Genomic DNA, 110029 nt, shown 5'->3' on the forward strand with positions numbered 1-110029 from the left:
TTGATCTCATTAACAGAGTTCATTTTGACTATGAAGAGTGTCGTGCTCAGAATGCAACCCTGTGGAAAGTCATTTTCTTGTGTAAATGTGCGTGAAAGTATTGTGCCAAGACGTACTTGAAATGTTCTATTTGACATGAAATCACAGACAATTTAGCATTCTGCCACGAATTCCCAGGTCAGCCAGGTCTCTCAAAATTCCATATCGCCACATGGTATCATATGCTTTTTCTAAATTGAAGAAAACTGAGATAGAACAGTCTGTAAAATGAGTGCAAAAGGGCAGTTGACAACTTTTCCTTTATAGTGCAAGGGAACAGTAAGTGTATTTTAGTTCTAAGATTGAAGCTCAATCATCCAGAAAGAAGGGTGAGAAATCATAAAAAAAAAAGGGAACTATGCCAACAATTTCAGGCAAGGCAAGATGTCCAATGTATTTAGTGCATGAAATTATTTCAGTGACCAAGTGGGTTTTATTCACAGCTCTTGAGCCCATCATGCAACGGCAACATACTTTCACAACCTTGAACACATGAGCACACCTCTCCCAATGGTGGTGCACATCACAGTGCACACACACACACACGCACGCGTGCACACACACACACACACACACACACACACACACACACACACACACACACACACACACACACACTAGTGCCAAATTCAATCGCACAGGCTATTTGCACAATGTCATTTGACACTCCTTGACTTAATTCTTACTTTCCTACAAAGAGGATAGAAGTGTTATTGTTGAGACTGCATATGCCATACTGCTCAGTCATCATAAGGAGGTCTGGCAAGAATTATGTAATCAACTCTACAATCCATCACCAGAAGCTTTATGTTCATTCCCCACAATACCATGCAGAAAGATCATTGCAGCTAACAAAGGCTTTCCATAATTACTTTGTTTAGCACAAAACAACGGACACTAGAAAGACATCTTTGTTGTCTTTCTTGTGTCTGTTGTTTTGCGCTAAACAAAGTAATTATGGATTCACACCAACTAGCCCACCAACACATTGTGCTGAACAAAGGCTTTGCTGATAACAGTAGACTATTGGACCTACAAGCATTGAAGCAGCATGGAAATTATTGTTTCAGTCATTTGGGACAGCTGGTTGACTGACTGACTGACCGATTGACTGTCGGACTGATTGATCGACCTTGCATCCAAAAGCGACACCCTGGCTATGGCAAATGCCATGGTGAATGGCTACAGATTGCTTATGACTACCTAGAGTCCCTTAATGTGCACCTAAGTACTATCAGTACACAAGAATTTTTGTATTCTCCCCTCAAATCGTAGACACCCTAGCGAGTATAAATATCTATTCTCTTATTCTCAACGGCAGAACAAGAAAGCTGAAACATGGCAACACTTCAAATTACACAATGCAAGAGCACTACCCTTTATCCTTCTTGGTGAATCATTACCGTGATGTGTCATTTGTCATATGTTATCAATGCAAAAGCCCCTACGAGCACGGCAGAAAAACAAGCTGGTCACTAAGTTCCTGTGCAGAACAATGAATAGAAGTGGAACCACCAAATGAAAACACAAATTTGTGAAAAAAATGCCACCAATGGGAATCAGATGGCATCAAAAATTAAATAGAGAAAAACAATAGCAAACCACATAATCTCAACTTTATCAATCCACGGCTTCATGAATATTTCCGACATCATCTTTTATTTTCACATTTGTGAATGTCAATGGCAATTCAACCACTGAACCTTGAGCGAAAGTAAGACTGCATGTGCCTCCTATATATGGTAAAGAGCCTTTTAGAGTAAAGTCCAACAATTTCATTTTACTTCAGATATTTCATCTTGTGACTTCAAAACCAAATAATGCAGTGCATGCACCTACTTAATTTCAACTTCTGAATATTGGCGATCAATGTAAGCACATCCAACTCTCAACCTATCTTGAACCAGCACACATAATAATGTATATGCACATACGACAGTAGTCTTTTAATGTCGTCTGCTCTTGCGTTCCAATTTCTTCTGTTTTTTGTCATCTACCTCCGGAGGTGCTGGCTGGAAGAACCATGGTCCCAAAACGTTGACCCAGAGTAAGCAGAATGCATATGCAGGAGCCTGGGGGAAATAAAAATCAGTATTAAATGCTGCTAGAGGGTTAAATCAGAGGAAGAATAAAAGATGATAGTGTCAAATAATGTCCAAGATTTAGGTATCATTCATAACAACAAAGCAAACATTGGGGCACGAAAACTAGGAACGTGTATAGTAAACCATTACTTGACAGTAACATATAAGCTACAAATCAGCATAGTACCAGTGCCACATCTATTAAAAAAAATGGGGGTTTTACGTGCGAAAACAACGATATAATTGTAGGGGTAGGGGACTCTGGATTAATTTTAACCATCTGGGGTTCATCAAAGTGCACCTAATGCATGGTACCCAGACACCTTTGAATTTAGCACCCATCGAAATGTGGCTGCCATGGCCGGGATCTGATCCTGCAACCTCCAACTTAGCAATGCAATGCCATGGCCTCTAAGCTACCGTGGCAGGAGTGTGCCCAAGAAGGTTACATAAAGCTTCTGGAGTGGCAGCCCCTGTAGCCGCCTACGGGAGCGAGTGAAGCCGCCACCAGCCACATTGCTAGAGAAAAAAGTGTGTAGCTCCACCATAGGCAGCCACAAAACATGCTCGGCGCTCCACTGCGTTTGCAGCTCTAGGAGGAAACATCAAGAAGACACCTCTTAAAGAAGTATGACAGTACACGGTGTTTCTGTTGTCAATAAAAGTATTCCTGCATCCATTTGTTGCCGTACGATTTGAGCAAAGTTGCCAGTGGTACGCTTCGCTCACTGTACTTCCTCACTTGGCCAAACTAAGAACGATCTCTACACACAAACTAGATTTGTGTGATGCAACTACGTAATGAATATTCATCACTGTTTACCCACTAACTCATGTGGGAGATTTTCAGGCACCCTAGATAAAGACCTAATAGACTTTCGGCCTGCCGACATTTGACCATACGGCGCCACCATCATTCTATATTTCGTGAGTGCTATCGTACCTGAAAAAATTGTACTGAATATGTTGTGTCCCCTGAAGATAGTTCTAAGAAGGTCTTCATGTCACTGCAGGCCTTATTTAAATCGCAGAATTATATGAACTGCTCTTTATTCTAGTACACAACTTGTTCATACAAGAAAAGGCACTGAAAACCATGTCTTTAATTACGTCCTGAAAGACTTCTTATTCATATACTCATGCTAGAGGTTGCATCGTAAGGAACTTCGCTGTGAATGCTCTCTTCTATTTATGTGCACCCAAAAGAAATTTTTATTGAAAGCATGCGACAACTGAAACATATCAGTGAGAAATGCTAAACAGACATAGAAACAGCAGAAATGCTAAGTGATACCTAGCTGGTCACAAGAAGCATATTCCTCCACAATAGAAGCTCAGTTTGGAACCTAGGTTCTGCATTTATTAATTTTTGAGTACTACAAGTGTTGAAATCAGTGTTTACGCTTTTTTTCTTTTTTACGGCAATGTTGTGTGCTGAAAACCTTAGCATTCTGCAATTTTCTTGTAATAGATGATGCTCTCGTGTTCAAGCCCAGCTTTTACAGCAGAACTTCTTGCTTGATGAGTTGGTACAAATGAACGGACAGAAAACCTACGAACCCTATCGACACGTACGAGAATTGAACTTGCAACTCTTCCCTTGTTTTAAGGGCAGTGCTCGTTCTGCCCCCACCTTCTCTAGCTATACGCATCTGTCACACTGGTTTCTCCATTAAAACACTGGCACAGCGCGGTAAGTACATGGTGCTAACCACGTGGTACAAACCAAACAGAGCATGTCGTCGTACAAGCATACTTCACAAGTATTCGAGCACAACCCAAGACCACTGTGAGCCAGCGGTGAAATACGGTCCTCTCATTCTAACATAAATAGCCACATGCATGTGCTGAATAAAATTATACACAGTGACATGCCTAAGTGTATTTAAGACGTAAATTTAATACTGACATATGCTTCGATACGAGCACTTTCCTAAGCACGCACCATTGAAGCAAACGTATGCACAACATGCAGACGGACAAGAGCAAATGACAAAAGTTTATGTTGTAAGTGAAACGTTAAGCCCGGTGTCACCTTCACACGACTGGGGCAGCTGTGACCTATTGAGGTGTTCAATATTCAATCAACTAACTGCCATAGGAAGCTGAGATGTTCTGAAGCCAAGCAAAGCATGAAGAAAATGAGCTGCTTCTGTGTTAAGGTGTATAGTAATTCTAGAGAACCATGATATTTCTGCTTGTAACCCTTAATAAGAATTTGGAAGAATATTTGCAGCTGGTGATTATATAGGCTACAATTAGCAGTGCTCTTGTGTGGTTCAATGACACTTCATTGCATTCTACAGTCAAACGCCTTCACAACAAAATGACCTCAACATCTAGACATTTAGCACATCACCGCTGAATTACTATCTTTCATATGTACTGTGAATGCCTCTGCAGTGAAGACCCCTACAACAAATTAGTCTGTACAACGAAGAAATTTAGGCGTCCCCCAATTGATTTGCTGCTCCACAAAAAAGCACACATTGGCACTGCCACTGCCTTCTGTAGGCACCACTGAGCTGTGGTGCTCACAGGGAGCACTGATCAACACTTGCATTCAACACTCTGCAGCTGTACCTTGCATCATTCCCAGGTTTCAGCGCACAGCATTCTAGGAACGTGGATGCCATGACGCAGGCTGCAGTTGCACATTCCATTCAACAGAGTGTGCAGAATAAAATTAGAAACTTCTTTCAGTAAGTATTCCTTAATTTCACGCTAAACCTTTTTTTTTTTCTTAATGTGCTTGGTGTGCTGTAGTGGAAGTGGTACAGTGCACAACCTATATAATGAAGTGACCAGAAACCTTTGGTTGTAAAGACATTTGACTTTAGTACATATAAAATAGGGATCAACGAGGTTTAGTAAGCATGAGCTGCCAAGCATAGCCAGCTATCATGCGCGGAATCAAGTCACTTCAGACTGTTTTGCTGCCCCATAAACTAAGCACCCATAGTCCGGTGTACTGCCCACAAGAGGTCAGTATACAGGTTGATTTCATGTTCAGTATTAGCACGTTTGCTTGATACAGTCAACCCATTTTCCGGATGCATGATTTTTCGGACTTGCCTCCGCGGCATCGCCCATACACCCTTAGAGTCAATGTATAAGAATGTCTGAAATTTCAAATGGAAAAACCCATTCCCGTCCGATTTTCCTGACTTTTAGCCATCACCGCAGGTCTGAAATGGCATCACCGAAGCCACCACCGCTACCCAGTGACGTAGCTAGGTCGTCTGGCACCCGGGGCCCATAGGTCTTCTGTCCCCCCCCCTCCCCCCCCCCCCCCCCCCCCCCCCTGGGTGTAGTCGAGGAAGGTGAGGATATCGACAATTTCCAGGTTTCAGCACCAGTACAGCCGCCTTGGATACCGCGCACGTCTGCCGGGTCCCCCTCTCCTTCACTTTCTTTCCCAGAGATCGCGAATGCAGCAGGTATTGGCGGTGAGGAGTTACGGAGTCGCCATCTATCGGAAGCGCCTCGCTGGCGCAGTATGAAGGATAACGCAGCGCACTCCTCATAGGTTTTGCTGTCAGCGCTCACTGAAAACACCACGCGGGAGCTCTCCCGGACATTTCTGTAAGTACTTTCAAAATGAGAGAAGTTTTTTACTGTCTAAATAATAATCTTGGGCAAACTGAAAGCACAGAATCGTTTACAGACGCTATCTCTTTACCGAATACGTACAGTGAATTACGCCACAGTGCGTGGTCGCCGCGATGGAGTCTCCCGAACCAGCTTCTTGCGTGAAAGGTAGGCAAACTCTGAGAGCAAACTATGTGAAATATGTTCTTATAGTGTTTGTATAACTAAATGGAGCGTCATAGAATGAAGCCTCAATGCAGCGATCGCACAGCTTCGCAGCGACCGACTGCGCATCTGCATGCTTGTCCGCACATTCTTTCGCTTTCGCCGCGTGCGCGTTTTCGCACCATGCATATGAGCATTTGACAGTATACAAGCAACCATTGTTGCATGGGCACTATCAGAGCTGTTCAAAAATAATTTCATTGTAGAGACTTCGACGCCTACGGGGACTGTGATGTGCCATCGCGACGATTCAATCTTCTTTTTTTTTTTTCTAAATTCTTGGACGTTTCAATATTATGTCTCGAGTTGCCTCGCACTATATATTTATTGGTGTTCTCAGCCTGCGATTTCCCGCTGCTTCTTTTTTTTGTAATACAGTGCATTAATTCATAACACAAACATGACCATATGCCATGCTTTTTTTTTTATGTGCTTCTTACCGCTCCCTTTCCACTCCAGTGAACTTGCCAGTATCTATAGCATCGACAAGTTCATAGACCAAACCGTCAGGATATTAGTCGGGCAGCGGACTCAGGCGAGCGTCTCAGTGCGCGTTTTTCGAACATTGCAGACCCGGCGCCGTAGCAGAAATCTTCCTTGTGTCTGTGCTTGCTGCATACCCGAGTTGTAGCCGATGACTGTTTGCCGGTTTTATGTTTCACGAGCCAAACTTCACGCAGCTTCTTGTCCTGCGGCTACGTATGAATAAGGCTGACACCGGGCTCCATTGCGTACGTCCGGCACTGTGGCACGGAGCAGTAGCCTACCATGTTGCTCGCCTTCAAAGGCAGCCACTACCTATTGTAGTGTTTTCAATCATTGTAAAGGAGACACTCGAAGCGGGAAAATCTCGCCACTAAATGTGGACTGCAGCGTACGAGGTAATTTAAACTCTCGTTTTCAGCTTGCTTCGGCGCTCCCGAAGCAGCCGACGCGGTCGCTATGTCTGCGTGATCCCTAATAGCACGTCACGCCTACGGTGGCGCCAGCTTTTCCAGTGGTGCAGCTCGAGGCCAGTACATGCTGCTTTTTTCTGCGCCAAATAACACAGGGTGCTGCACTGATAACTTGTGATAAGCGCATGTGCACATCTTCTGTCAGACTGTAAGGCTTGGCAACCAATACAAATGCGGCATCGTGACAAATATGGCCCACGTCACAAGTTAAAAAAAAATTTAGAAAGTTTTAATTACCAAATTAATTTTAGTGGCAACATTGCATTTGCAAAATTGAAGGCCGACATTCATATCTTGCCCAACAACAACTTCACAAAAATCGTCGTAGGTACTATGGACCGCAGTATTTTGGCTGTGGGCCGCCCTGAACGAAAACGAAAATTAAATTGTGTCTCAGTGACGCTGATCTCCCCACCATATTAGAAAAATGGAAAACGCCACCTGCCTCCCTGCTGCGCGGGCGTCAATGTTATGACAATTACGAGTTCTCTTCATTGTGATCAATAAAGCCTTGTTTTTATTTGCTGCTGTACGGACAAATGTGATTATCCGAGCTGCGGTACCACCAAAAGATTGGGAACAGAATAGAGCATGCTTCGCGTCGATTCTTGGCATCACCATAAAAAAAAAAAAAAAAAAAGAAGACCGCGATGAAGCCCGTGCCAGCGAAACCTGTTGGTCTGCACTCGCAATGGAGAGGGTTGAAGAATCAACCTCACTGGTCCACTATTTCATATTTATTTCGCTACTGCCATACTGGGCGCCGCCCGCAGTGCGAAAGTACTGTAGGTTGTAGCACCCAAAACGATTTCGTTTAAGAAGTTTTTGTTGATTTAATAATATGACTTTGAGTCCTCAATTCTGGAATTGAAGTGCTTCCTCTATAAGTACTAATTAAGGGATTATTAAGGACATGGTTATTACTTATCTGCCATATTTTTCACGCTACTGAGTTCCTAATAATCACAAAAACACATACCTTCATAGAATATCGGGAAATATCCATACAAAATTCAAGTTTTCTTTTTTTGAAAATTCTGTGCAGGTGACACAGACGCTGTACTTGTGACATGAAGTCACACAACAAGAACAGTTTTCTGAAACTTTCGAGGGTAAGAAGAAAAGTGTGAAACATAACGGCAGGTTTCGCAGCGGCTTCTCGGAGCGAGCGGGAGAGGGGAAGTAAAAGCGAGCTGAACATCGCAGCGCCCACGACTGTATACAGCCTGTCGAGTCATACGCCACCAAACTCTTCGGCCGCACCGAGTCTGACGACGATCCAGAGAATCCCATTCGTGACTTTTGACAGCCACACTTATGCAGCGTCGCTCTCAACGAACGCTTCGCCGTAAACGAGAGCGTCAGGTGCGTTCGTTGAACACCCTCTTGCTGCTGTCTTTCTTCGTCTTCGCTGCGCGTTCTGAACGGAAGAGGGACTCAAGAACCTCAACGCCTTACAACGCCAGCTGACTGTATGTTTAGCGACTCCTGCTTCAAGCTTGAACGCACGGCACGAGCGCACCCCACAAGAAACATTCCGCTAAGGCGAATAGTTTAGCGACCATTTCACGAATTAAATTTTTTAGCCCGCACACTCGTGCAATTATTTCGTGGGGTGTTGATAGAGCTGCAGCCGTCCATTCTGCGGCGCAACACATTGGGTACATGAGCTCGGGCTACTGCAGATACCGGAGCATTCTTTGCCATTTGCGCCCAGTCAAGCCGGCGGAAAGAGGGGTGTCTTCAGGTGTATGACACCCCCCCACTGGCCCCTTCGTCCGGGGCCCACAGCCCCCCAGTCCCCCTGTTGCTACGCCACTGCCGCTACCATTTTAATGCAAGAGCCCGCGTTGTAGAAAATCCAGCGCGGCGTCCCGCGGCGGCATCCTGCGTTGGCGTCCAGTGTCAGACGTTGTTTCGGCAATAATAATTTTTAACCACACAAACCCAGGCCCTCCATGTGGTGCAACGAAGTTACTGAATTGACTTTCTCAAGCTAAAATACAAAGAAAAATCATAAAGTACGACTTACACACTACCTACAGATTCATATGATAGCGTGGGTGTGTAATTTGAATATATGAGAAAACATAACACTGTTATGCGAAAGCTCAAACAAACCCCTAGTCCCGCGTTTCTACCAATCATAGACCAGCCACGGCATCCGCCATTTGCACACGCCGGCGCCTGAATATCTTGGAGGCCATGGAGTGGCGCGCCTGGTTTCTTGAACCACCTCCAGATGGCGCTCGCCTCCGCCGCATTGTAGGGTGCCTCAATGCGCGCGCTCCCCTCCGCCGCCGCCGTGCAGGGTGAAGACAACTGCGTGTTCTGCTACGGCGTCCGCCATTATGATGCCCGCTCCGTAGGCAGTCAACGGGCGTCGCGCAGCTGCATGTACAGTTCGCTTTGATAGCGTGGGTTGCTTTAATGATATGTCGAGAACACGAAATGTTCGCATCAGCAGCGTGAAGATATCAATTTAATATTCTGTCATTTTTATTTTTAAAGCGGAATTTCCAACTGGACTTGCTGCCAGCAGAAAACTGCCGTCCACGCCAGCCACGCGGACCTTAAAAGAACGTCTTTTTGGGCTAGCTGGTGACTGTTCACCTTGGTTAAAGGCACTAAACATACGCAGGCACGAGTCCCACTGTCTTTCGCTGTGTCTGTGTGCGAGTTTCGTGCCTTTAACCAAAGCGTAAAGACCGTTTGGCTGCCAGCTGAAACCCGAATTTGTTTAACAAACCGCGTGCCACCACGGGACAAAAGAATAATTGTCATCGCACACCCTACTTTCAAATCTTGTTTTTGAATCAGTCATCAGTTAGCCCATTTACGGGCTGAATGCTGCAACGCTGAGTAGAAAGCAATGACGTTTAATGGTTGTTTCAGGTTGACGGAAACTGCAGTGAATGTAGCAGCTTTTCATTTGTGTCTGTGTTACCTGTCTGTCTTACCTGTTTGTGTCTAGGGAAAACATGGGGAATGCGGGAGATGGAAATTCAAGACGATGAGCAATACGAGAACAAGGTGAAAGCAGGAGCCAACGTTTCGACAAGTGGACTTGTCTTCTTGAAGAAGACGCCTTGAAGAAGACAAGTCCACTTGTCGAAACGTTGTCTCCTGCTTTCACCTTGTTCTCGTTTTGCTCATCTGTTTGTATCTGTGTTACCTGTGCTGACATTTGCGAATTTTTTAACATCGCATATTTTAACCAATATGACACCCACAGCCTTTCTTTGTCATTTCGTAGCATCGGGTATGATGGATCCGTGGTAGAGGGCATTGGAAATTTTTCCAGCTGTCCACCTGGTTCTGCTCAAAGGCGCTTTCTTCAAAATTTGCCTGCAGCACGGAAGCACGCAATGGTGACACCAGCTTATCACTGTTTAAATTGAAAAGGCTTCACGCTAGCCTATAAACAGCCCAATATAACTAACACACACAGGGACTTTCACAAACAGTGATAAGTGAAATTTAGGGGCTCGCTAAAATAGAATCAGGAAGAAGCCAAAGACTGTCGGCTTTCTCTGAACAAACAGGGACAATGTGAGGAAATTCTACAATATGAACTGAAGGCATGTGCGCTTTCCAAATTAAAATATTAAAGCTTCTTGCCTATACTGACAGGTGGAACAAGGGTAGTGAGCTAAGAAATCATTTTAAATATAAAAAGTGGCACCCTGTTATATTATATGTATGCTCAAAAAAGCAATGTTGTAGGTCAACACTGGTGTCATGCTGTCCACAAAGTTCGCGGAGCCCGAACACAACACCTCTTTTTCGTCTAATTCTGTCACCGCCCAAAATAAATTTCTGTCGTTAAACGGACACGTAGCCTTGAAATCCTCTTCCGTCATCTCTTATCCGATATTCAAATAATTCGCCGATCATCAGGTGGGGAAAAAATAGCGAACGCACAGACAATGCATGATCAAATTACTCATGCCCAATGCACAACTACGTGGCTTCTATACATAGCAATAACCACCAATTAATTGTCACTAAATCAGTCATGATGAGTCGTGACATGACATGCTTGTCATGACCATACATGCATCATGCGTAGTCATAGGTTTCATCACCCCCACACACAAACACACGCATGAACACACACACGCACGGACACCAAGTACCGCCTGAGTTGGACAGCGGCACAAGAATAATGCCGGGAAACACGTCAACACGATCCATATGTCATTGCCTGAAAGGCAAGCTTAAAGCTCACCTTACCTTCTACTGCACCATGTGTATGCTCTTCCAGCCAAGTCCAAATCAAATTGTACGAGGCGCCGGTCACAAAGAACGCACAACGTACGCGTACTGTACATCTTGATGCTCTTGCAGCCGGTGTGCAACAAGCGATTAAAAATAAATCATTTTGTGTTATCCAGAAATAAACGAGTTACACACGCATGCATATGTGCCTGATATCAAGAATACATGACGAACACGCTATGGGAAAAAGCACACAAATGAACGAATAACTACGAATGCAGAAATGGCATAACTTATGCTGCACACACACGACCGGTCCGTGGGTTGCCACTTGTCACGCTTGACCTTAACCAGCCAGAGGAGTCGTCGTCTTTTCGATTCCTTAGGAAATCGGAACATCTTCCCAGTCATTCCGTGAGTGGTTCATGCACTGGGGCACGCAACACCCGGGCATTTCGGACCAGAAAACGCCGTGCACGAGTCTCTCTCAACCGACCGTAACGAAATGTGGGGAGCGCAATGGCGGCCGGCGGTCGGAAGACGGCACTGACCCCTTCACAGAATGACTCCACCCTCCGAGAGGGCGCGCGCATCGAGGCACCCTACCGCATTGTGGCCCACGCAAGAGGCCGCGTTTCAATCAGAAAGCCCACCTTCGTGCATAGCGTTCATCGCCACCACTTACCAGTAAAAATTATGGTTACATGCGCTGCAGTTGCTGGGAAGCGTGAGAAGCAGTCAGGGATCTTTGAATGCTATCACGTTCCACTCTTCAAAGCACAGCTTAAGCGTCCTCCAAATTTTTTTGCTATCTCGCCGCCTCAAACAGGCGCTCTCGCATGTAGATCAGCTGGCAACCGTAGCCACCACCACGGCAACGCCACGCCCACTTGTTTCGATGTTGTTCGATACCCAGCTTCCTGCAGTTCGGTGCCGTTTTTCACGGCAAGAATTCGCCGCTGTCAGCAATGGCGCTGACTCCGCCTTTGTAATCCTCGCCAATGGCTTCGAAGCTCGGAAAGCACGACGTATTGCATAATGCCGGCTGCCGAGAGTCAGCTTCGCCTCAGTACAGAAATGTTATGCGGTGAAGCATACGCGTATTGCGGTGAAGCATACCAAGAGTGGGAAGAGGCAATTGTCACGAGACACAGTATCTATTCCTTAATTATACACGCAAGCACCCACCGTCTCCTGTCACAACACGAGCACTGATACGCCTAATAAGTGTACTGGTAGGCCTTAGAGCTATTTCAGAGGTGCCTGTGGCGTTTGAGCCCTCGGGGGCAGTAAAAAGCATGCGTTGCAACTTACCTAAAGAGAAGGAAAACTCCAACTAAAATTCATTTCAGAACCCGACGTTTTGGATCCCTACCACATTCGAACCGTCGGTCAGACTCCGAAACATCGGGTTTTTAAATAAATTTTGGTTGGAGTTGTCCATTCATTTTTTTTTTCGGACGTTCTCGCGGCCTCTAGGGAATCGAAAAATCGGACATTGACTGTATTGCAAAACTCTAACATTTAGTGTTTTGTTCGCTTACCTTTTTAAGGCAGAAGCCTTAAGTAGCTCATATCTCCGATGGCTTTGGAAAAAACGCGTCGTCCGGTCCATATTTACAAAAAACGATATTCATCAGCAATGGCTCCCCCCCCCCCCCTATGCAAGCAAAATATACAATGGCTCATCCCTCTCGTAATGCAGCGGGTACAAGGATTCATCAAAGTGAAGCATACAGTGCATACATCCATTGGAATCAGGCATACAATGTATAGAAATGCAGTGTCAAGTGGTAAAAAAAAACTATGTGACCTTCGCAATGGCTCATACCCCTGTAAGGCTGAGGCTACAAACGCCCAGCAAAGTGAACAATGCATACATTCATTGAAATCACCCATACAACACAGAGAACAGCATACATTTCAATCCCCTACTGAAAGGATTCAACATAAAGTCGAAAAGAAACATTGTTAGCACGAGTCTGACCCCGATACACATGCGCACAAAGCTTCAGCTAAGCGTCGAAAATGAGCCGAAGAAGCCAAACAGTGAAAGCAGCAATGCGACGATGTGAGACAGTGCATTACCAAGTGTGCAGCAGGCTTTCCCCTTCACATGGTAGAGGAGTGTAACAAGCTGCCGAATTTTTGTAACATTTACGTATATAGTACTAGTAATTCGTTTCTTGCCAACTATTACACAAAAGTTCACTTTGTGTAATGGACAGTATGATATCATTTAGTTTCAAAGCAGGATCCACATGAAAGGCCAGTCTATGAAAACAAGAAAGCAAATCTTTCAAGTGAAGTCGCTGAAGCCGTTTCTGTCTGCTCACTCAATTTACTGAATCAGAACTGCTACTATACTGATGGATTGGAAATCGGCACACGCCATTCTGTTACTAAGAAAGGGGGACCTACTTACCGTTTCAAAATGCTGCTCGATTTCAATCTTATCGTCATCTTGCAAATTAATTGAGCATATTGTGGCAACTTCCATATCTGAATTTCTAGAACAGCACAACACATTAAACCCCGTTCAGCCCGGATTCAGAAAAGGGCTCTCAACCGTCACACAACTATCCACAGCCATCCATTTCCTTGCCTTCTACTTTTGAAAAAGGTAGCCAAGAAGACCTAATATTTTTGGACTTTAGGAAAGCATTCAATGCAGCCTCCAATAAGTTAATTTATAAGTTAGAACAGATTGGACTCTCAAATTTTCTTCTATGCTGATCTCTTCATATCTTAACAGATTGAAATCAGTATGTAGAAATTAATAGACAACAATTAAATACTTTTCTGGTATTCTATGAGGTTTTGTAGGTGAGTGTCCCTGGGCCCCTGCTTTTTCATAGTGATATTGTGGACATTATAGATGATCTAGTAAAAATGTGCCGATTTGGAGATGACTGCATACTTTTTAATCAGATAAAAACTAATGATGACCAGCTAGTTCTAAACTCAGCCATACAGGGAAATGGAACTGAATTCTGAAGTCACCTGTCCATGGTGTAACAAAAAAGAAAGCTCCTCTTAACTTCTACTCTATCGGTTGTGAACCACTAACTGAAGTCACAGAATATAAATACCTTGGGGTTATGATAACAAATATCTTGAGTTGTAATACCGATACTATTAAGAACACACACTCATCCACTTTTTGAAAACTGTGCTTAATCCATCACAAGCTTAAAGAAGCCCCGTTGTAGCTGTAGTTGTAGATCGACGAGTATGTATGCACCTGTAGCACCCCCGGTAGTGGATGCCTGTGCGATCCTGGTTCGTGCGTTGACGAAGTACTTTTGAAAACTGTGCTTAATCCATCACAAGCTTAAAGAAGCCCCCTTGTAGCTGTAGTTGTAGATCGACGAGTATGTATGCACTTGTAGCACCACCGGTAGTGGATGCCTGTGCGATCCTGGTTCGTGCGTTGACGAAGTACTTTTCCCCCACTCATGCAAAGCAGTTAGCTTGTATGTCATTGATAAGACAAAAACTGGAATACAGTCATGCCCACTGATAATGGCCGCAGTTATGAATTCTCAGCTATTACGAACGAGAGTGGTGCTACCATCAAAATATGTATTACGGCAATGACACCGAGTCTCGGATACAATGAACAACCGCGACCTCACAACTCGGTTAGAGCAAACGCAGAGGCACCATAAACTTCACCATACTGTCTAAATAAAAAAAATTAATTAAATTATGGGGTTTTACGTGCCAAAACCACTTTCTGATTATGAGGCACGCCGTAGTGGGGGACTCCGGAAATTTCGACCACCTGGGGTTCTTTAACGTGCACCTAAATCTAAGTACACTGGTGTTTTCGCATTTCGCCCCCACCGAAATGCGGCCGCCGTGGCCGGGATTCGATCCCGCGACCTCGTGCTTAGCAGCCCAGCACCATAGCCACTAAGCAACCACGGCGGGTCACCATACTGTCTAAATATTCACACTTCCCGCAGGCGTGGCATTCAAAGAAAGTTTCCCAGCTTCATAATACACGACCTCTTCCTGTTCCTCTACTCCCCCCTCATTTCCAGGAAAAAATCCAGAAAGCAATAAAAAATGGAGCACTGGAACTGCAGAAGGCAGGCCTACCGCACGCTCCATCGGCACTGTCTAGTGGTACCCAGTCAGTCACATGGCATACATTGATTCCCCAATCAGCGTTCCGCATTGTGTGCTGCTACTGTAAGGAGGCAGCGCATAGTTCATGCGTTGCTTCTTTATACGGTTGTTACTTTCTCGGTGCACATAGCTTGCACTAATCGCGTTGCTGCATCTGTACAATTTTAAGGAGAATCGGGGGCTCCAATACGACTTCATCACAAAATTCCGAAGCTGAAAATACACCTAGTGTGATGGGGACTGTGCACCATGTTCAACTTCATGTGCGAAAAGAAAGGCTATCAACATCGCAACGAAGAAAGCTATTTTTAATGAACTTGCTCAAGGAGCAAAGAACTGCGACTTGGTGAAGAAATACGGCCTCTTCAAGTCGACCATTTTGGCAATAGCCAAAGACAAGGACAAGATTTTAAAAGCAAGTATCAACGCTGACCCAATGACAAGAAAGCGCCTTTGGAAAGCGACCTACGCAGAAGTTGAAGATTCGTTGCTTAAGTGGTTCGTTGATGCCCTGTGCTGAAACATTCCCATTAGTGGACCACTCATGCTTTCAAAGGCAAGAAGCTTTGCTTCCCTCTAGGACTTCATATGTATATGCATATGTATATGCGTCGACATATACAATGCCGACAAAACTGCACTCTTCTACCAGATGCTGTGGTCGAAGACCCATGCCTTTAAAGGAGACACTTGTGCTGGTGGAAAACACAATAAGCTTCGTGTTACTGCCGTGGACAACGGTAACACGAAGGTCACTGCCGTAGGTCACTGCCGTCCATGGACAGCAGTGACCAACAGCTACCATTTGTCATCGGGAAGTCTCGCACACCGCGGTGCTTTTGGAGTTAGATCCAGAGTGCTACAGACACGACGCAAAGGCCTGGATGACACGCAAATTGTTTGCCAAGTGGCTGGCTGAATTCGACCAGGACATGATGAATCAAAACAGGAAGGTCGATAACTGTTCGGCACACATGTGGAGCTTTGCCTGACTGTGGTGACCATGCTTTTTGTGCCACCAAATGTGACATCCAAGATTCAGCCGCTGTACATGGGCTTCATTCACGCCCGCAAGGTGTTCTATCAGTGGCACGTAATCTAGCAGATGCTGATAGCACTTAATCAAACAGTTGCCAATGTCCCACTTCACATCTCTTTGTTCACCACTGTAGAAATGCTTGAGGCTGCATGGATTCAACTAACTGCGGAGAGAATTGCGAACTGCTTCCGTAAGGTGAGGTTTGTGGGCCCAGTAACAATAGACAAGGTTGTAGAATGGCCTCGCAATCCCACACAAGTGGAGCTGTGGCAATGCATCATTGACGCACAACTGGCCAGGCCTGATGTTGCTTGGAATGAATTTGTAGGTGCGGACGATAACACCGAGATAGCAGAGCCATGCACTGACGAAGCCATCGTGTGTGAAGTGTGAGCGCTACCCGAAGGCGAAGACTCTGAGGAAGATGTCGAGGATGCTGAACTGCGACCAGTTGCTGTGAGTGCTTCAACAGCAGTTAGTTACATCGCATCCCTGAAACAGTCGGTTGGCAGCAAGGGCCTTGAAAAGAAGCATATGGATGCCCTGGAGAGGCTAGAAAATGCCATCATAGGGTGCGTTTTGAAAAAAGCAGACACACATAACAGATTTCTCAAGAAATAAATGCTGTTCTTAACTGACTTTTTTTTATTTTTGTCAGCAATATGAAAAGTCCTCTTAGTACTACAAACTTTGGATACAACGAACACAGTGTGACTGTCAGGTTTGTTGTAAGTGAACTCAACTGTATGCGAGTGTCATTCAGGACCGATGTACTAAAACTAACATTGATGCATTGGAAAAAATTCAGGGAAGGGCTGTTTGTTTCATTTTTTCAAAGTACAGCTGCAATGACTCTGTCTCAGAATTAATCCTGTCGAACAGTTGAAGATCCTATAGTCCAGAAGGAAATTTTTACACCTTACGTTTTTATACTTACTATTCAATCACAAACTCATCCTGGACCCTGCCTCCAATGTATCTTCATTAACAACCCAACAAACGCATCTTAGCTTTTTCTTGTCTGCATGCAGCTTTGACAAAATCTTATCCAGAAAAAATAAATGGAAGTTTCAAAAAGCAGGTTATTAGGCTACAAAGTGCTGGGTACAATGAGTGTGCTTAGCACATATCAGGGCAAAAATTGGTTTGTTGTGTACACAACAGCTTTGAGACACATCACTTTGAAAAAGAAAATGAAAGAAAAAAATGATTGTCAATACCGTGTGCACAAGGTAATGCATAACTTGAAGAATGTGGGCAGCCGGTATGGCTTGAGAGTTATGTTTTTTTGCGGCAAACAAGCTGGGGAAATCATGTGCCAGGCTTGATAGTAGATTGTCTATGAAGGTGAAACAATTTGAATGCAGGATTAAGCACGTCTATTTTTGTGAAATGCAAAATGTCTGTTTACTGTTTGCCTCTGTCATGTGGTAAGATGTACATCGGACAACTGGTCACTCTGTGAACACACAATAGTTGGAACGTAAAAGGTCCCTACAGCACAACATTCACTCTCACATCAAAGGGCATTGTTTGAAATGTGACTGCTTGCCGCTTTTCAGTGATGCTACTATACTTTCTAATTATAGGTATCTGCTAACCAGATAAACAATCAAGGCATTCCATTAGAAGAATGAAAAGATACATTTATGAGCCATCTGTCTGTCATGCTTGAACGAGCCTGAAGTGTCATTTTTCAAAGACCAGCAAAAATGGTGATAGGATCACTTTCGAACAGCAATGCTGCATTTTGTTCCTTTGTCTTTTGTTAAATAGTGATTTGTTGCACGATGATGCTCTGTTGTGGGTGTATATTAGCTCTTTTTTTTTTAAAATAAAATGTAGTTGTGAGTGCAGTGGTTGTCCAGTCCATTTATTCTGCTTCTTTGTGTCGTTTTCACACGCACTGCTTCATATGTCAGTACGCCAATTTACCTGCGATTAACACCCAAAGCTTTAGCCCTTAAGAGGAAGCCTTAGCTCGAGCCCAACTCCAATGTGGCCTATTCAAATACACGTAAAACGCAAAAATGCGTTTCTGGACTGATTTTGATGAAATTTGTTGCATTTGAAAAAGAAAGTTAAATTCTAGTGACTGTTGGAAGCGGAATTTCGATTGAGGTCCTGAATTTTGTGAAAACTATTTTCAAAAATTCGAAAGTTCGAAAAATATAGAGGCACGAAGTTTATAAATTAATAGCTTGGCATCAAGAATAGATATCGTGGTTCTGTAAACGGTATCCATTAGATGATTCAAAGTAGACAAATTCGATATGTCAACTTATATCTTATATGAATTTGTTACGTTGTGTACAAGGGTTCTGCAGAAGCTGTATTTCCATATTACTGAATTTTTTTAGATTCATGTGCAACATAAATTTTGTCCGCTTTAGATGTACTATCATATTCAATTCACAGAATTGTGGTATTGTTTTTTCTTGCTGAGTTATGTAGTTGTCAACCTGATAGTTTCGTTTTCTTAAAATTTTCTATTTTTGCCAATCTTTATTAAAGAGTAGAGGATCTAAATCAAAAATTTGAAACCAACAGTCACTAGATGTTAAGTTTTTCTTTTAAATGCAACAAATCTCGTCAAATTTGGTGCAGTGGTTGCCGAGAAAAACGAATTCTCCTTTTACATGTATTTAGATGGGAGCAACTGAGCTAAAGCTTCCTCTTAAAGGGACTCCGAAGCAATTTGGACGATTTTGTACAAACATACTGAGTCGTTAGGTTAGGTCCTTCTGATCATTAAGTGGGACATTTAGGCACCCTGTATAAAGCATGTTATTTATCATAAGGTTTTAAAAATGTCCATCACCACCAATCGCAGCACCACCGCTCCCCGTGTTTTCAGCCACCCCCTCCCTATTGACATCAGTTAGGTGAGCTAACAGAGTGGCTACCCAGGGCACGTCATCGTTACTTTTTCTAACTTTATGGTGAACAAATGTTCATAATAGTTGAAATGTTAGTTAATTTGTTTGTATAAGAGAATACACAACGACAATTTATCACTGCACTCAAGCGCTTCCGGCCCACAGCAAGTGTCGTCTGCTTGTGGTACAAGGTTCTCCACGTTGACGCTGCGCAGTCAGTGCTGGTCTCAAGCTCTTTTTCTTTCGCGAGCTCTGTCGATCACTCTTGTTACGCTGTGGGCTGCAAATCTAGCAATTGGCAACATGTCAAGCTGCAACAACATGTCCCTCTGCAAGGCAACATGCGTGCAGTATGGCTGCAGCGCATCGGGCAGTCGGTATCCCATCAGCGCCTGCATCTATACGTTTGCGGACGTCACTTCAAGTCGGATAATTACTACCACAATAGAGCCTTTTAGCATGTCTGGTATTTCGGTAAACACAAGTTCAAGTGGACTGGGCCTGGGCATTTTACCAGATGAGCGGAGGTGCAAATATGAACTCCCTGCATGGTGCAGCCACCAGGTGGCACAGCGCTTAACCAAACACAGAGCTAATATAGCAGTAACCAAGTGTATTCAACTTGTAATCGCTGCTGGTGTAAATTTTCGACAGGAGTGTAATCACAAACACACTTTCTTTTTAAATGTTTAACATGTTTTACACTTGGTTGCAGCAATAGTAGCTCTGCCTTTGGCGAGTTAAGCTCTGCGCCACTAGGTGGGTGCACCGTGCAGGGTGCTAGGGTGCTCAGGCCACTCACATTTAAGCCAAGTCCCTTCATTACAGCGGTAGTAGTATGGAGGGGCTTCATTTTACGCCTCCGTCCACCCATCAAAATGCCCAGCTCGCCTGCAGTTGGCAGAATACTGGACACACTCGGTGCTGCAACAGAACACACGCTGCTTGGATAGCTCTCACGGGGGATCGACAGCCAGGCAGCTAGCGGAGAGGATGAAGAGGTTTCACGAGCTGGTTCCAAGACAACTGGAAGTAGATGACACGATGTCACGTCATGACACAGAGCCAGTGAAGGTAGAGCTTAGCCCTGATCCCTCAGCGAACGAGTTGAGAAGAAGCATGGCTAAGGAGGAGGGCAACTTGTAATCGTCTGTATCTCTTTTAATATGAGACACTTCAGTTAAATTGTGGCGTTATTGTTACTGTAGCTGTACCCTACGTGTCTAGAAAATTTGTCCAAACCATTTCAGGGACCCTTTAAAGGCCCCCACCAGGCCCCACTGGAAATTATGGTTGTGCACTAAGAGTTGTAATGCACCATCCCGGGAACATTTGATTCTAGAATTTTTAAAAATGGTTTAGTGTTAATAGTGTAAGTAGAAGCAAATGAAATCGTGAGAGCTGATGGCGTGAAAAAGCAAGTAGAGGCTCCCTCCCATTACGACAACCACTATCTGCAAGCCCCCTGCTTTCTCCCATATTGGAGTCGAGGGTCCACGTGTTGTTTAAGTCACAAGGCCCACTTTTTTTTTCCACCTCTCTTCCTATCTTGACGTGCAGCACATTTTCCGTGTCAATGTTGCAGAAGTGTTTTGTTGTAGAGGCCTCGACCGGAGCAATGCAATGAGTATGCTCATCAGCTGCAAATCATCTTCCACTTCCATTAATGTTTGTTAAGGATTCTGATACAGTAGACTTCCATTAGTTCGACTCCTGTTAATTCTATTTTTCAGCTAATTTGATCCCTGCTGAAGGTCCCAGCTAGTGCGCATACATATATATGGGCAAAGACTCTCATTATTTAAATTCTGAAATTGGCCCTCGCCAAGTAATTCAAACTTGACTAGTCAGTACACATGTACCTGTTCCCAGTGGAGTTGGCCTTGTAAACACTAAGGGACAGTGAGTGTGTCAAGGACATGCTGCATATCCCACTAAAGACACTGATTTGCAGGCTTCCCTTGGGAGAGTTTCAAGTGAAAATGCAGCTCTTAATCAATAATTACTATATTTATCGAATGCTAATGCATGCCTTTTTTCGAAGAAAATGAGTCGGAAAATTGCATGTGCGTTACAATTGGATATGAAACTGAAACCATGTTTGTGGCATTGGCCAACCGTCATGACCAGTATTACTGCCACTGTAATCAAAAGATGTAAACGGAACAAGCTTTTGCATAGGTTGGTGACAAAGCACTGCTTATATTATGAGAGCTTGTTCAAAATGAAGTTATTTTGCCAAGCCAGTGGCAATGGGGAAGCATCATGCATTTTCAGTGTGTTGGAGTCGTGTGTGTAGCATGACAAACTGTCAAAGCAGTAAGTTTAGGCTTGGGCCATCTTGTTCAAATGCTGGGGGAGTCGTTCGAGAAATAAGGAATATAAAATGCAGTGTGCCACACGGAGAATATGTTGCTGCCCACAGACATAGAGCTGTCCGAGACTGACAACGACAGAAATTGGTTGTAAATTATGGGTGTGCAAATACTGAACAGTAGATATTTAATCAAATATCAAATCAAGAAAAGTCTAATATCAAATAAAACAGCACAAACTTTAACGCTTACAAATTATCTTTAAAGAAAGCATGATGCTGCACGTGCGAGAGTCTATTCATAAAAGAATGTTGCAAGCTATCAGTAACCGAGTTACAGTTAAACCTCGATATAACGAGGTCGGTAAAATCAGCAATTTGCTTCGTTATATTGAAATTTCATTCTATTGAAATTTGACCTTTTATGCAAATAAGTACAGTCGCTGATCTATTTTCCTTACACAGGAAAAATCCGCAGAATTTTCCGAATTATTGGGCAATCGAAAAAAGCAAATTTGAAGGAGAAAACAATTCATTTTGATGAATTTGGGAGTCGGCGACAAATGATACGGTTTCATGCCACGTGGACGATATCTTCAATTCGGCGGTACAAATTTCCAGCCACGCTTTCGCGTGCACTCCGCCCCGCCAACACCACAAGCGAGCTCCCTCCCCCTATTTCCCTTTGCTTGCGCAGGAAGACTGCACTCGTGAAGCCACCATCTTTCTTGTCTCACATGCTTTCAATCGCACCTAAAGCACACAGTGCGTGGGGCACAATAGAATCTTATCGCACTTGGACTTTTTATGGAACATTATGTGGCTCCACTTCGGCAGTCACTCTAGTCGCGCGACGTGCAATTTGAGAGGTGCGTTCTCAAAGAGCCGCTTAAAATTCAATCATTTGACCATCTGCATCTGTTTAAGTTTCCATTTATTGTGGCGGCATTCCTCTGTGGCGGGGCAGTGAAATTTCGTTATATTGACATCGCATACAAACACACTTCGTTATATTGAGGTTCTAGATACATGGTGTTCTATGGACAAGAGGTTATGAAAAGTTAAGTACTTTGTCATATCGAGAATTTCATTATATTAAAGTTGGTTATGTAGAGGTTTAACTGTACCTATGAATCGAGACTTACAGTATGGTCTACTCATATTAATGGGAACACCGATATAGTATGCCAGCACAGATTACAGTTCAGTTCTATATGAAGTTCTTGAAAACATTTTTGGATTCGAAAGCGTTAAATGGCCCATTTAGCGAAAAAGCTGATGGTGCCTGTAGCAGCAGCGAAACAGCTCCTAACTTCCAACTGGCTAGGACATCACGCACTCGTCCCGCAAGATGCTGGCTTGCACTTGCTGGCTCAGGTCTCGACAGAGAAGAGCGGGCAAAAAGGAACACCTGCTGCCGCGGTATCGCATCAGGGGAAGAGGACATAGCCACGTCACCACGTGATCCTCACTCTCACTATCACTCTCAGAAGCCTGTGTTATGTACCAAGCTCTCGCCCGCGTTCTAACAGTGCTTTGGCAAGGCCAAATCAAAATGCGCCAAGCATCTCAACACCCTCGCTTGCCTGCGGGGAGTTCATAACTCAAAGGACTACTCAGCAGCGTTCAATTGGACATTAATGCCTTTGCATTCATAACTCATAATAAGTGCTTTTTTCCCTCTGAAGCTGAAAAAGTGGTGAAGTTATGTTGTACTAAATAGCTTACAAGATTTCCAGTTTAATAGTGCACCTGATGTTTTATGGCAATTTTTTACTACATAAAAAGTTTTCCTTCCCAGTTTTTCTCCAACATACAAAAGGGTTTTCCTAGCTTTAGAGGCAGGTGAGTTTTGCGGGTCATCGTCAGCTCACTAAGGTGCGTGATGGACAAGTGTGGACCGAATGAATGAATGTATGGTGTTATTGGCGCAAGGGTCAGCTATGGCCAAAGAGCGCGAGGTCTGTGGTGATGAGTTCGCAGTGTAGTTATGAGTTCTATGAAGTTGATGTGACGTGGCTGTAAAGGGGCCAAGTGTGGACTGTGCATCACGTAACTCGATCACCACTTTTCACATGGCAGAAAGTGGTGATCGTTGGCGCAGCCCAGGTCAATCGTGGTCGCACCGATGATAAAGAGCAAAGGCCTCTTCATTGTTGGGTTCAGTATCATTTGCCATTTGTCAAAGGTTCTGAAATCGGGAGGGCCATGACGAATTGGCCATGAGGCATCTCCCACACCCCTTCTGTGTCCATCTGCCATCCATGCAGATGTCAGCAGCCATGTAATCAGAACACTAAATCTAAAGCTAGTCTTCTGACAGGTTGCTCCAAGCTAAAAAAGATTGATGTGCATCTATGAACACCGTTAGCAATGAGAGGCTGCTGTGTAATGCAAATATGGCGGCTGTGAACAACGTTGCTGACATCACTTACACTTTCTTACGTTGGCAAGGCAGTTTGCCAGCTTTCCAAGCATCGTGCAGCTGCTGCAAAAAGATCTGCATCAGTTCCACTCCAAACCGTAACTTTAGTCATTGACACCTGGTGGAGCAGTGCAGATTAGGCCTAATGTACTATAAGGGTTATAGTGATGAGCCACCATACCATGAACATGCGTACCATGTTCGTCCATGCACTTAAACTCCTTTGTAGACAGAAAACTCAAGCTGTGTCTATATGTATGCATGAATACGCTTTACGATAAGATCTGCAAGCCTTCTGGCAGCTTGTAGTCCAATGTTCGCACATGCTTTCGCACTTTCCAAAATATGTGCTGCTTGTGTCGCTGTTCCCTCCCTCTTTACACATCCCATCATTGTTCCAATCAGTGCTGCCGAGTGATGCACCCTGTACCGAGACCATGGACCGTGAAAAGGCTGCACGCATTGAGGCACAGACCACACCGAGTCCTTCACTGAATATATTGAATATTCGTAAAGTCTAATAGTAGATGTTTAATTCAAGAATCTAATTACTCAAACATTCACTATTCAATTTTTATTCATATATTTGGGTATTTGCAAACCCACAGTGTGAATGAATTTCCATTCAGTCAAAGCAACCTAATATTAATTTCTGGGGTCCTAGGTGCCAAAACCACAATCTGATTATGAGGCACACCATAGTGGGGGACTCCGGATTAATGTTGACCACCTGGGCCACCTGGGGTTCTTTAACGTGTACCCAATGCACAGTACAAGGGTGTTTTTGCATTTCACCCACATCGAAATGTGGCTGCCACAGCCAGGATTTGATCCTGCAACCTCACGGTTAGCAGTGTAACGCCAAAGCCACTAAGCAACCACAGCGGGTCAAGGTAAACTGCAGTTTTGTGATATTTTCGAAGGTGTGAGTCCGACTCCAGCCATCCCAATGTATAAAAAATTTATTCAAAACATACAACCATATATATGGATGGATGGATGGATGAATGGATGGATGAATGGATGGATGTTATGAGCGTCCCCTTTGGAACGGGGCGGTGGGCTGCGCCACCAAGTTCTTGCTATTATACTGCCTAATGTCCTACCTAGGTTAAACAATAAAAAAAGAAAAAAAAACATGATGAGCTCCCGCAACCAAATTTTCTGTTCCCCTATTGCGAACTGTGCTTTTGTACGTCTCCGTTTTTTGTCGTTTCCCTACTTTTCTTCCACCAATACTCCAATCGCCTCTTACTAATCCCCTATTGTGGACATGTTTACTTTTCCACTGCTCCCACTGAACCCAAGGGCTTCAAAAAAAATAATTAAATTATGGGGTTTTACATGCCAAAACCACTTTCTGATTATGAGGCACGCCATAGTGGAAGACTCCGGAAATTTCAACCACCTGGGGTTCTTTAACGTGCACCTAAATCTAAGTACACGGGTGTTTTCGCATTTCGCCCCCATCGAAATGCCCCAAGGGCTTCGAGGCATCAAGATTTAGTGGTGCCTAAATCGACCGCTGGGTAGACGTCTTCACATTCTAATAAAATATGCTCCATAGTGTCCCTAGCTTTACCACAGCAAGCACATGCTTCTTCTTCCTTCTTATATCTCGCTTTATAGGTGCGTGTTCTAAGGCATCCCGATCTCGCTTCCAAAAGTAATGAGCTTCCCTTTGAGTTATCGTAAATTGTTTCTTTCCTGATTTCCTTTTTTCCTCTTAAAGGGCACCTTAAACGGTTCATACAAATTTTGTGGATGTGTAGGGTACAGCTTAAGTAGAACATTCGCACCACAATTTAAGGGAAGCGTTAAGTATTAATGGAGCTACAAGCAATTACAAGTTACCCTCCTCCCTAGCCATGCTTTTCCTTCTCAACTCGTTCGCCGAGCGATCGGGGCTAAGCTCCGCCTTCACTGGTTCTGCGTCACGATGCAACGTCACATCGTCCACTTCCGGTTGTTTTGGAGCCCGCCCCCGCCCGCGCTACAGTGTCTAGTACCCGCGCGAAACGTCTCCGCTAGCGGCTTGGCCGTCAACCCCAAGCGAGAGCTATCGAAGCAGCGTGCGTTGCGAGCATTCTGTCGTAGCGCCGAACGTGTCTGGTATTCCGGTAATCACACACACTAGCAGAACATTTCGACGGAACGGTGAAGGCATTAACTCAAGCTGATGAAGGAACTTTAGTGTAGACGTACGTGAGCTGCCTGATCGGTCTCCACAGTCCAGCCACCCGTTGGCGCAGAGCTTAACCAGCCACAAAAGAGCTAATACAGTCGAACCTCGATATATCGAACAGCCCGGTGATCGCAAAATAGTTCGATATAGCCAGAATTCGATATATACAATCACCTAGAAAACGCGTCAAAAACTAGCGCAAATCAATCAATGAACCAATCGTGGCGCAATAGATACTCACATGAAGCTTCAAACAAAGTATTTATTTAGTTCGCTGAAAGTACTGAAGCAGCGTAGCCGGCTTCATATTGGCAACCGCGTGCTTGACCACGGCGTCCTCAACATAGTCCAAACGGTCCACAATAGACAGTCCAGTGCCTTCTATTGCGCCGCAGTAGCGGCGTACAACGGCCAAAGCAGCTACAGCCTCAGTTGCAGTCGGGAGCGGGGCAACATCAGCGCTTGCTGGATCAGCCTCGGCAGCGTCTTCGTTTGGCCGCTCAGCAGTCACTTCTGCCGCGATCTCCACGTCTGTTAACTCCGCCACTGTTCCGGTGCAGTCGTCACCGCCAACGAAGTCCGCAACGCACATGATGTGTGGCTCAGCACCGACAAAGCGCTCCAACTGGTTCCACGGCCGCCTCGATCACGCGCGCACGGCGGGGGCAAGCCTCGCCGTGCGCGCGTGATCGAGGCGGCTTGCCCCGCCGTGCGCGCATAGGTGCGCGCGTGATCGCGGCGGCCGTGCTGGCTCCAAGCCGCCGCGTGTGTACGCCGCTACGTTCAAATGGCGCCCTCGGCGCAACCGATGTGGGCAGCTGTCGTACGCAGCAGTCTGGAACGCCGATCGCGCCGCCGCTATCTTCGAGGTGTTGCGGGAAAGCTCGCCTCATGTCAACAGAGCGCACTTGGTCTGGGGCGGCGGAGTTCGATATACCCATTTTACATCCGGCCCCGTTCGAAATAAAGAATTAAAAATGCATGCGATTTTTCATGTGATATAGAAATTGTTCGATATACGCAATAATTCGATATATCCGTGTTCGATATATCGAGGTTTGACTGTATTGTTCTAACCAAGTGTAAGACATTTTAAACATTTACAAAACAACGTGTTAACGATTACACTCCTGGAAAAATTTACACCAGCAACAAAGAAGAATACATTTTGTTACTGCTACTGTGTGTGGTTGAGCTCTATGCCACCAGGTGGCTGCACCGTGCAGACCATTCACATTTGCGCTTCTGTTCATCCCCTGAAACGACACGCAAGGGGACACGGCTGGGCCCTGTCCCCTTGCGCTTGCGTTTACCCTAATACCGGACTCGCAAAACGCTATTGTGTTAGTAATCTTCCGGTGTAAAGTGACGGCCGCAATCGTGCAAATCCTGGCGCCCATCGGATAGCGGCTGTCTAATGCGCTGCAGCCAGTCCACTCGTCTACTGGCTTGCAGAAGGACTTGATGTCGCAGCTTGACATATTGCTAGTCGCTACGTTTGCAGTCCACAACGCAACAAAGTCAAATCATAGCGCTCGCTAAAAGACAGACCGACACTGACTGCGGAGCTCTCGTCAAAGACGGAGCATGTTGTAACACAAGCAGATGACACTTGCTGTGTGCCGGAAGTGCTTAAGCGTACTGAAAAATTTTTCTTGTGCATTCTCTTTATGTTACTTTCTTTTTATAAAAACAAATTAACTAACATTCCAACTATTACAAACATCATTTGTTTACCATAAAGTTGGAAAAATTATCGATCACGCGCCCTGGTCAGCCAATCGGATAGCTCACCTCCACTGACGTCATATGGGCGATTTCCGTCATATGGGTAGGGGCGGCTTAATATTCCGCCAAGCAGTGTGTTGCGATCGGCAGCGATGTGCATTTTTAAAACCTTATAATATATTACACGCTTTACACGGAGCACTTAGATGTGTCACTTAATGATCAGAAGAACCTACTCTAACAAATCAGTACGTTTGCAGAAAATCGTCAATATCGTTTCAGGATCCCTTTAAGTAGTTACTCACGGTAGATTTCTTTTCCATTGCCGCCACCCATGAGATTATTTCAGCCTCTCTGACTTTCCGCTTGACGTTCTTTGTTGCTGTGTTGCCCACCCTGTCGAGTTCTGTCGTTCGGCGATCGCTTCTCGTACTCCTTGTTCCACCAGCTTTTCGGTTTCTTTTTTCCTTTCCAACGAATATGTTGCTTCTCTTTCCTTATTTCTGTCGTTATTACACTTAGAAGCTCACTATATTCCCACTCTTTATTTGGCCATTTGCAAAGTTCTTCCTTGAATCTAGGGACTATATTTGTTATTTGTTCAGCGTTCAAATTTAGACTGGCCATTTTGCACTCCTTACTCTCTTTCCCAACTACATATCCCATTTTTAAAATAATGTGTTTATGGTCACTCCCTATGCTGCTATACCCTTCCTCATCAATGACCAATCATGAGTTCCTTCTGTCATCAGACAGTAATCAATGATTGATTGCCAGTTTCCCACTTCCCACATGATGTGCCCTTCACACTTAGGCCCTGTATTCACGATAACAACGTTATGTTGCTCACAAAGGTCTAGCATTGACTTCCCGTTGTTGTCGGTATAGCCATCTAAATCCTGTATGTGGGCATTCATGTCACCTAATAGGATAATTTCAGCAGCATTCCCAAAACCCTTAAATCAGCGCTTATGCATTCCACTAACTCTTTATTCTTCTCTGTGCGATTATTTCCAGTCCACAAATGTATAACGCCCAGCCAAGTTTTTTTCCCCACTCATTGTACCTGATAACCAAAGATGCTCTTGACATTTTGAATTTACTCTTTTCCATTTGGCTCCCTGATGGTTGAGCATTCCGACTCCCCCTCTCTTATATATATATATATATATATATATATATATATATATATATATATATATATATATATATATATATATATATAACGAAGAACAGAAGCGCCCCCTGGGGAATAAAGAATTAAAATGAATAACGAAACTGAATACAATACACTCCCCCCCTTTAGTGATTAGTTGTTAGTAAGTATTAGTAAGGAAACCCCAAGGCATGCACACTGTACTTATTTACACATATTTACAGACTATGTACACAACGTCAGACCGCCAACTAGTTGGTCTGATAGTCTTGGAGCTAGGCCGGTGGCCGGCGCTCTCGGGTCGGCCGCTTTGGACGTCGCACTGTCGATGATGGCGACGGGCTCGTAGACTGCTGGGGCGACCTCGGTGGTGGCCTGCGGAGTAGACCGGCAAATGGCACGGTATTCTATGACAGCTTGCCGAAGTGGTCGACTTTCGAGTGCGACTTGAATGAAGTTTTTCAATGTGTGATTGAACAGTTCTATTTGCCCATTCGCTCGGGGGTAGTATACCGAGGAATGTGAAAGACGGATGCCTCTGTTTTGCAGGAAGGTGATGAATTCACGCGAAGTGAACTGAGGTCCATTGTCGCAAACGATCTCTTCTGGGTAGCCTTCACGGGCAAAAACACTTGTTAAAAAGTCTTTCACGGTGCTCGTGGACGCTTCGTCGCAAAAATATACCTCTGGCCATTTAGAATGGTAGTCAACAAGCGTTACAGCAAACCTGCTGTTTTGAGCTGCACGCTCCAATGGACCAACAATGTCTAGGCTAAGCTTCTGCCAAGGTCGTTCAGGCCATTCAACAGGTTGCAACGGTGCTGGTGATGTGTTGGCAGACTTATCTGCCTCTAGGCAGATGTGGTAGTGTTTTACTGCCGTTTCCACTTGCTTATCCATTCGTAGCCACCAGAACCGCTCACGCAGTCACGCCTTCAAGCGCGTGATACCCGGATGTGTCTCGTGCGCAGTGCCGATGATCTGAGCCGTGAGGGAGGACTGAACAACGAGCGCTCTCCATGCAGTAGCAGGTTATCGACAACAGAAAGTTCTTCCCGAATGGGGTAGAATGGTTTCGCCTCTTCTGGTATGGACTCCTTTGGCAGCCAGGAACTCAGCACGAATGACTGGATGGTTTCCAGGCAACCGTCGTCGAAGGCAGCCTGCCTGAACTTTTCCTTTGTCATGCAGGCTGGCTCAATGAACGAGACAATTTCTTCCTCCTCAGCAATCTCTGCCTCCGAGGGAGGTGCTGGCAGCCGAGAAAGTGCATCTGCTACAGTGTTTGTGGACCCTTTGCGGTATTCAACAGCGAAATTGTAGCAAAGCAGTCGTGCCCTCCAGCGTGTGATTCGGATGGGCGTCTTCCATGTCCTTGTGACAACAGCAAGGACACCAGTGCCTGGTGACCTGTTCGAATTGTGATATGGCGACCCCAAAGGTACGTGTGCCATCGGTCACATGCCCAAATAGATGCAAGAGCTTCTCGTTCACCGACTGAATATTTTCTCTCCGCAGGCGACAGTGTACGAAATGCGAAAGCAACTGTACGGAGCTCGTGGCCACTTTGTTGTTGCAGGACTGCTCCCAGCCCACAGTCGGACACGTCGGTGGACATAATGACTGGCAGTGACGGATCGAACATCTGGAGGACTGCACTCGATGAAAGCATTTCCTTGACGCTCCTGAAACTGCTGTCTGCTTCGGCAGACCAGATGAATGGCTCATTTTTGCGAAGTAAGATTTTCATAGGCTCGACCCCCTGTGTCAAGTGTGGAACAGAGTTGGAGTAGCATTCTACGAGACCCAGGAACGAATGAAGAGTGGCAACATCAGTTGGCATTGGTGTGTTGACTATGGAGTCTACCTTCTCTGGAAGTGGCGAGATACCACGTGCGGTGACCTTGTGCCCTAGATACGCAAGTTCTGGAACGTCGAAGAGGCATTTGTTGTTCAGTTTCAGACCTGCATTCTTGACTTTTGCAGCATGGTCTTTAAGTTTGAAAGGTGTTCTTCTGCGGTCTTGCCAAAAATGATGACATCATCAATGTAGAATAACACACCAGAGCAGTGGCGGAAGATCTTTGTCACGGGGCTGCATGCTTGACGGTGTGGAAATGGAACAGGATAGCGGGTCAATGACAGTCGGCAGCAGAGCAACGGGCGTGTATAAGCACTTGAGAGCAGAGCCCTCAATGCGAAGATTCAAGGCTTTAATGCCGTCAAGACCAATGAGACAAGTTCATTGGTGAACAACATAGAAATGTAGTGACCCTGTGCAGCCTTTAAACTGAATGTCTGCCTGGAAACAACCTAGCGCGAAAATCGGCCATTCAGAGTAGTCAAACAGAGTAACATGCGGAGCAGGCAGGAGTGGAACGCTCTCAAAATATCGACTGAATTCTTGCTCCGACATGATTGAAACAAAAGACCCTGAATTGACACGGAATGTCAAGGTGACATTCGCGACTTGCACTCGAATATGAATTCTGCTACACGCGGAATGCTGCATAGTCAAGACTTGCTCAGCACTGCTAGATGACGAAACATCTTCATGAAATTCAACTTCACAGACTCAGCCTTGCATTTGAGTTCGTTTGCGGTTGCATACCTTTTGAAAGTGGCCCTTGCGACCGTAAAACGAACAAGTCTTGCCACGGGCTGGGCACTGCGGCGCTGATGCGATGCGGTCCTGTGAGCCGCATTGAAAACAATGTGGTGAACCGGAGGGGCTACTCTGTTCTCGGTTCCGCTCAGGGGGGCGGTTCCGCTGCGGCGCACGTGAGCTGCCCGCGTTCCTTGTTAAATTCTGCTGAAAGGGGACTACCGGCTGTGAATTTCTTTTTTGCAAGGAATGCGAGGATGGTTTAAGACGCTGGCGCAATGAAATTGCTTCGACCGAAGCAGAAAGCTCCTTTAGTTCTTCAGCCGCCTGCTAAAATTGAAGTGCAATTCGAACTGAATTTTCGAATGAATGCGTGGAACCCTCGAGCAGTAACCGCTCACGTACACGATTGGAAGCTACGCCAGCAACGAATTGATCCTGCAGAGCATCATCTTGCGAGGCAAACGAACAATGTGACGCTAGCTCCCGTAGAGCGGCAACAAAGTCATGAACGGACTCTCCTGTGTTTCGGCTGCGGCGATGAAAGCGACGACGCTTGATGATAACATTGCACGACGTCGAAAACTGGTGCCATAATGCGGTGAGTGCAGAGTTGTATTCATCAGGAGGGGCCACGACAGACTTGTCATCGGTGAGTGCTGCGGCACTTGGCACTGCCATGCTGGTCCCTGCATGTAATGTCTGATAAATACGCTGGCCCTCCGCCCCCATACAATGCAAAAGAATAGCCTTGCGTTGCTCTGGCTTGAATGCGGCGGCTCCGGATGCCAACAAGTACACGTTGAACATCTGCTCCCACTGCTCCCGTGGGAATGACGGACGGCCGGGCGTCGGAAGGAAAAACGGTGGCGGAGCAAGCCCGGTGAAGCTCATGGTGGGCGGATCCGGATGGCGCAGCATGATTGGGGGTACGTTCACAACATCCTCGTCGCCAATGTGATATTTTCGAAGGTGGGAGTCAGACTCCAGCCATCCCGATGTATAAAAAGCCGTTTATTCAACACATACAACCATATATATAACGAAGAACAGAAGCGCCCCCTGCGGAATAAAGAATTCAAATGAATAACAAAACTGAATACAAGTTTCACCATTTTCTGATTGCCAGAATGTGGGATGCTACATTTATTTATTTTTATTTACATATTTATTTCAAAGTACTGCAGGCAGCAGTGCTGCCAAAGCAGGAGAGGTTTTCTTTTCTTTTACATCATGTGCAAAGACAAAGAATTCACAAAGGCATGTACATTTATACAATCAACAACAGACGCTGGCAGACAATTCCACTCGTCAATTCTGAGCGGAAAGAAAGTCTTCTGAAACATCTTTGTCTTCACAAACTACAAGCTGATAACATTCGAGTGATTAATTTTATATGACCTGCATTGTGCATGGGAAAGGTAAGTTTTGTGCAGCAGACCAATTCTGTTTTGATAGATCAAATAAAGCATTTTTAGTCTCGCAAGCTTTCGCCGGACACGGAGGGGCTCCAGATTCCGTCGCTGGAGCATATCGGTAACAGAGGAAGATTGATAGTCTGATACAATAAATATAGCAGTGAGGTGCTAAATTCGTTCTACTTGTGGAATATCATTAACCTAGTGTGGGTCCCACACTGTGGAAGCGTACTCAAGGACTGGTCGAACTACAGTGTGGTATGCCTCGAGTTTAACACTTGACGGTGAGTCTTAATTTTCTGTGCAGAAAGCAAAATTTATTAAATGCTGTTGTGCAAACATTCTTCAAATGCTTATCCCATTTTAAGTTGCTTGTCATAGTTAGTCCCAGATATTTGACAAACGTTACTGACTGAATACTTTTACTAGCAATGTAATAAGTATGAGACAGTGGCTTTTTCTTTGTTGTTATTGTCATAGCAACTGTTTTATCAAAATTCATTTGCATGCCGTTTTGTTGGCACCAGTCCGCAAGTTTACAGAGGCTATTGTTCGGTAGTGTTTGGCAAGAGGAGGTATTAACAACACTGTACATTATGCAGTCGTCAGTGAATAATTTTACTCTAACAGAGTGGTTGACGTTAGAAGCAATACAGTTTATATAAATTAAAAATAACAAAAGGACCAAGTACAGAACCTTGTGGTACCACTGACAAGACCGGCAGGTCGGCAGACCTGACACCTGCACTCTCGATAAACTGTGTGCGATTTTGCAGATAAGCCTGCAACCACAGTATTAATTTCTCAGAAAGCCCAGCATCCCTTAATCTGTAAATGAGTAAAGTGTATGGCACACAATCAAAAGCTTTTGACACGTCAAGAAAAACTGCATCTATTTGTTCACTATTATCTAGAGCTGAAGCAAAATCATGTGTAACCGAAATTAATTGTGCAGTTGTTGAGACAGTCTTCCGGAAACCGTGCTGATATTCAATGCAGAATTTTTTCGATTCGAGTTGCTTAGATATATGCTGAGCTATTACATGTTCAAGCAATTTACACCATGTGCTTATTAGAGAAATTGGTCTGTAGTTACAAGCTATTAGTCTGTTTCCTGATTTAGATACGAGAACTACTCTTGCCGTGAGTCAATCTGTGGGTAAGGAGCTTTGCTCGAGTGAAGCGTTAAACAGAACATAAAGGTAATGTGGTACAACCTCCATGTATCGTACAAGGAACATATTCGGTATGCCGTCAGTGCCGCTTGACTTTTTCGTTTTAACATTTAAAAGAAAAGAAACTATTCGTTCATGAGGAATTTCAGGCGTTGGGTTTGCAACGGGCAGTAGATCAGTTTTGCATTTGCAAATATTCAACATTTGGCCTTGTAAACGCTTGGTGAAAAGTAGTGTTGAATTCATTTACAACAGAAGTAAAGTTTGTACACATGTTACCATTATTCTTTATATGATTCACACACAGTTTCGAACCTGACAAGTAGCACCAGAATTTCTCAGGAGATTCTTTTAAGAAAGCTGTCAGAGTTTGTCCATAAAGTTTACTATACGCAAGACTCAATTTAGTAACCAGCTTTTCTTTAAGAGCAGTTAATGCTGACGTAGTTTTACCCTTCCTTTTTCATTTAATACGCTGCTTGAGATGGTTATGTCACGACTAACCAGGGTGTCTACCAAGTTGACATTTCCAAATTCCCTGAGTTTTCCAGGTTTTTCCTGAGCACCTTTGCGAAATTCCCTGAATGAGCCAGAACTTTGTTTTATGTCAAGACAGGCTGACACCACGTTGCCCGATGCTGTCACTCTCTAGTAAGCATGCTGAAACAAAAAAATGACTTAATCCAGTTTGAATAGTAAGGAGTAATATCTATTTTATTTAAAAAGAAAACAGAAGGAAGGTGTTAGTAAAATGCACAGCGAAAGAAATGGTAAAGCCCATTCCAAATTGAGTCGAACATTTTCAAATACGAATGAAAAAGAAATGCATGCATAAGTAAATATTTTTTTAATATCAGCTATTTCTATCAACTGATAGCAAGCTCATCTGTATGAGGTCCTGAACTTTGTCACAACTAAGGTTCTCTCTCAGCAGCTGGGAAGTCAACCTCAACTGTCCTGACATACTCTCAGCCCGTACACAACATCTCAGTGTTGGGTTTCACTGCTTAAACAATTTATTTTGGTTTGGATGAGGGACACCTGTGTCTCAGCGTCAGCCAACACTTAGTTTTTTTAGCTCAAGCTCCTTCAAAAAGCCGGCGGCACCCTTCCTTTCCCGTTAATTCCTCAGTGCGTCGGTCCTTTCTGTTCTCATCCTCCTTCTAACATGCTTTCACCACATGGATCATCTGAAGCATCCTCTTGGTCAGTTGTACAGTCAACATTTGATTTTTCGGACTTCCGAGGGGCCGCAAAAAAAAATTGAAAAAAAAAACGGGCAGTCTGAAAAACATTAATGCATGTCTTTAACTGCCTTTAAGGGATAAAATTACCACAGGCACGTCTGAAAAAGCTCTGAAGGCCTGCCAGTACGCTTATTAGGCATATCAGGGCTTGTACTGTGACAGGATACGGGGTGCACGCATGTGTAATTAAGGAATACATACTGTGTCCCGTGACAATTGCCCCCTTCCCACGCTTGTTATGCTTCACCGCCTAACACAAGTGTACTGAGGCGAAGCTAACTTTCGGAGACTGGCTTTACGCAACGCACTGTGCTCTGCGAGCTTCAAAGCCAATCGCGAGGATTACAAAGGCGGAGTCGGTGCCATTGGTGATAGCGGCGAATTCTTTCAATGAAAAACACGGCACCGCACGGCAAGAAGCTTAATAGCGAACATAGAAGCAGCTAGGCCTAACGTTGCCGCGGTGGTGGTTACGGCTGCCAGCGGATCTGCCTGCGAGAGTGCCGGTTCGAGGCGGCGAGATAATCAAAATAGCGGCGGTGGCGGCTTTGATTAATGCCATTTCAGACCTGCAGTCAGGGCAATATACATTGACTATATGGAGTACGTGGTGGTGCCGCAAAACCATGCAAATTATCGGGCATGTCCGAAAAATCGGGCGTCTAGAAAATCGGTCGTTAACTACTCTGGCAATACATCGTGCCGATGACACGGAGTCAATGACGATTCGTTGCGATTCCTCTGTTACTGGAGCCAGCATTAACACGACTTTCGTTCCCTTTCAATAAAGTTACAGCTAATTTTCCCTGATAGAAGCACAAATTCCCTGAGTTTTCCCTGAGTTTTTCCAGACTGTTCAAATTCCCTGAGAATTCCCGGTTTTCCCGGTTTTCCCGGTTGGTAGACACCCTGCTAACCCATGGGTTCCGATGCTTTGTAGTCTTTCTACGCAAATGAACAAACCTGTCAATGCATGATAGCACTAATTTCTTGAACTTGTTCCAAAGATAAGAAACATTGCCACCATGCTCAGAATCAGAAAGTGAGAGATGCATTGCGTCTAGGACAGATTCATCATTTGCAGCAAAAAAGTCACAAAGTTGTAACCGAGGAAGGCATTCTTGCGCTATTGATCTTTAGAGTAACTTGAACAATCGTGTGGTTTAAGATACCACCAGCAGTAGTAACTGAGCGAGCTTCAGAAAAATTTTTCAGTAATACAAGGTCAAGAATCGATAGTGTAGTTATAGTGGTGCGAGTCTGAATAGTGGCTACTTGTTTCAAGTCATGAAAAAATGACACATTTGTTATAAAATTGGGTGGACGTTACATACGGGTACACATTGTTTTCTATTTTGAACCCATGAAAACAGGGCAAATATTAGATTTGGGGCATATGAGGATAAATACTGTCATGTAAAGCAGCAATGTGTTTGGAAGGTTTTTTTTCTGTGTCTAATTATTTGACACATCGGATAATTATATAAATTATGTCAGACTCATCAAGGTCAAGTTAACAGAAGTCGACTGTACAAAGATGTGGCTCAAGCAACCTTACCCCAAATATCTCTGTAAAACAAATATATGTTGCGCATAAATGAGGCTTATAATTTCTGTTTACTTGAAGACAAAGAACTTGATACATAGTGGATGTACAGTGTACACCGCTTATAACGCAAGTCGCGGGAGTCGTAAAAATCCGCGCTATAAGCGGCACCGCATTATAACCAAAGCATGTGTTTTTCGACTTTTGCCTATGCCAAACGGACCACCTACCTTTCAAGCACAATTTATTACATATTTCACTCCCACACACGTGTAGCACAATCGCAACACAGCACAGAAACCAAGTTCTCCTGACAAGTCCGGCATCAGCGGAAGAACACTGTTATTTTTGTCTGGAGATTTTTTTTAACAGCACTTCAAAGAATTTTGTCCTCTACAAGGCTTAAGCAGTGAAGCGCTTTCTCACTCAAACTGTTCTTCTAGCAGTACATGTTCACTTTGCTGAGGTATTCCAAAGTGTCTTTGCATGGGACATGTGGGTCTGGCATTGGGTCGACATCATCGCATGACTTGTCTTCGGTTGCAAGCTCCGCACTACCGGGCACCGCTGCAATGATCGCATCATCCGTGCTGGCTTCCTCGCAGACAGGAAGCTCCGACTCACCGGCATCGACATATTCTTGGAAGGTGTCTGTGGTGGAAACAAACCTGCTTTCAACAATGCCGGACCACATGTCGTCAGTGTTGACCGTCTCATCGGCAACATTGTCGCTCAGCTTATTGGTGTCAAGAGCCTCTGCATTGTGCACGAAGCCTGCTTTGTTGAAGCACTTGCTAATTGTAGTGGCTTTTACCTGCCACCATGAAGTGGCAACCATATCAATCACGCCCTTCAAATTCACTTTAAGAGGCTGCTGCTGCTGCATGCTCAGCAAAGCTCTTTCGCAGATGCGTGTTTTGTAAAGTGCCTTTACGGTTGCAATGATACCCTGGTCGAGCGACTGACATTTTGCAGTCATGTTGGCAGGCAGAAACTTTAACATGACTGCAGTCAACATGGGCTTGATGTTGTGGACTGTGCAATTGTTGAGAATGAGTACAACCTGTCGCTTCTCTGCCACCATGTCTTCATCGAACTTGCAAAGCCAGCGTGTGAACATGTCCTGCGTCATCCACGCCTTTTAAAGCAATATGGCCTCGCTGATTTTCCAATGACAAACAGGCAGTGCTCGTCGCTTCCATCTATGTTAGCGCAGAACAACACAGTTATGCGCTCTTTTGAGGCCTTGCGGCCAGAGCAGGCTTCGCCTCTCAGTGCAAGAGTGCGGTTGGGGCTTTTTTTTTTTTTTTTGTTACACTACGAATGGTGTTAAAAAATGTTCTTGCCTTCTGTGTAACATGCATATTTTTATAGTTATTGTTCCTATTTTTATTGTGGTGTTTTCCCTTTTTCTTTTAAGTTCACGTGTTGTGTTGTCTTTCTGATTTATTATACATTAATGGTCCGAGTGCTTTCTATGACCCAGATTACCCTCCATTTTTGTGTGCTTGTGATTCGTATTCTCTTTTTGTACACTTCTGATTATTATTAGTAGTACTACGATAATCTTATTGGCCTTGTATTATTATTTTTTGTTATTATTGTTTGTCAGTTCCCTTCTTTTTTCGACTTATTACTGACTTATTACATCTGTATGCATTACTGCACCCCCCCCCCCCCCCCTATGTAATACCCTCCTGCGAGAGGGCCTTTAGGGGTATTCTAAATAAATAAATAAAAAAGGTAACAAAATATGCCAGCTTCGTCGGCATTGTAAACATCTCTGTCCGTATATGTGGACAGCATGGTTTACAAATTTAAATGAAGCCAGACTTCGATGGACTCGTCGTTGACATCACCGCTTTCACTGCGCACCACTTTGCAGCTGATGCCATGGCAATCCTTGAATCGCTGGATCCATCCATTAAGTGGGTTGAAGTCGTCATGGCCTAAAAGAACACCAAGGGACTTGGCTTTTTGTTGGAGCATGGGGCCACTCACTGGTATGCCCTGAACCCTAACTTCACGGAACCATCTGAAGAGCGCTGCGTCCACGTCTTCGTACTTCGACGTACGTATTCTCTTCCGTGACAGGGAAGACGAATCTTGCTGCAGTTGCTGCCGCAATTTGTCCTTGTTCTTGTATATGGTGGACACGGTTGTGTTGGAAACGTCATATTTGGCTGCCACCAACACCTTCTTCAGCCCACTTTCTATGTCCCTTATAACGCATTCCTTTGTCTCCAGCGATGAGACATGCCTTTTTCTCACCGCTTGAAGATGCCGCCGACGTCATTGTAACAAAAGCCCGACAACACACGTGCACAGAGGACAAATACGTCACGATGAGACCATGATGTGCACACACCAAATGCAACAAAAAGACTGAAAAAAAAAAAGGAGTGCGCTGTCGCCGCTATCGCTTCTACCCCACACTCCACGCAGCGCGCACCCTGATTGGATGCTGCTAGAGTGATGAAAACACTTGCCCTCTTTCCTCTAAAGTCTCCCACCCTTCTCCTTTTTTGCCTCTGAGAAAAGGCCGTGCTCCGTGCACCGATTTCATGGTCGCGCGGTTAAAGAAACCGCACTATAACCGGTAGTCTGCTTCGCGCACCTACGCAATAAACGGTCCGCCTATACGAGTTCTATGGGAGATATCTCGGTGGTCAAAAATCCCACCGGTCCCGCACTAAAAGCGGTTACATTATAAGTGGTCTGCACTGTACATAAACACTGATGAACATCAGAAATTTACACAGAGTTAACTGTGCCTGCCTTCACAAGAGTGCAGCAGCTATGCAAGGTCGGAGAAACTGAAACTAGTTCCAGGTAGCCCAAACTACTTTTCACGGGAATGTATTTGCAGAAGTTCTGCCCCCATAATTTTTGTCTCATAGACAAGGATAAGTTGTCCATGAGTATAGTCAACATGTTACTCACCACAAGCCATAAAATCCAGGCATACGTTGAGGCCAGTGAAAGTGTTTGTATACAGGCAGTGAAGATGATCAAGTCTTTCAGATGCCTTATGCAAGAGAAAAGAAAAAGAAGTAAAGCAAGTATGTTAAAGCACGAGATGATGAATATCAGAATAACAAATAAGTTATGTTGGGGAACTGCAGATGGAGAATGAGACATCAAGGATAAGTGAAGCACCAAATGAAAGGCAACACCAAATTTGTGTTTAAAGGAGTACCTGACACAAAATTTCAAAGTCGAAATAACGTGGGAGATTAACTTCTATGGACAAACACACAACATCAACAAAAATATCAATAGCGAGTGTAGCTTGAAACATATTTAAATTCAACTTTCAAGTATGTCCGGACAGTCACTTGCAATGTGCAGCACGCCGTGACATCGACATCAACACGGGCTCTGTTGTAAACATTTGAGGCATAAACAACAAAACACTGCTCTGTCGTAAACATTTCAGGCATAAACAACAACAAAGTTATCTCATGTAAGGAACTTTAGTGTCATGCCTGCAGGTGTGCTACGCGAAGAGAGTGGACATGAGACGCTATATGCAAATACACAATCAAAACTTTTATTGGGGATCATTAATCAAAGTACAGTTAAGAAATATGACAAAAAGCAAAACAAATAGTTCACAGAAAAAAGATGTGACTTAACAGGACACGGTGCATGAAGAAACAACGAGATTTCAGCAGAGGGTTCACAGGTTACACGTCCATCATCTGATGCGATAAGGTGATGTCAGCAGTTGATCAGTGGCTCCGATGTAAGTAGATGGCTTGGTTGCTCCTAATTATCGGCGGCCGCCGCGGCAGTGATCGGCGGAGTTGACAATGATGGTGGCGCTTGGCCTGGCGCAAAGGTGCGGGCTGTCTTCGTTCCTGCGGGCCTCTTTGCGCCCGCCCAATCTAAAGTTAAACATGTCTCTCCTCCAACTGCGTTCCCAGACCCGCGGTCATCCGACACCCAGCTGGGGTGCTGCGTTTCCCTCTTTTGCCTATTTCTCCTCGAGATGCCCTGTGCCGAAGCACCTTTGTTTTAGTCTGTTATTTTGAAGTTTGGCTGTCTGGGGACGGTCTTCGAAATTCCATCGGGTCGGCCGGTACAATTGCCTGACTGCTGCTTAGCGGGCCAGTATTTGGTGTCTTGTGGAGTACAACAGTCACCATATCTCACAAGTTTTTGTTGTAATTTTGCCTACCATTGAATTGGATTGCCTTTATTTCTATAAACATACAATTTATGGGGGATTTAAGGAAAAAGTTGCACACAGCAAACTGACAAGTCTTAAAACCTAGTCTGAGGACAGCAGTGGCAGGCACAGGCACCGATTTAAGACTAACAATACAAACAATACTACACAATGTTGCCTTCAACTTGTGCCAGCAAAAAAAAAAAGAAAGAAAAAAAAGAAAACACTAACAAATAAAAAAAGCCAAGCAATTCGCTGTTTACACATGAGCAACAAAAACAGTGAAAAAAAAATTAAGCAACAAATTCAGCATTGTTCAAATATCACTGAAGAACTCATACAAACACGAAACGGACAAAGAAGTGACATCGATGTTATTGTGCATGAGTGTGTTTAACAGGCATGGTAAGCAATGACATAACATTTGAAAAGCATAGTTAGTGTGAGGACGTGGCACATGCCAGTACATACTCATGACAGTACTCAGGAGGCAGGCGTCACCGCCAACATAGACACTCTCTTCACTTTGCCTGTTTAGCCTTCACAAGCTAAGTTCCTTCCCTGCATTATCCCATACTGGAGCCGGAGGATTGCATAATGAATACGTCACGGACCGTGCCTCTTTTTCTCTCTCTCGCGTTTTTGCTGAGCGGTGCACTTCCGGTGACGGTCTTTTGCATGAGCCATTGCGTTTGTCTCGTTTCGCGCAGCATAAGATTTTGTGCGCTTTGCAAGTGGACATCTGATCAGCAGTATAAGTCAATAGAGAGTTTTAGTGTTGGGGACGCAAGGCGTTGGGGCCCCAAGCGCTTGGGTGCGTTTGCGTTTGCGTACGCAAGCAGAAACACGTTATAGGTTAGCGGCCCCAAACGCAAGCCGCAGTGAGGTCACATGCGCTCGCAGCGCCATCAACGTCTGATGTTTGCTGCGTTATCGTTTTTTAAAACATGAAATCAAGCATATGAAGTAAAGCACATAAAACTATTCTTATTAAAAGCAGTTAATAGAGAGGTTTACAGTGTCCGGTAATCTGGTAAATGCAGGCTGAGACATTGGGGCGGAGCCATGAACTAGAGCGGCCTGCATGGTGCTGCCACCTGGTGGCGCAATGCTCAAACAGACAAAAACAGCTAATATTGCAGTAACCAAGTGAATTTTACTTTGCTGTGGGTATAAATTTTTGGCAGCAACACAATTATGCCAGTGCCGATAATTTACACCAGCAGCGAAGTAGAATAGACTTGGTTACAGCAATATTAGCTGCTTTTGTCAATTTGAGCTTTGCGCCGCCAGATGGATGCACCATGCAGGACGCTCCCGTTTATGGCTCCGCCCAACACCCCAACTGCGTTTATCTGAATACCAGACATGCTAAACCTCTCTAATACATATAAAAACGACGTCTGTCGACACTTGGCGAAAGATTTATTACATTATCTACCCGCTAGCTACTCGTAAGTTCTCCTACACCGCAAGAGTCACGTGGGTAACGTGACCACTTAGGGGCAGCGATGTTTTCGGCCGGCCAAACAACCCAAGGACGCAAGTAGACGTAGCGGTCTGCGCATGCGCAGTGCCGTCGCCCCTAGTTCTTGCGTACGCAAGCCGCTTGCGTCGCCAACACTAAAACTCCCTAATGCCACAGTCACAAGCACTGAGGCAGACACAAGAGGATGAAAGAGCAGGATCGCAGTGCTGGAACACGGTAGAAAATGACATAGTTTCATTCTCTGCACACAAGCATGGGAACAAGCAGACGAAACGGATGTACATCTCTCTTGCTATGGTACAAAGTAGAACAAAAACAGCAGACATTCGGTTTCTACATTTTATTATTTCTCTGAACTTTAATTGGTCTATTGGAGCAACACATTAAACAAATAACTGATGTCGCCCTGAATAATTCTTGTCACAGCACTGCCATGTATGTAGACGCACTTGTGCGATTGACGTCGACTCTCCGGCTGAGAGCAAGGTGCCCGCAAGAAGGGCAAACAGCGTTTGGTTTGAAATTTAAGTTCTTACTGCGCCGCGTCGGGATGTAATGCTTAGCAGACACGATCGTTAGTGCACATTGTATGCACTGCGCTTGTTAGCTCAACATGGCTAGACCTGGCGAGGGGCCCTTTAGGTATGAAAAAGAGCATAGTCCTCATCAGCGTGGAGCGGCATGGCTTGGCCACGGCACATGGATGCATTGATTGCCTGAGCATTAGGCATCATATATCAGAATAGACGCAAGGTAGACATGAAATACAGTGCAAGCAAGCAAGCAAGCAAGTAAGCAAGGATGTGCTGTTTGAACGGAGCATTGTTTGTTCATTGCTTCTGTTGAGCATTCACATGACTACGACAAAGACCAGCCAATTTTCGACTGCTGGAAAAGTTGAAGTACAGTAAAATCTCGTACATACGATCCTGTTTCGTACGATTTCCTGGTGCCAAAGTTCGTGGTCAAGAACACAAAAAATGACCCAACACAGTTACGCTTCTTTTTTACCGGTTCATATATTCCCAAAGAACACAATTTTCTGGCACCAACGTTCACTATCCTATGATATGTTTTCCGGCCACTAGATCCCGTGTGGGCTAGAAAAAATGTGAGGCACGCGCAATCAGGAGCAGTAGGCGGCCGTGACAGTAACTTCCCCAAAGCACTTGTCCACTCGTGTAACATGCCTGCAAGTACTCACTTTTCTCTTCTGGTATCAGCAAATGCCTTGCCCGTTGTCGCATTATCTTATATTGCTGCCAACGCTCTTGTGATGAACATCTTCACCTTAGTAATGTGCATTCCTGGGCGAGTTCACCTATCTGTTTCACAGTGCCTGTGGTGTAGTGCCATTGGAAGCGTACTGGATGCTTTGAATAGGCGATAACCCAAATGTGCCACCATACCGTGCTACAGGCAGATGTAAGCATCTCGTTTCACTTTGGCAGCACCATATTCCCGAAATTGCACAGCAGTCGACTTCCTGTTTCCCTTTGCCATCTTAAAACATCATGCAATAGGAAAACAACAAAGCGCATCTCAGACAGCTTGGGTCCTGACAGCTCAACACGTGTCAGCATCTAGGGCCGCAACAATTCTTGTAGGGTGGGTATCAAAACTTCCCGCCAAAATGCTCTATCCGAAGGAGCTGCTTGACCCAGGCTTAATTTGAGGAGCGCAAACACAAGCTTGCTGAAGCTACAAGAAGGACAATGTTCCTATTGGGTCCCTCAAGCACCTCCAGCTCAGCGCACTTCGGCGTCTCATGCTGCAATGATTCGTGCAGCGATTTGCATTATGTAATGTCAACTACAGTTGAGTCTGCCAAATTTTTTAGTGACCTTGGGGCATACATTTTTACAGTTAGTACCCATTTTCTCACGTTCTTTACCAAAACGTACAAACAAGGTTCTACTGTAGTCACTGGTTCAGTGGCTGAGAATAGAAACGCCACTTTAGCTGTGTGTTTGTATCAAGCTGAACATCTCAGTCTGCATGCAGCCACGGCCCGTGGACGCATTGATTGTATCAGCATTAGAAAGCATACCTCAGGATAACTGCAAGGTAGATGTGAAATACAGTGCAAGCAAGCAAGCAAGGATTGTGCTGTTTGAAGGAAACTATGTTCATTGCTTCTGTTGAGCACTCACATGGCTATGACAAAGACCAGCCAATTTTTTACTGCTGGAAAAGTTGAAATAGTCACTGCTCACGTGGTTGAGAATAGAAACGCCACTTTAGCTGTGTGTTTGTATGAAGTTAAACATTCCAGTCCGCATGTGCCTTCTGTTCATAGAATTAAAAATGTCTTAATCCTGTTTTGAGAACAGGATCTGGTATCCACAAGGACAACGATAATCTTTAACAATCAGTGAGGAGTTCCAAACTAATGTCTTCACGTACATTCGAAGTGTCAGTCAAGTGTTGGAGAACTGTCACTTCATGAGGACACACTGCTGCCACTAGGAACAGATATGGCTTCCTTCAAAACAGCACCATCTTTTAAAGGGGCCCTGAACCACCCCCCGGGCTTAGTGAAATAACATAGTCCACGGGTAGAATACGCAGCTGTGAACATCTCAGCCAAGTTTTGCTGTCGTACGCGGAGCGTAGAGCTCGCAAACGGATTGTGAAATCCTCTTTCTCTCAAACGCTCTCTCTCTTTTCAACAAAAGGCCCTGTCCTCACTCTCTTCTAGACAGACTATTCCGTTATCGGACGCACTATTTCTTCATTCCCATAGACGGCTGCTATTGGCCAATAGCTGACATCAAGCTGCGGTCGGCTACATGGTGTTGATATCATGGCCGCCGCGGGGTGCCGCCACGATCCACTGGCTAAGCACACTGCGGCTCGATGAGGACAACCACGTTTGGCTTATGTTTAGCACACTGTAAGCACCAGAGGCGGAAGTCATGGTGTCTACATTAACATCCAAAATTAAATTTGAACTGCGCGCCACGGTGACATTTAGAAGGCAGAGCGTTGTGGGACCGCCACACTGCGTCGTAGCCTTCACAGTGCCAGGCATTGAAGAAGGAATGGGAGCACAGCAGAGGCCGTGTTTGATTGCCAATAACTCCACTTCTGCTGAACGCATTGAAGTACTTTTTGCAGCAAAGTATTTTTGAAGTAGCCTATTTTCACTTCAAATGCCTTTCTCCGTTTCAACAAAAAGTGGTTCAGGGCCCCTTTAAGGCATGTGAATAGTCAGCTTGGTTTTAATGCATTAGCATTAGGAATGTCAAAGTGGGAAAAAAAGAGTATGTGTGTGAAGTGTAGGAAGCCAAACACTTGGTAGAGGTAGATATATATATATACATGTACAGTCAAACCCCGCGATAACAGAAGCCCTCAACAATGAAATCCTTGCAACAACAAAATATTTCAGGGTTCCTGGCGGAGGTACATAGGAGTACATGTATTTCATATCCCTCAACAACGACACATCTTCAACCGGCAGCCCCGCGACAACAAAAATTTCTACCGTAGCGGGTCGCGTGTGTTCTGCACATGGTCTCAACATAACATCAAAAAGTGAAATCCTAATAAAAAAAGGTGCTAAAACATGTTCTTTAATCACTTTAGAAACTTGCTTGCTGCCACCTGTTGTTGCTAGCTTAGAGGGTAGTTGTAGCCCATAACTTGTTTTTACAGGCAACCATACGATGCCGCTTGACCTCCGGCTGCGACTCTAGCAGAAGCGGCCAGACGACTTGTTTCGTACCCCTCGTTGTCCTCGTCGTGCTTAGCCGTTGTGTGCAGCAGTAAGCCTTGCGAAATGCCTCCTCCAGTTAAGAAACGCAAGTTTCTCATGCTCTTAGAGAAATCTCAAATCATCGCGGAAGCTGCAACCGGAAAAAAGAAGATGAATACCGATGTGAAGTTTGGGATACCGTGTAGCTTCCTGTCGACCATATTAAAATTCAAAGACATCTTGGTGGCACTGGAGAATGGAGCACATAGGGAGCACAAGACTGTGGCCGCTCCAGCTTTTGAAGGCGTGGACCAGGCTGTGTACAAGTGGTTCCAGGACAACCGTGCAAATGGCATACCGGTGTCTGGCAGATTGTTGCAGCAGAAAGCCGTCGACATTGCATGCCTTCTGGGGCACAATGACTTTAAAGCTAGCGCCGGCTAGCTGAGCCGTTATAAAGCATGACACAACATCGCCGCCAAAGTGATTTCTGGAGAATGCACGAGCGTTAAAAAGGAAGACGCAGTAAACTGGATGCGAGAGACTCAGGAAGCCACCACGGATGAGTAGGAACCCCACGACATATACAACGCCGACGAAACGGGATTGATTCTGAGATGAGACGCCAAAGTGATTTCTGGAGAATGCACAAGCGTTAACAAGGAAGACGCAGTAAACTTGATGCGAGAGACTCAGGAAGCCATCACGGATGAGTACGAACCCCACAACGTACACAACGCCGACGAAACGGGATTGTTTTATGAGATGCTTCCGTCGCGGACGCTAGAATTGAAGGGCCAAAAATGTCACGGCGGCAAACGGAGAAAGAAACGCATCACAATTCTTCTCTGCACGAACATGAACAACAACAAAAAACAAGTACAGTGTAAATCCACGGCCTACATACAAACATTTTAGAAATTTGCTTCAAATATACCATTGCTTACACAGTATATTAGTTTCGAGTGATATGAAATCTTACTCAACTTAGAATTATGACAATCACCAAGAAACCAACGGTTTAAAAATGTTCGAAATGCTTGCCTTCCGCCGCAACACACTACATGAACTGCTCTCGCGTCGAGTCGACAACTCTGCGCAGCATTTCCGGGTCGATGCTTCTACAGGCGGTAACTATTCTCATCTTCATGTCATTGACATTGGTGGGCTCAACTGTGTGAACGCGATCTTTCATGTAGCCCCACAAAAAGAAGTCCAGTGGAGAGAGATCAGGGGATCTCGGCGGCCAAAACATCTCTCCTTCGCTTCCAATCCACTGCCGTGGAAAGATAACAGTTTAACCAGTTCTTTGCAGTGGAGGAGAAATGTGGTGGGGCCCCGTCATGCTGCAACCGAACTTGCCGCAGTTCGTTGAGAGAGAGACTCGAGGCAAATTTATCGACGACACCAGCAAGAATTTCGTGCGCATAATTCTTTCCATCGAGGTTGCCTTCAAAGAAGAGAGCCAATGATTCTGTCCCCAAGTATGCCACACCATACATTCAGACCCCAGCGAATTTGGTGGTTTGGTTACCGCAGCCAGTGAGATTTCCTTGTAACCAGTAGCGAGCATTGTGAATGTTCACTGTGCCGTTTCTGCAAAATCAAGCCTCATTAGTCCAAATCGCTCTTTGTACGAAATCCTTATCTTGATCAATCTTTATTAAGCCCAATTACAAAAGTCTGCCTGTTTCTCAAAGTCTGCTTACTTAGGCCCTGATGAAGACTTGCATGGTATAGATAAAATTCATGCTTTTTTAGAACATTGTGCACTGTTCCCACGCTTTTCCCGCACTGTTTAGAAATTTCTCTGATGCTTAGATTTGGCATTGCATGCACGCAGAAAAGGACAACATTTTCAAAGTCCTCATCAATGATGCTCTTCTTGGGCTGTCTTTTTTGGCTAACTGAGCCTGCTGTACGAAAACATCTGAAGATGATAACAAATGTTGTTGGAACTCGTCGATCCGGTTGGAGAGACGCGTACACTCATTGCTATGAGGCATCGCCGTTCATCTCCGCCATTGATAGCATTACATCAATTTTTTCTGCCATAGAATAGTACCTCGACCCAGACGAAGCAGCCATTTTTCAACACAGAAGGTCCCAACGCAGGGTTTGCTTCTTCCAACGGCCCAGTAGAGGCAATCAGTGGAAAGGCAAAGGCACGTAATGTAAGCTCAGGGGTTCACTCGAAGCACTTGCAAGGCGATGCCTGATCTGTTCGGCCCTTTCACAAAACCGCGAAGCATAAAAAAAATTGTCAGGCATACACCAATGAAGTGCATTACTAACACCAGTTCACAGTCGTCCTTCTATTTCCCAGCAGTTTTTCAGGTGTAGGCAATGCAGGCCCTCAAATCACACACTTTGGACAGGTACAGCATCCCTGGAACACCACTGGCAACTAAGGTACTGCCTTGCAGCTGTCACCTTTGTTTCATGCTTAACGCTTGCATTACTTTGAGCCTCCGAAATGAAAATAATAATAATAATAATAATAATAATAATAATAATAATGAAACCAAAGCCAGTATCGTAATCCTGCACTTGATTGCTCGACAGTACCTGTATGGTGGCACCGCGCTTTGTCGCCAACTCTGCAAGTCATTCAAAAAAGCGCTCGGCCCAAGCCGCCACGCAAAAGTCATCCTTCGGTTTCGCTGGCCACGAACGAAAATGGTAGCACCGTCACCTGTCACCCCGCATTCTTGTCGGACGGAGCATCATACGCAACACCTGCATCACACTAGGGAGGGGCCTCATAGAAGGTGCCGCCGTCCCGTATGCGTAATTAGACGGCTTGGGCTGAAATTTCAGACATGCATATCTCGGGACATAGGCACGTTACTAAAATTGTACAAAATGGAATAGTCCCCAAATGGCACCGCCTCTGAGTTTTCAATATAAACATGCATGCTAACTGTAGTAAATAAAAAGTTAGTTATTGAATTTAATTAAATAGTGACATTACAACGACAATTATCCTCAGTTTGTGACCGCCTGGCTGCATAACCTAGGTAGACAAATGGCTTCTGTGTACTCCTCTTCGAATTTTTTTTAAAAACCTGGAAAGTCTTAACTTTGAACACCCTGTACATATATCATATTATAAGTCAACACGCTAAGACACCAAGGACAACACAGAGGAAATAGTACTTACTAATTGAATTAAAGAAATCATAAATTAATGGAAATGAAGTGGATGAAAAAACAACTCGCCATAGGTGGGATTGAACCCACGTCTTCGCATTACGCGTGCGAGGCTTTTGCCAATGGAGCTACCGCAGCACTATTTTCCCATCCACTTTCTGGGGTACTTATGTTTTGCTACTAGAACTAACCCTGAGAGTGTCAGCCAACACCACCACTCACAAACCTAGGCAGTGGACGTAAAACATACTTTCTGCCACAGGTGTCACGAGCACATGATCCATTTGGGTGACGCAACTGGTCCATAAGCCCACACATGCTACCTAAAGGCATCAATGTTGCCGGATTCAAGACTGTCGTAATGTAATGCATGAGAACAAGGGGACTTGTACTTACTTACTGAATTAAAGAAACGATATATATATATATATATAGTGCAACTGACGACGGTCTGCTCTGAACCATTGTCAGTTGCATGCACTTCGCTCCTTAAACATGTGTCAGTGAGCTCCTGAACAACACTTCACAATGTTGTGAACCCTGTTTAAATCATGGATCCTGGACTTCAAAGAGGTGCGACGTAGTGCATCCCCCCCCCCTAACACATTTCTCTTGCATTTAATGCTACATAGCCACAGAGTTTATTTTTATTTTCTGTTATTGCACACTGCTTGCATGCTTGCACTGTATCTGATATTTACCTCAAGAATGGTCTGAGATGTGCTACCTAGTGCTCAGCTATCCACATGCCATGGCCGAGCAATGCCGCCCCACTGTGTCATTGACTAACCACTTGAACTGTGTGATGAAAATACCGGCCACAGAGTGCTGGCTTCCCGCCGCTGAGTGATGTCTCTCCATGATGTCTGCTCATGGGCGTGTCTAGACATGCTTCTCAGTCCGAGTTTTAAGGTTTGCATGTAGTGAGAGCCCCAATTCAGAGCACTACAATTATAAGGAGAATCACAATTTTTAAGTTCTAAATGCTGATATGGCATGCACAAACAGCTCGCTTCAATTTCCCCATTGTGATGAGCCATCCAAGTCTAATAGATAAATATTCAATTAAGCAATTTTGGGTTTTTGCACATTAAATACCAACTGCAACGAAATTTCACTTTGGCTACGTTGGTAATAGTAAATGACTAGTACACAGCACCGAAGCAATCGTGCATCTGATGGTTGGTGGATATGATGTAAGCTCTCGCATACCGCCTCCAAGATTTTTCAGCGCGCAGTAGGTAGCCGGGGGTGGCGCCTAATCTTAAAGGTCATGTTGAGGAGTCACACGTTCCAAGTCAAGCATCGCTTCCGGCAAGCGGTAATAGTGGAGTATTTTCAGCTTGGGTATTACAAACGTCCATTTTCGTGAGCCTTTCATGACGCATCCACTCGTATTTCAGACGTAAAATTTTGCAGGCTGCTCTATATCTACGCTATCTGACACTAGGCTTTTTGAGCGGTCCAACATTTCATTGCAGTTACATCATCTCAGCCGCCTTCAGATGTCTACCACCACTTACACCTCGGCTCCGAAGAAACCATACTTCTATCTAAATAATCCTATATTTAAATATTACTTAGTCTTTTTTGAAACACCTAGTATAGGCCATAAAAGCGAGTCAGTTTCTGACCTACACTACTCCTTAATAAAGGGAAAATCAGACATCTACCAAGTCGTAACAATTGCTACAAAGGAAACCCATACGGGTTCCTCGAAAGAAAAGCCTCGCAGTTGGAGAAAATTCGTCCTGGTCCGGGACTCAAACCTGGGACAACCGCCTTTCCGGGGCAGTGACTCTACCATCTGAGCTAACCAGGTGGCTAGCAGATGGCGGGGTGAAGTTGTACCTATCAACAACTCAAAGCAAAGGCAAGAGTTTGACGTAATAGTTGTGCAGAAACTCGCAAGGTGGAGAGAAGTAATTAATAAAGGAAAAATGAGACACCCACCCAACCCTAACAATTGCTACAAAGGAAACCCATACAGGTTCCTCGAAAGAAAAGCCTCACAGTTGAAGAAAATACATCCTGGTCTGGGACTCGAACCAGGGACCACGGCCTCTCCGGGGCAGCTGCACTTTTCTTTTGAGAAACCCATGTGGGTTTCCTTTGTAGCAATTTTTATGATTGGGTGGATGCCTCATTTTCCCTTTGTTAATTAGTTCTTTCCACCTTGCGTGTTTCCACGGAACTATTACATCAAACTCATACACTACTACTGTTTAAACACCAATTAAGTTGTCCCTTTCATACGGCACACAGTGCATAAGTTTAACGAGTGACCGGCAATACACATGTAGAGAAAAAGGCACGAAGATACATGTGAAGAAGACAACGATGCTGGGCGGCGAAATGAAGTTGGGAGCATCATTTAGGCACGTGATGCATAAAGCGCGAGAGAAAAAGAGGAGAGATGAGCTGGGCTTTGCTGATGTGGGCATGGACTGGTGCAGACGCATCACCAGCTGTGCTCTGGTGACGTGATTATGACTCATAGGGAACCCGGACGTGAGAGGGGAATCTGAGAGTTCATCAGCGACAGCCCAGCTCCTAAGCTTCGGCTACAGTGCCATGGCAGTGCTCCACGTGAAGCCGTCCCATCACCTGCCAACGTCCAGTGCCCTGGAGACAATCAATCGCCTGGCCACGTCAGCAACCCGGCGCACTACCGACTACAACCACATCATGTGCCTTGCGAGTCCCAGGTGCACTGCTGCCAATGTGGAAACCAGCCCCGTCAAGCTACAGTGACGGAGGCTGCCATCTGCGTCATGTCAGAGTTACAACGGCCATGTCTTGTGACACGTCGGACCGGCTACCGCCATGTCGTTACGATTAGACAGTTTTGGTTCTTTAGTCTATTGTGAACTAAAACACTATAGCTTGGGTGTTGGTTTGTTCATGAGTTGCAAGGATAGGGGTTTAACAGGTGATTATAGAGTTATTTGTACTATTTCTTTGTATTTTCTTGGCTTACTCATTTTTGTGTTATAAATGTTTTTCTATTATGTACAGGTTGTCTCCTGTCTCTTTCTAGAGTGCCTGAATTCATGACAATAAGAAAAACATTGACAGCACCACACTACTCTCATAAGCAACAGTTGGCTCTGAATATAAATTTGAAATATGCCGTTGATACCGAAACAAACAAAAAGCTGTGAAGAATCTGCAATGGACAAGAAACAACATATCTGCTTACTCGCCCATGCCAGCTTGTGCCATGTTGAGGTCCAGGCCACCATCCAAGAGTTGGCCAGTTTCTGAATAGGATGCTCGAGCCATGTACCGCATTGTTTGGATGCACCCACCGTAGACGAGCAATGAGAACAGGAACAGCAGCTGCACAAAGTATGCAAGTCAGTCAGCTTCATTACACGCCTTGCCCAGTGCTTCATGCAGAAGCCTAATTCAATTTTGCTACCACAGTATTCAACTCCTTGATACAAAGTAGAAACTTAAATTCAGCAGGAAAACCATATTATTTCTGTGCTACTGACATGTCTGTGTGTTCACATACAACTTGTTTCTCCTTCCACAGAGGGCAGGCAACTATGAAAACAATATTCAAACCTTCGTTCTAAAAAGAAAATCTACATAACTTTGCTTTGCTTCATAGTTCAAACTAAAATGAGTAAATTCTGGGTTTTCTTGCGCTAAAACCATGATTCGATTATGAGGCATGCCATAGTAGAAAACTCCGCATTCATTTTGACCACCTGGGTTTCTTTAATGAGCACCTAAATCTAAGCATAGAGGCATTTTTCCATTTAACCCCTGTTGAAATGCAGACGCCGCAGATAGTTAAGTGAAGCAGCCTTGCCTGCAGAATTCAAGAACTGAGTTTAATAAGGAGCACATAAGATTGTTTGTATCTTTCTGACAAGAATTCATGACAGATGTTTTGTACCAGACCAGAATCTATGGAACAAAAAAAAATTTGTGGAAGAGTATTGATTGCTTGGTGCAACCAGATGATGCAATTAGCACTCAGGTTTACCTAGAAGGTATCATCTGCTGGCATTATTTTGTAGCTAGAGATAGCTTTTATGTTGTCATGGCTGCTATATCAGCTGAGCTTTCTGCTGTTAGGTTGTGTCTCATGTTACTGTGCCTCTTCATTCTTATTGTTAACCAATCACTCTCAGGTTTACTTTCACTCTTCCTTGTCAAAATGTTCAACATGACACTTCAGTGGAGCAATAGGCCTCCTTCTAATGCACTCTAGAACTATGAAATGTGAAAATAATATGGACGGGATATATGTCATTTAATTTGTCACATACATTCCTTTTGGCTGAGCCAACAAACGTACACTGAAAAGAATATCCAAGACTATAAGCTGAGGTCACCATTGCTGGTTTACTGATTGCACTGGCACGAACAGAGATCCTACACTAGAGTTTCAAATTTATGTCAGTGCTAGCCAGTACTCAACAGCAAAGCTGGGCAAGTAGTACAAACTTTTGCCTGACGTCTTTCAAGCCATAACCAGGAAGCTGAGCCTCTCTCTTCTTGCCTTGCTTGCTCATTTAAGCATCATTTGTGCCCCTATTTTACGTGCTGAATGTAGGGCTGGGCATTGATAAAAAGTTGATATAATTGATTAATTTATTGATTAATCAGATTTGTGGAATCATGTAAGCAAGCTAAAACAATAAAAAAATAAGGATTTCAGTACATAAACTTCTAAGCAAAAACAAACCATGCAATTTGAATGGACAGCTGCCTTTAAAGAGGCCTTGAAAATCTTTTTGAACATAGTAAGAAAATGTTGCCAAACTGTCATAGAGGCTGCTGTGAACATGTGGGCCTAATATTACTGCACTGCATGCAGCAGGGAATTTATAATCTCATGTCAAAAATATAATAAATATAAAATTACGTTATCTTTAATATTCCTGCATTTATGCAAAAGTATTGCATTAATCTTTGCATTTGCATCTGACCTGAACCAACAAGTTGAAAAATCGCATGCGCACCCTAAAATGAATTCAATAAAGCAATGTGACCAAGTCCATCAACACTTCAGGAATTCACTCTCACTGTACACTGTGTGCGATATCGCAGCATGAGTAATCCAAACAAGTTATCACTTTTGTCTCAACTCTACAACCAAGTCAGCTGCATCACACATGCTCCTAAGCCTAGTAGTACAAATATAGTATTGAAGTTGAGAGAAAAACAAGAAAACTTGAAAGTTAAGGAATGCACAACAAGCGATGGAACGAAACGTATGGATGTAGCAGAATGGATTAGAAAGCAGAACTGAGAGCTGACATTCTAAGTGAGAACAAGAAAAATGAAGTGGAGTTGCGCAGGTCATGTAATGCATAAAACAGATGATTTGTGGTCCATTAGAGTAAAGGAATGGGCACCAAGGGAAGGGAAATGCAGTCGAGGGCAGTAGAAGATTAGCTAGACTGCTGAGATCAGGAAATCCTAAGGTCTAGAATGGGCTTCACTAACACAGGACAGGGGTCAGTGGAGATAAATTAAAGAGCTCTTCATTCGGCAATAGACTTAAATTATAAGGAGCACAGCAACACTTTTTTAGTGCCACCCTTACTACTTTAGACTTACTGTCACATCAAAGAGGTCAAACAGATAGGAGCAAAAATAACTACTGTACAATAATTAATGCATGCAAACCTAAGTTATTCAATGTACAAGCCTCAATATACAATAAATGCAGAGCTACTCTCAATGCGAATATTTGCAGTTATCAATACCACATTTCACTCTCCTGGTGACAATACACTACATAATGCATTTTCTTTAAATTCACTACTAAGGATTGCTTGCTACAATATGAAGCAGGACCAAACATTACAAAACACTTTGCTAAAAGCTTTGCTTTACAGCCACAGTGGCACTGTGGGCACTAAAGCCAAAGGCAGTGTCAAACTGGTCCAGATTACCTGGTGCACTGAAATGTGCAGAAGCTTGGCTGCTGAAGCACTCTCAGCGCAGCCACAGAAATCTAAATCATGAGTCAAACACTATATATGCATGGCACATTTAGTATTACAAAAATTATAGGCTTTTTCTTTATTAACCCTTCAACCCTTTCAGAGCCACTGACGTACCGGCACATTTCCATGTTGTTGTCCCGCCATATCAATGATCTGTACGCTCTCCATTATCTCTAGTTGGACGTGCGCACCAACACAATGTAGTTCCGACATCTGTTGTATATCACTAGAAGCATATTTTCTCGTCTCTCTGGGTTTGCTCAGTCTAGGTTTTTGTTAGCGCACTGCGAAACGCACATCCACAGATGGGAGGGGGTGGCTCCTGGAGCTTGTGCACCGCTGCTGTGGCAACCCTCCATTCAAACATTCGTGCTGTAGCACAAGGCCACCACTCTTGAGCATTACTGCCACCTGTTGCATGTCTATAGAAGGGCTTGTTTTTTTTTAACCCTGACACGGTGACGCTATCGTGGACGTGTGCATGTCAAAACAAAACTAGGTAGGAGATACAAACCAAAGATGGGAATGTGAGGATCGTACTAAGACTGCATTTGCCATTATCCGTGTCATTTTTTTACTTCTACATAACAAAATATAAAGAAACGTGTTCATTTTAATCCAAGATAAAAAAAAAAAAATGCTGGCGGTACATCACCTCTGAAAAAAACAGATACTGAAGGGGTTAAAGAAGAGACATATATATATATATACCCCAAAAATATGCTTGTTTTCTATTTAAATGTGCAAAACACATAGAGAATAAGCATAATCAATGAAAAGATAAAAATATTTTGCAGAAACCTTTCCGTCAATGAGAAGGAAACAAGAGGCAGAAAACTGGAAGTGGGCTTCACCCCAAGTGCCCTACGGCTTCGTTTGGAATTTGCAGACAGCTCTCATCATATGTAACCCATTGGTGCACATTCCATTTGGTTCAAACCACATGTGTGATGCCACTGCAGCTGGAGATCTTGCATCTCCTCTAACCGTGCTTTCAAAAGAAAGTGAGTCGGGCGCCAAACTTCTTTCTCATCCCGTGTTCCTGCTTTAAACTAAAGAAAAGTGATGCTTGCTGCCTGTCATTTAGTGTTTGCCGAAGACATTTAGCCACAGGCTTCATACTCGATACCAAAACTCGGCAAGAAAAATTTTTTTTTATTCTGGTATGTTGCCTGTAGGCAACAGTCGTCCGTAAAGGGTTAATAATTTAACATACAATACTTACCATGTAAGACAATGTAATAGAATCCCTCCACAGCACCATGTGTGCGATGAGGTGAACAGCCTGTTTAGGAATTATCACATAACAAGCAGTGAGAAAATACTATTCATTGAAAGAATGTGCAATGATGCAATTTCACATACAAGAAACGGGATAAGCTTAAATGTATTATATTGCCCTCACACAGCATTCCCTCCAAATAATGAGCCATAAATGAGCTCTTCGTAAGTTCATCAAACTATTTACAATGACAATGTGCATCAGCACCATCATCAAGTTATACCTCTGTCACATGGCACATGTAATATCATTCACAGTAAATGACATTCGTACCGAATGTCATTGCGGTCTTGCATTCCCTGTCTACACGGGTATACAAAATGGCATTCACACTTGATGGCGATGTTTATCGGCGCCTTATGTACGCAGGCACTCAGCAATCGGCATATATACGTTCAGGCTGCGCTTCGCCCCGCGCAAATCGCCGAGGTGGTCTTCGCACTTTTAGCAGTGCGTGCATCTCATCGTCAGTCCAGTGCGCTTTTCACTTTTCATTATCCACTGGCGAAGCTGCAGGGTTGGCTTCCGTGGTTGGTGGATAGGCTTTAGCACAGCACCACATTGAAAACAATACACAGAAAAAAAAAGAAACAGACAGCCGCTGGTAAAAATGGTTGACAAGAGAGCTAGAATCCAGTCGAGACTAGGAACAAGAATATAGATGCACAAACTACGTCAACTATCATGCTGTACGTCATAAAATTATTGAAAGGTTGATAACAGCAATTATGACAACCTTTACTCTGATTACATTTCACTTTAACTTACCGATTTTGTAATTTTTTTGCCAAGCCCCTGTCGTCGAGATTACACAAGTCGCATTTGCATGAGTTCGGGAAACTCATTCAATGGGCGAATGCCATAAGCTGTGAATATCATTCATTATGCCCGTGTAGGAGCAACAAGAATGGCATTAAGACGTAATCTCATTAGCTGCAAATGACATTACATGTGCCATGTGACAGCGGTATTAGATATAGCAAATGTTTAACTCTTTTCTTACCATGCTTCAATAAATTGATCAGCTCGATTGATATCTACAATGGCAGTGTATTAGCGGTGTGTCAGCTTGACACTTTGCCAAACACTGGCTATAGAATTCTTCTACAAGCAAAGCCATGCATTACAAGGACCGAGTACTGCATTTTTATTGTCAAATGTGTCAATAATAGGCCATGTCAGAAAATCTTTAAAAATAGAACTATCGACCAAAGGCAATGTTAAACTTGGCCTCTCATGTCTGTCACACTTCATGAATCAAATAACATCAAATATGCACTTTCACCAGCTTAGCTGCACAATTTTTAAATGACAACAGTAGTGATAACTCTGCAAATTCTGACAAGCTTTGGCATATGCTTGGCATATGCACCCCAAACTTTGGCATATGCTTTGAAGCATGGACTGTTTTGATTTTTGTGTCCCAGTAATATAGAAAGCAACTTCCACAGTTGGTCACTAGTATTAATGTTTCAACTTCACACATACAAGATATTATGAGCCCCCATTGTGTGTAGTTTTCACTCCAACAAGAGCGTGCAGACAATTTTAGTCTGACCTTCTGCAGAAGTTTGGTTAGCAGTTCAATCTCTTCCTGCTTTAATACAGCCTGCGCAAATGGCCTTTCTTTATGATGAATACATGGACACAGCACATGAAGGCTGCAGCACCTGTTCAATATGCATAACTAAGTCAGCTTGCTTTCAAAGAAAAGCTGATCGAGCACATTCACTCAAGTACATAGAAGGTGGGACGACAATCCCTGCCCAAACAATCGTTGCTTAGAAGAGTGCACAGATAAGGTAACCAGGAACTTGCTGCAAGGAGTCAAAACACTTCCTGTGCAATTGATGTGTACCAGCTCTTCACATTAACAAAGAAACGACCTTCCTGCACAGCATGGGCATCATCTCAGAAAAAATTCACAATGACTTTTTTAGTTTGGCCTCAGCACTTTTAACTCTCAGCATTTCAAACTAAAGCCAAAAATTATTTTTTTTGTTCACGCTTCTTGGGGTGCTTTTCTGAAGTTGCACGTAAAAATACTGAATAACTTTTTCGGCACTTACTTTCTCTGATTCCGTTCAAAATACCAATGATTAAGGTAGAATGTGATGTATGACCATCTTTGTTAAAACCAATATTTTGTTAATAAGATTATCAAAGATAACAGCATTAACTAGTGTGTTTCTAGTGGTAAAGAAAAATTAACACACAAGATATCAACACATAAGATATCAATGACTTGAATCTAGAAACAAAGATAGAAGAGAAACAGCCCAGTCAAGCACCAGGCATTACAGGCACATCACAAAATTGAAATCAAAGCTCTAATCCCACAAAATTCAACCATACAGCGATATCTTAGCACTGAACTAAATCTGACTTTAGTGAGTGCTTATGAAACACAATGCATTAAGAGCTCAAGTATGCTGAACAAAACCAGATCCCTTTACCCGGCCTTTAACACAGCTCTCTAGCATTATAGCTTTTCACTGGCCCTTTGAAACATCGACAATGCAGTGAGCCATGTTGTTAAAAGTTTACATTGGCATTTTTATACAAGAGAGCATTTCAAGTAACCATTTAGGCATGCATTCAATTTAAATGCAATTTAAAGCAATACATTTTATAAGGCTCTGTGCAAAGTTTCACTCTGTCTTAAATTGTGGAGAATAGAGGAAAAGCATAATTTGTGCTCTGGGGTGAAAAAGAAAGCTGCTCATTTGGCAGCTTCACAGTGGTCTCATCGCCTTATAGAAGCCATAATTGGTGGTGTTTCCTTAAGAGAAACTTTTATTTGAAAATTTAAAGAAAGTTGGCCATAACTGCATTTTAGACCAGTGTCTCTCAAGCAATGGTTTGTAGACCCCTAGGGGTCCTTGAGTGTTTAGGCATGTTTGGTTTGTTTGAACCATTCTACAGCCATAATAACTGTAATAACTGTTGCTTTTTCTGAATAGACTCAGATATGATCGAAAACATGAAGTAGTGTTGCTGTGCAACAAGATTTGCATTCTGTACTGTCCTTTAAGCTGTTGACGGCATCTTCATCTATGCAACAGCATGTTTCTCATCAAATCATCAACAGCAAAATTCAACTGATAAATAAAGCGCAAGAGAGCTTTCTGGCAGCTGCAAATTTAAAACAATTCAGTTGGTGTCGCACCCCCAGCTTGGCTGTGGTTTTCTGTGCATACTTCACAAATATAACACAGCCAGTGCAGTCCTTGAATGCCCTGCAAGGACTTCAAGGGGTCCACAAAAATACGGAGGTCGAGAACCACGTCCTTAGAGTGTTTCATGATGAACAGACACTAAATTTTTGCAAGGTTGAGCGATGGGCTAGTAGGTTTTACATGTTTTTCCCAGTCCATTAGACAAGGATGACAGAATAGGACACACACCATGCGGAACTTACAAATGAACTTTATTTTCTTGAACGCCGTTATAAATGCACTTTGAAGCAGGAAAACATGAAACAACACAAGTGAGGCGAAAGAAACGCAATCTGCAGAAGACAACCCACCACATGTGTCACTTATTTCGCGACAGGAAAACGCATTCCTTCCTTGACAGGGAAAGCAAAGCCACACTGACGCACATGTTACCCAATTTCAAAATTTATTCCACATGTGATCATGCCCCAACCTAAGATGCCCACCGACAACCCTTTCTGCATGATACTGACGTTTTTGAAGACATTCGTTTAGGCACTGCCCGGTTTTACCTACATACTCACTACTTCAAAATAACAGAATACAATAAGCAGTAAACAATGCTTTTGCCACAGGGCAAGAACTTGTCTTAATGCTTAGTGGTGCACCTTTGTCTAGGATCTGAGCTAACATTGACCTGACGGCACATTTTTTTAGAATTTATCAGGTGCCAAAAACACGACTTTCACACCAACTTGTTTACCAATGTGCTTTATGTTGTGGATACACCAACTTGTTTGCCAATGTGCTTCATGTTGTGGATAATCTGATGGATGTATGGAACAACTCTAGTCTCTTGATTTTATGTCGAACAACAGAAAACTGCACCGGCGCTACCAGCTTTCTTATTTGACTACAGCGTATCTTCAGCAACAGATCTTAAGACATGGTGTGGGCACCCCGCAGATGCCAAATGACATTGCTCACTCGATTTTGCTTTGCCCTATAGTGCACAAGGAATGCTTTTTGGAACGGTGCTAACTGAAATTCCAATGTGTTTCTTAAGCACACCTTGGGGTCAATATCTTGAAAGCAGTGCTAGTCCTGGTATTTCTGGTAACTATGGATAAGACTTCAGAAATGCCCTGCTTCAATTCTGAAGTTGTAATCTGTGCCTTAAAGTGAATAATTTGAAAGGTAATAAGTGGAATTGTGCTAACTGACCAACCAGCAATTGCTATATGTTGTGCAAACAATGTCGACCTCTACGGTAACTCACAAAGAGGCAGAAATGCACCATCTACTGCAAACAATAGTGAAAAACAGTAAAGAACATAGGTGCTGTGAGCTTCAATCATGTGAAAGTTTGCATAAAAAAGCACCACTAACCATCTCTTTCCAAGCCTTGGTGGCTCATGTCAACCTGACGCATATTAAAATTACCCTCTTCTTAAACAGTAGTCCATTTTTGTCCACTAAGCACGAGCACATATTCTTTAGAATGTACACACAAGAACACTAAGTACTTATAAGATAAACCATAAAATCTGCCTGCATCAACGAGCTATGTCATTATCTAAAGAATTTACATTCCAGTCCAAGCAAAAAAATTGCACGATTGACAAAAAAAATTTCCATTGGATTTGAGAACTCAGTAGAGGCTATTAAAAAATTAAATTCTGGGGGTTTTATGCGCCAGAATTAGGACATAATTCTAAGGCGTACGATAGTGGGGGGGCTCCGGATAGATTTTGACGACCTGGAGTTCTTTAGCATGAACCCAATGCACGATACACAGGCTTTCTTGCATTTCGCCCCCATCAAAATGAGGCCCGAGCGGCCAGGATTTGATCCCGCACACTTGGGCTTAGCAGTGCAACACCAAAGCCACTGCACCACCATGGTGAGGCAGTAGAGGCTATAAACGAGAAGAAAGGGGGTTAACCAAGGGGCCCGATTTTTATTAGTCATATTATAAGTAGCCAACAAACACTGACACTAAGGACAACATAGGGGAAATTATTTGTGTGTAATAAATGAAGTAAAGAAACAATAAATTAATGGAAATGAAAGTGGATGAAAAAACAACTTGCCGCAGGTGGGGAACGATCCCACAACCTTCGCATATTACGTGCAATGCTCTACCAATTGAGCTACCATGGCACCGTTTCCCCCATTACTCTCTTGGGTATTTCTTGGGTCCTTGAGTAGAGGCTATTGTAGTATGGAAGTTGGAAAGGCAAGCAAGAAATACTTACTAGTGCTGCAACTGCCATAATACTGTAGAACTTGATGGTTTGTTTATTCTCTTCTACTATCTGCTTTTGTCCCTTAGTTCCTTGTTTTCCTTTTTGTGGCTGCAAGTGATAATATCCAGTTAGGCAAAGTATCAATTCAAACCTTGAGCACTATGTGAGGTACAAGCGCACAGAACTTTATTTTGAACTCTGTTTCTGGTAGTCATTACATACACACCCATATCAGAGGTTCACTAACCCTATACGTCAGTTTGAAGTCATAAAAGTATAGCGTCCCTCTTTTTTTCTTTCTACATACAGCATGAGCACATACCCTACAGCGTTCTTTTGTTGTGGGAGCAAGAAACCTTGAATGTTCAAAACCTTCACTGAATTCTTCAATGCCATTTAAAGGTAGTGTGCTTAGCTATCTGTGCATTAAAGGCAAATAAAAAAAAGCATGGTCACTCTGTCTCAATGGCGAAAATTACCACTCAATTTTGACAATCACAACGCCAAAAGACCTTCTTGGCGTCCTGGCTGTTACCATCCATACAAACGCATTGCTGTCCCGCCTTTTTTTCGTTAGGTATAAAAGAAAATATGTGCCTACTAATACTAAATGAGGCACCCAAAAAGAGCTACCCTTGCACCTAAATTTTCGTATTTTTATTTGATAATACTAACCCTGCTTGGCGTCCTTTATGATCAAACTAAGATATAACGTATTTTGAAGATGCGAATCCACAACTTACGTAGTTGTTTGGTTACTGCCTAGTTCTCACAAATGTTTCTTTTCCACAATTTACACGCCCTAACCATATTACATGAAAAGTCCAGTTGGCATAACACCTTCGAACGAACGTTTCAGTGATGAAAAACGCCGACCATGGATAAATTCACTCTTGCCTGTTTGCTGCTGTCAGCTACTAGGCATGTGAAACCAGTAAACTGCGGACGCAAGCATCCCAAATGCAGCTGACAGCGTTTCGTGTTCTAGGAGGATACCGGTGTCACACGTACACTTTTGATCGCGATCGGGGCAGATCCAGGTCGAAATTCTCGACTGCGATTGGCTCCCTCGCGAATTTTGCGCAAGGGAGTCAATCACGACCGACAAATTCGATCCGGATCGGGCTTGATCTCGATCAAAAGTGCGCCGTGTGACACCCGTATTACATCTGCCCTTAAACATAAAAGTTCGTACGAACATACATCAGTGGAAGGTAGATATACTATTCTGTCACGAAAAGCGTGCTGCCGCTACGAATTACTAGCGTCTTGGTCAAAGAGAAAGGCAAGGAACGTAAATGTTTCGCAAAAAAGAACGTGAAGTTCGCATATGGCATAACCTGTTCTGCAATGCTGAGCCCGAGTTATTACTGATGTTTCAACAAATAGCAGCAGCTTGCCTATCAACGCTTAACGCAAATTCATATTAACGTGCAGGACAACAACACTAAGAAGCGGATAAGTAAATATTCAAGCGCTTCGCCTAGGAAACTGGCAAGCGTCAACATACCGCCATTGCCGTCTTCTGGAATTTTGAATTGTCAAATAACGACTTCACGGAATGAAAGAGCCACGTGAGGCAGAATACAACTCACAACGCTATATCAGAAAAATGTTTTGTATAGCTTAAGTAGGCATTGGAAAATTTAGGGCACAATTAGATTGAACAGATGCAGCGCTGATCGCGCAGCGTGCTGAGCGTGCTTGTCACGAATTCATAAATAGACAAGACGACACGGTTTTCGACTTCCCATGGTTGCACGCCAGAATCTTGTTCTTGTCTAAACCAACAGATAATTTAGACAACGTTATAAATCTCTAAACGTTTCGCCAAATTCAAATTGAAATAAGGTTATACCATTAAATTTCTTTTATTTACAGCCACTTCGGCATACGAAGAATTGTTTCTTTTAAGCTCAATGGAAGTTCGTTTTGCTTGTCTTACGAGTAGACGCCAAAATAATTACCTCCGAGATCCTAAGGCACCGTTCTACATATGTTTCACCTCATAGCCTCACATGGGCCGCACAGTTGAAACAGTGAAGTGTCGCCATCTCAAACGTCATGCAAACCTTTATGTGCATTTTGTTGGAGAGTTATTAGTCTGGACAACACTAAATAAAATAATGAAGCTTGCATATCTGTTCTGAACATTTCTTACCACCGCGAGCAAGCTATAGCTCAACGCAGAGCCTCGTTCGTCCTTTTATTGTTTAAATATTTTCCTCCTTTTGCGCGATGTGAGCACCACTGATGCCCAGAAGGCCAGCTCTGGGCTGTCCGGGCATCAGGCCTTGAACCGTAGCGGAGGACTCCGCTACGGTTCAAGGCCTGACCTGCGTCTAACGGAGTGGGGAGCCAGCCTTCCGTTCCCCTTTCAAACCCAGCAGGGACTTTTCAATAAAGATGTTTTATCTCTCTCTCAGTGATGGACACCACCGATATTTCAATTCTATTTCCACCGATTATTTCAGTTCTCAAGGTGTTGTAATGTTATGTTGCTTTGATCCACTAATGTGACCAAATTACAGCTTCTAACGATAGCATCCTCAAAGTAATAGTTTCTGATCTCAAAGGCAATGCTTTAATCTACTGTAAGGCTGTAAGGTGTCGCGTGGTATCGCTCACATTGAGTGAATCTGGATACACAACGGTTGATGTAGTTTGGTATATGTAACTTTGATACACAAATGTGTAATTAATATTAGGTGCCCATGGCGCACAGCAGTTGATGTAGTTTGGTCTTTGGTTAGGTTTGGTGACAACTGTCAGTCATTGCCTCAGCCAGCGTATGGTGGGTACCAAGAGAAGGGAAACGCAGTCGAGGACGGAGAAGACTAGGTGGATCGATGAAATTAGGAAATTCTTGGGCGCTAGTTGGAATCGCTTGGCGCAGGACAGGGGTAAATGGTATAATGTAATTGGAGATCGCAGGGAGAGGCATTCGTTCTGCAGTGGCATGAAACAGGTAGATGATGATGATGATGGTGGTGTTGGCCAGCAACTGTCTCAGCCAACACTACCCATTTCCGTTTCCGGACAATGGCGGGATGTTTTCTGGTTTGATGTCTTCGTCGTCTGTACACGCCTTTGTTCTCGTATGCAAGGGTCACTCTTTCACCTTAAATCTAAGGTGGTAACTTGTATCTGATTGTGAGCTTGCCGGCGCTCAATACCTCACGATGGAGGAAATAGTAGGCAAAGTAGGAAATGTTGTCTTCGAGCTGGAGATGGCCCTGGAGCAACAACTCGGCGCGCTGCCGCTACCGTTCCCTGGTATGGACAAGTCCGGAGCAGCCGTGTGCTGCTTTTACGTGCAGGGAAACTGTAGCAAAGCATCTGCATGCCCTTTTAGGCATGTTAAAGGGGACCGAACAGTGGTCTGTAAGCACTGGTTGCGAGGTCTTTGCAAGAAAGGAGATCAATGCGAGTTTCTCCACGAGTTCGACATGACGAAAATGCCAGAGTGCTACTTCTATTCGCGTTTCAACGCGTGTAGTAACAAAGAGTGTCCATTTCTACACATAGATCCCGAAGCGAAAATCAAAGATTGTCCTTGGTATGACCGAGGCTTTTGTCGGCACGGCCCGAACTGTCGCCATCGACACACACGACGCGTCATGTGCAGAAACTACCTTAGCGGATTTTGTCCCGATGGACCTGAGTGCAAATTCATGCATCCGAAGTTTGACTTACCCATTCAGGATCCAGCACAGCAAGCGAAGAAGGCCAACATTGTATGCCATTATTGCGGTGAGGCAGGACATAAAGCAATATCCTGCCACAAAATGCCGGCCGAACTGCGGGAAGAGCAGCAGCACACTCGTATGCAGTTCCACAATCACTATGGTGGAATGCACCGACGTGATCACGAAGACGGCGGGGGCGCAAACGCTGGTGGACAACGAGGCTTTAGACCACTGGATCAAGTCACTTGTTACAAGTGTGGGGAGAAAGGACATTATGCCAACAAGTGCCCGAAGGGACATTTAGCTTTCCTTAGCAGTGCACTTCAAAACACACCGAACGTGTAGGCATGTTAGTGTGCATCACTACAGAGGTGCATCAGATGCAGTATGTGTCACTGCATCAGATGTTCAGTTTCCTTTTTCCTGTAAACCTCTCCATCAAGTCCTCACATTTGAATGATTGTACTTGACTACAAAGACCAGGGAGAGAGTATGTCTGTTCTCATCACAAACATATTGTCAGTCATTGTGTATGCAAGCGTAAAATTTGACATGCCCTTTGCCAAATTTTGCTAGACATTTGCCTGTGATGGTCGAAGTCAAAACTTGATTGCAAAGGTGGTACAGCACCAAGGAACTCTATACCAGTGGAGTTAGGCACACAGACAAACTTGTCTGCTAGTTGTGTATGCGTGGCCAACTCTGCAGGTTGGTTGTCCTTTGCAGTGGGATGTTAACAGCTTCCTGTATGTGTACATTGAGTGCGTGATGTTTTACTGATGCATAGTGCATTGCACTTCACCAGTGTTTTCAGTCCTCTTTGATACCATTTTTTTTAGTATTACTTTTTGTTTATAGGTATACTGGAAATAAGTGCCACACCACTGTTGTAAATGCTTGATTGTGTGAATGAGATGTTGTGCTTGAACCTGTAGGCACTGCAAAGTTGCCATGATTGTCTGGAACTGTGCATGAAATGCCCGTGGTGTGAAGTGTCACTGTGAAGTGTATTGCCAGATGGGTTGGACACAGAAGCAGACAAGGCCAGGGTGTCATTGCACCTTGTATACAACAAATAATTTTTGTTTTCTTGCTTGATACTTGGGGAAAGCTGTACAGAAAGCTTTCCCAAATTTTACTGGTTGTCATCTGTGTTTAGTACACAAACACACAAGGTTCTTGTGCTTCCTGCAGATACTTGGTTTACATTTATTTCCATTCATATTTTCTTGCTGAGATCATACTTTTGCAGTTTAACACCTGAATTCCAGTAGACACGCATGAGTTATGCCCAGTCACGTGTGTATCATCCAGCCAATGAACACTGAAGCCTATGGGAATTCACCACTACCACATGCAAATTCTCAGTGACAGTAATAGAGTTGTTGGTCATTGAGTTGAAAACTTACAAATGATCATTGAGAGCAGCTTTTGGCATTGCATGTTAAACATTCAAAAGAAAAAGCATTTTGAAATTGTGTTACATGTAAAACAGTACTGAATTTGTAGTAAAATATTGACCATGGCAAAATTTTTCAGAATTCTTGCTCTGTAGGTGAAATGACAGCTGTGCAGACTGTCAGATAGAAACAAAAAACCTCCACTTTGCTTTTCTTCATGGTTTTTTTGTTCATGTGCTGGCGTTTGCACCTTTCCTTTTTTTCATTACTGTGTCTATAATGTAAATGAGTGGTCTTTCAGGATGGTCCAGTGCCTACATGGGGTAGAACTGATCACTAGTGTGTATCGCTAATGGTTACATATAGGAGCCTGCAAGGCCAGGCTAGTGTGCTGTATGCAATTCCACGGTATACAACCATTTATTGAGAGTGCACATTTTTGCAACTTTGTGCTGATGCCAGTTCAAGCAGGGCCTGGACACTTCCCAGAGTAAGCATTGGAGGTTAGCACATAGGTTTGTGGAGAATTACAAATGCATTGCACACACAACATTGTCATTTGTCTCTGTAAGACTGTTAAGGCATGCATGTGTATGCATGCCTGTTGCCTTCACCTTGTGAAGGCGAAATGCATTCACCTTGTGAATGCATTTGTCACATGTTTGCCACCAGATTGTACAGGAGGATTTCTGCCTCGCACTGTAGACCCACGAGGCAAGAAGAGATTATTTGGCAGCAAGGTGAAGCATCCTGGTCTTCTGCTGCTGGGCTAGTTTGTACATAGTGTTAAAAAGAAAAACAGTGCAAAAAGCAGGACAAGAGAGAGAGGCAGACACTGTCTCATTGTTTCTGTCTGTCTTTCTTCTGTTTTTTTTTGCAGTGTTTTCATTCTTAATAGCATTGGTGGCACCTGTGGTCAGCGTCAGGTTGGGAGTGCAGTGGCAAATTCCCCTCAAAGTTAACATGTACCAGCAAATCAACTCGTCTGACTTTACATTCATTTCACTCCCTGCAGTCCATGGCCTGTGCCTTTGCCTTATTCAGGCACTGCCATGCCATGAACCTTCTCACCCTTCTGGGCGAGGTGCGCCTCTTTGCCTGTTAAGTGGCAGTGATGTTCATGGCTTTGAAGAAGCATTAATTTCACCACTAGTTCTGTGGTGAATCTTCTTGAATGGGACATAGACCTGCTCATGCTCTCTCGGGGGGGGGGAGTTTATTGGTCAGGAGAAAAAACACCTGTACTGTGTGCAGTTTTGTGCTGTGAGCCATCTTCTTCCTCCCTGCACATTCACCATTGGCTGCTAGTGTGTGTAGTTTGTGACTGCATTGTGTTCGTTGTTGCCGAGGTACAATTGGGGTGTCGCCTGTGCAATCCATAAGCAAACTATCTTCAGTAGAGGTGGGCAATCATAAACTTCTTCAAATACAAATTGAATGCGAATAGTAAGTGTTGAATATTGAATCGAATATTGAACAGTCAAACGCAGACTCATATATGTACAGCAGGAATATTTATTTTGCTATAATTACGCACCACACCTGTACTGACTAGTGCCAAGAAACAGCCTTACTATCAGGGACAGGTGATCAGTTTGAAACACAAGATCATAATTGGTCATTAAAGAAGCTGCATGAGCAGCCTCTCAACAACTTTAAAGCCTGGTCGCAAACAAACTTTCCAAGAAAGAGTGGCTACTGTTACAACTAGTTTTCCAAAAATGCTAAATAAATGGTTACTGAAATAAAGATTGAAGTTGTAGAAAACGAAAAAAAAAAGCTGTTGAAGGACTCGTGTGCTGTAGATACGCGTAATAAGGCCTGTTGTAAGGAAAACAATGGAGTTGTTTTCCTTACAATGGAATTGTAAGGAAAACAGTTGAGTTACGTTGTTTAAGTTGAGTTACGTTGTTTTCCTTACAATGGAATTGTAAGGAAAACAACATAACAGATAAAAGTGCTACATGCCTAGACTGGAAAACACTAATGACAGACTACAAGCAACAGTCACAGGTTGTGTAGGCTTCTGCCGCGAAACCATTTCTGGTCGTCTTAACTTATAATGATTTGTTTAACGGATGCAGAACAGTAACCAAACTAATATTCAGTTGTGAAACATTTGGTTAGTTAAGATATTCGAAATTATTGAAGAGTTTCTGTTCTTAACATAAATAGTTTATGGTATTCGATCCATATTCTAAATTTAAAATATTCTCCCACCCTTAGTTTTCAGAGAGCATAGAGGGAGGGAAAGGAGGCATGCAGTAATAGGAAGGGCCTCTCCTATTTTAAAACGATAGCTTTAAGGGCCCAATTAGACAGAAGATACGGTGGCGGCAGCGTTGTTTGTGTTTTGGACATGAGTGAAAACTCCCAATGGAAATAAAAATTAATTAAATTTTTCGACCGGTCAAAGAATGTTCGCATTGATGCCAAGTTTCTCGGGGAGGTTCCTGTATCCAAAGGAAAGTAATTGAGCTGAAAAGAAAATTGTGTTTCAGTGGAAACCGAACCCAGGACCTTGGGAATGCGAAACAGCCACGAAGGCTCATTGGTTCAAGTGTGTTAGAGGTAGTCATAGTAAATGCTTTGTGGTCTGACTCAGTAAAGTTTCTTAGAGAAATGTACTGTTGTGTGGATGGTAATTATGAGTATTGTAATTAAGAAAGGGCTAATTAGGCTGAAGTGAGTGCGAGTATTGGGCTGGCTCATTATACATAAACAAATGGAATGTGTATGTATGTGTGGTGGATCAATAAGCAGATTTTGTTCTGACTAGGTAAAATGTCTTGCAGAAGTGTTGAGATCATGAGAAGCAGTCGGGAACCCTTTAATGCTATTGCATTCTACTCTGAGAGGCAAAGCTTAAGTATCTCCCAAACTTTTTCTCACTTTCACGCTTGCTTGTGGTTTTTGTACACTTCTGTGTGGTCCACTAAGTAAGGCATCATGGGGGCTAAACTGGCCAGAGCAAGCATACTTAGAATTGCACTCGCTGCACCATAGGCAACACCATTGCCTGTGCCATGCAGTTGATCTTTCATTGAAAGTGTTTCATGACAAATAATCATTGTGCTCTGCATGTTCGGTCAGAACAAATGCAAGTTTCTGTGACCATTGAAATTCACCTTGTGGCAGCGGCATTCATGAATAGGGTATTTAATGACTGTTGGCTTCAATGGGCATTAAGACTGACCACGTGACAGCAGTGAAGGATTGTGCATTAATACAATTTTTCTCTTTCCAATGTTCTTTCCTTTCTTAAATTTTTATGTACAATCAGAAGCAAATGGTGTAATTCTCAAACAAAAATGGAAGTGTTTTGACAAATCAATTTTTCACATGTCACCGGTGCCATAATTTTTTCCTAGTAAAGGTTTTCATATTTCATGGTGCACTTTTTATCAACCACACCTTTATGTCGCATACCTGAAGCATGGTATACCAGTTTTAGTTGTGCTGTGTGGTTTTCATTTGCTGTTGATTGTACATGTTAACGCATCAGATTATTTTGTTAAACTTTGGGGGGAAGGTTGTTCAACCAAGTATATGTCTAGGCACATGTGGTCAGTGCACAAAAACATGAGGTGGATGCTCAGTCTATGTAATATGTGGGCAAATGAGGGTTAAATTGATGTGACACATTTTGCTGGAAATTGGAAATGACGTCAATAAAGGAATTGGTTAGCACGGTGCTTTTATAAAGCTGCTGTGTTAGTTACATTCTCTGGCTTGCAAATCTCTGGACAACAATGTTATTTATAATAGTGCCTGGCAAGAGTTATTACCATGTGCTGTTATAACTGTCACAGGAAGTCTGGTCATTATCTAGCTTAGGAAAAACGTGGGGAAGGTGGGAGATGGGAATTCAAGACGATGAGCAAAACGGGAACAAGGTAAAAGCAGGAGCCAACGTTGTGACAAGCAGAAAAAAGACAAGTCCACTTGTCAAAACGTTGGCTCCCGCTTTTACCTTGTTCTCGTTTTGCTCATTATCTAGTCTAGTGGCACAGGTAACTGCAGTCATGCTTTTGACCACTTCATGACACCTGTTTTAACAATTAGACAGTAACATGGCCCCACTACAGCAAATCTTGCATACTGTGTGTTGCTGTGGTACATCAAACCCCAGAAGTTTTTTTTTAACAAGGTTTATGCTACTGCGCCAAATTGTGGCTGTGCTTAGTGCCACTGGTTGGTGCAATGCTGTGTAAAAATATGAAATGAATTGTTCCCTGTAGAAACTGCAAAGGAAGGAAGGAAGAACTAATCAAGAAGTACAGAGTTACAGAAACAACGACTCGGTTGAGTGCTGTAAGTTGTGTGCTTTTAAAACCACCTTTAATTGGCTGGCTTGGAAAATAAACAAGGGCAAAGTGTTTCAGGCTTGTTTAATACCACACTCCTTGCTTGCCAACATTAACAAAAAGATGCATGAGTTTAATGTTTTTCTAAAAATGTACATTTCTGTCTTTCTCGAATATTTTTTACAAGTAAAAGCTTTAAAGGAACCATAATACACTTTTCAAACTAATCTTAGAATGGCCTTGCTATTAAAGTGTGTCATCCCACCAATCTCGTGCTGCAAAAAATTGTTCGAATCCTTCAACTATAAGTGGAGTTACCACGCCAATACCAAGTTTTCTCTCTTTTTTTTCTTCTCCGCAGGTGCACTGGAAGCTACACGGCGGAGAAGCCAAGAGGGCAAAGCCCAGGCCAAAAGTTTAATGCCTCGGAAGTTAAAGGGCTCGTCGTGGCACCTTGTGGCAGCCACGGTAGACTATGCTACGCAGCACGCAACTGTCATCGCAGAGGCTACGAGTATCAGACTCAGCTAAGCGCAGTGCAAAGATGAAATGAATTTTGTCTTTTTGAGATCCCAGACATATACGTATAGTTTGCATTTATTCAACTTAAAATTAGCAATGTTGTATTGCTGAGAATGTTCTCGCTATCACGAAATGAGCCAATAGCGTTGGTGGGCCAGCTACTTTTGATGACAACATTTTGGATGCAAGGTCAAGCGACTGTTCATTGCTTTCGACATGAGATTGTAAATTTCCTGCTGTGTGCAGTGAAACAATATTTGTCTCGCATGGTCACAGGAGCCACGTTACCAGATTAATGTTTTTAATATGTTCAAGAAGTGTTTTAGGGCCCCTTTAAGCAAAATGTGTTTGCAGATTAGTATTGTTAAAAATACACAGTGCAGTAATAGTGGCCTAAAAAAGGAGTGTTCAGATAAGAATTAACTGTGCGGTCCAATGATTATTTTTTATTTTGAACGAAAATTTTACATGAGATAAGAAAATGTGTCTGATGGAAATAATCCACCTTCGTTTTCTAATATACCATGTAGTTTTCTCTAAAAGATCATACATCATTGAAAGTGAACAGTTGCTTTTTTAAGATTAGCAGATGTTGCAAATTTGAAGGCTTGTATCAAGAAATCACTACTAAGACATTGTACCGAGTAAGATTTGTTGCAGTAATTAAAAATTCCTTTCCTAAATGCATGTGAAAGCTTGGCTCTTCCTGATACAAAATAGAATTAAAACGATCGCAAAGTTCACTCCGGGAAGCAGCTTGGTTCAATTGGGCGATGTTGAGTGGCTTAATAGGGACCACTATTTTACAATTTTTGCTAAGTTTGTTTGCTAATCTGAATGAACCAACTTTTTACTTTCAGTGACATACCATTTTTTGGAGAAAGACTGTAGTATTTCACTAATCCAAGGTGAATTCCTTTCATGAGACGCATTTTCCTATCTCTCAAAGTTTCCTTGAAAACAACAAATTGTCATCAGGCCACACAGTTAATTCATATCTGAACACACCCTAGAGAAATAAAGCTCCACCTATCCCATACAAATTCCCTGAATGTGCCATCATCTTGCAGAGGTGGGCCCAACCTCAAAGCAATGCATGATGTGTTAGCAGCGACAATGGCTCAGGCAGTCTGTCATTTATACTATAAAGGTCATCTCTGTTTCTCTCCAATACAAAACTGTTTTAGAAGCTTCCACAAGATGTAAAACGTTGTGCTTAACAGGTCGCCAGATGCTCAGTGAAATTTGGAAGGGGGGATACATAGGTATTCATTGCACTGCATGCATGTCTGTTCATTGTAACAACCCCCCCTCCCCCCGAATTTAATAGTGGTGCAGCAAACACATCTAAACATGTGAGCATTACTGCTACCAACGCAAACCTTTTTATCTGTAATTTTAGTATATTCCATAACGCAGAAGACCTAAGATGCTTGCATTGTGTGCAGTCAACCAACATCCAAACACGTATACAGATGCTTCACACGTCAAAAACTTTATCCTGTGTTCTTGCATGCAGTCTTGGCTTACCCCCTCAGCCATGCACACCTAGCCTCAACAGCTTTGTTGAGGATGCAAAACCACATGGAAGCCCTACTTAATGAATTGTAACTGTCTTTATTTATTTTTGCTACATGACAGGTCAGCACTCCTTACCAGACATAGGCAACCTCATGAGAGTTAGCCTCATCCACCCACACCCTCTAAATGGGAAGTGAGAGAGGAGAGGCCTGGAATATTTGTTGAGGGTGAGAGTAGCCCAAAGGTATAGAGGTAAGGGAGGGGGACATGGAAATATGAGGACTTGGGGCATTCATGGCTGCAGTTCATGTCACTACTGCCATAATGTCCCCACCAATGAATACATTACTTGCTTCATTTTTCAAAGGAGTGCACAACAAGACACCTTCTAGTGAAACAATCATTTCATACTGATAAATGAACATTTATCACAATCCCTTTGGTTATTCATCTTCAATCACTTTTGCAAGTTCATTAGTGGTTGTCACTACGGAAGGAGATTCATTGCTTGTCATCATTAATAGATCCGCTTTTGATCAATTGCCAGACCCTGAGGAAATTCTAAATGCAGAGTACTTTTTGATGGTGTGCATCTGTCCATGTAGTATTGCATATGTTTCTACAATGTCTATCTTGTATGTGTCTGAAAAGCATTTCAGTACCACTACCTTCATTGATGTAGGCATGTGTGCTCACAATACTCCTGCTTATCTTCACTGAACTTGATTTTCACTGAACATTTGGATTATGTCTCGGGACAGAGGTGGAAAGGAATTTCAAATTTTGCTTATTCTAAAATATATGCGAGCCAACAAGTTTTTGTGACTGCCATGTCTTAGACCACACCAACTTCTTTAATTATATTCACGAATTAGCAAGCGAGTCATTACAGTATTGGTTATTTTGTTCGTCTAAGTAATTTCATTATTTCTTTTTTCATGGTATTTTATTGGTTTATGTCAAAGGCTTCTACACCTTATAAGGCCATTTCTTAGCTGGTGATAATGAACGGATTCTTTCCTACTTGAGTGTTGAGTTGTCCTTTAAGATACTGATTGTACTTAGTCACATTGTGTTGTCAGGTTCATTGGTGTATTGTTAAGCCGTGATGGTGATGAAGTGTCTAGTGCAGCATTGTCATTGATAATGACAAAAGCATGGAAAGGACAAAAGTGCGTGTGCCGCCGCACAAACGCTGTGAAGTGCTCAATGCCACATTGACAACAAATAAACACCAATGAGATGAATGTGTGAGCACTTGATCAAGAAGAAAAGATTAATAGGAGCAGCAGCTGTGGAACACAGGATTGAAAAGGCACGTTGGCAGTGGGCAGATGGAAACAAGCTGTAGAAAACTGCAGTAGATGTTCGGACAGTTCCAGGTTGGACATTAACACCCAGGAGGATCAGGTCCAGAACTCACTGCCTGGATGTGACATGATGTCCTGGTGAATGCGTCTAACTCATAACGTCTTCTAAAGTTTGGTACACCAAGGGAGTAGTTGGCGATTTCAACTCATCCTCCTATGCTAAAGAGGCCTTATCCGCATACCTGTTAACAGGTTTTGTTAACAAGAACTGAAATTTGGGCGAGTTTGTAAGGATTCATACTTGACTTAAAGTGCAAAAAAAAGGAGGACACAAGAAGGAAAGTACCCATCCTGTCTGCCTTTCCTTTTTGGGCCCTCGTTTTTTGTGCTTCGAGTCAAGTATGAGGTTTTGTAAAGCGATCCTACCAAAGATCTGAGCCTCAAGCCGCCTGCTGCCATCCTATGAGCTTCTCATTTCGGACATGTCAATGACGCCCCAGTTTGAATGCACTCTCGTCTTCAACTTTAACCTGTAACCATAAACTATTGATACGCCTTGAGCTTTTTCAGTGGTTGTTTTTGTGGGCACGCTGTTTGCATTTGCTTGTCGTGCTGTGGATATACATGCCCCTTGTGTCATTTTGACCCACGCTGTCCTCTGGCACTTCACGCCAATGATTGGACACTGCCTGATTCGCCACACAAGTATATACTTATTACTATGCAAGTGTACACAAAGAGCATGTTTCACGTGTTAAAAATGTTTTCTTGAAATTAATGTGGATTCTCCTCAGACAACCATTTATATTCATGGATATCCATGAAGTGTGATGAGCACGATCTCTTAAACATTCCTCTAGATCCCCAAATTTATACAAATATCATCACAATTGTATATATATATATATATATATATATATATATATATATATATATATATATATATATATATATATGCCTGGAATCTAAATCCCATCCAGATTTCATTGCTGGAACGTATTGTAAGGGCACTGCAGCTGGACATTAATGATCTTCAGATGTGCAATTCAGACATGATGTCCATAGAACCTCTTTTGAACCGTTTTTGGCTCATGCACGTTGGCTCATTGCAGGCGCAACTATGTTAGGTTGCTATGGCACGTCACTGGACCTTTCCTGAAATGTGCACGCACTGTCTGCGTCAGGCACACGGCAGTATGGGAAGTAGGGGTGTGGCCACCAGAGACTCGCCTGTTTGCCTTGCTGCAGCGTGCTATTAGTCATATAGTCTACCATATAGTCTGCATCTTTTTCAGTTTTTGTTGTTCCGAGCATATGAATCTTATTTCTTTTGGAGCACCTGTCTTCACTCGGAGGTCGCATTTGAAGTTCTGTGTAAGCTAACGCTGTTCATATTACATTCCATCTTTCTCACTGCAAGAGAAAAACTTGGATGGAGCAATTCATAGCTGTCATGGAATGTGAGCTTGAAGTAATGTGCGGTTAATTTAGCTGCAGGGAGAAAGCAATGACAATAAATTTGAGACAAGAAACAAAGTTAAAACGAGGTCCATTTTGTTTATTGAATAGTGAGCTATCACATTTAAGCTGTTTCCTTTACATCCTTAGAACAGAGAGATGATGATCACATAGAGGTAATGAATGAAACCGTAACGAGGCTGGCTTCAGAGGCAGCACTTGAAGTGGGAGGCAAGGCACCAAGGCAACCAGTAGGCAAGCTCTCCCAAGTAACAAAGGACCTAATAAAGAAAAGACAAAAAATGAAAGTGTCCAACTCAAGAGATAAGATAGAATTTGTGAAACTGTCAAAACTGATCAACAAAGCGAAAATAAGTGATATTAGAAATTATAACGTAAGAAAGACTGAAGATGCCGTAAAAAATGGACGCAGCCTGAAATCAGTGAGAAGGAAACTTGACATAGGACAAACCAAGATCTATGCACTGAAAGATAAACAGGGTAATATCAGTAATCGCGAAGGTATAATAAAAGCAGCAGAAGAATTCTATACTGACGTGTACAGTACCCAGAGGACTCAGGAGTACTCTATTCGAAACAATAATGAATAGTATACAGAAACTCCTCCTATAACTAGAGGCGAGGTCAGAAGGGCCTTGCAAGGCATGAAACAGGGAAAAGCAGCAGTAGAGGATGGAATAACAGTCGATTTAATAAAAGATAGAGGGGACATAATGCTAGGAAAACTGGCGGCTCTCTCTATGAGGTGTCTATCGACTGCAAGGGTCCCAGAAAACTGGAAGAATCCAAACATTATACCAATCCACAAAAAGGGCCACGTTAAAGAACTGAAAAATTATAGGCCCATTAGCTTACTTCCAGTATTATATAAAATATTTACCAAAGTAATCTCCAACAGAATAAGATCAACATTGGACTTTAGTAAACCAAGGGAACAGGCTGGCTTCATGAAAGGCTACGCTACAATGGATCACATCCATGTCATTAATCAGGTTATCGAGAAATCTGCAGAGTACAATAAGCCTCTCTATATGGCTTTCATAGATTACGAAAAAGCATTTGATTCAGTGGAGATACCAGCAGTCATAGAGACATTGCATAATCAACGAGTACAGACCACTTATGTAAATACCCTGGAAAATATCTACAGAGATTCCACAGCCACCTTAATTCTACACAAGAAAAGTAGGAAGATACCTATAAAGAAAGGGGTCAGACAATGGGACACAATCTCTCCAATGCTATTCACTGCGTACTTGGACGAAGTATTGAAGCTATTAACCTGGGAAGGTTTAGGAGTAAGGATGGACAGTGAATACCTAAGCAACCTTCGGTTTGCCGATGACATTGTTCTATTCAGCAACACTGCGGACGAATTGCAACAAATGATTGAGGACCTTAACAGGGAGAGTGTAAGAGTGGGACTGAAGATTAATATGCAGAAGACAAAGATAATGATAAATAACTGGGCAAGGGAACAAGAGGTAAAGATAGAAAGTCAGCCTCTAGAGTCTGTGAAGGAGTACATTTACTTAGATCAACTAATCACAGGGAGCCCTGACCATGAGAAGGAAATTCCCAGAAGAATAAAAATGGGTTGGATCATATACGGCAGACATTGTGAGCTCCTAACTGGGAGCTAACCGTTATCATTGAAAAGGAAAGTATACAATCAGTGCATTTTACCGGTGCCGACATATGGCACAGAGACTTGGAGACTGACAAAGAAGCTTGACAACGAGTTAAGGACCGCGCAAAGAGCAATGGAATGAAGAACGCTAGGCATAAGTTTCAGAGACAGAAAGAGAGTGGTTTGGATCAGAGAGCAAACAGGTATAGACAATATTCTAAAAGACATTAAGAGAAAATAATTGCGCTGGGCAGGTCATGTAATGCGCAGATTAGATAACCATTAATTGAACCATTAGGGTGACAGAATGGGTACCAAGAGAAGGGAAGCGCAGTAGGGGACAGCAGAAGACTAGGCGGTGTGATGAAATGAGGAAATTTGCGGGTGCTAGTTGGAATCGGTTGGCGCAGGACAGGGGTTATTGGAGATTGCAGGGAGAGGCCTTCGTCCTGCAGTGGACATAAATAGGCTGATGATGATGATGATTTGTTAGTAAGGAGAACGGCCTTTCCCTTTTGAGATTTACAATATCCAATGTGAATTTGACATAAAAACAATGATGATAAAAGTGTTTGTGATTGTTTGTGCTGACGAGAGAGTACTTAGTTTTTTTAGGAGTATACTACAAAATTATTTTACTTGTTTTTATACCAAGAACGGATAGCTATCAATTCGGTAATTATGCTATGAAGCCCCAATTGTTTAATAATACAGAAGTATTATTAATTAATACATTACCTTCTAGTGTTACAACTTGTGGGAATTTGGGGACTTATTTACCTGTTCTACCCTCCCTACGCTATAGTGAACTAGAAGGCTACGCCTCACTCCCTCCTCGCTCCGAACCAGTTGTCAGCGGTGGCGCTCTACTCGCGATGGTTCGCGGTGAGGGCGGGGCTAAGACGTCACGAGGGGCCCCTGGCGGCTAATGGCGGTGCGTAGAACATCGCACGTTAAATGCGAAGGTTGTGGGTTCGGTTCCCACCTGCGGCAAGTTGTTTTTTCATCCACTTTAATTTCCATTAATTTATCGTTTCTTTATTTCATTTATTAAGCACAAATAATTTCCCCTATGTTGTCCTTGGTGTCAGTGTTTGTTGGCTTCTCATAATATGACTATATATATATATATATATATATGAGAAACGGAAGGCGATATAAGCGTGCGTGGCCATGATACGCACACGACAAACTGCCTTAAAATATTTAGACTTGAGGGAAAGCTTCGTTAACAAACTATAACACGGCAATCAGCACTCGAATACGACGAGAGAAATTACTGAGACGTGGAAAATTCCCTTGAAAAAAAATCTGGTTTGCGAGACAAATGCTTGTATGTATTGAACCTCTTAAAAGATGAGGGGGGAAATATGCGCTCACTGAGGGGGCATCGTCAGCACGAGACCACCACAAGGCACCTTACAGAGATGTGGAGAGCGCTTTAAAACCACGGCGCTGCAAGTTTGCTTCAGAGACTTTCCTTTCCTTCCCACTTCTCCGCCCTTAAACTGGCTCTCTCAACTACTACACGCAGAGACAAAGCAACAGCGCGCGCATTAGATCCCATAGATGAGATGAATATTTACAATTATTATTAGGGTTATAATTATATTCGAGTGCTGATTGCCGTGCTATCGTTTGCTAACGAAGCTTTCCCTCAAGTCTAAATATTTTAAGGCAGTTTGTCGTGTGCGTATCATGGCCACGCACGCTTATATCGCCTTCCGTTTCTCTACCACGGGTGCGCTTTAAAACCACGGCGCTGTAATTTTGCTTCAGAGACTTTCCTTCCCTTCCTTCTTCTCCGCCCTTAAACTGGCTCTCTTAACTACTACACACAGAACAAAGCAACAGCGCGCGCATTAGATCCCATAGATGAGATGAATATTTACAATTAGTATTAGGGTTATAATTATATTCGAGTGCTGATTGCTGTGCTATCGTTTGTTACCGAAGCTTTCCCTCAAGTCTAAATATATTAAGGCAGTTTGTCGTGTGCGTATCATGGCTACGCACGCTTATATCGCATTCCGTTTCTCTACCACGGGTGCGCTTTAAAACCACGGCGCTGCAGTTTTTTGCTTTTCTTTCCTTTCTTCTTCTCCGCCCTTAAACTGGCTCTCTTAACTATACTACACGCAGAGACAAAGCAACAGCGCGCGCATGCGATCCCATAGATGAGATGAATATATATATATATATATATATATATATATATATATATATATATATATATATATATATATAGAAAACTATCAGTCATAGCTCTCGTAGTATAGCCCTCTGGGCCGTTTCCTTTTTTTTTTCTTTCGAAAGTAGTCCTATTAGGGTTATTATAATTACACGAAGGTATTTCGCCCTCGTCAGCAGCAGTCCTTGGTATAGCTATTCTGGCGGCTAGCTTGCCACGCTATGCGTGCCGCCATCGCACCTGGTTAAGCTTTTCCTAGACGCTAGAGTTATGCTTTGTCCGCGCAACCTTGAGCGATCGGAAAGCGCGTTTTCCCCTCTTGGCCGGCGGAGAGGGGAGGCTTCGTTCTGGCCGCGAAGCTCTCCACATCTCTGTAAGGTGCCTTGTGGTGGTCTCGTGCTGACGATGCCCTCTCGGTGAGCGCATATTTCCCCCCTCATCTTTTAAGAGGTTCAATAGATACAAGCATTTGTCTCGCAAACCAGATTTTTTTTCAAGGGAATTTTCCACGTCTCAGTAATTTCTCTCGTCGTATTCGAGTGCTGATTGCCGTGTTATAGTTTGTTAACGAAGCTTTCCCTCAAGTCTAAATATTTTAAGGCAGTTTGTCGTGTGCGTATCATGGCCACGCACGCTTATATCGCCTTCCGTTTCTCTACCACGGTTGCGCTTTAAAACCACGGCGCTGCAAGTTTGCTTCAGAGACTTTCCTTTCCTTCCCACTTCTCCGCCCTTAAACTGGCTCTCTCAACTACTACACGCAGAGACAAAGCAACAGCGCGCGCATTAGATCCCATAGATGAGATGAATATTTACAATTATTATTAGGGTTACAATTATATTCGAGTGCTGATTGCCGTGCTATCGTTTGCTAACGAAGCTTTCCCTCAAGTCTAAATATTTTAAGGCAGTTTGTCGTGTGCGTATCATGGCCACGCACGCTTATATCGCCTTCCGTTTCTCTACCACGGGTGCGCTTTAAAACCACGGCGCTGTAATTTTGCTTCAGAGACTTTCCTTCCCTTCCTTCTTCTCCGCCCTTAAACTGGCTCTCTTAACTACTACACACAGAACAAAGCAACAGCGCGCGCATTATATCCCATAGATGAGATGAATATTTACAATTAGTATTAGGGTTATAATTATATTCGAGTGCTGATTGCTGTGCTATCGTTTGTTACCGAAGCTTTCCCTCAAGTCTAAATATTTTAAGGCAGTTTGTCGTGTGCGTATCATGGCTACGCACGCTTATATCGCATTCCGTTTCTCTACCACGGGTGCGCTTTAAAACCACGGCGCTGCAGTTTTTTGCTTTTCTTTCCTTTCTTCTTCTCCGCCCTTAAACTGGCTCTCTTAACTATACTACACGCAGAGACAAAGCAACAGCGCGCGCATGCGATCCCATAGATGAGATGAATATATATATATATATATAGAAAACTATCAATCATAGCTCTCGTAGTATAGCCCTCTGGGCCGTTTCCTTTTTTTTTTCTTTCGAAAGTAGTCCTATTAGGGTTATTATAATTACACGAAGGTATTTCGCCCTCGTCAGCAGCAGTCCTTGGTATAGTTATTCTGGCGGCTAGCTTCCCACGCTATGCGTGCCGCCATCGCACCTGGTTAAGCTTTTCCTAGACGCTAGAGTTATGCTTTGTCCGCGCAACCTTGAGCGATCGGAAAGCGCGTTTTCCCCTCTTGGCCGGCGGAGAGGGTAGGCTTCGTTCCGGCCGCGAAGCTCTCCACATCTCTGTAAGGTGCCTTGTGGTGGTCTCGTGCTGACGATGCCCTCTCGGTGAGCGCATATTTCCCCCCTCATCTTTTAAGAGATTCAATACATACAAGCATTTGTCTCGCAAACCAGATTTTTTCTCAAGGGAATTTTCCACGTCTCAGTAATTTCTCTCGTCGTATTCGAGTGCTGATTGCCGTGTTATAGTTTGTTAACGAAGCTTTCCCTCAAGTCTAAATATTTTAAGCCAGTTTTCCTAGCCTCTAAAGCCGCTCGAGTTCGCTCTTCTCCTCGAGCGGCCATTTTTCCTAGAAAGTATGCCTTCCAACTATCGCGGACAACATGAGTCTCTTTCCACGTAAGTATAAGGCTCGGAGCAGGAGCTGTGGCGCTTGAAAGTACCCTGGGGCCTGACGAACCAACCGACTGAGCTATCTTTCCGGGCAACATCGAAGGGTCACGAGTTCAAATCACCTGTTATGTTCCTTTTTTTTCGCCCCTTTTTCTTTCTTTTTTTTTTTCTTTCTTTTAATGTCTTTTCCTTTATTTTATCACTGTACGGGAACCCTCCTAAAAAAAAGAAGAAAGATATATATCTTCAAATATGTATGGCCTCACATGTGCAGGTCATAAATACCAGGTTCTCTAGCCGAGTGCCATCCATGCGGTATAACCGAGCTCAGATTGGTCCACCTTGACTGATCAAATAGGGCACCACTGTAGGTTAAATGAGGCGTACAACTCCTGCGGGACCCGCCGTGGTTGCTCAGTGGTTATGGTGTTAGACTGCTGAGCACGAGGTCGCGGGATCGGACCCCGACCACGGCGGCCGCATTTCGATGGGGGCGAAATGCGAAAACACCTCTGTACTTAGAATTAGGTGCACGTTAAAGAACCCCAGGTGGTCGAAATTTTCGGAGTCCTCCACTACGGCGTGCATAATCAGAAAGTGGTTTTGTCACGTAAAACCCCATAAATTAATTTTTAATTTAACTCCTACGGGGACGGTAGAGTATCCGTCTCCAGTGCAAGAGGACCGTGATTCAAATCCCGGTGCCGCGCTATTCTCCACCGGAAAATACAAAAAAAACCGTGTGTTGAGAAAATTGCACAAACAGGCCTGGAGTGCGGCCTGATCCCGGTGACCAGAACCGGTAACGCACTCTCTCACCAGAGCAGGATTGGCCACCCTGGTGCAGTACTTGGCCACAACCTCCTATATGAATACAACAATCGAACCCCGGCCCTCAGTCCCCAGCAGCCGCGAAGCAACTGACCACGGCGGCGGTCAGATCTGTGACGCTGCAGAGGGTGCTAAGAATACCTGGCTCCGGACAGGCCGCCATTGGAATCTGAACCTGGCAACGTTTAACGTTAGAACGCTATCTAGTGAGGCGAGTCTAGCAGTGTTATTGGAGGAATTAGAGGGTAGTAAATGGGATGTAATAGGGCTCAGTGAGGTTAGGAGGACAAAAGAAGCATATGGAGTGCTAAAAAGCGGGCATCTACTGTGTTACCGGGGCTTAGCGGAGAGACGAGAACTAGGAGTCGGATTCCTGATTAATAAGGAAATAGCTGGTAACATACAGGAATTCTATAGCATTAACGAGAGGGTGGCATGTCTTGTTGTGAAACTTAATAAGAGGTACAAAATGAAGGTTGTACAGGTCTACGCTCCTACATCTAGTCATGATGACCAGGAAGTCGAAAGCTTTTATGAAGACGTAGAATCGGCGATGGGTAAAGTCAAAACAAAATACACTATACTGATGGGCGACTTCAATGCCAGGGTAGGCAAGAAGCAGGCTGGAGACAAGTCAGTGGGGGAATATGGCATAGGCTCTAGGAATAGCAGAGGAGAATTATTAGTAGAGTTTGCAGAACAGAATAATATGCGGATAATGAATACCTTTTTTCCGCAAGCGGGTTAGTCGAAAGTGGACGTGGAGGAGCCCGAATGGTAAGACTAGAAATGAAATCGACTTCATACTCTGCGCGAACCCTGGCATCATTCAAGATGTAGACGTGCTCGGCAAGGTACGCTGCAGTGACCACAAGATGGTAAGAACTCGAATTAGCCTAGACTTGAGGAGGGAACGAAAGAAACTGGTACAGAAGAAGCCAATCAATGAGTTAGCGGTAAGAGGGAAACTAGAGGAATTCCGGATCAAACTACAGAACAGGTATTCGGCTTTAACTCAGGAAGAGGACCTTAGTGTTGAAGCAATAAACGACAATCTCATGGGCATCATTAAGGAGTGCGCAACAGAAGTCGGTGGTAATGCCGTTAGACAGGAAACCAGTAAGCTATCGCAGGAGACGAAAGATCTGATCAAGAAACGCCAACGTATGAAAGCCTCTAATCCTACAGCTAGAATAGAACTGGCAGAACTTTCTAAGTTAATCAACAAGCGTAAGACAGCGGACATCAGGAACTATAATATGGATAGAATTGAACAGGCTCTCAGGAACGGAGGAAGCCTAAAAACAGTGAAGAAGAAACAAGGAATAGGCAAGAATCAGATGTGTGCGTTAAGAGACAAAGCCGGCAATATCGTTACTAATATGGATGAGATAGTTCAAGTGGCTGAGGAGTTCTATAGAGATTTATACAGTACCAGTGGCACCCACGACGATAGTGGAAGAGAGAATAGCCTAGAGGAATTCGAAATCCCACAGGTAACGCCAGAAGAAGTAAAGAAAGCCTTAAGAGCTATGCAAAGGGGGAAGGCAGCTGGGGAGGATCAGGTAACAGCAGATTTGTTGAAGGATGGTGGTCAGATTGTTCTAGAAAAACTGGCCACCCTGTATAAGCAATGCCTCATAACCTCGAGCGTACGGAATCTTGGAAGAACGCTAACATAATCCTAATCCATAAGAAAGGGGACGCCAAAGACTTGAAAAATTATAGACCGATCAGCTTACTGTCCGTTGCCTACAAAGTATTTACTAAGGTAATCGCAAATAGAATCAGGAACACCTTAGACTTCTGTCAACCAAAGGACCAGGCAGGATTCCGTAAAGGCTACTCAACAATAGACCATATTCACACTATCAATCAAGTGATAGAGAAATGTGCAGAATATAACCAACCCTTATATATAGCTTTCATTGATTACGAGAAAGCGTTTGATTCAGTCGAAACCTCAGCAGTCATGGAGGCATTACGGAATCAGGGTGTAGATGAGCCATATGTAAAAATACTGGAAGATATCTATAGCGGCTCCACAGCCACCGTAGTCCTCCACAAAGAAAGCAACAAAATCCCTATAAAGAAAGGCGTCAGACAGGGAGATACGATATCTCCAATGCTATTCACAGCATGTTTACAGGAGGTATTCAGAGGCCTGGAGTGGGAAGAATTAGGGATAAAAGTTGATGGAGAATACCTTAGCAACTTGCGATTCGCTGATGATATTGCCTTGCTTAGTAACTCAGGAGACCAATTGCAATGCATGCTCAATGACCTGGAGAGGCAAAGCAGAAGGGTGGGTCTGAAAATTAATCTGCAGAAAACTAAAGTATTGTTTAACAGTCTCGGAAGAGAACACCAGTTTACGATAGGTAGCGAAGCACTGGAAGTGGTAAGGGAATACATCTACTTAGGGCAGGTAGTGACCACGGATCCGGATCATGAGACTGAAATAACCAGAAGAATAAGAATGGGTTGGGGTGCGTTTGGCAGGCATTCTCAAATCATGAACAGCAGGTTGCCACTATCCCTCAAAAGGAAAGTGTACAATAGCTGTGTGTTACCAGTACTCACATATGGGGCAGAAACCTGGAGGCTTACGAAAAGGGTTCTGCTGAAATTGAGGACGACGCAACGAGCTATGGAAAGAAGAATGATGGGTGTAACGTTAAGGGATAAGAAAAGAGCAGATTGGGTGAGGCAACAAACGCGGGTAAACGACATCTTAGTTGAAATCAAGAAAAAGAAATGGGCATGGGCCGGACATGTAATGAGGAGGGAACATAACCGATGGTCACTAAGAGTTACGGACTGGATTCCAAGGGAAGGGAAGCGTAGCAGGGGGCGGCAGAAAGTTAGGTGGGCGGATGACATTAAGACGTTTGCAGGGACAACATGGCCACAATTAGTACATGACCGGGGTAGTTGGAGAAGTATGGGAGAGGCCTTTGCCCTGCAGTGGGCGTAACTAGGCTGCTGATGATATATATATATATCTGTGTGTGTGCGTGTGTGTGTGTGTACCGCTTCGTAGAGTAAAAAACAATTGTTGGAAGTTAGCGCTGTGTCCGCGTCGTACTTCTGTCTCTCGTCCCTTTTTGTGCGCTAAAAACGTAAAAGTGACTGTTTCACATTTCCCTAGACGTGGAAGAGAAAAGCCGCAAAATAAGTAAACCTTTACACTCAGTGGTGTGTTCTGTCCTATTTAACTGTTGCTAATAAGGTGTTTATGTTTTGTCTTCCCCAGCCTAAACGAACGTGGATTAAAACGCGGGACTCTTTTTAGAAGCGCTGTCACTTGTGCACGCTTTGCCTCCGTAGCTTTCCCTTCATTGCCACATCAAGTTGTCCGCGTGTATGGAAATGCAAATACTTGCCTGAGCTTAGGTGAAAACGGTTGTCTTGCAGTTTACGAGGTGTGGGAGAACAATTCATAAAGCACAAATACATTTCTTTGTGAGCGTTGGAATAACTATTTCGGTACTGGTGCTATGTATTGACAAAGAGTATTTTGTTGCTCTGTATTTATTACTTTAAATGGTTATCAATTTGATATTCGTGCAATATTACAATGGCATGAAATGAAAGACTTGACAACAGCTCATGTGGTTGTGAATTAACTTGGCGCGAGAAAGACACCGACGACAATCAAAGTGAAAATTTTACTGTTGTCGTTGCTTTTCTTGCACTTTTGTAGGGACATGTAAGATAAGAATTCGACCTTCCAGGATCATAAGCATGGTGATTAGAGCTAACTAAAGCACCTACGAAGCTGAAACAAGCCTGGACATTGAATATCTACACCGCAGCTACAGTAGTGCTCAGCGGTGGGACTCTGCGCCAATTGCGCCATTTTGATACTAACGCCAATTCCTGTGCCAAACTGCCCCAAACGCAGAAAACTGACCGAAATTACTCCACGCTGCACCAGAACGGCTTCAGCATGTACGTGTGCTCCGGCAGTGGCCGCGTACAGCGAGCGAATTCATTCTCCGAAAAAGAGTGCAGCCGTTCACATTCCACACACCACGCGACTGTGCCTCTCGCACAGTTTCTTGTAATTTTCGCGCTTATATAACACTGGATTTTTCGGCGCTTCCGGCAAGTGGCCAGCACACGCGCGGTCACTCCCGGCTGTCGTCGCTGCTTTCGGAACGGCCAGGGCGGCTGTATTTAGCGGCGCGGCGCTCCCTAGCTGAGGCGCAAAACAACCAAAAGTAGACTGATGGCGCTGCGAGCGAACTAGAACTTTTTACGACTGTTTTTCCCTCACGTCAAATGCTTCACTATATCTTGTTACCCCCTGTGGCCTGTTTTTGCTCTTGTACCATTGGCATGAATAGAAACGTGTACCGTAACGAACGCCTTTTATGTGTGATTACAGTCAACAAATAACGTCTGGAATTTCGGACGCAAAACTTTTCGCCGTTTCATCTTCCGAACTTTATCGCCGCGACTGCAGGTCCGAAACAGCATTAATCGAAAGCATTGCCATTAGGTTATATCACCGCCTGGAACCGGTGCTCTTGTACGCCGATTCGCTGGCAGCCACCACCGCGGGAACGCTAGGCCTATAGCTGCTTCAGACGTTCGCTGCCAAGCCTCTCGCTGTTCGGTGCCGTTACTTTCATTGAAAGAACTTGCCGCTGTCAGCAATGGCGCCGACTCCACCTTTGTGATCCTGACCGATGGCTTCGAAGCGCAGAAAGCATACCACGTTGTATAATTCCGATTCCCGAAAGTCAGCTCTGTTGCAATACAGTAATGTTACGCGGTCAAGCATACGCTATGTAGAACGGTGAAGCATACCAAGAAGGTAAAGGGGCAACTGTCACGGGACATGGTATGTGTTCCTTAATGATACACGCAGGCACCCACCATCTCCTGCCGGAGTAAGAGCTGCTACACGCCTAATAAATGTACTTGTAGGCCTTCTGAGCTATTTCGGGTGTGCATGTGGCTATTTGAGCTTTTGAGGCAGTAAAACGCATGCATTCATTTTTTCGGATGTTTTCGCGGCTCCTAGGGAGCCCGAAAAATTGGACTTTGACTGGTAGCTAGTTTCTAAGCATGGAGTAGTGCCATGCGTACGTTTCAAAGTATGAATTAAGTCAATGTTAGAAATGTTCGCAGTGTGACCCAAAGTGGAAACGAAATAACGCATTGGAGTAGTCTCGAAATGGTTTGAGATTGAATTTGTGCTGGTAGTGCCTTCATGTGATTATTTCCTGCGTAGAGTGAAACCACCTCATAAACTCATACCTAGAAAGAGAACGATAAAGTATGTGGCTATACGAGTTATGCAAAAGGATAGAAAGTTGGGCGAGTTGGTACGGTAACATGATCTTGGATTGAGCGCTCGTCCTGTCTGCTTCTAGTCTCTGTCCGTGTCACTTCGCGATACAATCCTAGATCATATACGAGTTATGGTAGTTAAACAAGTTGAGGCGAATTAGAACGCATTCTTGCCTATCTGTTTTCCCCAATACGAAACGTCGGCATAATTTTTTAGTGCGAGCCCTATGCCACCTTTGTCAACCGAATAAGTATTGACATGAAATCATACTAGTGAGTTATTACTTAAAGGGCCCCTCACCAGGTCTGGCCATTTTGAGCTGACAAGCACAGAGCATACAATGCGTGATAACGATCTTGTCTGCAAAGTATTACATCGCTACGCTCCGCGGAAAGATATGAAATTTCAAGCCGAACGTCGTTTTCCCTTCTCGCGGCCGCCGCGCTCCAAGCCGGAGGATGACACACGTGCTAGTGCGCCTAAGTGCACGTGTTCGCGCTGTGACGTCACTCGTGGTGACACGTGACTTCGAGAAGTTTTCAAGGCAACATCTGTTATTCGTGTAATATGCTAGAATAGACGAATTAAAGCTTAGAGAAATAATAAAACACACAAATCGAATGTCTGCATGTTTTTGTTTTACTTCGCACCGCAGCAGGATAGATATACTTCCGTTTGGTTTGCTTGTTCCCACGTCGTGCAGTCGCGCACGCAGACCGAAACTATGTCTTTTTCTACCGTGTTACTTCGCGGGATCATGCTCTGTGATCCGCTTGTGTCTACCTCAGTATTCGTGTAGCACTGACTTATACCGCTATCAGGTGTCCTCGTGTATGTGCGCTGTGCGCTGCGCGAAACGAGACAATCGCCACTGCTCGTGCGCGCCGCCGTCAGCGGAAGTGCGCCGCGCCGCGAAAAAGCGAGGAAAAAAATGAAGGTGGTGCCCGTGACGTATGCGTCACGTGACCCTCGAGGTCCGGTATGGGAGAACGCAGGGAAGGAATTTCGCTTGCGGAGGCTAGACGGGGCAAGTGTAGAGAGTGTCTCGCTTCGCAGTGGAGCTCGCCTCCTGAAATCATGGGTTCGCGACACTGAAGTTCGCGACACTCTAGCTCGGTTATTAATGAGTTGACTTGAAAAAAAATTTTGCGACAAAACGCTTCCTAGGGGACACGTAACAATTTCCAGCGTATAACCGAAGTTTTCTTTGTGGCCTGGTTAGGGGCCCTTTAAGAAAGGTGTACTTTGTGATTTCTTATTCACATTTCATTTGCTCGTGACAGTACATCTGCTTACATACAAAGGTATAGCAGTAATTATATTGTTGCGGGAAGAAAGCAGGCCCATGAGTGTAAAATAACGTATATTTACAAATGATGGATATGGCGTTCAGGCAACTGCCAGACTTCGTCTTTCTCTAGTCCAATTCAACTTCTTCCTTCACTTCACCGTAACATCACCCTCCCGGCGGGGTAGCTCCGTCCCGGTGCAAGTTATACAGCCTCACTTAATGGGGGGACATAGGGCTTGAGCCTGGTGACGTGAACAACATCGCTGGTTACGTTGGGAGGCACTGAAGGCTGACCGACTGGGGCGATCTCGTATGTCACGTCGGACAGTTGGCCGTAACAGCGTAACAATATTATGGAAATGAAGTGCCGGCCAAAGCTTTGATTTCGTGGAATGCGAAAGAATCCTGCATTAGGAAGGCGCGCGCTGCAGCGGGTTCAGCGGGCGGTCCTCTCTTACCCCAGGGCTGGTATAACGTAAAGTTATTCCAATCTGTTTTAGTGCCCATATGGCAGAAACCTGAGCCATTTTGACCTATCACGAAGAGCTAATGGAGGATTTTGAGTAAAAAATAGTTTTACTTATACTGGCCCAGGGTCGATTACGGCTCTCTGGGTCTGCGGTGACATATATATATATATATATATGGTGACCCAGAAATTATATTACCGCGACGACTGGACTGCATCATTTGCGAACATTTTCCGCTATCATCATGAGCGTCGGCGCGGGAATATAGATCGTAGTGCCACCAATGTTTTCGGCTTCACAGGAAATCATGCGCCGTGCTGCTGTCCGACCTGCTCTTCCATATTCTAGTACGCTATAGCTACAAAGCGCGCTTCTACCGCCCAACCGGCAAACGGGGGTGGTTTGGGCGGAGTGCCGGATGTGCGGGGGCGTAAGCGTGAGCGGTCGGAGTGGTGCAGCCGCCTGGTGCCGCAGAGTTCAACCAGACAAACACAGAGCTAAAATTGCAGTAACCCACTATGTCCTGCTTCGCTGCTGTGCAAATTTTCGGCAGTGGCGTAATTGTGAACATGATTACGCCGCTGTCGAAAATTTAGACCAGCAGCTAAGCAGAATATAGTAATTGGCTTTGTGTTTGTATGGTTTAGCTCTCCACCACCAGCTGGCGCCACCAATCTGGCCGCTCACGTTTACACCCTTCTCTCAACCAGCAAAAAGCCCGAGCTTGCCGGAATACCGGACGCACTAAAATTATCTAATATTGGCTTGCGGCAAGGCGGAACTATTTCTATTATGTAGAAATGGCTTTCAGTAAACCACAGCAGTTCATAACTCTGGCTTCTCTGTACGGTCTGTTGGTGAAGCGCATTCCCAGGCACTTCACCAACACTGTCCAGACAGACATTTAGCGTGTCCGCTATTCCGGCAAACCGGGGCGGTTTGGGCGGATTACCGGATGGTCGGGGGCGTAAATGTGAGCGGCCAGATTGGTGGCGCCAGCTGGTGGTGCAAAGCTCAACCACCTAAACACATAGTTAATTATTATATTCTTCTTAGCTGGGGTGTAAGTTTTCGGCAGCGGCGTAATTGTGAACACAATTACGCCACTGCCGAAAATTTGCACCAGCAGCGAAGCAGAATAAAGTAGGTTACTATAATTTTAGTTCTGTGTTTGTCTGATTGAGCTCTACAACACCAGGCGGCTACACCGCTCCGGCCGCTCACGTTTACGCCCCCGACCATCCGGTAATCCGCCCAAACCGCCGCGTTTTGCCGGAATAGCAGACACGCTAAAAGTCTATATTAAAGAAAAATCTATTTATAAAATACGTCTTGGGTTACTTCTAGATATTTTGGGCTCGCTATTGCAGGATGCACGTTTTTCTTATTGCTACTTCTAATTAAAGATTAACAGGCACTATTACCAAAATTTGCATGCACTGGACGGCTTCAGTATCCTGGTAATCTGCTTCAAAATTTAGCTTGAGACGTTGCTTAAAGGGACACTAAAGCGAAACAATAAATCAGTTTAGCCTAATGAAGCATTGTGTGAGAACCCTGTAGGCAGTCATTTCAAAAACTAGTTTGATTATTAGATGAGAAAATGAAGGTCCAAGTATCAGTATTTGAATTTCGCGCCGAAACCCCAGCGCCGGTACATCAGCGTGACGTCAGGGATTCCAAAGTATGTTTTCGCATTTGGGCCGCGTTGGCTGAATACAGACTCCCGAAACTTGCAATGTTTAATATTTGGTTCCTTTAGAACACAATGTAGTCAATCTGCACCGCTATATATAATTAGTAGGCCCTAGAAGATGCCATCAAAATCCAAGACGTCACAGCCCTCAGGTGCGGGAACTTAAGTAGGCGTCGCCACCCGTATTTCGTTCTTGCGCTTTTTCTGGCTTACCAAACGTCTTATCGTTGTAAGAGTGGTGTTTTTGGTGTTGTAGAACGGTAATTTACTGATGCAGAAGAAATCATTTTTCACTTTAGTGTCCCTTTAAGACAGTTACAGTACAGCGCTCATGTTGGTTTATTCTGTATTCCGTCGTGGTTTCGAAGTGCGTTATTCCATTATTCCACCAAAATTCAAATTGGCCTGCTCCAAACTACTTCAAAATGAAATTTAATCTGTTCCAAAATGAATTTTGTCTGCTCCAAACTGCTCCAATATGCGCATTTACTTGCTCCAAGAATTTCTACAAAATTACTTTGGGGAGTCCCACCCCTGAGTGCTTCTCAAGGAGGTTACTAGCCGTAAATAGAGGGAGCATTAGCTGAGCTACCAGCTGGCTTGCAGAGGTCTGGGTCTTGAGTACAGCTTACAATAGACGGCTACTAGCTGTGGCCTTAGCTAGATCAAGCGGGAAGGTAGACGTCCACAAGCTAGCTGCGTACTTCCTGGGAAGGGCGTGGGATCAAATCTCGGCCACGGTGGCCGCATTTGGATGGGGGCAAAAGGCAAAACCGCCCGTGTACTGTGCATCGGGTGCATGTTAAAGGGACCCTGAAACGATTTTGACGATTTTCTACAAACGTACTGAGTCGTTAGAGTAGGTCCTTCTGATCATTAATTGACACATCTAAGTGCTCCGCGTAAAGCAAGTAATTTATTATAAGGTTTTAAAAATGCACATCGCTGCCGATTGCAGGCCACTGCTCGGCGGAATTTTAAGCCGCCCCTACCCATATGACGGAAATCGCCCATATGACGTCAGTCATATGTCAAGCTGCGACATCGTGTCCTTCTGAAAGCGGGTAGACGAGCGGACTGGCTGCAGCGCATTGGACAGCCGCTATACGATGGGCGCCAGGATTTGCAGGATTGCGGCCGTCACTTTACACCGGAAGATTACTAACGCAATAGCGTTTCGCGAGTCTGGTAATAGGGTAAACGCAAGCGCAAGGGCACAGGGCCTGGCCGTGTCCCCTTGCGTGTCGTTTCAGCGGATGAACAGAAGCGCAAATGTGAATGGCCTGCACGGTGCAGCCACCTGGTGGCATAGAGCTCAACCACACACAGTAGCAGTAACAAAATGTATTCTTTGCTGCTGGTGTAAATTTTTCGCAGGAGTGTAATCGTTAACACGTTGTTTTTGTAAATGTTTAAAATGTTTTACACTTGGTTAGAGCAATATTAGCTCTTTCTTTGGGTGGTTAAGCTCTGCGCCAACGGGTGGCTGGACCTTGCAGACCGATCAGGCAGCTCACGTACGTCTACGCTAATGTTCCTTCATCAGCTTGAGTTTATGCCTTCACTGTTCCGTCGAAACGTTCTGCTAGTGTGTGATTACCGGAATACCAGACACGTTCGGCGCCACGACAGAATGCTCGCAACGCACGCTGCTTCGATAGCTCTCGCTTGGGGTTGACGGCCAAGCTGCTAGCGGAGACGTTTCGCGCGGGCGGGGGCGGGCTCCAAAACAACCGCAAGGGGACGATGTGACGTTGCGTCGTGACGCAGAACCAGTAAAGGCGGAGCTTAACCCCGATCGCTCGGCGAACGAGTTGAGGAGGAAAAGCATGGCTTGGGAGGAGGTTAACTTGTAATCGCTTGTAGCTTCATTAATACGTAACGCTTCACTTAAATTGTGGTGCGAATGTTTTACTTAAGCTGTACCCTACGCGTCTACAAAATGTGTCCGAACCGTTTCATGGGCCCTTTAAACAACCCAGGAGGTCAAATTAATCCGGAGCAACCCCACTGTGGCGTGCCTCGGAATCATATCGTGGTTTTCGCACGTAAAACCCCAGAATTCAATTTATTTATGCGAAAACTGCTCACAGAAGGAGGTATCAGAATTGTATTCCGTACAATCTAATTGTAGCCATTATGCAGTGGAACCTTATCGTAAAGAAGTCCCATAGGAGACGAAAATAGCTTCCTATATCCGATATTGTTATAACCATAAATAACCCAGATATCCGCGAAAAATTATCGCGATCAAATCTATGCGAAATAAACGCAAGCAGCATGCCTCCGACGGGCCAGCAAAGGTCTCCTGCGGATTTTGCTGGCCCGTTGGTATCTTAGGGAACAACGTTAGCACCTTGGGGAATTACGTACACGCGCTCTGCACCACCGCGAATATGTAACTGTGTGATTGGCGTTATCACTTGGGATCGGTACGTTGGCTTGTCGACTGTAACCCTAGTCAAGCCAAGCTGATGACCAAAACGCGCAAGTGCTTTCCGTATGCGTCATTTCAAGTTGCTATTGCTGAGTACTGCCACTCACGCGGAGAGGACCGCACGTAGATCTTACAGTCAAATTTCCGTCCTGAACGAGAAAGAAAATACAGAGAATCATACTTTATCCATAAGTTCAAGACATTGCAATTAATAGGCATAAACGTTTCAAAGGGAGCTTTAGAATCTATTCGCTATGCTAAACTTCAAGCTATAAGCAACAACACGTAGTTTGGTTGCTTAGTGTTTTTTTTTTCCTTTTATTTATTTATGTATGTATTCCATCTCAGTATTTTCTTTAAATTTTCTTCCTTTTTTTCCGCGAGAACCGGTTTTTTCCGCTCCTTCTGTTATCTCTTTTAGAGACACGATAGCCCACCACCACCAGCGAAACGGGCTGCTGTGCACGCCATTTACACGACGGCTGACACACGGCCGTTGACGCGTGATTGACAGACGGCCGTGTCACTGGCCTTGTGCATAGCACTCATTTATTCTCAATTCGACACCCTCGCCGCTAACAGCCTTCGCTCGTTGCCGCACCCACCCGCCTTACACCCTTTCCCCTTTTGAAGAACCCCACTTATATATACTGTGGCGAGGAAAGCATATGTGGCCTTGAAAAAGACAAGTCTACTTGTCGAAACGTTGGCTCCTGCTTTCACCTCGTTCTCGTTTTGCTCACCGTCTTGAATTTCCATCTCCCGCCTTCCCCGTGTTTCCCTATCATGGTTGTGCACCACACGTCCACGGCGTACGAGCAACGAAGTGCGATTCGTTTTCTATGGAGTAAGGGACGGACGCCCATCGAAATCCAAAGGGAAATGCAGCCCACGTATGGGGAAAGGTGTCTCGCTTTGAGCAGTGTGAGGTGGTGCTGTTGAGAGCTCGCAAAAGTCAGTGAAGACTTGCATGACAATGAGCGTTCGGGGAAGCCGCGTGCGTCGCTGACTGACGACAGGGGCATCTCAAATTTAGTGCTGCGATGGGACAAATAATATTCGCTCACCCGTAGAGAAGCCAAATGTTATCATTTTACAAGAAACATTAACATCTAACGTCACGCTGTCTGGCTACAAGCCCGTAGCAAAGCATGAAGAAGGACGGGGGATCGCCGTACTGGTTAGCAACAAGCTGACCCACATCACTCGCGACCTTAAGATGACCGCAAGTAAAGTCGAGTACATGATGATAGAGATCATCCATAGCCCAACGAACCGCGAAAGTATATTAATCCTGAATGTCTACAGTAGTCCCAAAGCTCCAAGACAACGCTTCAAAGCCCTAGTCACCAAGACCACGCAACTAGCTCGCGACTCCCCTTTGATCATAGCTGGTGACTTCAACGCGCCGTACCACACCTGGGGCTACCCATATAACACTAACAAGGGGGAGGACGTCTGGCGTGAGGCTATAAACCTAAACTTGATGCTAGTCACAGACCCAGCGTTCCCCACCAGATGCGGAACATCGTCGAGCCGTGACAGGACACCAGATCTCACCTTTGTCAGGAGCATTGCAGCGCTCAAGTGGACGAACCTCGGGGTAGACTGGTAGCTGCCATTATATCTTGGCCACGCACCTCCAAGTCGAGCAGAAGAGACAGCGCATGTTCCAGTACACAGACTGGGACAAATTTCGCAAAATTAGGGAAGAGCGAATGGAGAGTGAGGACAAGCCTAGCCTCGAACAGCCTAGCCTTGTACAGGTTAGACACGACATCAAAGCTACCACCAAAGATGTTTGTACAGACCTCCCAGTGGAGAAGATGGACAGTCGTCTGGCTCACCTGTTGGAGGCCAAGCAGTCCCTCCTCGCCAGGTGGAAAGGGCAACGGCTCAACCGCAGGCTCAGAAAAAAGATATCGAAAATCAACAGAACTATAGAGGAACACTGTAAAGCCCTCTATAAACAGCAATGGGATGAGGTGTGTAACTCGATCGACGGGCACATGCGCAACGGGGGCATCTCCTCGACGAGACGAACACTAAAACCAACCAACGCAACACACTGGCGCGCACTCTACACACAGCCAAGCGAGAATATTCGAGCAAGGAAATTTTATCCAAACTCATGAAGAAGTACCTATCAGTCGCATCGGGCCCTACACCACCTTCCCCTGACTACGAAGGCTCCGAGAACCCTGAGCTCGACGCAGAATTCGAATTGAGGAGATCAGGCAGGCGCTCCACGCCCTCAACGGCAGATCGGCTCCTGGTCCAGACAAGATCACAAACAAAGCTCTACGGAACCTGGACGAGAAGTCCATCGAATACCTAACGGACGTCATTAACCAAGCATGGAGCAGTGGTAAAGTCCCGGAAATGTGGAAATCGGCCAACACTATTCTCATCCCCAAGCCTGGCAAGCCGCCCAGCCTCGATACCTCCGTCCAATTTCGCTCACATCGTGCGTGGGGAAGGTTGCTGCGCACGCAATCCTAAACAGGCTTTCACGCTACCTGGAGGACCACGACATTTACCCACACAACATGATCGGCTTCAGGGTCGGACTCTCGACGCAAGACGCGATGAAGCTCATCAAGCATCACATTATTGATTGTAATACGCGGGACACGAGAGCCAAACTAGGTCTAGATCTGGAAAAGGCCTTTGATAACATTTTTCACTCGTTCGTTTTAAACACAATCTCGAGCCTTAACCTGGGGAAGCACTTTCATTCCTACACGAGATCTTTCCTGCTAGACAGAGAAGCCACCCTTAAGATCGGGGACCTGACTTCAGGCATGATCAAGCTGGGGTCTAAGGGGACGCCACAAGGGGCAGTCATATCCCCAACCCTCTTTAACCTCGTCATGATTGGTCTATCCAGGACACTCTCTGCTATCGACGGTATCAGTCATACCATATACGAAGACGACGTTACCATCTGGTGTACGGGAGGTAGTGACGGACAGGTAGAGACGGCCCTGCAAGAGGCGATTGATGCTACCGAGAGATACCTTGAGTCCACGGGCCTTCGGTGCTCACCGCACAAGTCGGAACTGCTACTTTATCGACCCAAGCGCAGAAGCCCGAAACCAAAGGGTTGGAAGCCACTCGCCGAACGCGACATAAAACTGCGCACAAACGACGGAGCCTATATTCCGAGGGTGGATGCTATCCGGATTCTCGGCATGATGGTAGAGTCAATCATACAACCAGACAGTGCTGCGACTCACTAAGAAGACGGACAGTGCCATCAGACTAATCAGAAGAGTGGCCAACTGGCAGCAAGGCCTCGGAGAAGATAACCTCGTGAGATTGGTACATGCGTTCGTAATGTGTCATTTCACTTACGTCGCGGCCATGCACAACTGGCAAAGATCGGAGCGGGATAAGCTCAACGCATTAATCAGGAAGGCCATCAAGAGAGTTCTCGGCCTCCCCATATACACTCACACGGAACGCTTACTTCAACTTGGCATGCATATAACATGCTAGAGGAAATAGCGGAAGCACAGGAGAGGGCCCAGTTCGTCAGGCTATCTACCACACAAGCTGGAAGACACATCTTACAGGAGCTGGGCGTTCCCCCCACAGTAATCAAAACAAAGTTCTGCAGCATCCCTCGAGAGCAGCGGGACCGCATCACTGTCGCCCCGATCACACGAAACGTCCATCCAGAACACAACGTGGGAAGACGTCGGGCGCGCGCGAAGGCTCTCCTGGAAAAGGCTCGTGAACGGGCTTCGGAGAACAGTTTCGTAGACGCAGCGCGCTACGCCGACGGACAGGCCTTCGCTGTAGTTAGCGTAGAATATGAAATGCAAATAACGAACGCAATCTCGATTCGGACGACGTCCTCTGAGATCGCAGAGCAGGCTGCAATAGCAATGGCCTTATTGGACGACAAGAGGACATCAATCTACAGTGACTCGATATCAGCTGTTAGGGCATTTGCCAAAGGAACCATATCCGAGCTGGCTCTAGGGATACTATGAAGCAAGGAGATCAAGCCACACACATTGATCTGGTTTCCAGCCCACATGGGACAGATCGAGGGTGCCCCGCCCAACCTCAATGAGTCGGCACACGGAGCTACGCGAGGGATCATCAACCGCGTAGCTACCGGGCAGCGTAACGCTGTGGGTACTGACAATCGGGACTCTCCTTCCTCGTACACCGAAATCACTAAGCACTTTTACTTGGCTCGGAGGATCTACCCCCTCCCACATTGCAAACTCAATAGACCTCAGGCTTGGACACTAAGGCTTCTACAGACGAGCGCATACCCAAACCCCCTACTTCTTCACAAGATGTACCCCGAAATTCAGACAACAAATGCATGTGCACTATGCAATGACTTAGCGAACTTACCTCACATGCTCTGGCGATGTCCCGCGTTACGAGGCGATGAAAGCAACAATTCTTTACGCTGGGATGCGGTCCTACACAGCTCTAACCTCGAAGAGCTGTTATGGGCTGTCCAACGGGCCTGCGACGCGGTGGAGAGGCTCGGCCTCTCTGTCCCGACGTGGGAGCGGCCCACTGCGCTCTAGTGCGCGCCCTAAAGGACCCTAATAAAGTTTTTCATCCATCCATCCATCCATCCATCCATCAGACAAATGTCTGAACCGGTGTGGGGACTATGTGGAAAAATAGAGTAAGGTACGTAGAATAGTACGTATATTTGTAATTACCTGTGTGTACCTTATTTTTGGGTAATAAAAAATAGGGGCAAATACTTTGATTCGCCCTCGTACTTCAAAGCTGTCATCCGCTGAAGGTTGTTTGTCAAAATGTCGCTATGGATTTAAACTTAAGCTGAAACTCATCATCCACCATGCGGCATTCCAATATCATCTCAATTACTGCCACCTGGCATGGGCAACAACATAAAACGAAAGTCAATATGATTCTAGTTCTATAGAAAAGAGAAATAAGACATATAGGTGGACTCGGTTACAGAGCTCATGCAAATAACATTTTTTTATTGAATATGGCATTATCCGTGTTTTCTCCCGCTTTTCCTTTTACTTTATTCAATACAGATTATTGTATTCCCTCAGATTTTCTCTGCCTATAGCTACCGTCTCTCAACATCTCAAGGCTGTCTCTAAAATTTCACGCATACATCAATGTATTTCTACGAGACAAACAAATAAATGATTAGTTCCGCGTGTAAGCTAGAACAAGCTATACAGAGCCTAGAATATCTATATTGCCTACAAATTCTAAATATGTATGATGCCTGCCATGATGCTTATACTTTGGTTCCCACTTCCTTTAATTAAGCTATATTTGATTAAATGTATCAAATAAAACAGTTTTCTAATACCCGATTTCTTTACGTGTTTTGTGTGAGTGACTTCGTTGTAGAACTTTCATTCCTCCATATCTGGTATTACATCTTGAGGCCTTTCGAAATGTTATTTCGTCATTGCCTACTTACATGAATTATGCCTGCGTGCTGCCCCTGTATCATATACCGGGTGTCCCAGTTAATTTGGACCAATATCTTTTTTTTAATCCAAGAGCTCTAGAGAAATCGTACCGACTGCATAGTAGCCGTAGTCGTGTGTACTTACAGCCAGTATTTTTTTCATCACGAAGTATTAATTAATTGCTTTTAATTAGTGAACTTTTTACTCATTGCTTGAATGGCAAACAAATCAATTACAAGGTTGTGGGGCACCTCGAATAACCTCCGAATCAAGCATTTATTTCCTGCTCAGCTTTGCCTCGTTGGTTTTCCGAAAAAAAAAAAAAAAAAGCGCGCGAAGCATCCAAACTACGAAATAGCGAATAGCCATGGATACACGGCTTTACTAGCGGCGCCATCTCGATACAGGGCTTCACGCTATATAATGGTCGCGGTATGATGAGAACACGCCATTGATGCATTAATAAGCGTAGCAGAGCCGTAGGGGGGGATGAAGGGGGGGGATATCGAAGCCGGGAAACCGTGACGGCGCACTTAGGACTAATTTTGCTCACCCATCTTGTTCTGCAAATAGGCGCGCCCGGAACGTATGTTCCTCTTGTTCCCTTTAGCAATAGAAACAGACCTTGCGCAGGTTACGTCCATCTAATGCGTTTTGACGGATCTGTACGGCCAGCATATGCTGTTGTTGATTGCGTAAATCATTTTTGCTTGACGTGTCAGTGCGTAGATAACGGGAGATCCCGACGGTACCACGCCAGTGATCTGCTCTTCAAGAAGACAGTCATGGCCTTCACGAATGATCTGGGGGCGGCGCACGGCGACAAGAGGAAGGCAGCCAAGCTATTCCTGATGTGGCATTGGGGAGGACGCCTTAGTCGGTCAAGAATACTTAGAACGTACGAAGTTCTTTGCGAAACGGGTAGCGTCACAAGAATGTCACACAGGTCTGCAACGGTAGTTCAAGAAGCGGAAACGGATGTCTTGGCATTCTTTGCAACCCTCCGACGCCATTGCGGAGGTCGGAGCCTCAAGGTCTTCAGTGTGGAGAATTTTAAGAAAAGGTCGTATGCACCTGTGCCATGTACATCTTCATTAAAAACTTGAAGACCGAGATTTTGAAAACAGGCTTGACTTTGCCAATTGGATTTTCACGAAATGTGATGAACCGGACTTTCTTACTCGCGTGCTTTGGCCGGACGAGGCTAATTTCTCCAGAAACGCACAAGTTAATCTCCACAGTGCGCACTACTGGAGTGATAGGAATCCACACTGGTTGGCACAAACACGGGTCGTTTAATGTGCGGTGCGGTATTTTTGATGGCAACATCATCGGGCCCATCTTTTTTGAGAACACACTAACGACGCAACGCTACGTCAACGAAATGCTAGAGGGCCACGTGAACGACGTCTGTTGCAACGTTCCACTTGCGCACCTTCGGAACATCTGGTTCCAACACGATGGTGCTCCTGCGCATAGTAGTAGTCAGTCTCGAGCGTGGCTCGACAAGCTTTTTTTCTGGACAGTGTATTGGCCGGCACGGACCTGTACCCTGGCCTGCAAGGTCGCCGGACCTGACACCGCTGGACTTCTTCTTGTGGGGATACGTGAAAGATCGCGTGTATAGCAGCGAAGCTACCACACCGGGAGCCCTAAAGGCAAAAATAAGCAGAGTCTGCCGCGAGATTCCAACGTCGTTGGTCAAAGCTGCAACAGCACAAGTGTTGGAAAGAAGCAAGTACTGTATTGGCTTCAGACGGTGACCTGTTTGAGCACGTGCGATAAGTGGCATTGGAAAATAACCGCTCAAAAGTGGTGTAAAACGTGACTGTTTAGCGCACCTTCATGATGTCACCCTATCCTAACATAAAAAAAGCTTGCGGCAAAAATAGAAATAGGTAAAAAAGCTGCTTTGTTTTGCCTCTTTTCCGGAGTTCAAGAGACATAAAGAGTAAATGGCTGAACCAGTTGCATCTTTGGATGTTTCTTTGAGGGCGGCTGAGACGCCTTATGTGCTTTTGGTTTATTTTTTATTGAAATAAACTCCTGAGTAGCTCTTTTCTGTTCTTCTGAGAACTGCCTTTTTTTCTCATTGCGTTCTCTTTTGCGCATTGTTCTTTATTTTAACAATGGTTGAATTTCTTTTGTAGCTTTGTTTGAGGATACGCGAAGGTCAAAGCTATCCCGAGTGCCTCATGATCGAGCACAACATTCTTGCGTCCGCAGATGCTGACGCTTATCGCACCACGCTAGTTAGGTATAGCGTACATAACGAAGCCATCCTACATAACATAACATCCTACATAACGAAGCCTTATACGATGCGGCGATAAACCAATGCAGCCGTATATCTTTCATAGGTTGCTTGAAGGCGCTTGAGTAGCGGCGCGCGAGTGCACATGTATTTCATATTTCGCGTATTTTGCGGGCTTTTGTTTTTTCTTGGAACGAACAACCAGACACACTTCAGCTCGAAATAAATGCTTGATTAGGAGGTTATTTAAGGTGCCCTACAACATTGTAATTGACATGTTTGCGATTCGAACAATAATTAAAAAGTTCACAAGAGAGAGAGAGAGAGAGAGAGTGAACTTTAATGAGCACCAGCAGTTTAGTCGGCTGGGCCTAGGCCTTCCACGATGGGACGTCGAGGTCTTGCCTCTTCGCCGCTTCGTAGGCCTGCTGGGTCACCCAGAGTTGGTCGTCGAGATGGGAGCTGCGCAGGGCGGCGAGCCATCTCGACGAGAGGGTCACGGGATTAAGGTCTGGGTATTGATGTTTGCCCTCCCATAGCAAGTGGGGGAGTATTGCTGATTGAGTTTTACAGACCTTGCACGTCTGGCTCGGGTAGATGTCGGGGTATATGGTGTGATAGCGTGTGAGGGAGGGGTATGTATTGGTCTGTAACAGGCGAAGGGTGGTTGCCTGTGCTCTGTTTAACTTGCGGCAAGGGGTGGGGAAGGTTCTTCTTGCGAGGTAAGATGACTTCACAAGGTCGTTGTAATTAGCACTTCGTGATGAAAAAAATACTGGCTGTAAGTACACACGACTGCCGCTACTATGCAGTCGGTACGATTTCTCTAGAGCTCTTGGGTTCTTTTTTTTTTTTTTTAAATCTTGGTCCAAGTTAACTGTGACACCCGGTATATGCTTATACTTGTGTTTTGGGCACGAGATGTTCTCAAGCTACTTCTTTGTAGCTTTTTGTACGGGTTCATTCCCTAAGTGACTTGGACGAATACAGCATTCATTCATTCATTCATTACTTTCTTTGTCTGCCTTCACTAAGTTTGGCGAAGGGCGGTGCTACTGCGTCATAATGCGCTTGACAAGAGCTGTTACTCTTAAAGAAAAATTGCTTGTCTGATGGTGGTATATGCACCATGATCCCCCTGCGCTGCAGCATGATGCTCTGCCCGTCAGGCCGCACGCGCGCGCATAGCACAAGATAATTACTACCACTCCTTCCCTCGTTCAAGCTAGCACTTTGAGACGCTTGGTGTTGCGTCGCATTGCAACAATTATAAAATTGTGAGCACACCAGTTTTCCCCATCGTTCCTCTGGGGTCGGCGGCGCTTTGAGGCGCAGTGTGACACCACACCATTTTCGGGATTCGCCCAGGTAAGCGGCAGAAAGGACGCGCCCGTCGTTGGGTGTTGTGTAACAATTATATATACACGACAAAAATTCAGAGCCATTCCACTCTGTGAAGGTGGATGACCAGCGGAGCTGTCTATATTATGATAAATATGTTGATAATAAATACGTTGATTGAAAATAAAAGACACATACCACAATGAATTTAGTTCTTTCACGATTTTTGTTGTTTGATTAAATTGCATACTCAATGCTTTTTTTTTACTTTTAACCTTCTTTTGTTTGCTTTTTTGGATTTATTATTTGTTCACCAAGGTGACTATCGCTTTATGATCACTATGATATACAGCCAGTGGCTCTGTGGCGACATTAGAAAGATTCTTGGACAATGTGACACGACCGATGACGCGTCGTGGGCACACTGGTGTTTGTTTGTGTAACATTGAATGGCCTAACCTTTCCAAGAGAAACGCCCCGCACTACTTTCCGTCTGGCCGAGACGCGTCTTTGTTGAAATCACCCACAATTACGATGGGAGCGGAGTCGGCAGGGGTAATCCAACCAAAGGTGCATACGCTTGGCGTTTGCGGGACGATCTTCTTTCGTATTAAGTGCCGCCCGCCGTCGCCGCGCACATTCCCGCTTCTGTTCACGACGATGTTCTTCGTAGTCGGCTCGTACGATTAAGGGCAACGGGCCGACGGCCTCGTCAAAATGGTTCTCGACACGGATGAATTACGACCAGCGCGGGAATACCTCGTTCAAAAGAGGTTTGAGCAATTATAGCAATGATACGGCTGTCACCTGTCAGCAGCACAAACTGGCGTGTCCAAGACGGAGACGCGCTCAGTGCGATGATCCGGCCATCACCTGCCAGAGTACGATCGGAGTCGGCGAAAAGGGCAGCCTACCTCCGGATTGGTGGGACCTGATGTCATCGGTCTCCTGACACCGGATTGGTGGGACCTGATGTCATCGGCCTCCTGACACCGGTTTGGGAGAAGTGACTAAATAATGATCACGCAAGGCATAAAAGGAGCTACGGACGGCGGGAGTGATTAGCGACTACCACTTTATCAACTTTTCTGTATTTTTTTGCATTTTCTTGTATTTATGCAAATATATACGTGTTTGTCCAACGTCCTGATTATCGGAGCCAGCCTCACGTTCACCTCACTCCTCCACGAGAAAAGTGGATCCCACGTCTTCGAATCCCGAGTCGCAACAGTAGGCGCGCTGTTCTTCCGCAGTCCTCACCGCACGCGGCCTATACCGTTGCACGGGTGGAAGGGAACTGAGACAAGGTTACGTGATTTGCCTATAGAGCCCGTGACGTCAAACTGCAATCCATACTAAACAGTGTCTATTCCGATTTTACTTCTTTTATTACGATATTTTTTTTTACAACAATACGTTTTGACACTTCTCACGATTAAACGCAGCTGGGGCACGCCCGGCGATACGCTTTTGCTTTACGCTTTAGCTCTGGGGTGGCCGCCATCTTTTTTGCCTACGCACACAAACCGCCAGAACCTAGCGTATAGCAACTCCGCTCTAAAACGAGATAAGTTTACGGCGAAGTTCCCGCACTGCCGGGCATGTCGCGGTCATGCCTGCGCTGAACTATACGAGGTGCAGCCGTGCAACAGAGGGGCACAACGACGACGCTTCGACTCGACAAGAAAACAAAGGCAATCACCGGTACAATACGTCATATAAGCTTCGGTTACTTTGACGAAATCATCTTCGATTGTTCATGCACAACTTCTTTTGGAAAGGGGGGCGGGAGGGTTCGCCTCCATGAAGTGTGGGTATTCTACGGGCAGAGTGCGGCAACACGGATGCTTGTTGTATATAGTAGTATGATACGGGGGTGAGTAGGCTGTGTGTTTGCGCTTGTTATATACGAGTGAGGCCTCTTTTGAATGGCTGTTTGGTGGTGCGTGGAAAGAGTAGAGGAGACCCTACGGAGATTTGCAGCCGTGTTTTGTACTGTACTTTCCTCGTTTTTCTGGAATATTGAGACACGTCAAGAGGCCAAAGCGTGGAATGCCCGAAGTAATGTGCGCGTATAAGATCTCACGAAGTCTCAGCTTTCCTCCAATTGTAGGCGCTCTGAAACCCACATGACGCAAGAGAGGAATGGGCGTCCAAGTACATTCAGAGAGAGAGAGAGAGAGACGGCGAATGTGTCGTATATGTATGTGCGCTGCAGCTGGTAGCACAGATGCATTATTCACATACACAACACACACATAATTGCTTTAAATGTCCCTGCAGGCGCTTTAAATAACTGCCAGGATGATAATCAGGGCAGACTTAACACTGTTGCGCATAACGACGAAGGGACAGTCCTGTTCCTTCGTCGCTCTGCGCAACATGTCCAACCAACTAGCCCACTGAGGAATTTTCCTGAAATACAATCAGGGTAGATTTGCGTGTTTTCTCCCTAATGGCGAGCGTTGGTTATTGCCAGAAATTTGGCGTTCTTGGGGAAGGAGGGGAGGAGTAAGTGTCGCGCCGTAGCAGTTTGTTTGCAACGTTGCAGTCGGAGCGAAATTTACAAACTTCCTTCATTGGCGCGGTAAGTTTCTCTTGCTGAAAACTACTTTAAGATCATGATATATTTCCATCGGATCCAAATTATCTCTTAATTCTTCGCTGCATATTCTTTTATCATTAAGCAAAACAACGAGCAGAAGTCTGCGATATTTCTTTGGGCAGTTCTCGGATTTTTAAACATATCATTTTAGTACGCTGCAGTCATATTTTCTTTGTTTTAATAAGGTATTGAAATGACACGCGAGAGTGTTTATCAAAGGCGTAAGAATATTGCACAGCAAGCATTTGAAGCACATTTTACCTACCAACTAGATTTACTTTTGAGTAGCTCCTTTAAGTGCGCATTTAGCTGCTCAGGATAGCTATAAATTATAAACATTAAAATGAATTATACATGTTAAAATTGAACGGACTCTTTCAATTGAGGCCTCCGAAACAAGCCAGTTAAGCCTTTTTACAGCGAATACAAAAATTAGCGAAACAATACGTGAAGTTATCTGGCTTCGTTTTCATCACTCAGCAATACAAAACACACAAACCTGCTGCAATCGTTCGATATTTGTTTCTTGCGCCGCCCGAACCGCGTGAATCGCAAGAAAAGACCATCTTGAGTTCTGGAGCAAATGAACAGAGCCCATATTTCTTATATCAACCTTAGAAGATATCACCGTAGCTCGTAAGCTTGGAATAAGAAACAATAGTTTCAACAGAAGTAGAGATAGATATACGAAAGTTTCCCTTTTAATTCAACGGGGCATCGCGCTGAAGCCTTTGCTTCTTTTTAAACAGGCTTCACATATGCGCGTGATGTGTGCAGTATTAAATTAAAAAAAAAAAAGATAACTTCAAATTTTGGTTTTTAAATTGCGAAAAAGTGATAGTATTATTTCTTCGGGGAAGATTGCCTGACGCCTACCGTAGTCAGTGGCAACTTGTCTGTATATAGTCTTAAGCAAAATCACTTACCGTGGCTATATATTCGTGTCCCCACCATTACTGGGTATAGATAAATTAAAACAATTAAATACTCGGGTTTTTCGAGCCAACACCACAATCTTATTATGAGGCACCCCGTAGTGGGGGGGCTCCAGCTTAATTTCGACCACCTGGGGTTCTTTTAACGAGCACCGAACTCAGTACACGAGCGTTTTTGCAATTTGCCCCCATCGAAATGCAGCTGCCGCGGCCGGGATCGAACAAGTGACCTCGAGCTCAGTAGCGCAGCGCCGTGGACTCTAAGCTACAGGGGTGGGTATCAGGTATCAGTGAGGCTCGGCTGTTATATTCGGCACAAAGTGTACCCCACGGAGGCCTATACGGGGTGTCCCAGCTAACTTTAGCCGGGGTAAAAAAATATGCGAATGTCACGTAGCTGGAGTCAACCAAGGTAATGTTGTTTGCCGTCGCTTGGAGATACTCATTTTTTGTCATTACGCCTAATTAGATAATTAGTCATAATCAATTAATAAACTTCTCAACTATTATAATCAGATGAATGTCAATGAGAAACTTGTAGAGCGACATGAAAAACTCCCGATACAGCTTTCTGTTGCTTAATAGGTGCTACATAACATAAAAATGTTCCTCAATATGTGCTACATAGAAGTGTTTTTCCGAGCCTGAAAGAAGCCCGCGAATGCACGTAAAGTGCCTCGAGCGGCCAGTCGCGCGTTAAGTTTGCATGCATTTGCGGGCTTCTTTCACGCTCGGAGAAACACTTTTATGTAGCACGTATTGAGCAACAGAAAGGTGTATGGGGAGTTTTCTATGTCGCCCTACAGTTTTCTCATCGACACGTTTAATCTAATTATGCAATTTAAGAAGTTGAATAATTAAGACTGATTATCTAATTAGGCGGAATGAGAGAAGTAATTGGAGTATCTCCAAGCGACGGCAAAGAACATTACCTTGGTTCCGTCCAGCAAAGTGGCATTTGCATATTTTTAAACTCTGGCTAAAGTTAGCTGGGACACCCGGTATGTATACCGAGTGTTTCTACGAAGACTTTAAATAACATTTCAACATAGACATTCAGAAATAAATGGACGGTTCCTTCGGAGACATGCCGTCAGCGGTAGCGACCACGGGGTGACAGGTGATACATGCATGGTAACGGGTCACCAATCAACAAAAATATCACACTTGTAAATGCCTTGGGAATCCTGATGAGCATCCTTTTGAGTTTTATAAATGATACCTACTCTGGCATAGTGAGCTCTCACAAACGCGACCATTGCTGTTCGGATGGAGAAACGTACTGCTGTGAAACGCTTCTCTGTACTCCTAGGGGGAGGCTAAATTTAGCTCCGACTGCGTCATAGGCGGCGCGACAAAGGCGCCATCTGTGCACGCGACACTCGCACGATCGAGTATGGTTTCTTTTCTCAACCCGCCGTGGTTGCTCAGTGGCTATGGTGTTGGGCTGCTGAGCACGAGGTCGCGGGATCGAATCCCGGCTACGGCGGCCGCATTTCGTTGGGGGCGAAATGCGAAAACACCCGTGTACTTAGATTTAGGTGCACGTTAAAGAACCCCAGGTGGTCGAAATTTCCGGAGTCCCCCACTACGGCATGCCTCATAATCAGAAAGTGGTTTTGGCACGTAAAACCCCATAAGTTAATGTTAATTTATTTATTTTTCTCTACACAACAACACCAAAGTAAAGCGCATAACATTTATTCACGCATAAGAAAGCTTAAAGGGTTAACTTATGACACAGCTAGTGAGAACCGCGTGTATACTCCCTATTCGTAGTGAGCCCGCCGTGTTCAAAGCTGGCGGGCGCGAATTGTCATCCTCGAGATCTGTCTTGCTGCCCGAATTTCCTCACGCCATTTCTGGACCCTACCTGTATATGTGTATATGGGTAGCATGAAATTTCTGCAAGATATTTCGCACTTGTATGCCTTATAACTCATGGTGAGCGCAGGTTTGAGTTTGACGGATTATACCTACTATGGCTGAGTAAGCTTTTTCAAACGCGACCATTCCTACTCCCATGGACAAACGCACTGCTATGTAACGCTTCCCTATACGCCGAGCGAGAGGCTAAATTTAGCTCCGATTGCGTCAAGGACGGAGCGACAACGGCGCCACCTGTGCACGCGACACGCGCATGACCGAGTAATGGTTTCTTTTTTCTACACAACACTAAAGTAAGGCGCGTGTATTGCAAAAGTATAAGCGAAAATAGTATAACGTGTCTTCGTTACATACGGTTTTAGCAAGCGACCACCAGAGCACGCGCGATAGATATCTAACTCGACGTGGACGAAACCTTATTAGAAGATATAGGACATGTATTAGCATGCACGCTCTGTTACTCTATCTGCGAAAAAAAACTGATTTTTTTTTTAGCCGATAGAACGCAGAGCAGGTTTTGAACATGCTCGCTGACCGTTAAGGGCAATGCTCATACGCGATGTTTTTTGACGGTATGTTTTGATTCGTTTTCGTTTGTGCAATGAATGATTTCTCACTATCTTTTTATGTCTCCATTTCCAACCATATTTCCACGTTTTCTGTGTGTCGCATTTCAGTTGGTACTTTGCACTTGTACGTGCCGTTTCGTTTCTCGGTCAGTCGCATTGTATTTGTGTAGTCTTAGCAGCGCAAGAAGTTTTTGTAAATCGATGTGTAGATAAAAGCAGGGAGAAAGACAGAAAGTGAGTGCGGAGGTATACCTCCTGTCCTGTGCTATTGTAGTGTCAGGCGTCGTTCGGACGTGTTGCATCGTTGAAACAAAAAGAAATAGAAAAATAGGGAGAGAGAAAAAAAAAGAAAAAAAAAGAAGGCAACAGCAATAACGAGAAAATGGAACCTGTTCGCAGTGGTTCTGCATGCGTGCGAAATATAAAACAAACGCATGTACTCCCAACGAATGTCGCTGCACTCCAGTTGCTGCATGTGGCTCGCGATCACGACCGTACCGAAACGAGCAAAGGACGCGGCTTTCCCTTCCACATACATGGGAGCGGCACGGTCGTGTGACGTCCCTTCAGCACGCATCAGCTGTTCCAGGTGCGAAGAGTGATGTCGGCGCGTTTACCGACCATCGCGTTTCTTATTTTTGTTTTGGACAGCTTGTTCGAAAGGCCCATCGTTCACCACCT

General features: G+C 44.4%; 1 protein-coding gene and 2 pseudogenes across 1 annotated transcript; 1 reads left to right on the forward strand and 2 right to left on the reverse strand.

The window, feature by feature from the left end:
* Positions 1-280: 280 nt before the first annotated feature.
* On the reverse strand, positions 281-63875 carry LOC126544068 (transmembrane protein 208). Its single transcript, XM_050191275.3, has 6 exons — positions 63661-63875; positions 62160-62258; positions 56687-56746; positions 52689-52828; positions 39914-39998; positions 281-2111 (listed from the first exon to the last, which is right to left on the reverse strand). The coding sequence occupies exons 1-6, from the start codon at positions 63664-63666 to the stop codon at positions 1986-1988; spliced, it is 516 nt and encodes a 171-aa protein (XP_050047232.1). The 5' UTR covers positions 63667-63875; the 3' UTR covers positions 281-1985.
* LOC140215423 (uncharacterized) lies at positions 29205-32505 on the reverse strand (annotated as a pseudogene).
* A 1303-nt stretch (positions 63876-65178) lies between the features above and the next one.
* LOC126544063 (cleavage and polyadenylation specificity factor subunit 4 pseudogene) lies at positions 65179-70962 on the forward strand (annotated as a pseudogene).
* The last annotated feature ends 39067 nt before the right edge of the window (positions 70963-110029 follow it).

This window comes from Dermacentor andersoni, chromosome 1, assembly GCF_023375885.2.
Source record: "Dermacentor andersoni chromosome 1, qqDerAnde1_hic_scaffold, whole genome shotgun sequence".
In the NCBI taxonomy this organism is placed as follows: Eukaryota; Metazoa; Arthropoda; class Arachnida; order Ixodida; family Ixodidae; genus Dermacentor; species Dermacentor andersoni.

What these genes read in the sequence shown, in the direction of transcription:
- LOC126544068 (XM_050191275.3), bottom strand. An exon ending in TTATGGCAGTTGCAGCACTA is followed by an intron (nt 56,747 to 62,159) that starts GTAAGTATTTCT and finishes ATTCCTAAACAG; the next exon opens with GCTGTTCACCTCATCGCACA. An exon ending in CCTGGATTTTATGGCTTGTG is followed by an intron (nt 2,112 to 39,913) that starts GTGAGTAACATG and finishes TATTTCCCCCAG; the next exon opens with GCTCCTGCATATGCATTCTG.